The 140,976-nt window shown below is 47.2% G+C and overlaps 5 protein-coding genes and 1 pseudogene across 22 annotated transcripts in view; 1 reads left to right on the top strand and 5 right to left on the bottom strand.

Moving 5' to 3' along the window:
• Grtp1 (growth hormone regulated TBC protein 1) overlaps positions 1–9,896 on the bottom strand; it is a 21,563-nt gene extending 11,667 nt beyond the window's left edge. Inside the window, exons 1-4 of the mRNA XM_020164494.2 lie at positions 9,746–9,896; positions 9,352–9,503; positions 4,022–4,180; positions 1,813–1,937 (exon numbers count right to left, since the gene is read on the bottom strand). Coding sequence (XP_020020083.1) covers positions 1,813–1,937; positions 4,022–4,180; positions 9,352–9,503; positions 9,746–9,792 — 483 coding nt within the window. The 5' untranslated portion in view covers positions 9,793–9,896. The remainder of the gene's footprint in view (positions 1–1,812; positions 1,938–4,021; positions 4,181–9,351; positions 9,504–9,745) is intronic.
• Positions 9,897–35,928: 26,032 nt separating this feature from the next.
• Positions 35,929–45,920, bottom strand: LOC109686933 (uncharacterized). The gene is made up of 2 exons (XM_020164497.2): positions 45,812–45,920; positions 35,929–42,539 (listed from the first exon to the last, which is right to left on the bottom strand). The coding sequence occupies exons 1-2, from the start codon at positions 45,865–45,867 to the stop codon at positions 38,561–38,563; spliced, it is 4,035 nt and encodes a 1,344-aa protein (XP_020020086.2). The 5' UTR covers positions 45,868–45,920; the 3' UTR covers positions 35,929–38,560.
• A 6,900-nt stretch (positions 45,921–52,820) lies between these two features.
• Positions 52,821–71,729, bottom strand: Adprhl1 (ADP-ribosylhydrolase like 1). Its single transcript, XM_020164498.2, has 7 exons — positions 71,379–71,729; positions 66,667–66,831; positions 60,251–60,376; positions 58,195–58,335; positions 56,285–56,412; positions 56,006–56,138; positions 52,821–53,258 (listed from the first exon to the last, which is right to left on the bottom strand). The coding sequence occupies exons 1-7, from the start codon at positions 71,587–71,589 to the stop codon at positions 53,101–53,103; spliced, it is 1,062 nt and encodes a 353-aa protein (XP_020020087.2). The 5' UTR covers positions 71,590–71,729; the 3' UTR covers positions 52,821–53,100.
• Positions 71,730–72,640: 911 nt separating this feature from the next.
• LOC109686938 (cyclin-C pseudogene) lies at positions 72,641–76,194 on the bottom strand (annotated as a pseudogene).
• A 619-nt stretch (positions 76,195–76,813) lies between these two features.
• Positions 76,814–99,247, bottom strand: Dcun1d2 (defective in cullin neddylation 1 domain containing 2). Of its 8 annotated transcripts, XR_002212438.2 has the most exons (8): positions 95,650–98,460; positions 94,389–94,605; positions 91,387–91,555; positions 87,773–87,903; positions 86,310–86,430; positions 81,511–81,658; positions 80,164–80,246; positions 78,278–78,333 (listed from the first exon to the last, which is right to left on the bottom strand). XR_002212438.2 is itself a non-coding variant. In XM_020164501.2 (6 exons), the coding sequence occupies exons 1-6, from the start codon at positions 94,561–94,563 to the stop codon at positions 77,311–77,313; spliced, it is 678 nt and encodes a 225-aa protein (XP_020020090.2). In that variant the 5' UTR covers positions 94,564–94,605; the 3' UTR covers positions 76,814–77,310. The 8 variants fall into 8 exon arrangements, 6 of the variants coding, with proteins under 6 accessions (XP_020020090.2, XP_073899034.1, XP_073899036.1 ...); XR_012436124.1 differs by lacking the exon at positions 81,511–81,658 and having other exon boundaries at positions 78,299–78,333; XM_020164501.2 differs by lacking the exons at positions 81,511–81,658; positions 86,310–86,430; positions 95,650–98,460 and adding an exon at positions 76,814–77,333 and having other exon boundaries at positions 78,237–78,333.
• A 177-nt stretch (positions 99,248–99,424) lies between these two features.
• On the top strand, positions 99,425–134,870 carry Tmco3 (transmembrane and coiled-coil domains 3). 11 transcript variants are annotated; one of them, XM_074042928.1, is made up of 15 exons: positions 99,425–99,676; positions 101,005–105,221; positions 105,323–105,443; positions 105,744–106,265; positions 108,441–108,620; positions 109,452–109,643; positions 110,693–110,821; positions 112,962–113,054; positions 118,136–118,322; positions 122,949–123,069; positions 123,485–123,680; positions 127,950–128,100; positions 132,367–132,446; positions 133,226–133,375; positions 134,139–134,870. In XM_074042928.1, exons 4-15 carry the CDS (start codon positions 105,822–105,824, stop codon positions 134,250–134,252), a joined length of 2,037 nt encoding a protein of 678 aa, XP_073899029.1. In that variant the 5' UTR covers positions 99,425–99,676; positions 101,005–105,221; positions 105,323–105,443; positions 105,744–105,821; the 3' UTR covers positions 134,253–134,870. The 11 variants fall into 11 exon arrangements, with proteins under 11 accessions (XP_073899029.1, XP_073899033.1, XP_073899031.1 ...); XM_074042932.1 differs by adding an exon at positions 133,472–133,598 and having other exon boundaries at positions 101,005–105,443; XM_074042930.1 differs by lacking the exon at positions 101,005–105,221.
• Positions 134,871–140,976: the final 6,106 nt, after the last annotated feature.

The following is a 140,976-nucleotide window of genomic DNA, read 5'->3' as shown; positions in this document are numbered from 1 at the left end:
GAGTTTTAAACCACCAAGATTCTGCTAACTACTAGGTTCCCAGTTCTCTGGCAGGTCCCTAAAACCTGCATGATTCTAGAACAACTTTTGGTCAGAACTCAGGGTTTACTATCCAGTACTGTGCCTGGAAAAAAATGTCAACAGCTAAAAGAGCCCCCCCACCCCCACCCCCACCCCCACCCCCACCCCCACCCCCACCCCCACCCCATATGCCCCGTGGCATTCTAACTCAGAGCCTGTATTCCACCAGTGGCAACTTTGTAACAAGGCGGCACCACACCACTGGATCCAAACAAGTAGTCTAGTACTTAGGAACCGCATGGAACTCTACCTCAGAGAGGACACTGAACCAGTACCGCATTTACAAAACCAGTAAGGATCACGGTCTGACACCTGGGGACCAGGGATGGGCAGAGTTTTGCAGGGGAGACTTTTGGGAAATTCACAGTGCACACTTCACAAAGGGCAATGTTGCCAGAAACGTCAAGTACGAAACCTGTTCAGCTCAGAGCAGCACACGAGGATGGGGACTCTGTGCATTTGTGCCACTTCTGGGTGACTGGATTTTACACGACTTCTATTTTCCTCCTTTGGCTCACCTGTATCTTTTAAAATGAACATGTATTTCTCTAATAATAAGGAAAGAAAGCCAGCTTTGGTCAACCAATGAGCTGGGTTCAGGTGACGCCTAATGAGAGAGAGGCTGCAGAAGTATGGTGCTGAAGGCACTGCAGATCCCGTCCACACAGGGACCAGGTCACCTGTATCGGGAGCAAGTGCCCACCATCCAGCCTTCACACACCTGACCCGCACCACCACTTAGAAAGCAGGCCCAAGAATACGACTCAACAAACCAAAGTAAATGTGCAGAGATAACCGTATTGCAACCATGAAGGCAGAGAGCAGGTGAGGGTTCCTTGATAGAGAATGGACCTGTCCATGGGTCATAAGCCTGATGACCTGGGGACAATGGTGACCCATGGAAGCATGTATGGGCAGTCACCTTGGGTCAAAAGCAGAATCCAGTGCAGGGCATGGTGGCACACACCTGCATTCCCAGCACTCAAGAGACTGAGACAGGAGATTGTGGGTTTGAGGTTAGTCTCGGCTACATAGTAAGACCTGGTCTTGAAAAACAGAAAAAGATTGAGAAGTGGTTCAAGTGGCAGAACACCTGCCTAGCAAGTATGAGGACCTGAACTCAAATTCCAGTAAGCAAAAAATAAATAAATAAACACACAAACAAACAGATAATAAATAAAACCCCAGAAAACACAAAACGCTCTCAAACATTCACTTGCACTGTGGCTGACTGCAGTTCGAGAGGGTGAGGGCTCCCGAGAAGGAGGCCACAGTTTTTGCAACCTGATCTTGGACTTGACCTCCCAGATGGAGACAGCAAACTACTCTCCAACCCCACCTACCTGCTGATTCACCTACAAATCCAAACAGGACTGAAATCCAAGGGCAGAACTTCCCAGGAAAGCAGCCTTCCCGCAGCTACCTCAAAGGTACACGGTCTGCGGTGCACCACCCACACCACCCACAAATCTGCACAGGGCAACTGAGGTCCCAACACGTCTAGAACCTACTTAATTTCCTCCCCACCTGTCTCCAATCTTTACCCTCACCTTGTCTACCAAAAAGCCTCAACTAGGTGTTCCATTGTGTCTACCAGGAGATTAACTTTGCTTTAGCCTGTTGCCAGGCTCCTAACAGGCTGGTGAGCCAGACAGGTAAGGCTCACACCAGCAGAATGTCACTGCTGTGAACTTGTGAGGTGCCAACCTCCCCCATCACACAGAGGCTCACCTGGCAGTACCCCACACCTTGGTTGTGGAGCCCGTAGGCCAGCAGCACGTTGTACAGGGTGTTCTGTAGACAGGGCTCCGCCGTCTTCCGGAACCTCACGTTGTCTGGGAAGGTCCGGTTCAGGTCTGCATGGAAATTTACCAAAGGTCACTACTCCACCTCTGGGCAGCCCCAGAGGGCAGATGTGCAGAGTGCTGTCCAGGATTTCAAGAGTGGCTTCCCCCTGGGTGCTCCCTGAGCCACCCCACGGAAGGCCACCCTTCCCCTACTGTGCCAGGACAGCAGAGGCAGGGCCCCAACTATCCTCCCTCAGAAACGGGTGGCAGAGTGGCCTTCCCAGAGCTGCGGACTTCGGGCCCATTTTCACACTGGGCCAGCCTGGCCCACCTCACCGGGGCCCTCAACCTCCCTGAGGAAGGAGAAGTCCTAGCCTGGTGGCCAGGGATGGCAGGTAGAAACTGAGCACAAAGCCTCGGGAAGTTTCCCAGCTCTGAAGATCGAAAACAAGCTGGGAGAACATGGCGAGCCTCCCATCAGAGATAAACAGACAAACTGACCTCCAGGAACTAAATAAACTCACACTGCCGGCCTTTGTATGAACAGCCTCCCTGCCCAGTCCCTTCCTGCTCAACGGCCTCACCATACCCACTCTCCGAGGCCCCAAAGAGGCTCCTCCCCCTGGAATTCTAGATTCAATGAACAAACCCATCCAGGGAATGACAGCATCTTGCTCTTCCAGACTACGGAGGCAGCTGCGTTCACACGTGTAATACCCTCAACCATGCAGAGATTCCCCGCGTTTTGATGTCTTTCTTCAGGAAAGGAAAAGCCAGACGTGAACAGGGCTGGCAGTTATGTTACCCTGCATGAAGGTGGCTCTGTGGGCACCACTCTGTAAAACTGTTTATCCAGGTGCTCAAAACCGAAACAGAACTTGCATGCAACCCAGCAATTCCGCGTCTAGGCGCACGCCCAGAGGGAACAAAGACAGGGCCACAGCAGGTGTCGGCACACATTGCCAAGAGGTGTCCATCAAGGGCAGAGAGAGATAGGTGCACATATGGAATAGTGTGCACCTTTAACAAGAAAGAAAAAGCAACTTGGAAGGACCTTAAGGACCTGATGCTCAGGAACATGAGTCAGTCACAGAAGGACAACTCTGTGTGACTCCTCCTCCGAGTCCCTAGAGCAGTCAGAGAGACAGGAAACAGAATGACAGGTGCCAAGAGCAGGGGGGTGGGAGTTGGGGACTGGCATTCAGTAGGTTCCAATTTAGCAAAGAAAAATGGTGACTTTATGTTTTCCAAAAATGCACTACCCTGGGCCTTGGAAATCATTTCCAAACAAACAGCAATACTGTATTTTATTCAGTATGCACAGCCTCCCATGAACCCCTGCTTCCCAGCCCCAGTCAGTATCTGTGCCCTGCTGAATGACGACCCATGCTGTGCTTCTGTGCTGAGACCAGGATGCAGCCTTGGCCCCACACAGCCTGTCTCCCCATCCTCCCCGCTCTAGCTCTGTGGACTGAGACCCAGGAAGACAGAGGGAGGCACATCAGGGACACCCTACTCCCTCAACCTCTCAGTCCTGCGAGTAATTGGGTTTATTTAAAAATTAAGAACGTCATGTTTTCGTCAGTTTCTCAAACCCTCTTAAAATTGGAAAGGCTGGTGGTTTCCTAAAACTCTAATATTCAATTTAGGTTCAAATTGTCTTTGCACTTTGAACTTTTGAGAGCCAGTAGCCCTGTGCCCTTGGTCAACAAGAACCCCTGAAGGACAGAGAAAGGCCAGGCAGCACCACCAGCACCCGGGACAGTCACAATAGCTACCTGGCTTATGGCACCACAGGCCCAGGGAGCAATCACTGCATGCACACATGTACTGACCCCACGTGCTTGTCCCCCATGGCCACTGTGCCTCTGTGCCACGACAACGCTGGCTGCCCAAGCTCCAGAGACTTTCCGTGAGAGAAATAGGGTCTGTTCAAGACTCCAACTACTCACTCCTGAGCAGACACTCAGTATTTGAAGGATGGATTAAAAACACTGTTCTCCCTACAACTGTATCAGCTGTCATTCTTTCCCAGAATACAATTCCAAGTTAAAATCAGTTGTATCTGTAACAATGCAAGTTTCTTGTATGGACACAGCAGGTCCTCACTCCTGGTCTACCCCCACAGTTAAATGAGGGGCCCAGCCACCTACCTGTCCTGATGGCTTCCTCCAGGCTGGAATTTCTCTCTCCCTGGAGAAGTCGGTGGTAATATCCAGGGTTCTGGTCCATCTGGGCCTGGGCTCCACTTACAGCCATCCAGACCCGGGCCCGGTGCTCCAGCGGGATACCTTTCCGGACATAGCGCTTCACTGAAAAGAGAGGGGGGATGTTAAGTGCTCAGAATCCAAGGGGACCAGGCTCCCCTTCCCTCCCCTCCACCTTAGATCACAGCACTGAGCTCAGGACGCAGAGGGGCCTGGCCTCCCCCCCACCTCCAGCCTTCAGCTCGAGAGCTTACCTCCCTAAATCAGCATGAAACGGGGCTAAAAACCTGTCTATCTCCACCAAAACTGGCACACACTCTAAAAATCCTCTAAAATGGATTGCTCTCCCTCCTCAACAGCACACAGTCAGGTATATGTGCTAACCACTGAGGCCTCTACTTCACTGTCCAGCTGCTGGGGAAGGTCATTCAGGATCCTTTCATACCACCAGCCCTGCAAGCTACATACTAGGCTATGAGGACGGGAAGCTAGACAACTGGGGCCTTCCCCAGGCTCCTGCTCCAGGAAAGACTTGGCCTCAGACGGCCACTGAGCTGAGAGCAGAGGCCAGGCTGGAGTGTGACTCAGTGTTAGAAGGTATGCTTAGCATGTGCAAAGCTTTGGGCTCCAGGCCTAGCACAAAAAAGGAACAAAAGCAAAACAGCAAGACAAAAAGCCCCTGGAGGTGGCACCAAGACATGTGGCTGCTTTGCTGACTTGGTTGCTGCAGTCAGAGGGAGCACAGGCTAAGGGACAGCTTCAGGCTGGCCGAACTTGGAGGACCTCGTGCACCAGGCTCCGGCACTGGCTCTTACCTGGAGGTGAAGAAGCAGTGACCCTGGCCAGTGGCTTTTGACTGAGGGGCAGAAACCATTGTGAGGCCAAGGTGTGCATACCCTTGTGCAGGACTGGCCCAGTATGCTGAGTCTTCATTATGTAGGAATAATTTTATTGAAAATAAGTGAAAAAGTCATTAGCTTTTTTCTTTTTTTGGTGGTACTGGGGTTTGAACTCAGGGCCTTACACTTGCCACTTGAGCCACTCTGCCAGTCCTGTGTGTGTGTGTGTGTGTGTGTGTGTGTGTGTGTGTGTTGAGTTTTTTCAAGATAAGGTCTCTCGAACTATTTGCCCAGGGCTGGCTTCGAACCGCAATCCTTCTGAGCTCTGTCTCCTGACTAGTAATTAGCAGTTTTCTAACGGCCACAGAAACATAAGATCAGAAGGCAAAAACCACGAGTTACTTCAATTAATCAATACCAAGTAATCTACACGGAAGCAAAAGATCTGTGAGACTAACATTTGCATTAATTCCATTGAGCCCAGGACTGCTACCCTGTGTGTACCCTTACTGACTTTAAAATGCAAAGCAGCCATTTTCAAAGCCAATACTCAACGCTTTGCTGTTTGCCTTTGAAATCACATTACAAATCTCATTGTTTAAAAATAACCCATAATTCAGGAAGTGCTATAATTTGGATATTAAATGTCTCCCAAAGGCCCACAAGTGGAAGGCGTGGTCCCCAGGGCACTGCTACGAGGAGGTAATAGAACCTTTAGGAAGTGGGGCCTAGTGGGAGCCCTTTAGGTAGCTGAGGATTCTGCCTTTGAAATGGATTGTGAGACCCTGGTCTCTTCTCTTCCTCTCTCTTTTTTTGCTTCCTGCCCAGGAGGTGAGCAATTTTTCTCAGCCATATGCTCCCGCCATGATGTGCCACCACCAGCCCAAAGCAACACAGACACCTGCTCTGCTGTGACTTACCAGCTTCACACCTGGAGCATGCCTGCTTCCTTATCTGTCAGAGTCAGCACTTAACCCAGCCTCTGAATACCCAGGAGGGAGCCACTCAGAGGTGCAGAAGCCACTTCAACAGACTTCTGCTACTTTTTGACAATTTGTTACCTGAACTTACACAGGAGCCCGGGACTGGAGGTGTGGCTCAAGCAGTAGAGTACCTGCCTTGCAGTGTGGAGGCCTGAGTTCAAAACCCCAGTACCACCAAAAAAAAAAAAAAAAAAAAAAAAAAGCAGAGGAGCCCGGACTGACCTCCCAGGCTAGCCACAGATGGTTGCTAGCACTTGAAGAAAGCACCTAGAGAACGAGCTGCCACCTGTCTGTACCAGCCAAGTCCAGAAAAATCCCCAGGTCTGGGGCACTTGCCTTTGAAAAGGCTCCCGTAATTTACTCTGAGTTCAGCCAATGCTACATTCTACCCACTAAGATGGAATGTTAGTGGCCAATGGCCATCACCTCCCTGCTGCAATCAATCCCTCCTGTCACGATGGGAAAGGGAGCACAAGTGTGCAAAGCTGCAGGAGAAGAATCCTGTATTCATTCTGAAGGGCTCCTACTAGGCATTTGCCATGGAAAAGAAGAAGAAAATACAGCATTCAACATACCACACACCGAGTGCTCATCAGGCTAAATGAGAACGGTCATCTTAAGACATATCAAATGCTGAGATGTGCAGGTAAATGAAAGCACTCAGGTAGGTGAAAATCCTCCAAAAAAGCACAAGAATGCCCAGTATGTCTGAGAGAGCAAGGTAAGGCTAGGCCAGGGTTAGAGTGAGATGCTGGGCAGAGCGTGCTGAAGCTCGGGGCTGGATCTGAAACTGAGCCTCTTGGCCCCGCACCACCCCAAGGCTCACCCTTCTAGGCCAGGCAATCTTTCCCCTGGCTTCTCATTTCTGGAATAACTCGTCTGCTCCTGTTTCATGGCTAGTGATCCTCTTGGAGGTTTGCCAGCACTATGGGGTCCCTGACGTCACACCCGGAAACCACACCCCACACAGGCAGGGACACTAGACTCCAAGCCACACCCCAGACTAACCAGGGTCCTGTTTCTGGCCAGAACATCAGGCTAAGGCTCTCTGCCCTGACTCTGGGCCCCCTCCCTCAGGCTGTGGACTCACCAGGAGTCACTCCCAAGCCTGTTTGTACCAATTATTCTTGTTACCATAATTACAGTCTAATTAACATTACGTAATCAAAGAAATATGAAAGCAAAAAGAAGGCTGCTACTTCAATAATAGCCAAGTTAAAATTTTAGAAAGAGCTGAGACAAGTGCTCAAAGCAAAGCAAAACAAAACATAACCCACACAATTAGGTGTAAGACAACTGCAAAGGACTGGGCTGGGGTGAAGATCTGCTTGCATTTTCCACTAGGGTTGCTTCCAAAATGACTTTTATTCCACTCTACTTGGATAATGGAGCAATGGAGACAAGGCCCTGAGTGTGGCTTCCATGAGCAAGAACGTATAGACCCACAGATTCAAAGAAACGGAACACAACGGGGCGGAACCAAATGGCAAAATCGGACAGGAGGATGGATGTGCACTGCTTTAGGTAAAAGCAAAAGGTGTGTGCACAGACCTGCATCGTGCAGGAATGCTCTGTTCTGACTGATCTCATGGCCAGTCCCGTCTTAGCCATGGCCACAGCACAGAGCCATTTCCTGCACGAAAGGCCAAGTGCAGAACCATGGGTGCATCTGAATGTGCATGCATGTGTACGTGTTTGTGTGTGTGTGTGCGCAGCTGTTCCTGAGGACAGCTAAGGATGGTCCCCAGTGGTCACCTCTACAGGAGGCTGGAGCCTGGGATGGGAGAGAAATAACTATATTTTATAGCATTTAGTATGATTAAGGTATTTACTATGTGCATAAATTATGGTTTTAAGTATACATGTAACACTTTTTAAAGTTAAAAGACCAGTCAACTTTTAAGGATAAAACCAAAAGAAAAAAAAAAAAGTTAGATGCTCACTGGAAACACACTACTACCACAAGCATGGGACAACTGTGAAGGGGGCATTTGTAGGATGCACACAAGATATTTGCTCTAGGGTCTATAAAGCAAAGAAAGACCAACCTCTGAGGTCCCTTTCAGCTCTGTGACTTCATGCAATGCAAGGTCAAGCCCAAGAGTCTCCATCGTACCCCATGGACAACAGCCCTGGAGGGAGGGCTCAATCCCCGCAACCAATCACACAGCAGGCTGTAGAGATCAGCCTCCTCCCCCCTGTCATGGACCCCACAAGTGTTTCCAGAACACCTACTATAGGCCCAGTTCTCGAACCCTCAAGCCCCTTCAAGAGCCAGCTTTCTCTGCTACCCATGGCTAACTAACTGCATCCCCAGCTCTCTGGCCAGTGCAGGGTCCTTGGCTTCTTCACTCCCCTTCCTCCTCCCAGTACTCCAGTCACCCAACCCTGCACCACCATTAATACTGCCATCACCACCAACACTCCTGCTTTCAGGAGAATTCGCAGGCACAATTAACCAAAGCCCTCACCACCCTGCATGGTAGTCGTGTCACCCTCGGTCTATCAGACATGGCAGGTTAACACCTCACTCACTCAGCAAATACAAAATCCCCATCCTGCCCAAGCCACATTCCATGTCCCCAAGATTCAGCAGTGACAATAAACATCCCTGTGGACATTTGTAGAAGGGTACACAAATGACTGACAAAAAAAAAAAATGAGATGTGTGCCTGTAATCCCAGCTACTTTGGGAGGCTGAGATCAGGAGGACCTGGGTTCCAGGCCAGCCGAGGGAAATAGTTTGCGAGACCCCCAGTTCCAAAATAATCAGAGCAAAATGGATTGGATGGAGTTGTGGATCAAGCAGTAGAGTATCTGCTTTGCAAATGCAAAGCCCTGAGTTCAAACCCCAGTCTTACAAAAAACAAAAAAAGAAGAGTGCTGCTTAAGTAATGAGAAAAAAAGGGCTGGGAAAGGAGGTGTGGCTGTCTGGTGAGGGTCTGGGAGTCTGGGGAGAGCCCAGAGGGCAGGGGAGGGGGAGATTTGCCACAGGACTTGGGAGGGCCCTGCCCCAGCTGATTTTGAAGTTAAGAGACCTGTTTTCTTTCAGGCCCCCAAGCATGTATATGGCTCCTAATTTGGAAAGGATGGCCCTTAGGGCTCAGGGAAGTGTCTATCCACGAGCATTGACCTTGAAGGCTCTGCTCCCAACCCGCCCAAGATTGCAGTCCTCCCCAGCTCCTCCCGGAAAGAGTGTGAACTTTGCCCATCCTGGGTAAGAGGGTGTGGTGAGCTCGGTAGGTGGCTGGATCTGGTTCTCCAGGCCCCCTGCTCCGTGGCACTGCCCCAGCGACACACGGGCCGGGTTCTCCCACCCCAGGCAGGGTCCGAGGTGCACTGGTCCAGCTACCAGGGTCGTGGAGCAGAGGGTCGCGGGCAGAGAAAAAGTCGGGGTAGGGGACACACGGTCGCGCTGCACAGGGTCGCAGCAGAGGGCGGAGGCTCCACTCACCTGTCACGCTTTTCCGGACGCCACTGCTCCCCTTCAGAAGTTTGGACCATTTTATGGCTCTCTTGGTGAGTATTACCAGATAGGTCGAAAAGAATTTCTCGTAAGCTACATAATCAAAGTCTTCCGGCCTTTCGAACCCATACGGATCGACCCTACAACACAAAGAAGAACCCGTTTCGCGTATGAAGTTTCCACGCCCACGGGAGTCTGGCTCCGGTCCAGGGCGCGCGTGGCTCGCGCTCCTCCCCACCTCCTCTCCCCGTTCTCTGTCCCCTTTCCTCCCTCCCCTCCCCTACCCCCGGGACACGCGACGCGACCCCGCACAGCAGCGGACCCGGCTCGGAACTGGTTCTGCGGGAGCGCCAGGACCCTGGACCCCAGCCTCCAAACCAACCTGGGCACCCGGTCCCGCGCCGCCTGCGAGCGCTCGGCGGGCTCCATGCGGAGAAGGGTCGCAGGCCCCGCTGGACCGCAGACCCCAGGGCTGCGCGGGACCCTAGTGCGCCGTGGGTCCCGAGCTCGCGAGTCCTTCCGGCGGGGGCGGGGGCGATCGGAGGGGGCGGGGCCTGGGCGGGGCGATTTGTGCGGGGGCGGGGCCAGGGTGGGAGGGGTGGGGCCAGTGCGGGAAGGCGGGGCCCTCGAGGAGATGGGCGTGTCCAGGGCGAGGGTCCCAGGGCGCGCAGGCCTTGTGCACCTGCTCCCACGGCTGGTGGGATGAGACCCGACCCCGCGCCCAGGACGCGACCCAGACAAAGGTTAGAGGACGTGGATTCAGTTTGGGTCTCCGAGCGTCTCCAGATCTCAGGACCTCACGGACCAGACTTGGGAAATCGGACTCCTGTTTGGGTTTTTTTATGTAGAAAAGGAGCGTCGTGTTTTCCATCAGCTCCTCTCCATTTCAGGGCTGCAATCATACGAATTTGAAGGCGCCCATCCGGAAACACCCTCCTGGTCCCCGCCTCTCCAAACTCAGGGGTGAGGGGACCCAGGTTGCGGAGCCAGCGTCCCCCTGGTCCAGCCTGGGCCCCGTTTCGGTGCAGGCGTTCAGGGCCCGGGGAAGGCGCAGCTGGTCGGGCATCCGCGCTCCGAAACCGCAGGCGGACGCCTCCCGCCCTTTGCGCGCTGTGCGGTCACAGCCGGCGCTCCAAGATCCCTATCGGCCTCCACCGCAAGGGGACAGGCCACCTCGCCCGCCCCTTCCTGTGGTCCGCGTCGCCGTCTGTGTCCTGAGATTTAAAGGGCATGGGAGCGTGGAAACCACACCTGCACCGCCGTTCTGGTACCGGCAAGAGGCCACCAGTAACTTGCCCAGAATGAGTGTTTTGGCAGCGAGGTGAGGGAAAAGGAGGTGTTTTTGCTGCCTCAGGCCGCCCCCCCTTCCTCCCCCCGCCTTTAAATGTCAGCACGGGGGGGGGGGAGGTCAAGCAATGTGGAAGGTACTTTCTCTCCATGTATGGCAGAGCCTTTGCACAGGACCTGTCCCAAAGGCAGCCTCAGCCTCCTGGAAGGATCTGATACATGGGGCAATGGTGCCCTCAGCCCGGCTTTGAGAACTAACTGCAGATCGTCGTTCCCAAATGTTTCCTCTGAGCATTTAACAGGGAGCCTGGAAAGAAACTTGTAGAACTGAACTGGGTCCTGCATCCATCCCCAACATGTGTGTCTGTTTTCAACCTCTCCATCCATACCCTGGAAGGAAATTTCTTGCTGGACTGAGCATACCTGAAATTCCAGTTCCTAGGGTTGCCCAGTAACTGGTTCTGAGAGAAAAACTTGCAGTGGCCAGCACAGCCCAGCAGCTAGTTGCTTTTGAAAGGCAAGGTGACCTTTCTTTCCCCAGAGAGAGGCAGCCCTGGCCTGCACTCTGACCTTCTGTGGACCTTTCGCTGGCAGAGACTCAAATCTGCAGAGTGGCACACCCTAGTCCCTCATGAGCCCTCCTCTTGGCCTGGCCATACAGACCAGGAGTGGAGTTAGCCTGGGCCCCAGGAATTTTGGCCTCTAGTTTTGCTGTTCTTTCCTTCCTGCTCAAGCCACAGATGGAGCAGTTGCCATCCAAGCAAATGAGGTTTTGACAGCTCCACTTCCACAGCACCAGAGCTTCACTGGAGCCCTGGACACCACTCTTTGCACAGTTCCTGCCCTTCTGCTGTGGGGAGTGGGGAGACACCTTGGTCCCTCTCGTGGCCTTGGAGAGGCCTGTGGCTCTGACACAGAACGGGAAACACAGGCTGGGCCTCCTGCACCTTGAGAATTTTGGAGCCAGATGTGACCAGTGTGTCATGCTGTGGGGAGTGAGTTAGATAAGAGCGGCTGCCCTCCAGGAAGAGTGGAGAGGAAAGATAGGAAATGCTGCCTGAAGGGTGCATATGGCCAGCAGCCAGAGCAAGGCAGAGCTACAGGTCCCCACCCGTCTCCCCCTTTCCAGCCAAATGCCCACTTAGGGCCAGGAAATGGCTGGTCCACAGTGACTTAAAGTAACCTCTCCCAGAGCCAAGTGTCCTGAGAACAAGGCACCTTTTACAAAGGGGCCAGCCAGGATTACCTATGACCCACGGAGCCCACACCCTCCTCCTTCCCACGCAGTGAGGCTGCAGCACTAAAGCCTCCAGCAGCAAAGTGGGGTGCAGACTCGGTTGTCTCCCAGAACCCAAAGGAAGTCTGGGCATGCTTAAAGAACACAGCAGTTCAGTGGCTGTCCCCTCAGACTGGAGGAAATCCAGGCAAGCCCCCAATAGCAGCCAAGACTGGGGCAAGTAGACAGGATTTTAGTGGAAGGACAGATAGTAACAGCTGAATCTGCTGGTCAGTCATCAGTCCCAGTCACCAAGGTGGTCAGCAGACAGTGAGGGCTCCCTGCTGCCCCATGCTGTAGATGGAGTCTTTTCTGGGGGCTCCTATCCTTGATTGGCCCCAGCGCCATTCAGGCTTCTCGCTGTGCTGGCCATTATAGAGCAAGGGGGACAGGAACAAAGGGACAGGTAGGCAGGATGGTTTGCTACGTCTTCCACATAGGAAATTAACCCTGAGGGGCTGCAGAGCACAGGGCATGTGAGGCCATGGGTCCTTATTCTCCAGAGTTGTGCCAGGGCCTGGGACTCTGCATTGCTCAGGTCCATGGGCCGTGGATTGCCTGCATGGCTAGGGCTGTGGAACCACGTGATCCAGTTCCAAAGGGGGCTGGAGATGGAAAGGGAGGGGCAGTGCTGTTTAAGAGACTCCACCTGCAACACGTGGGCATATGACCAGCGGGAGGACTTGCTGGCCCTCGATGAACATCAGATGAGGCTAAGAGCGACTGCTCTGGCATGTGTGAAGGAAACTGCCTTGAGACTGTTGCGCTGTATTTGATAGATATATGCATTGTTACTTTTTCATGGAAATTGACACTGTTGAACTTTACCTAGGTCCTGTGAGCCTGAAAACACGAGGATAAAGAACCTCCCTCCTTCACACTGCCCCATGGATGATAGATGAAACTGACCATGCCCCCTTGTCCCCTGTGACAGAGCCAGACACAGACCCTCCTGCCACATTTGCCTCATGAAGCCTATTGGTCCTAGAATTCTCTGTCCCTGACCTTTGCCCTCTGCCTGAGCAGGGCCCCTCTGGGAAGAAGATTCCCTGACTGCCCGTCAGCCAAGCCTCATCCTCACAGAGCTCTCCCTAGCCTCCAGGGTCACTCCAGAAGGGTACAAATGGCAGGTGTGATTTTGGAGCTAAGATTGTGGAGCCTAGCACCTGCTGTGGGGCGTCCAGTGAAGACAGGGAACACTGGGCTCTGGCCTGGGCTTGGGCTCCACTCAGGTGGGAAAATAAGGTTCCAGCCTCATGGAGGGATGTCACAGAAGACACAGGACCACATGCAAACCACTGTAGGAGAAAACATCCCCAGATGGGATTCTTCTTTTTTGAGGGCGAGGGGCACTGGGATTTGAACTTACACATCTACCACTAGAGCCATGTCTCCAGCCCTTTTCATTCTGGTTATTTTAGAGATAAGGTCTTACTTTTTGCCCAGGCTGAGCACTATTTTTACACTTGCCACCATCTCTGGGATGACAGGCATATGTCACTATACCCATTTTTACTCCCTTGAGATGGGATCTTGCAAACTTTTTTTGCACAGACTGGCCTGGGACTGTTAGGTAGCAGTTAGCCATGAGTGATGGGGACTTGCCAAGGAAACCGGAAATGGAGAAATCCTCAAAGTCTCTGAGGGAAAAACACTTAAGAGCCTCTTTTAGGATCAAAATAGCTCATCAAGGTCATGGGATGTCACAAGAGGTTTTTGAGTCACCCACCCGAAGGAGGATCACCATCAGTTCCTGAAACAAAAGATCTTCAAAGCAAAGACCCAGGCCTGGAGACCATATCCGAGAGAACAGGTAGACCCTTTAATGATTAGCACACTGAAAGTCTGTAGACCTACCCTAGCCTTGTGTCCTGGTCCTAAGGGGACTTAACGCTCCAAGGCCTTCCACCTAATAAAAACTGGTGCCAGGGTGAAAATAATTGTCAATCTCACCTCTCTCTAGAGATGACCCTCTTTTAGTTTGTTAAAAGTATAATAAACTTTTCTAATAAACTTTCCTATCACTTCCACTATGTTCTCTTGTCTTGCCTGAATTCTTTCACTGAATGCAAGGACCAAGTTAGATAGCTGTGCTGGCTTTCTGATATTTTTTGGTTGACTTTCTGGTAACAAAATCACAATCCTCTTGATCTTTGCCTCCCAAGTAGCAAGAATTACAGGCATGCACCACTGGTGCCTGGTTCCTCCTGGTTTTTGGAGGTGAATTTTCTTTGCAAATCCAGTAAGCTGCTCAGACTTTCTGGGCCAGGGCTGATCCAAAGCCAGGTGGGCAAAGTTCAGCTCCTCCCGGCCTTTCCTGACTGGTTTGTTTTCTGAGGAGCAGAGGATGGGAGGTAGAAGAGACTCGTGACTACTTTTCTTTAACATTTTAATTAGCATATATCAGTTGGGGGGGTTCGGTGTAGCATTTGCATATATGTTTATAAGGCATCTGGGTTAGGTTCATCCCACCATCATTCTCCTTTCCCACCCCTCCCCCCACTTAACCATGGCTCCCTTTTTAAAGAAGTCCCTGTAACTTCAGCTGTATTTGTAGCTGGTCTTTCAACAGCTTTGACAGCAAACGTGTCAGAGAGAACCCAGGGGGGAGCTGAATCAGAGCTGCGTCAGAGTTGCTGGACCCCGTGCACTACACTCGGGATTTGTGGCAATGCTTCATTCTAAAAAACCGAGCCAAGCAGAGGTTGCTTTTATACAGACAAAGAACAGACAGCGGATTGGTTGTTATAAGTTACTTTCCCCAGACAGGCACTGGTGGCTCATGCTTGTAATCCTAGCTACTCAGAGGCAGAGATCAGGAGGATCGTAGTTCAAAGCCAGCCCAGGCAAATAGATTGTAAAACCCTATCTCAAAAGAAAAAAAAAAATCACAAAAATGGGCTGGTGGAGTGGCCCAAGGCCCTGAGTTCAAAATTCAGTGTTGAAAAGAAAAATTATTTTCCCTGTAGGCAGATCAGGGAGATAGAACAATGGTTAGGTCACCTTTCCTTTGTGGATTAAGGCAGAGGGAACTAAACTGTCCTGTTGGGGGAGATTTGGCCGTTATCTCTTTGGGCCTGACTTCTCAGGGTCAGATAACAGTTTAGTTTCAGCTTGGCAATGGGAACTTGAGTGTGAGTGACTGCAGAGTCCATGCTGGTATGAAGAGCCCTATTGAGGCTGTCCCTTGCCCACCTCCCCCTTTTTTGCCTTTCACCCTTCCTAACCCTTTTGCTGAAGAGAATTCCAGTTAACCACAGGAGGTAGAAGTCCATTGCAATGTCCCCATATTCCCACCAGAAAAGAGGAAAGAAGACACACCCTGCATAGCAAAGACCCCACCCGAGGTATGGGCTTCCTGCCCACCAACTCACTGTCCCCTCTTTTTCACTCATGGAAGCTCCTTGTATGCTGAACTTGCCTAAGATGGAGATTTGAGACGGAAAGCCGCTCGTGTTCTTCAGGGTTAGCCTTGCATAAAACTGAACCTCTCCACCAGCTTCTGTATTTCTGTAACTGGGCTTAAAAGCTGATTTGCTGAGGAGTACTGACTCCTGACTTGGGCCCATGAATTCACTAATGGCAGGAAGGAGTTAGATGATTGCAACGAAAATGGAAGGAACACATTGACAACGAGAAAAATGTAACCGGACTACAAAAGGGAAAAGCTTTTGGTGTGGTGGCTTGTGGCTGGCCAGTTTACTCTGCCTGTTGATTACACTGACACTTCTCCCCCTTTGTCTACATGCTGGAGAGCCCCAGGCTAAGTCCCTTTACTCTTCCATTAAACCAGGCAGTCTTCTACCCCTTCTCTCTCTCTGACCAGCAGAAAAGTAAACCTATCAGCCAAGACACACAGCTTTGGCTGTGTGAACCAAGGCCAGCCCCTATTCTGGGACGAGCACTTCATCCCATACTCACACTGAGCCTCTGAACTCCCCTTTAAAAAATGGACATTTTCTCTCAAAGTCAGATGACAGACTTTTGAGAGATTGATTCTCTGTCCTCTTCTTCATCTGATGAATAATAAAACCTCATTTCCTTTTCCTCAAAAGCCCTGCTCTCATTGACATTGAGGCCCCCTTTCATGGTCTAGTCATGGCAGCTGTATGTAGTTATCTTTGGCCTCGAAGGGGATGAGAGAGACTAAGCAAGTCTAGGCCAAGTTAACCCTGCATGATAGTCTGAGGCAAAACATTTTGCAAACGCCCCACACAGCTACATCCAGACTGAGTCAGATCTGGCCCAAAGATTGAGGCAAAAAAGGAGACAGACAGGATTTGAACATAGAAATGCCAAACACCTACATCAATGCCAGTCACAAATCAGACACCTGCAGGCCCCAGTGAAGAGCCAATGTTTTCAGCAAAAGAGGCCTCACATCCCTGTGAAGAAACCCAGGCAACTGTTAAAACCCACACGGCAGAAGCATTCTCTACTGCAAAATTAGTGGGAACTAATTATGTATTGCCCAGCTTTGTGACCGCCACCATCAGTAATGGATTAGGATTTCAGTCCCAAACTGAGTCAGACAGAGTAAAAGGTCACATAACTGTGGGGAGTCCTGGCTTCTAGAGGCATAACGGTGAGGAGTCAGGGGTTCTGCCAGCATATTTTAGGAACTTCTTGTTTGAGATCCCATGTGGCCCTAGATTCTTCTACCAGTTCGAGGATGGAAACAAACGAGATCAGAAGTGCGAGACTTAGACTCATGGCTTCCTTCCGCCTTCCCAGCTCCGTGAGGAAGGTTTCATCACCTCTGGTCTTTGGCTCTGCAATTCTGTCTTTCACTGGGAAAGGGCATGGAGAGTGCCCAGAAGAGTGCTACACATGGAGGCCAGGCTGGTGAGCTGGGTTTCCTCACAGTTTGGGGCTGTGGTAATCTGGGATGGGTGTCCCCAGGACCTTGGGATTGCTCCATTGCCGTCAGCATCACACTGCCTGCTCACGTCAGCACTGTCCTGCTCCGGCTAGCAAACTGCCCCATTCCTATGATCACATATCAGCCTGGTCAGTCAAAAGCTGTGGGAATTGGTGCAGTGAGGGCAGGCATTGCTCACGACGGTGGCACAAGGATCGAGATTTTGGCGGGTTCAGTACCTGAGTTGAGTGAACAGAACTATCAGGAAGGCTTTGAAGGCCTGACTGTAGATAGGATCATCTTGGTTCAGATTGGCCTGGGCAAAAAATGTAGACCCTGCCAGAAAAAATAACTAAAGCAAAAAGGGATGGGAGCACGGCTCAAGTAGAGCCTAGTAAGCATGAGGTACTGAATCCTGAGTTCAAACCCCAGTACAGCCAAAAACAAAAAGAAGAAAGGAAGAAAGACTTTGAGAACAACTCCACTATGTGCACCCTGAGTTCAGCTGCCCTTTTCTAGGGATCCAGGAAGCCCCCAGATCTCCTGGGCTGTGGAACAAGAGTTGTCTTCTCTGGACATAGCACCGCTCAGAAAGGCCTCAGTCTGGAACAGAAGGGCCAAAGTGAGTGAATGCCCAGAGAAAGGTAAGTATCCAAAGTAAAGGAAAGTGGCCAGACACCAATGACTTATACTGTAATCTTACCTACCCAGGAGGCAAAGATCAGGAGGATCGCAGTTTGAGACCAGTCCAGGCAAATTGTCAGTAAGACCCTATCTCGAAAATACTCAACAGAAAAAAGGGCTGGTGGAGTGGCTCAAGTGGTAGAGCACCTGCCTAGCAAGCATAAGGCTGTGAGTTCAAACCCTAGTGCCACCAAAAAAAAGAAAAAAGTAAAGGAAAGCCAGTACCCAGGGACAAGATGAGTCTCCAAGGCCAGAGAAAGACTTATTACTTTGTTGAGTGTTGGGCATGGTGGTTTATGCCTATAACCCTAGCTATTCTGGACACAGAGATGGAAAGGTTGTTGCCTGACACCAGCCCAGGCAAAAAGGTAGCAAGACCCCATCTCAACAAATAAGCTGGGTGTGGTGGCATGCACCTGAAATTCCAGCACAGGAAGATTAAGGTCTGAGGCCAGTCCTGGGCAAAAACACAAGACTCCAACTGAAAAATAAATAAAGCAAAAAATGGCTGGAGGTGTGGCTCAAGTGGTAGCAAGTGTGAGGCCCTGAGTTAAATCCATAGTACTGTACCATTCCCCCATCCCAAACACACACAAAAACAGGCCTTGTTGGACTAGAGAAAGATGGCAGAGTGGAAGCCCCCTCCATTCAACTTCATGAATGAGAAGAGTCAGTTAACACAGCAGAGACTATGTTCTGAAGAGGGAAAGAGAAGAAGAGCATCTGGAAGGATGGAAGAGGTGACAGCGCAGCTGAAAAGCACAGAGAAACTTAAGAACAACAGAAAAGGAGGGAATGGTCTGTAACTCCAACCCTGGCTCCCCAAGGCAAGGAGGGGAAGCTGATGCCAAAACAGAAAGTTTAGAGGTGAGAAACTGCACATCAACCCCATCACTGCACAGTCCTATCTGAACTGAAAGACCACGGGGGATTAAAACCTGTGAACAACGCCAAGGCCACAGATATGCAAATTCCAACACAGAAACACAAGAAATATGAAAAAAAAAAAAGGCAACACAACTCCAAAAGTCAACAATTCCACAGTGGCAGACTCTAATAACAGTGAACTGAATGAAATCTCAAAGAATTCAAAAGAATAATTTGAAGAACGATCAACAGATTTAAGGAGGACACAAATAAACTCCCCCATAAATTTAAAGAGAACACATTAAACTCTTGAATGAATTCCAAGAGAACACAAATAAACAGCTGAATGAAATATTGAAGAAAATTCAGGAGATGAAAGAAGAATTCAATGAAGAAATCCTGGAGGAAATCAATGGAAATTTTGGAAATGAAAAGTTCAAGAAATAAGTAAAAAGCTCAGTTGAAAGCCTCACCAATAGGCTGATTGGAGTTGAAGACAGTGGCAGGGTTTGGAGACAATGGTCAGGAAAGACAAATAATAACGTACGAGTGCAACACACAAGAAATGAGGAATATTATTAAAAGACCAAACCTATGAATTGTGGTCATAAAAGAAGAAGAGTCACTGGGTGCCAGAGGCTCACACCTGTAATCCTAGCAACCTGAGAGGCCAAGATCGGGAGGATTGTGGTTAGAGATCAGGCAGGGCAAACAGATACCAAGACCTCATCTCCAAAATAGCCAGAGAAAAAATGGACTAGGGGCGTGGCTCAAGCTGGGAAGCACCTGATTTGCAGGTGGCTGCTTTGGAATCGTGAAGCCTTGAGCAAAACCTGGTCTCACCAAAGAAGAAAGAAGAAGGAGGAGGAGGAGGGGGAAGAGGAGGAGGAGGGGTGCAAGAATAATAAAATAATAGCAGAAAATTCCCCAAACTTGCAAAAGAGACCTATCCAGGTATAGGAGGCTTTTAGGACACCCAACAGACAAGACCAGAAAAGGACATATCGTGGTTAGAACAAGGAAAGAATGCTGAAAGCAGCAAGAGAGAAGCACTAAGTCACATACAAAGAAAACCATCAAAATAACAGCAGCTTTCTCAACAGAAACTCTAAAAACCAGAACATGGAATGGCATATTTCAAGCCCTGAAAGAAAATGACTGCAAACCTAGATTACTGTACTCAGCAAATCTATCCTCCATAATTGAAAGAGAAATAAAAAATTCCTTAGTAAAAGCTGAAGAATTCATCACCAAGCCTGCACTGCAGAAGTTACTTAAAGGAACTCTACACAGAAGACGAATGTAAGCACAAATATGAAAACACCGGGAAGAATAAATTTAATGAGACTAGTAGCTAAGTAAATGAGGGATAGAAGAATCAAATATTACAAAAAAACCCAAAATGACAGGAAGCACTTTATACCTTTCAATAATAACTTTGAATATTGTTGGTTTTAATTCTCCAATCAAAATACCAAAAATGGTAGATTGGATTAAAAACAGGACCAGCCATTTATTGTCTACAAGAAATATATCTCACCATCAAAGACAAACACAGGCTTAAAGAGACAGGATGGAAAAAGATATTCCAAAAAAAAAAAATGGAGCCCAAAAGCAAACAGAAGTAGCTACACTCATGTCTGAAAAGCAGACTTCAAAGCAAAATTAGTCACAAGTGGCAAAGAAAGTCACTTCATATTTACAAAGGGAAGAATCCAGTAAGAGGACATGGCAGTTGTAAACATACGCACTGAATGTCAGCACACCACTTTCATAAAAGAAACACTACTGGACATAAAACCACATCTAGTTCCAACAAAGAGAGTGGGCGACTTCAATATCACCCTCACCAATAGACAGGTCATCCAGACAAAAAATCAACCAAAAGGAGCTATAGACCAAGGGGACCTAAAGCATCTGCAGAATATCCTACCCAGTAGTTAAGAGTACACATTCTTCTCAGCATCCTTTATATTTAGGGAACTTTCTCCAAAACAAATATTTTATGACATAAAGCAAGTCTTAACAAACACAAGAAAACTGAAATAACTTCCTGTGTTTTATCTGACCACAATGGAATAAAACTAGAGAGCAACAGCAAGAGAAAACTGTAGAAAATACACAGACACGGAGATTGAACAATACACTTCTGAAAGATCACAGGGTCATCAAAGAAATAAGGGACTAAATCAGAAAAATCTGAGAATCAAATGAAAACGAAACACAACTTACCAGAACCATTGTCAGGGACATACCATTTGCTGTGCTAAGAAGTTTTATAGCCATGAGTGCCTGTATAAAAAACCCCAAGCGATCTCAAACAAATAACCTAATCACACATGCACTCAAGGTCTTAAGAAACAAGAACAAACCAAACTGAAAATCAGTAGATGGAAAGAAATAATAAAGATCAGGGTAGAAATTGATGAGATGCAAACTAAAAACACAATACAAAGAATTCAAAGAGTTGGTTCTTTGAAAAAGTAAGCAAGATAAAAAAAAAAAAAAACCTTAAAGTAACCAAAACAAAGGGAGGACACAAATTAATGAAAGCAGAGATGAGAAAGGGATGTATCTCAACAAATACCAGTGAAATTCAGAGATCACTAGAGAATGCTTTGAAAACTTGTATTCTAATAAACTGGAAAACCTAGAGGCAGTGGCTAAATTTCTAGATGCACATGACCTACCAAACCAAGAGGGCATAAATCAATGATCCACCAGGAGCAATGAGATTGAGAAAGTATCTCCTAACAAGGAAAAGGCCAGGACCAGATGGATTCACTGCTGAAATTTTACCAGACCTTTAAAGAAGGACTAAGACCAATCCTCCCCAAACTGTTCCATAAAATAGAAAGGGAAGGCACACTGTCAAATCAAAGTCATTCTGTGAAGCCGGTATTACCTCAATACCCAAACCCAATGAGAACACAACAAAACCAGAAAGAAAATTATAGACCAACTCCTTGATGAATACAGATGTGAAAATTCTCAATAAAATACTCACAAAGCAAATCCAGCTACACAGTAAAAAGATCATACACCGCAATCAAGCTGGTTTAGTTCCAGGGATGCAGAGATCAAGGAAGATAACACAGCTCACAACCAGAATCAAGGGCAAAGCTCACACGATCATCTCAATAGATGAAGGAAAAGCCTTTGTGATTCAAGTTCTGAAAAAACTAGGAATAGAAGGAGCATGAAAAAGGATGAATGTGACAAACCTACCGCCAACATTGTACTGAACGGTGAAGAACTGAAAGCATTTCCTCGGAAGTCAGGCAGAGACAAGGATGTCTACCATCTCCACTCTCGTTCAACACAGTGCTTGAATTCTTAGCCAAAGAAATAGGTGAGAGAGAGAAATAAGAGGGGTACGAATAGAAAAGGAAGCAATTTTCCCTACTTGCAGATAATACTATCCTACAGATAAAAGTCCACAAAGACTACCAAAAAAACTCTTAGATCTGATAAACACTTCAGGCAGAGTAGAGGGTACAAAATTAACGTACAAGAGTCAGTAGCTTTTGTATACATCGGTAGTGAACAGGCTAAGAAAGAAATCAAGAAAACAATTCCACTCATGATACCCTCAAAGCAAAACAAAAAACAAACCTAGGAGCCGGGAGCCAGTGGCTCATGCCTGTAATCCTAACTAATTGGGAGGCTGAGATAGGGAGGATCTCGGTTCAAGGCCAGTCCATGCAAATTGTTTGCAAGACCCTATCTCCAAAATTAACCACAGCAAGCCCACTGTCAGTAGCTCATACCTGTAATCCTAGCTACTCAGGAGGCAGAAATCAGGAGGATCATGGCTTGAAGCCAGCCCTGGGCAAATAGATCGTGAGACCCTATTTTGAAAAAACCCATCACACAAAAATAGGGCTAGAAGAGTGGCTCAATGTAGGCCCTGAGTTCAAACTCTAGTACCACACGTACACACACATAACCAGAGTAAAATGGACTGGAGGCACGGCTCAAGCTATAGAGTATTTGTTTTGCAAGTGTGAAGCCCTGAGTTCAATCCCTAGTTCTACCAAAAAAAAAAAAAAACGATTAATAGCTGTCCATAATAAAAAATTGAGAAATGCAGAAAAATTGAAAGGGAAAAATTCACTACTTATCAATCACAGTCACACATCGTGATGCTTTAAGTTTCTTTGACTTACATTTTTTAAAATTCCCATCTCTCTCTGTCTCGGTCTCTCTCTATCTTTAGAGGCTCAGGGTGCTAACAGTCTGCAGGCATGAGCTGATGGCTGATTCAGACACAAGGACCCAGTTCTCCAATGCAGGTGCAGTTTCGAGTGTCAGTTTGAAACAGGCTGTGTGTCACAAGCTGGAGAAACTTCGCTCCAGCTGCAGCCCAGGGACAGAGGTGGAAAATCTTTGCTTTGTCAATTTCCCTGCATGAGGCTTGTGATGAGTGACCAGGTGATGGGTCAGTGTGTCTGCCACATCTCTGTCTGGGTGTCCTTCCTCTTATTGTCCCAGGTGAGGAGGTGTGTTTGATAAGCCCATGGGCCTCATTCCTCCTATATGGTTTTGATACATCCATGTGTCCTGTGTTTCTGACTGAATTTGATGAGTTTGCAGGAATGTCGGGAAACACTGAAGCAATGCAAATCCTGGAACTGCTGGAATGTTGAGATAACACCATGCACACCTGCCCAACCCCAATGATCTCTCCACTAATGTCCGACACCTCCCCCTTCCTCCTTCCCAACCATCTTACCTCATGCCCATCCCCTCCAACCTCCCTCTTCCTGCCACAGGATGTTTAAAATCCCCAGCCTGTAAGAATCTCGCCCCTCTCAGAGTGTCACTCTGATGGCCGAGGGTCCGTCTCAGGTCTCCTCTCCCTAATAAACACCTGCTGCTTACGAAGGTCGCAGATTCTTTCTCAGTATGTCTCTTTTCCGCTTCTTCACTTTCCTTTCATTTAGTACCAAAATCCAGGAGAGAGTCTGAGCGTGGGGAACGCCTTTCTTGGGTTACCCGATTCCGTGGTACTCCTAATATGGTCAGTGGTGCACCCCCCTGGGGTCTCCAGAACCGGCTTTATAGGAACATACTAGGGTCAGGAGATGCCTAGGTTCCCATAAGGAGCATGGTCAGTGCCCATCTCTATCCCCAAAACCACCCAACTTCTCTCTGAACCTCTCTCTCTGTCTCTCTTCCTCTCTCTCTCTCTCTTCTTTCCCACCTCACTATCTTCTCTATGACTAACACTGCTATATTTTCTGCTAAGCCTCCCATCATACTCACAGTTCTTTTGGGCACAGGAATAAGGGCAACTGCTCCTTCTGATTGGACGCGAGCACAAAAAATATTGTTAGTTGCCTTTTTCTACCTAATAGCCACACTGCTCCGGGCCTGAGCTCTTGGTCTTACATTCGCCCCTGCAGTGTCCTTCGCCGATCCCACTCTGCACGCTCAACACTGGCTCCGATTTCTACAGGGACAGGGAAGGCCTGGCCTCTCCGTCCATGGCACCTCGGTGTGCTCTTCCGTAGCCCTATTTCTCCCCTCACCTTCCAGCCGTTTGGCCCCCCCGGGAGTCTGGCCCCTGGCTATGGAGGTTAGAGACGTCTGCCTACCACCCCAGGTTCATTCTCCAGTTTTGCAAATTTTCTCCAGGCAACACCCTAGGGAAAACTTCCTAACCTGCCATGGGTAATACCCACTCAAAGATTCCCTCTGACTCCTCCTAAGTTTCCTTTTACACAACCTTATTAAACTGGACCTAAAGGGCGATCTAAAACCAAAAAACCTCATCAGTTTTCTACGAGAATTTGACCTCAATACACATTAGATAATTCCTCTAAATGGCCTGAATTTAAAACTTTTAATTCCAATCTCCTTCGAGACCTTGACAACTTTATTGTGAGAAACAGCAAATGGCAAGAGGTCTCTTATCCTCAGGTTTTCTTTGATCTCAAGTCCCGACCCTCCCTATGTTCAAACCGCTGGAGCTTTAGGTTTGACTCCAGCTCTCTGCTGTCACAACCTGAAAAGCAGTGGACAGCAGAAGCTCTTCCCAGGTTCGCTCTTGGTCCCTAAATGGAGGCTGGAGTCTTCCTCCCGCATACCCACTGTCTCGCTCCTTTTTCACCATTCTCCCACCCTTTCCTTTCTTTCCTTTCTTTGACAGCTCCACCAGACACCATCTTCCATTGCTGGATTTCTACCCAACACCTTACCATCCAGCTGCATCACCTCTTGTGGTGACTAAAAACCTCTTCTTCCCGAAATGTTATCATTCGCTGGTAAATGGATGGAATTGGAGAACATCATTCTGAGTGAGGTTAGCCTGGCCCAAAAAACCAAAAATCGTATGTTCTCCCTCATATGTGGACATTAGATCAAGGGCAAACACAACAAGGGGACTGGACTTTGATCACGAGATAAAAGCGAGCGCACACAAGGGAGGGGTGAGGATAGGTAAGACACCTAAAAAACTAGCTAGCATTTGTTGTCCTTAACGCAGAGAAACTAAAGCAGATACCTCAAAGCAACTGAGGCCAATAGGAAAAGGGGACCAGGAACTAGAGAAAAGGTTAGATCAAAAAGAATTAACCTAGAAGGTAACACCCACGCACAGGAAATCAATGTGAGTCAATGCCCTGTATAGCTATCCTTATCTCAACCAGCAAAAACCCTTGTTCCTTCCTATTATTGCTTATACTCTCTCTACAACAAAATTAGAAATAAGGGCAAAATAGTTTCTGCTGGGTATTGGGGGGGGAGAGGGAGGGGGCGGAGTGGGTGGTAAGGGAGGGGGTGGGGGCAGGGGGGAGAAATGAACCAAGCCTTGTATGCACATATGAATAATAAAAGAAAAATGAAAAAAAAAAAAAAAGAACATGTTAGTTACCCAGATCAAAGAGTGGGAGGGGCCTCGATGACATTTTCCAGGTAAACCTGTCTTCCATCCATGGGTCCCAGTGCTGTTCAATGATACCTGCATTTCTTCTCTTGGGATTACCAGTCACATTATTTGCTTATGTATTTAATTACTGACTTTTTCTTATTACGTATATTTTAAAAATTTGTTTGATTCCCTGTGTCAGCACAATACAATTTCTGTCTCTCCTTAAAAAAAAATAAAATAAAATAAAAACCTCTTCTTCTGACTTCAACCCAGCTCTATGTCATCATTTCCTTTTTTCTAATTTCACAAGATATAAATAATATGTAACTTTAAAACTCTTCTCTCTAAATCTGTCTCAGACATAAGAGAGGTTACTTTCACTCCTCCTGCTCCATGTCCAGCCCCTGTCTCCTCTCCTGGACTGGCCATCCAGGTGAGGACAACAGAGACAGAAACCGGCAGGGAGAAAGGGAAAGAGAGGTCCTGCTCAAGTCACATTGTCAGTTCTTTCAGCATCCTGAGTGACTCACATGGTCACAGGACTACAAACATAAAATCAATTAAAAATCTAAATCTAAATAACATATGGCTAATAATTGGAGATAATTTTCTGTCCTGACCTCCTGGTCTCCCACCTAAAACTAAGCCTCTAAGTCTGCTTAAAGGAGAAACAGTTTTCTCCTTTAAGTCTTGCTTTTGAGGTGGGCAGTTTTAAAAGGTTATATCAATCGGGTCTAGCTAAATTATAAGCATATAGTTCATTATTTTATGAACTTTAGTCTGTTTCATTTCACCAAAAGTAATATACATTCAATTCTTTTATAATTAGATCGATTAACATGGGGTGTATTCTTATAAAAGTTATTTTTATATACAATTTACGAAGTCAACAAGTAGAAAGGATATAGATAGGTATTGAGTGTATTTTGGGGGAAAAGTTAAAGGAAAAACGGATGAGAAAGGATTCTGCAAAGAAGGGTTTGTCCTAAAGGTTGTTTCAAATATGGAGAGGAGGGATAAGGACAAACCATCGGAGGGTTCAGAATGTTGTATGAAGGTTCTGAGTAAGTCTTAAAAGTTAAAGTTGACCATAATCTAAGAGACGCCTAAAAGATTTTCTAGGGTCGTGTCAAACTAAAATCTAATTCTCTATGTCCATAAAATAACAAGGCTATCTTAACATTGTTCTGCTCTGAGTAACATCTGCAAAAAAAAAAAAAACTGTTATAGGGATTTTATCAAAGTAACTACTTGTGTTTTCTGTTGATCTTGTCAAGCTTTAGTACTGCTAAATCAGAGTTCATTTACGTATTTGCTCAGGCAAAGGTCTCTTAAATGACCACCTTATAACTGTGCTCTGTGTCTGTACTTTATCAACTATGGTGCAAACACTTGCAAAGTTAAAAGTGTCAGTTTATGTAAAATGACGAGCTAAAGCTCTTTTATCCAAGAGCGTTACATGTAACTGTCCAGCTAAAGTTCTTTATCCAAGAGCTTTACCTTTGCCATATGAAATGAAACTTTTGACAGGTAGGCTGTTTGTAATCAGTAACATTCAGAAATACCTTGCCTTTTGAACAATCCTGCTACCTAAAACCCAGCTTGTATTAGTTTTAGTCAAGTAAGTGTTACTGTATATGTATAAAATGTAACTATACAAAAAAAAAATAAGGCTATCTGGGATCACAGGCATTGGCCCCCTAGCTTAAAGAGATCTAAACTGACGCTAGACTTTTGCAAGCTTGTGTCCATGTGTTCCTAATTATAACAAGGAACACTTAGTGCTGCTGCTTTAATGCTGTCAGTCATAATTATTTTCCTCAAAATTCGGTCTATAATGGAAATAACTAAATGTCGGACAATTCCCAAACTGCTTTTCAGTATTTTAACCATGGCTATTCTAAGTCTTTTCAGTCTCAGTCTGGGTCCTTCTTCAGAGCATTTGCAATTACCCAGTACCTATTTTCAATTGAGTCAGCCTTCTAAATATTTACTTTTGTTGGCTTTTTTCAAAACCTTTAACTGCTGTCTGTTGACATTCTGCAGCATTTTTAAGTTGTCAGGATATCATCTATAGTCCAGACAGAACTAAAAGTGGATGCCAGGTAAGCCCGCTTCTTCTAAACCTCTTTTGTTGCTTGTAATTTGGCCAAATGGGTCTTAATTAGCACCGATTCCCACCTACCTGCCCAAAGCTTCCCCTCCAATGCTGAGAACATCCAGGAAAAGCTTTCCTGCACTGAGGGATTCTCATTAACCAGAAACCAGATTTTGTTAACTGACAAAATCTTCAGAGGAGACTCCAGAGACAGTTTGGAGAGAAGAGGGGAAAGCTGTCACAATCTGGATGGACTCACCTGTGCCAGACCTTACGAAAGTTACTAAAGCAGAGAGGTTTTAAAGAAGTGATCTTACGCAGGCCTACTGGACATTCAAGCCCTTGCAGGAACCTCTGACAGAAGGCAAATTCATATTTTTGGCCAAGGCCTTCCATTTAAGTAAAAAATCATTATTTTTGCCGGCTCCATACTTATCTTTTTAACTGGAAGCATTCTGACATTCACTCCCTCTGTATTCTACTTGATAAAGTGTCTCTACTTTTAGACTTAAATAAACTGCTTTTACAGAACCCTGTCCAGATAACAACTCTGGAACCTCTCCCAAAACAAAGACTGGGGTAATGACCAACCGGGCCACACCTGTGGTTGGAACCATTTACTGTACATACCTTTGTCCCCTGCCCCCAGTTCTTTTGCCAACTTAAACCTATAGCCAAAGTCTGCACCCCAAGGTCCCTTGGTTTTCCTTCTCATGCTGATAACCACTGGCTCACGTGCATTTAACTGTATGTATCACTTTATCTCCGAAAGGCTACATTCCTTTATACAGGTTGCCACTCAAAACTTTGTCCAAAGAATGCAGTTTTTATGTCAATGCTGCTTTTATGTCAGCCAGTCCAGGATCATTCATGATGCTGCTAAAAGAGTTCAGGAACTTGATGTCAACCTCCAACAATGAACAACGGACAGCTGGGAACAGTGGTCTTCCTGGGCCTAAGTGGATGCCATGGGTCTTCCCTCTACTGGGACCCCTTATGTTTCCCATTGTGACCTTGCCTTCAAAACAGGAGGAGATTAGATCTCCTCACAGCTAACATCCTCACAGTCTACTAATATTCTTTCCTCTTTGTACCCATGGCTCATCCCACTGGCAGTCCCTCCCATCCTTGTTTGTGTGGCTGTAATATTGTACCATGCCTCACTCATGTCCTCCAAAAATGTTTACAGGAACATATGACCACCATTTCCCAGGGTACTGAAGGGGAGCTGTTCAAGGCCATCACACTTCTACAAACTCTCCAAGCTCAACAAGGCCCCCACATCTCCCCTAGCCAGCAGGAAGTAGCCAGAAGACGGGCAGCACCCCACACCACTTGTATATGTATGTGTGTGTGTGTGTGTGTGTGTGTGTGTGTGTGTGTGTGTGTGTGTGAGATCAAAGAGACTAGAATGCTGGATTGTCGGGAAACACTGAAGCAATGCAAATCCTGGAACTGCTGCAATGTCGAGATAACACCATGCACACCTGCCCAACCCCAATGACCTCTCCACTAATGTCCGACACCTCCCCCTTCCTCCTTCCCAACCATCTTACCTCATGCCCATCCCCTCCAACCTCCCTCTTCCTGCCACAGGATGTTTAAAATCCCCAGCCTGTAAGAGAGGCGTGTTCCCGCCCCTCTCAGAGTGTTTCTCTTATGGCCGAGGGTCCCTCTCAGGTCTCTCCCTAATAAAGGCCTGCTTCTTATGAAGGTCCCAGATTCTTTCTCAGTATGTCTCTTTTCTGCTTCTCCACTTTCCTTTCAGAGCTCATAGGTGGTAATGTTTTATTTGCATAATAAAGTTATTTATCAGCCTGTCCCATGGTGAGAAAAATGCTGGTTTACAAAATGGAGTCACTCAGGGCAAGACAGAGGCTGAAAGCTACTGTTCTGTACAATATGGAGTCACTTAGAGCAAGGTCCAGCCTGGTGTCCACACTGACAATTTTGGCTCCCGTGCTCTGGATAGGAAGAGTGAGTCCTTAGTGGAAGTTCTTTGACACAGAAATGGAGTTCATGTGACTCTGCACTGAACTGGCTTGCTGCCCCTGCCATTAAATGATAACCAGGGACACTTGGGGATAATGGTAGGTGAAAGCAAATGGCACTGTCAGTGAGCTCATTAAAGAAGATGGACCTCAGCCTGTGACAATGTCAGTCAGACTTGCAAGTGTCATTGGTGGAGGAGGTGAGGTGGGAAGGCCTTTGTCCAGCTCTGTTTCTGTGTCTCTGAGGGTCAAACAGAACTGCAGTGCTCACATGACATTGGACCCTCCCAGGAACGGGAGGGGCATCAGCCTCACCCTGCTCTTTCAAGATGTCATCTGCTCCATGCTACAGTGAGATCTGTCCTTAGTCACTAGCTCCCCACCCCCCAACAAAATGATGACCCTTACTTCTATATGGACATCTTTGTGTGAGCCCTTGCTTGTATTTTTTTGGAAATGGTAACATCTATGTCAAGCAAATGACCCATGTTGAAAGCAGGACACACACAGGACTCACTGTTTTCACATCATTCAGGCAACTGTGACAGTCTCTGTCTTCCACCAAGGCTCTTCTATACAGAATAATGGTATGGGATGGTGATTTCTCACTACTGAGATGTCCAGATCTGCTCCGTCCATGACCACCCATAGACAAGTGGCCATTTCGTGGGAGGCTAACATGTCGCACACCACAAAGACTCAGTGGCTCCTTTAACCTTGGACTTGCTGAATTCCCTGCAGTCCCCTCTGAAGCTGACTTATGGCCTCGATGGTTTTGGCTTCAGCACCAATCCCATGCTTTCTCTTCCTTCTGTATTTAGCTTTTTCATTAGAAGAAAATAGTGCCTTGTGCATAAGCCTGGGGACAAATGTGTAGCAAGTTCAAAGCAAGGAGTCTCACTTTGGCCTTGGATGCTGTCTATAGAAGCATCCTGAAGGAATTTTGGGTAGATTGGAGCTGGCAGGTGGAACAAAGACTGGATACAAAGCTAATTTCATGCATGTTCCCAATTCTCAAGTAGAGTGAGAGCAACTGTTCAAAGTGAGCTAAAGGAGCCGCGAGTATAGCACACAGCTGCCCACACCACCCAGGATTGCCTGGAGCCAGTGCCCACGACAGACTAAGTACCAGCAACCAGAGGCTGGCTCAGAGGATGTTTATTTTTAGAAGCGCTTGACATTTACCAACAGCCACCTCTGCCCTGCTGGCCTTCAGCTGTCTACAAGCGTGGGTGGAGACCGGCTGCTCCTAACACCTGCTTTCCCATCCAGCCCTGTTCCTCACTACTGTAGCTGCACCATGGTCCTCAACCCCCTCTTTTTTTGCGGTACTGGGGTTTGAACTCAGGGCTTTGTGATTGCAAAGCAGGCACTGTATTGCTTGAGCCACTCCTCCAGTCCTCCCTTACCCTTTTAAAAACTGGTAGAACAACATAACATAAAGTTTTCCATCTGAACCTTATTATTATGTAGCCCAGGCTGGCCTTGAACTCAAGATCCTCCTACCTCAGTCTCCTGCATGCTGGGATTGCAGGCATGGGCCACCATGCCTGGCCCTCGTCTGAACCATTTTTTTCTTCTTTCTTGGTAGTGTGGGGTTTGAACTCAGGTCTCATCAGAACCATTTTTAAGTGTGCTGTTCTGACTCTGAGTCACACTGCTGGGCAACCAACATCATCTTCACCCACCCGCAGACGCCTTCTGCCCACACTACAGCTCAGTTCCTGCTCACCACTGGCCCACACCCCTCCCCAGCATGGCACCTGCCACTGTGCCAACTGTGCTGCCTCATGTGGTAGAATCCTATGTGTCCTTCTTTTATGTCTGTTTCCCCTCATCTTAACATCTTTAAGGCCATACAAGTAGTAGGGCAGGGAGGCATGAATTGAAGTTTGTGACGATATGAACTTTCTGTCTAGGGGAGGTGAACCAGAGGCCTTATGGCTGATCCCCTCCCACTGAACATTACTCCACCCATTCCTGCTCTGCAGGTCGGGGTCTGATAAGAAGACCCTGACCTCTGCATGGGAGAAGTCACAAGGGTCCTGTGTCCCTGAGGATCTCATTGTAGCACCTAGTCACCAGTTGTTAGCAACTCAGAGGGCCTCGCTCAGCGATGCTGAGACAGGACACTTTGACCCCTTTCTATCAGCTATTGGGGAAAAAAAGCATATTTTAGAAAGAGACTGGGAATGTAGCTTGATGGTAGAGCACCTGCCTAGCATGTGTGAGACCCTGGGTTCCATCCCCAGCAATGCAGAAATGCAGGAGAGAGAGAGAGAGAGAATCAGCATAAAATCTGTTGAATTTTTCTAGGATCTGTCATGGGACATGGTGAGAAGAAAACTGGCTTCCCTCCACCCTTCTAGAGTCTTGGCTGGTCCATGAATTAAATTCACATGAGCCAGAGTAAAACCATAGCAGGAGCAAAACCACTTAATTCCATACGCTCATGAGTTGCACAGGAGAACGAGGCTCTTGGATACATCTGGGGACAGAGGCCGCTCTGCCTTCCTGAGCTGCAGGGAGGCTTCGGGGTTGGTGGGGGCAGAGGTCATGAGGAAGGACCAGACCACGGCTGCAGAGCTGATGGAGCCCTGGGGAGGGGGGTTCCCCAGCAGCCCCCTCCCTGTGCTGGCGATGGAAATCACCTCACAGCGTTTGGGTTTGCACTTTATTTAGGTGGCTGCGGGGAGGTGACGCGCTTGCCCTGCCTCTGCTGGTTCTCAATTTCCTTCAGCTCAAAATCGATGAACATCAAATGCGTCAAGTGGCCTATTTGGGGCGAGATGCTCTGGACCTTTCTGTGGGTCGCTGTCTCGCTGGGAACATTTTAGCAGGGAGTTGTTGTGATGGCTTCCCCAAATTCACACGTTGACATCCTCACCCGTGAGGTGATGCAATTGGAAGGTGACAACATCATCGGGTGGAGCCCCACGAATGGGACTCAGAGGAAGCAGTAAGAAATCACGTCTGGGAAACCAGTGGGCCTTCATCGCTCACCCCACTTGGGATCCGTCAGCACTTGGGGCCTGGATGGGGGTGCCGCATAACCGTGGGAAGCAGGAGTACTGCTCACACTCGGCAGTCCGCTGAAGGGACTGGGAGGGGCACTAACTATGACACTGACTGTGCCATGAGCTGGTGGAGGTCCCTAGAGCTCCGTGGCTTCTGCTGAGAGCAACAGAAGGAACGGAGAGTCGCTGTGTGGAGAGCTCCACTGTCTCCTTGAGCCAGGACAAATGCTGTCACTCACGCCCAGAGCTCGTCACATGCTTGTGCACAATGGTGCAGAATAGTGACCTGACGGGAGGTAGAATGGTGAAAACAGGTGGAAAGACCCTCAAAGGGTTAAATGTGGGTTTATCACACAGCCAGCAATTCCAGAAACTGCCGAACGACTGGAGCCATGTGTGCACGGGATGGTCACAATGGCGTTATCCATGACAGCCCCAAGTAGAAACGACTCAAATGCTCGCAGTGTACAAATGGAATGTGGCAGATCCACCCAGGGCAATATCATTTGGAACGAAAAAGAATGAGGTGCAACACCTGCTGCATCTGACAAACCTGTAAAATGCCATGCCAAGTGACAGAAGCCAGACACAAAGGCCACACACGTAGGCTGTCCCCAAGACTGGGGTGGAGGGGAGTGGCAGGGGCCACTAAGGGTGCAGGGTTTCCTTCTGGGGAATAAAAATGTCCTAAAATTGATGGTGGCAATGGTCACAGGACTCTGAATACACTGAAAGCCATTGATTTGTGCACTGAAGTGGATGAATGACAGGACCTGCAAATTGTGTTTTGATAAAGCTGTTAAACTCTCTGTGGAACTTGACATGGAGAATAGAAGGCACATTAAAATAATACGAAAAATATGACAATAAAGTTCATATCGATAGATTAAGTGAAATGGAAAAATTCATGGAAAAATGAAATTTACCAAATTAAAAAGAAAAGCAATCTGAAATTTCATCACTTTAAGTTAAACACTGTGAAACCTCTGGTATTTTCCTTTCATTTCTTTATGTGCATGAGCGTTGTGTGTAAATAATCATACAATACCAAGTACCTAAGCTTGGGGAAAATAAGACAGAACACTGTGCCCAGCACTACCCTGAGTGCTGAATGCACAGTGACTACTACAGTGCTCACAAGACCCACTGAGGCAGGCACTGCATCCGTACTTAGGGCAGAGGAAACTAAGCCCTGGGCAGGTATGGAAGGACCTCACCACCCAGATCACTGTGCACACTCACACACGGGCACACACCACACACACTGAAGGAACTTTGGAAGGGCCACGTGACTGTGGGTGACAAGGCCAGGATGCAAAGCTTGCCAGCCACTGTAGAGCATTAGGTCCTGGTTGCAAGACTACACCATCTCCTTGGAAACACAGGAGCTCAGTAACCCCTATGGACACAAGGAAGGGGCTAAGGGACCAGCCTGTGGTCAGGGGGAGCTTCTGCCTGGCTTGGGGACACAGTGTTTCTGAGACATTCAGCTGAAAGGCGTGTGCTGACAGACTGTTAGTTTGTGTGCTGACCCCTCACTCCAACTCATCTTGATCTTGTTCTAGCAAAGCCCACAGGGTACAGATACGGTAGCAACTGGACAGTCCTCGAGCTGCACTGGACTCCAGCCAACGCTGAGGCTCTGGAGACCAGCACTGCCCCCTGGTGGCCTCTGATAATGAGGCGTGCACCTGAGGTGGCCTGGGGACACAGGTGCAGAGGCGGGTGGGCAGAGCCAGTCCACTCACCTCTGACAGAAGACTTCTGCAGTACTGGGATGGCAGGGACTTCCCACAGGACCACAGGCCTGGTAAACAGAGGCACGGGGGCCTCACTCCTGCTCCCACCAGCATTCCCCATGCCTAAAATGTAGGGACTTACTTTCTCAGTGAAAGTGCTTCAGTTACAGGTAAATGAACTTAGCAGACACGTGCAAAGGCAAGAAGAGTTACCTACAAGCTCACCTTTCACAGACGACCCCGGTTCTATTTCTCCATTGCACGTGCTTACGTATTTAGACCAACTGGATTTTAAACACTAAGTGGTACTTCCTTTGTGCTGGGGACCAAACCCAGGGCCTTGCACATGCTAGGCAAGTGCTCTGTCACTGAGCTACATCCCCACCCCATGAGATACTTCCCATTTGACAAAATTCTTCTTAAGCACCATTTAAAAATTTACTTATTTTACTTTTGTGGGGGCGGTACTGGGGTTTGAACAAAGGGCCTCACGCTTGCTAGGCAGGTACTCTACCATTTGAGCCATGGCTCCGGTCCTTTCCTCCTGTCCTTATTTTTCAGATAGGGTCTTGCATTTCTGCCTACAGTGGGATTTGGACCTCAATCCTCCTACCTAGAGCAGGCACAAACTACTATGCCTGGCCTTCAAGCAGCATTTTAAATGGCTGCATAATATTTCACTGACCAGTGTGCCAGAATTTATTTAATCAGTTTCTTATTGGTGGGTATTTATGCTCCCTATGTGTCTACCTTGAATAATAAATACCACGCTAAACAGATTATCTTTAAATATTTTCACAAAAAATGGGCTATATCTTTAATGTGATTCCTGAAACAGCAGAATTACTGGATAGGGACCCACACCTCCTGTAGGTTCGGGGTGCTTATTGCCCAATTGTGTTATAAGAAGGAAGGCCTGTCTCTACACAGTCTCAGAAGTGGCGAGCATTGCTATTCCCTTTTAAAACTGATGTTTCTCTAAAGCAGATACCTTAAAGCAACTGAGGCCAATAGGAAAAGGGGACCAGGAACTAGAGAAAAGGTTAGATCAAAAAGAATTAACCTAGAAGGTAACACCCACGCACAGGAAATCAATGTGAGTCAATGCCCTGTATAGCTATCCTTATCTCAACCAGCAAAACCCCTTGTTCCTTCCTATTATTGCTTATACTCTCTCTACAACAAAATTAGAGATAAGGGCAAAATAGTTTCTGCTGGGTATTGAGGGGGGGAGCGGGAGGGGGCGGAGTGGGTGGTAAGGGAGGGGGTGGGGGCAGGGGGGAGAAATAAACCAAGCCTTGTATGCACATATGAATAATAAAAGAAAAATGGAAAAAAAAAAAATAAAAAATAAAACTGATGTTTCTGGGCTCGGGATGGGTCCCAGTGGTAGGGACCCCACCCTGGGATGGCCTCAGTGCTCTGAATTTTACAGTGAGCTCCCCTCATCCGCAGACCCCAAGAGCCCACTGCTTGCCCTGGCATGGAAATCTATTGAATGTCCAGAAGGGAGGGGGCCATCCAGTGGGGCCAGCCCTGGGTCTGTTTGCAGTGAGTTTGCTCCCTTGCTCTGTGACCACTTCCAGTATGAGACTCCTCCTTCATTTATGTAGCAAGGAAGAGATATGAAACAGGAAATATACTTTATTTTCTTTCTAAAAATTTCCAGCTATATGAAGTTAGTAAAAATGTAAAGGAGGCCATGCAACAAAATACACTTAGTTGCTTTTCTGATTAACCCATTTTACAGTTGTTTATGTACATGGACAGAAGGGCTGGGGATGTAGCTCTGTGGCAGAGCACTTGCCTAGCATGGGCAAGACCCTGGGCTCCTCACTCCCCAGCACCACAGAGCAATAACAAAAGGAGAATGCAAACAAGAAAATTTAATGAGTAGCCATGGATTGATACATAATTAAAAGATCAAAGCTCAAATGGCAAAGACGAAAAAAATATGTGATGTTCAGTCTGTGAAATTCTAAGGTTGACATTTCCCAGTGGAGCATCTTTTCACAACTGCACTTCTGTGGGGTTTCCCGTGGGATGGGCATGTGAGTGGGTTTACCCAGCAGCTGTGTTTGCCTGGCCTGCAGATGTGTGCTCACAGGTGGGTTTAGTAAACAGCAGAAGGAGCTGTGAAAGCCTAAGCAAGGTATAAGCCAGTGAACTGCTCAAAGATGTTAACTGGCCAGTCAGCTAAAAGCTGACACAAACACTTAAAAAACCCCAAAACTTTGGCTCTTACTTAAAATGCTTTCTGGGGCTAGTTTGCCCCCACCCTTCAACAGGAACTGTTCTGACCCAAGGCACAGAGGGCTCTCCCCGTGGATGTGCAGATGCTGTGGTCAGCTGTGTGCTGACATTCAGTCACTTTAGGACAAACTCACACTGACCACTCTGAGATCCACAAAGAAAATCAGTCACAGCCATTCCCTGCACACAGGCGCTTGGGAGCCAGGCAGCGCTGTGCCTCCAACAGCCGAGGAGTTCGGGTGGCTTTGCAGCAGCTGCTGTGTGGGGGACAGGCCGACAGTCCTCCACCACTTGGAGCAATCTCCATGCCTTTCTGGTCTATTTAAAAATAGCAGCAAAGTCCTATTATTTTTATTTTTAAAGGGAACACCCCGTGAGGGTGATATTTTTATCTCCTGGTCTGTCACCATGTTCTTTGCCAAACATCACTTCATGTCCTTTGTGGAACAAAGCATAAATAAATAGAATAAGTGAAAAGGTTTTGCAACAATATGGTGGGGGGCAGTCCTGCCTGGGGCCACCTCCCAGTTCCATGCATGCACCCCTGGTATGAACAGGTGTTGGCAGGTCCAAAAGGCTGGTATTTGGCCTCTGTTGAGACTGTCCCCTCTTTCCTGTGCATGGTCCCCAGGGCTGGGCAGTTCCAGAAGTTAGCCCTAACTTTAGGATCAGGCTTTACTGAGGCCCCTGGACAGTGGACACTGCACCCCACAGTCTGATGCAGCTTCAGCACTGGCTGAGAGTAAAACACAGAGGCTGAGGGGCCTCCTCAAGGCTCTGGGAGATGGGGACTGTCCTCCTTTGGCTTGACCATAAGTGCTACCTTCACAGTGGTCTGATCCTCAGCTCGGGAGACCCTGCACTGGGAGGAAGGCCCCACATTCCAGCCTTACCAGGGACAGGGTGCCCTTTCAAAGCATAAGTTAGAAGATGTTTTTCTTTGAATGGATATTCATCAGAAAACAAAGATCACAGTGTGCAGACAGCCTTCTTTAGGATGGTGGGCATTTTGGGGAATTGCTCAGTTGCAAAGGAAGCAAACCAGGAAGTCTTCAAAAGGCAAAAGCTAACATTCTGCAGAGTGGTACTGCCCGATCCAGATCACACTAGGCTGTGGACAGTCACCACCCCAGCTCCTCGGTGGGTTCATGCAAGATGGGAACACCCCACACGGCAGGAGGCCCCCTTCTGTGTGGCCTGGGACATGAAGATGTGCAAACTGCATGGTTGTGCCCGGGACTGTCCACGTGTGTGCTTCGCAGCAGACACCAGGTATCTAGGCTGAAATGCATTATCTTAGTAACTGAGAACAACTGGCCAGTGCAGCTTACTCTGCAGTGACAGCAGGATAAGCATTGCTTGGCATCAGTAGCGTCCACACTTGGGTCAGTTTCAGCACCCAGCCTTTTTTTTTTTTTTGGCGGTACTGGGGTTTGAACTCAAGGCCTACACCTTGAGCCACTCCACCAGTCCTTTCTTGTGATGGGTTTTTTCAGACAGGGTCTCACGAACTATTTCCCAGGATGGCTTCGAACTGCAGTCCTCCAAATCTCTGCCTCCTGCGTAGCTAGGGTTACAAGTGTGAGCCACTGGTGCCTGGCTACCATCTAGCTTCTGAATGAGAGCTTGCTTGGGATTAGTGTTAGAGAGTCTTGTGTGGCTCCCTGTGGTCACCTTCCTGGGTATTTCTTGAGGTCTGCCGTGAAGACGAGCAGACTACATAGTGAGACCCCAGTGTCCTGCCAGCTCTGTGTGACCACCATGTGGCTGGCACCAGTCTGGGGGACCCTGTGGCTCAGGCATACATTTCTCTTCCCACACAAGCAGGGCTCAGGTTGTGGGTCCCAGGCACTGACTGGGCTCTTGGCAGGGACATGGGGGAGGCCAGCCCTGGATAGAGAGCAGAGCCAGAGGGCACAGCAGGGACCATTCAAGGCACTGGAGGGCAGGAGTGAGTGCCAATCAAACACAAGGATCTCTGAAAGTAAAGAGCCACAGGCAGAAAGCAGCTCTGGCCAGTACCTTCCTCACCCCGGCTGCCTCGAGGCCTGGGAAAGGGTGCAGTGCCCCGGGCCCAAGCAGGGAACACTGCAATGCACCCCCAAGATCAGCTCGTGTAAAATGAAAGGAAATGAGACTCCAAGTCCCTGGAGTCTCTGTAGGGATGCTCAAAACGTGTTCATTTGGAGGCAGGTCACGCGTGGAAACCCCAGCTGAAGGTTTGGAGCTCTGGCTTCCTACAGTGCATGCTCACTTTGGGGGCTCGAGGGGGTCAGTGGCCCTGAGGACTGTGGATCTGAAGGACAGCTCGAAGTCTCGCTGGTCCCTAAAGCTTTGAGCTTTGTATTTTGCAAAGTGCACTGACTTTCTGCGACGCCCCACGTCTGACAGCTCTCTCTCTGGCCCAGGGGTATCTGGGAGCCCTTCCTGGGCTGGGGAACGGAGACTCTGGTGGCCCCCTGCAACAGGTGTGGGCCAGGCAGAGTTATCTGCTGGCTCCAGGAGGGAGACTGCAGTGCCATCACCTGTCAGAGGCCGGCTTCCTAGGGTTGGGTGTTGGGCACCTGCATTGCCCTGGCTGCAGACTCTTAGGGCTGGTCTTGGGCGTTCTCCATGTACACCAGCAGTGGGTGTCCCTTCTACTGTGCGGTCAGGCTGCTCCTGGACCTGGGAGACCTTGCTGTTGGTCAGTCTCTGTCCCTGGGCCTGTCCCTGCACAGCCAGGTTGCCAGGCTTCTTTGGCTTCTCTGGAGTGGCTGGGTTCTTGACAGCTTGGGGATCACCTCCCTGAGTGGGGCTCCTAACCTTCCATCCTGGCCCCCATGTATGGTCCTGGGCCTTGACCTTGTGCTGGCTGGGGTTCTCCACAGCTGGCATCTTCTCATCCCTTGCCAGGTCCTGAGCAGTGTGTGCCTGAAGCTCGGTCACACCCAGCATGGCCTTCTGGTCCAAAGGTGTTGTCCAACTCTGTGCAGAACCATCCTGCTGTCCAGCTTGGTGTGAACTCATGTGTCCCATGCCAGCTTCCTCCAGCTTGGGGTGACACTGTGGTGGCTCCAGGTCCACCTGTGCTGGTCGCCTCTCTTGGGCTCCATTCCCCAAGCTCTTTGCTTCAGGGGCAGCCCTGCCCTCTGCCCACTGGTGGAGGGGAAGAGGCTCAGAGCCCTGTGGCTCCACCTGCCTGGCTTCCTCCCTCATGATGGGCCCTGTGGAATGAGCAACGGAGAATGCTGCCCTAGAAGGAGGACGTTGTTCTGCCGTGAGGTGCTTTCTGTCCTGTGCCTGGGGGCCCTCAGAGGGCAGCTGCGGCTGGTCTGGGCTATGGCCTGGGGACCGAGAAGGGCTCTTCTGTGGGCTTTGGGACACCATGCTTTCATGCACAGGGTCTCCTTCCAAGGCTGCCTTTCTGCGCCCTACTGCCGCACTGTGTTTGCTGACTGCTGATTTGGTTGAAGCACACAGTCTGGGGTCATCAGGCACCAGGCAGGAGTTGCCAGCTTCCTCTGACCGAGCAGTCGGGGCCGCCCATGCTAGGGGCTGGTGCCTCGCTGTGTCCCCTAAGACACTCCTTTCTGTGGCTCCACTCGTGTGCTTGGAGGACTTGCTTGTTGCCAAGACACGGTGGCTGCCAGGTTCTTGAAGGAGACCCTCTCCTACAAGACCATTTCCTTTAGCAACAAAGTAACATGCCACCAATGCTCCATCTTCCTCCTCCAAACCAGCCAACTCTTCTCCTATCTTGTGTTCAGGGTCTCGGGTGCCACCCAGCCGTGGTGTTCTCTTGTGTTCAGGGTTTTGTGCACCAGCTGGCTGTGGCATTGTCTTGTTTTCAGGGTCCTGGGTACCATCTGGCTGTATCTTGTGTTCAGAGCCTTGGGTGCCTCCTAGATGTGCTGTTATGTTGTGTTCAGGGCCTCGTGCAGCACCTGGCCATGGAGTTACCTTAGGTTCACCATCCTGGGTGCCATCTGGCTGTAGCATTATCTTCTGTTCAGAGCCCTGGGTACCACCTGGCCATGGCATTTTGGCACTCGTAGCCGTGGCTACCCTAGAGGCTTTGATACTTGCCTTGAGCAGTTCATCTGATGAACACTGTGTGTTCTTGTTCAAATCATGTCTGCTATTTTCCTGGGCAGTCCTCAGGGGTGAAGCCAACACTGTCATGGGCCTTTTACATTCTTTCTGTCCATTCAGGGTGCTCTTAGTTATCCTGGTAGAACTCTCAGGCCTCATGCAGCTCTGGGATGGCACCTGCATCACAGGGCATGGCCCTGGCCGGCTGGTGCCCCCTCTCAGGCAGTGTTCCGATGCTGTGGGGTAAATTGATGAGGCTCCTTTGTTAGGGGTTGGTGTTTTATTTGATTCTGACAGCAGATGCTTCTCCCAACTGAGCTCAGAAGTGCTCTGTGTTGGAACGCCACTGTGACTCCTGAGATCGCTGGAGTTCTGAGCGCCATGTTGGTTCCCCTGTCTGCCAAGAGAACTCCCTAAAGGCTTTGGTGTCAGGTCCATCTGCAGAACATCACCATCCACACCAGCAGCATCTGTTAGGTCATCTCGTGATCCTTGCTCTGCAGCAGTACCGAGGATGCCTGGCACCAGTCTTGCTGAGGTTTGGTGACCCCTCCTGGCCTCAGTCCCAGTGAGAAATGCTACTGGTGTATTTTCAATCACATCATCTCCTCCAAATACATGAGAATGTTTGTCTTCACGACTTGACACCCTGGGTAGAGGAGCAGCAGGGGCCGGCATTTTGTGGACAATGGGAAGCTGCACGGTTATTTGTGCAGGCTGGATGGCCGGCTGGGCTCGCCTTGTGGCCTGGACTGCTGCAGAGTCCAGCAAGGGGATCCACGCCTCCACTTCCTGTTCTGGAAGGTACTTCTGCATGGTGAAGAGCTGCTCTCTGTCCGTGTCTGGGGGTGTTCTTTCTGTCTCATCTTCGGAACTGCATACAGCCGTGGTGACTTCAGGGACCTCCCCTGCACCTTCCTTCACCTTCTGGCTGTGGTCTGCCTCCCCCTGTGCTTTGGGCCCTGCTGTCCTGTCCTCTCCAGCTTGCCCAGCACCCCTGAGGCTGGCCTGCTCAACTGTTGACAATATTGACACACAGCTGGAAAGGGCTTTGCCATCTTGGTAAGTATAAGAGGAGTCTGGCTGGGAAATGCACTCCATGTCCAGAGCCAGGTGACGGTCCCCCTGAGCCTCTGCCTGGGGCATCGAGGATTTTGGGGACTTTAGTTGTTTTTTGGGCTCCTCAGTTAGGGATCCCAAGGTTTTGTTCCCACTGGGCTCCATGCCCTCCAAGTCCGGGGATACCCTGGTTTCTCTCTTGGGCCACCGCCTGGAATCCAAGTGACTTATTTTTGCACAGTGGGACAACCAGCTCTGGGGGCCACAGACGATAGTGGCAATGTTGAGGGCTGGCAGGGGTTCAGCTGTGCAGGCCAGAAAGCGGATGGGGGGTGTCCTGGTGCAGCTGGTGGCCATGGTGGCTGTGTGCAGCACCCGTACCTCAGGTCTGTGCACCTTCTTCTTCTGCTGGCTCTTGCTCTTTCGACCCTCCCTGTGCAGAGGCAGCACGCCAGCCTCGGCGTGGAGGCAGCCGCTCTGCTCAAATCTCTCTCTCAACTTGGTCAAGACAGAGCTTCTGCTGCCCATGACCCTTGGCAGGGGCCTGGTGGTTTTGGGGCACTGGGCAGGGGACTTCTCTCGAGCTTCCTTCTCCTTAGCTTCCTTTTCCTCCGCAGCCAAGAACTTCTTCAGGATGTTTTTCACCGTGCTTTTCCCACCATGGGGACCCCATCGGGACTTCTCGCTGGCCGGGCGTCTCTGGCCAGGGCTGCTGCCCCCCTCCTTGGTCTTCTCCAGGAGTTTGTTAATGGTGGCACTCACAAGGCTCCTGCCAGGGCCTTGTTTGTCCTTGGAGATCAGCCGGCCCACCTCCCGGGTCCTCTTGAGGTGCGGTTCCCGGCCAGTGCCCATGAACTTGGCCTGTAAAAGCTGGAAGCGTGTGGGCCGGGGACCTGCCTCCTGGGGCTGGGGTGTGCGGCTGGCTTTGTGCTCCCTGTCCTCTGCCCTCTGGGGCCCGTCTTTGTGTTCTGAGACATAGAGCAGGAGGCTGCCAAGGAGGGTGCGTGCCGTCTCATCGAACGTCCGGCTGATCTTCTTCCTCAGGGCTTGTTCATCAAGGGGCAGTTTGTCGCTGCAAATCTTACTGTTCTTAGGGCTGTAAGAAAAAAAAATTGATGGTCACATTTTTTTTATCCTCATTTCCCCGAGATGACGCTATAGAAAAGTTCTGCTAGGGCGTTGTCAGGTTCTCAGTGTCTCCTATAGCTCTGCAGGGAGACTGGGACTGAGTGTCTCTGCTGGCATCTCTGGGTTGCCCAGGATGACCACAGTGCTTCTGGGCCACTGTTTCCTGCTAAGGGGAAAAACTTCTGGCCCACTCTGCTCCCAAGGGCTTTGAAAAGTCCTCATCTGTTAGTTTTGTGAACACACCTTGGAGATCCATTTTGCATACATAAGGTGTTTTCAAATAAAAAGGGATATATTTCACTTGTATAAATAGGCAACATATCAGTCTAAAAATTAATATTCTCTGTGTGGTCTGTGACTATGTCAAGCTTTAAGTAGGACAGATAAAATTAACATGGTGTTATTTTCCACCACAAGCCTAGGGCCTTCGTTCCCTAGGGCAAATCACAAACCCTCCAGACCGTAGGCAGTAGAGGGAGCAGGGTGTGGATCCTGCCTGGGCTCCTGGGCAGGAATTGGTTGTATAGTAGGCATTGTCCCCTCCAGGAGGGGAAGGCAACTGGGGTGCAGAGAAACCCCCAGGTTGGAGGGGCATGTGGACACTTTTCTATCGCCATGGATTCCTCCCCGCCAGCCCAGCTGGCCTGGAGAGATGAGTGTTGGTTATTTGATGAGGTTTGCTCAGCCCAGCATCAGGCTAAGAAGTCTTGCTCCTAGGCAGTCTGGACTACACTGTGAATGGAAGGGCCTCCTGGCCAACAGGTAAGAGCTGCAACCAGCCTCCACTTTTCTAGGTGATGATTTTTGTGAAGATTCGTCCAGAGTTTTGGCACTCCTGTTGCACCTGACAGTCCTTCATTCTAGGGAGATGACCAGAGATGTACAATAGACATTCAAGTGCTACAAGGAAGGTCTTTACAGTGCTATCTATAATATCAAAACCCACCAGGGCTTTAAACAAGGGCACATCAGCACTACAGGGTGCAGTGGTGCAGGGCTCTGGGGTATCCAGGAATAAAGGCAAGCTGCACAGCTACAGAGCCCCAGTCCAACTGAGAACAGCCTGGAAGGAAATATGAGAACATGGCTTTCTTTTACTTTTCTAATTTTTCCAAAAGCCTCTGTTTTCAGAGGCTGCATATAGATGCCCTTTCTCAAAACTGTCAGAGAGTGAGCCCTGGTGGGACTGGGGAGGGGACAACAGCACCCTCCCCACTCACTCCTGATCCCCCCCCTCCCCCCCCCCCGACAGATGACAGATCTCACGGATAAGCACAGGTGGTTTTGTGAGTTATGACCACATGATCAGTCCCACAATGAGGAAGGGATCCCAATGGAAATGGAGGGCCCCAAGGGTAACACAGGGCTCCTCCCTTCCTTCCTGGGAAGACCCCTGATATCCCTTATAAAAGTGAGCTCACACAGAGCACCCGTGGATTTACCCTCAAACATCAGAGGGTCTCAGGAGGCAGAAGCCCTTCTGACAAGTATGCTGGGAGGCCTTCACCACTGTACAGGGACCAACCGAGAAACATGAGAGAGGTGGGGACCTCCCCTTGCCTCAGTCAAATGTGCATCCAGAGGCCATGTGGACAGGAGTCTTAGGCAATGATACAGCTTGAGCACACAAAGCCATGGCGGGCTGTGAGTATGCCCGGAGTGTGGGAGTGACGACTGCATAAAAATATCTGAGTCAGAGCTTCAGCTGTGCTGTCCTGCACCAAGAACACCATTGTTCTGAGTAATTGGGACACCCTGTGTCCTCACAGGAGTAAGCCGATCCTGGAGCGGCCCCTTGAAATGCCCTGGCCAGCAGCTATGCACACTCTCCTGGGCCCAGAGTGCATTTGGCCAACATCTTGGGGTAAGCTGCAGAGGCCACAGGTCTCAGCATCAAGGCCCCCGTTGTGTAGGTTGGTGCTCAGGCTTGCTGTCTACGACACCTGTCACAGTCCTACTGCCTGCCCATCTCCCACGTGGGCAGCCTGTGGATGCATCTCCTGATATGAACAGGTTGCCCATGGGAGGGTCCCCTAGGTGCAGAGAGACCTCATTTCACCTGAGGAGACAGCTGCCCAGGTGTGGTCAGCAGAGCAATGTTGAGGGAAGCCGTTCAGCTGCTTCCTCCCAAACCCTCAATGCTCCCTGCCAGCTCTCAAAGGCAGAGGACACTGGGGGGTGTCAGCTGTGTGCTGGGTGCAGGGCTCTCGAGGAAGCTGTGCACAGCTGCATTGGTTTGAGGGCCATAGGTGTTCCCGCCTTTGAGATAAGATGGTGCATCTTGGCAGTGTCTCCGTTTCCCAGGGGTACACTGGTGACTGATTAGGCTCTTCGTCTTGGGGCTGGTCCCTGGCCACTGCCCAGATCCAAGTCTCTGACGGGATACCTGAGGCCTCACAGGCATATCACCTGCATGAGAACTCCCCCCCCACACTGCCAAATTCCTCCTCTCCTGCTTGCCCTCCGCCCCCAATTAAGGGGCACTTTTAGCCCCCAGGGGGTCCCAGACACACGGGAGCTACCCTAAACCCACATGCCACAGCCACTCAGTCTTACAGTTTTAGAATGTGTCAGACCTGTCTCTGATCCCTCTTCTCCCGCTCCTGTTTCTCCTCATCATCCTTTTCTGAGCTTGCCTGCTTCACACAGCTGCCCTAAACTCAACTATCAAGCGTGGCCACACTCCTGCTGGTCACCATCTCTATGGTTCAAATGCTCCTCTGCTGCCCTGCCCAGTGGACCTCCTGGGACAGGGCTTCTGCCTGGCTGCTCAACTTGGGCTGTTCTTTGCACTTCCCTCAAGGCATTGCCCTCCTCTGACCTCCAGGTCAAGTCCTAAGCCATGTCTCTCCCATCCAGCACTTGTGGCCACCCTCCCTCATTGTGGGTCTGATCTCTGGGGACCCACCTGCTGCTCCATCATGAGTGTCTACACACAGGATCCACGTCAGACTCTGTGCCTGGCAGACTGAACTAGCACATCAGTGAATCCAAAGCCCACGCCCTCCAGCAAGATGGTGGGCATCCCATCTGCCCTTAATTCCCTGGTCAAAGGCCTAGATCTGAGACCCCGCCCCCCCACAAGGAAACCAGTAGCAGTAACCACTACCTGCCCCCAGGCAAGCACCAGACACCAGGTCACACAACTCCTAGTGTGCAAGCTTCCAGGAGCCGGAAGCCCCACGGGGACATGTGGCAGAGGACCTTGCTTCCCCGGGCTGGGAGTGAAGACAGACTCACCTGGCCCAGGTGGTACGAGAAGGCTCGAAGAGCATTTGTCCCTGTGGGAGCTTCATGGTTCACTTGGCCTGTGAGGCTGGCTGGGCTATTTCAATCGTCTCAATGACTTCTCAGGTTGAGTCATTAAGATGACTCAACACTGACAACATGCTGTGGGGACATTCTGATCAACTGACTCAAGGCCACAATGCCCAGCCACACAGGGCATTGACCTATTGCTTCCTGAGCTCCTCTCTGACGGCTCTTGAGCTGGTATTAAATTCCCATCACCCTCTTTTTTTTTGGGAGAGGTGGGGATGACACAAAGATCTACTCCACTTCTCCCACCTCAGGTGAGCCACCCCTCCACTGCCCCATATCACAGCTCCAAGGCTGCCCTCTGCTTGGGTGGTGTACACCCCTCAGTGGCCATTGTAAACAGGACACACTTAGGTGGACTTGCTGTGTGTCCTTCTTATATCTCTGGGGTCACAGGGCATCTCACCCAGTTTGGCTATCCAGACACAGCCATGCTGTGTCATATTTCAGCTTGGTAAACCATTATAAAGCCAGTCTGTTACCAACCACCCTCCACCAAGGTCGGGTGGGGCCATTAGTCCATCTTCTTTGGTGGACATGGCAATAAGGTTTATCTGCCAGCCCCAGGCAGAGTTCTAGAAAGTTCTGAAGTGCTTCTATGATCACCTAAGAGATGTTTTTGCTCTTGTGCTGTCAGATGCTTTCCTAAGGTTTCTAGACCAGGATTAGAGGATTAGACTGGAGCCTTAGGTTCTCTTCTGGTGAGCCACGCCTTGTCTCGTGGCCACACCTGTGACCCTGCAGCAGAAGAAGGGTATCTGTAAATAATCAGGGTGGTACTCTGGCTGCAATAAGAAAAGGGAGAGTTCACAGCCCCCCTAAATGTCATCCACCAAAACTTCCTCCTTCCTGCAGGTCTCTGCTCCACCCCAGGCCATCCACTGTGGCTGCTAGGAGAAAGGGGAGACCACCTGCTGCTCACATCACCATTTCTCCAGGCCCAAGACCTAGCCCCTGTTGTCTCCCTCACTGCTGTTGACTGGGAATCCTGGCTCAACCCCGCCTTGGGGTGTTGTAGTACCGCTCTGTCTCTACACATTCTGCCCAACCAGCATCCCATGGCCCACTTTCAGACAGCAGCTGCAGTGTCCCATGGGGAGGCAGTCTCAAGCCCACAGCCCATGGCTGCTCCCTGGCACATCACCAGGGGTGTCCAGTCACAGCACTGACCGCACTGAGAGCCAAGTGCACTTTCAAATGTGTCGTTCTATTTCTGTCCCCTCCCCACTAGAAGGCAGCCTCCAGGTGAGAAGGAAGCATGTTTGTCTCCTTCTCCTTGTGCCCACACGATGTCCAGCACTGGGAGCAGGCCTCAGCAGACACTGTGAACCAAGTGGCTAAGCCCTCTCTGGTGCCTGGCTCACCTCTCCTTGTGGCTTACTGCAGGCACTGGCCTGCCCTTCCTGCTCCTCTGCTTGACCTTCCTCTAGCTCCAGCCTCCTGAGCCTCTGTTTCCCTCCTCCTGGAGAACAGCCTCCCTGCTTCCCCTGGCAGCTCCTATTCATCCTCTACACCCAAATTGAGGTGCCCCTCCTCACAGAACCTTATTCAGAGCCTTTCTCAGTGACCCAGCTCCACGAGATCCTGTGGAGACTTCTCTGTGTCCCCACAGCAGGTGCAGTACAGCCCTCAGGATCCACAAAGTCATTGGGTCAGAGAGAGGGTAGCTCTGCATGTCTTCCAAGCAATAAGCCCTCTTCTGTGGTCTTTTGCCTGCCCCATTCCCCTCTAGCCTCTGGCACTCAGGTTGATCCTATAACATAGGCCCTGAGACCCTTGCTGAATGGACACTCCCTGCTCTGGAGGCTTGGGAGGGCTGGCGAGTGGACATGATAGAGTCTATCCTTCTTATCCCTTAGGCACCTGGATGAACTTTAGAGTTGGCCCGGGGCAGAACAGAATACATCAACATCAACATGGGCCCCATAAACCTTCCTAATTTAGCCATCAGTGACTGGCTAGAGATAGAGGTCATCTAAGACAGAAAGAGGCTGAGGTAATCACTGAGGGGACACACCCGCGCCTACTGAGCCCTGCTGGAGGCCACCATGGTGTTTACAGTTAGCAGCAGATGGCGAGCCCTGCTGCCCCTGCCCCCCGCCCCACCCTGCCATCCTAGGCCAAGGTGAAAATGGACTGTCAGCAGCAAGGCTTTGGCCAGCCCTGTCTGGATCTGAGGCCTGTGAACTCCCTCTCTGAACATCTATGGGCCAGAAGCAACCTTCTGCCTTGGTTTCTTCCTGGGAGAAGTAGGGTACCAGACAAGCTTAGGTGGGCTCTGCATAATTTCCAGCATCTCCATAAAGACCTGCTTCTCAGCCTCAGCCAGTATCACGACATCCACTCTGACCTTGCCACACTTGTCTCAGTTATTTGTGGCCCGGCCCCTATCAATTGGTGGATTGCCTATCTGTGTTAGGATGAGCCGTGGGACTGCCCTCTCCACCCATGTGTGCTGTGCTCTCTTCCCACCCCCCTCTTGGGGATCAAGGCCACCCAGCCCCTGCCATCTGTCTGCTCCTCTGCCCTTTGTCTCCTCCTGTCGCTCAACACTGGACATTCTTGTTGCCTGTTCCTAGGGCTCCTGTGCCCATCAAGGGACAGCTCTCTCAGGACAGGTCTGCTTGTGGACTTGTTTCATCTGATTGTGCCAATGTTGCATTTCCTAAAACCATGTCGCTTCAGGGCCAGGGGCCATAGGTCTCACTGCTCTCTCTTGCTGCTCACACTGGGGAGGCCCATTAGCTCTGCTGAACAACCAGCATGTTTTATCACCATGGCTCCTTCTTCCTGGGCATGTTTCCACACAAGCCAAGAGGGCAATAGGCCTCATCTGCTCCAGCCTGACATCCTGGCCCTGAGGCCCCCAGAGCAGGCCAGAGACCACAGGAGGGGACTTCGCCTGCCGTCCCGCAGTCCCTTCCTCCTGGCTGCTCCCCTGGACTTCACTGGGAGATACTCCATAGTCAATTTAGAAGTACGAGGCAGCCTTGAGGACAGAGACCCACTGGGTCTCCCATATCGTTTGGTCAATGGCTGCTCTATATAGATTCATCTGATTAGTTCAGCTGTTGAGAGGCTCAGCACCCAGTTGGCGCGTTGATCGTGGTGGTGTAACAAAGTACCTTCCATAGATCAAAAACCATCTGCCTCAAAGTCCGACTCAGTGACCTGCCTGAGAGCCCCAAGTACGTATCTGCCAAAGGATTTTCTTGGTGCCAGGAAGGAACCCACCAAGGCCTTGTGTATCTTAGTCATGTGCTCTACCCCTGAGCTATACCCCAGCCCCAATGAGACTGGTTTTACATAACAAGACCCTTTAAATTAAGATTCCAAATAAATCTAATATTAAGTTCATGAATAAGAAAATCTACTTTCTAAAAAGCCCAATAGCCAGGCACTGGTGGCTCACGCCTGTAATTCTAGGTACTCAGGAAGCAGAGATCAGGAGGATTGCAGTTTGAAGCCAGCCCAGGCAAAGAGTTTGTGAGACCTTATCTTGAAAAAACCCAACACACAAAAAGGGCTGGTGGAGTGACTGAAGTGGTAGAGCTCCTGCCTAGCAAGCATGAGGCCCTGAGTTTCATATACCAGTACTGCCAAAACAAATAAAAATAAAAAGTCCCGAAGTCCAGGGGCCATACAGGGACACAACAGTGGCTGTGAGGCAGTCCAAGCCACTGTTTTGGTGTCAGTAGTGGGATCAACTTTAATATCGACCATGGGCCATAACTTGTAAGCTCACCTTAACAGTGATTATGGTCCAATAAAGCTGAAGGGCAGATGTCTGTTAACTGCTCCCTGCTGTTATTTTTGTTGTTATTTTGTAATAGGTAGCTAAGGGTTTAGTATTGAGTCAGAGAATCTGAATCTGTGTTTTCCTGGAAACACATCTGGCTAAAGATTATAGCCAGGTATGAGGGCATACACCTATAATCCTAGTTAGTCAGGAGGCAGAGACTGGGAGGATAGCAGCTCAAGGACAACCCAGGCAAACAGCTAGGTAGACCGCATCTCAACCAACAAGAAGCTGGGCATGGTGGTATATGCCTCTGAGTGGGAGGCTGTAGGAAGTCAAGGCTGGACAGGGCATAAGTGAGACTCTATTGACAAAACAGCTAAAGCAGAAAGGGCTGGTGTGGCTCAAGTGGTAAAGGGCCTGCCTAGTGAGTGCAAGGTCCTGAGTTCAAAAGAAGAAAGATTGATAGGTGGCTGACTAGACCTTGACAACCTAAGATCTTGTACCTGAACCTCACGTGTGGCTATCAGATATCTGGTGAACAGGCTGTGAAGCATAGAGGGGTATCAGTCAACAGTCTATGAGTGACAGAGGGTGTGTGGTCAGCAGTCTGTGAGGGACAGAAGGGGATCTGGTCAGCAGGCTGTGAGTGACAGAGGGAAATCTGGTGAAGAGACTGTGAGTGACAGAGGGGTGTCTAGTCACTAGGCTGTGAGCAGCAGAGGTGGGTGACTGACGGGGCTGCCTAAATGTGACTTTGAGCATATAGTGGCAACAGAAGACCATGTTCTTGTATGAAGAGATTTGCTGCAATGTTTGTGGTTTGTTCTCAGGTGGTTCAGGGGGACAAATGTGTGCCTGTCTCTGTGTGTCTTATCTCTATAATGTGTGTCTCTGTGTGTCTGTGTGTGGATGTCCACCTGTGTCTGTGACTCTGAGTGTCTGTGTGTGTCTATGACTCCACGTCTGTATTTGTCTTAACTCTGTATCTCTGTATATCTGCATATGTGTTGTGTGTGTGTTTGTGTGTGAATGTGTGTCTATGTGCTTGTGTGTTTCTGTTTATGTGTCTATATGTGTGTCTGTCAGTGACCCTGTGTGTGTCTGTGTGTATCCCTTTGTGTGTGTCTGAAAAAACTCCATCAATTAAACTATCATGCACAAGAAAATACAGGGTACATTGCAATTCAGAAATAAGCAAAAAAACCCAAACAAACAAAAATCATTCCTAGAATGAAATAGAGCATCACTGTGCCATTGGAAGAGTTTGTTTTTACAGGAGATTTGGAAGTGACTTTAGAGGCAACTGGAGAGAACAGATGCTTCTAGCCAGGTGTGGTGGTTGCACCTGTAATGCTAGCACTCAGAAGACTGAAGCAGGAAGGACTCAAGTTCAAGTGTTACATAGCAAGACCTGTCTCAGAAAAACAGAGACAATTTAAAGCTGTATCAACTCTCTGAGAATGTCAACTATGGCATACTCGTACCATGGAATACTAGGCAACAGAAAGATGGGAAAAGTGTGTGTGTGTGTGTACATGAATATATATATAAAGAACCAGGCTAGTGGAAAAAGCCAAAGCAAGCTATTACATGCACTCTAATTCCTATTTGTGGAAAGAAATCACATGTGTGCAGACACACACGCAAGTACGTCTCCCCACACAGGCCTGATTGCGTGTAGAGAGCTCCTGAAAAGAAGGGAACTATGGGCCTCGTATGCGAACCCCGGTGAGGGTCTGGGAGAGTCACACATCCCATATGTCACCAACGACAGCATGTGTGTTTCCGAAGCTGTGTGCTTAAATTACTTTTGCAATGAAAGCAAACTCAGCAGGTACTAGGTTTCTAACAATGGGAGCAGGTTCAGTATTCATCTCTTTGCTTTCTATGGGTTTTTCTTTTCAACATCGTACTTCTCTACAACAGGAAAATGAAACTGGGGCAACTCATTTCGTGGCCTAATCATTTCATTTTAGTTTATGCATTCAAGTTTATAATCAACTTGTAATAGACTCACTTTCTGACCCTTCCAGATTTAGCTCTTCAAAAGTGCCCAGGAGGTGGTGTCCATGTGCCTACCTCTAACCCTGGCCCTCTGCTCCCTGGAGCAGCTACCCTTCTGCTCAGAGGGTTGGGGAGAGAAGGATGACATACCTTAAACACTACGCCATGTGCTATGTACACCTAGGAAAAGCCCAACTTACCTCAGTTGGGTTTCTTTCCTGAAAGATAATTCTCAGTTAACCTCTTCACACCCACTGCTCTTGGCTGGGAAGTGAGCGGCAGGAAGCCCTTAGCCCATACCTGTCTTTCTGGTTCTGACTGAAAAGTGCATTAGCTCAGTTAGCCAGAAACACGCACATAGCCACATCTGCTCAGTGTAGACCATCACAGATTCCTCTGGCCACGTGACTCTACACTTTCCAACGAAAAGTACTCTTGAAAAACAACCCCCCATCCCATCCAAACCACCCCACAAAGCAGACAAGGCCCGGAGGGAGCCCACGGAGGGAGCCTATATCCTGGCCTTTCCTCTGGAGGGACCCTGCTGGCCTCTCCCGGTGGAGGTCCCTGGTTCTCCCAAGACATGAGACATTGGTGAAAACACAGGCCTGGCCACGCTACCCACGCCCAACCCTAACCATCACTCATCACCTGCTGATTTTACTCACACCAGACACCACCTGAAGAAAACTGTGTCCAAAGCCATCATCCGGAACAGGGGCAACTGTCCCCAGCCATCCCTCATGAGGAACCTGGGCGTGCAGGGCTGCTGTAGCTCCAGGCCTCCTCTGTGCTGACGCGATTCACTGAAGGGTGACGCGCGGACCAAAGGGAACAGGTAGGTGGTGGCAGGAGACCTTCAGCTGGATTTCTCAGGGACTTGTTCCAACAGAGACTGATTTTAAAGCTCTAGAGAGACTACAACCTTGCCTGGGGTGTTAAATGCAGAGTTTTGGCTGCATATCAAAGGACCCCACACTGTCATGTCTCCACCGCAAGACGTGAACACATCTGACAACAGATGAGCTGCCCCCACCCTGGCTGACGGGACAGCAGGGGTGCTAGCCGTTGAAACACATGTCTAGGAGGCAGAAAGAGAGATGAAGGTTCATAACCACTGGTTAGTGGTGTTTGAGTCAGTGAGTAGACGGCCTTAGTTTTGTGACAGAATAAAATACACCATGGTCCAGAGACTATGTGCATCCACTGTATTTGGAGGGGCGAGTGTGGCAAACCCGAGGCAAAGTCAACAATGCACAAGGTTGCAGTGAGAGTCAGGAAAAATATCCTCACAGGACAGACAATGTATTTTATATAGCAAATGGGGTTCTGAAACTGGGAGGGGAGCACTTCAAACTTAATTATGGCCCTCAAGTGCAGACCGCACACATACACCTATGGGAGGCTACGCGCTCGCGGGTGGACACTATGGATGCCCTCTGGGAGGGGAAATGGCAGAAACGCTTTACTTCTCCTCCGTGGACAGGCGGTAGAGGGCCGCGCCCAAGTCCTCCAATCTGTCCTTGTGCTCCAGGTCCTGGTACAAGCCCTGCGGAATGGTGTCCAGGCCATACAGCAACCCGAACAGGCAGCCGGCAATCGCCCCGGTGGCTCCGCTCTCACCTGAAATGGAACACACAGCAGGTGTCCCAGCGGGCTCCGTACTAACCGTGCCCATCTCTAAGACCCTCGGGGCTCACTGCTGCAGCAGTGAAGGTGAAGCCTTTACCAAACCCACCCTGCCCCTCAGACATTTCCCTTGTCCCTCCAAATGTGGAGGAGAGACAGGGGAGCCAGGAGCCTGAGGGCTGTGGGTCCAGCCTTCTACTTGTGGGGCCAAGCCTTACCGTGTAGACACTTTTCTGACCCAGTAGCCTCACACTACTTTTCTACTTAGGTCTTTGTTTCAGTCAACCACAAGCCTGGTTCTACTTCTCAGAATCGAGGGGGGACTGTGCTGGCCTTGTGCTCCTGCAGATGGCATGGTCTATAAAGTCTGTGAGATGAGGATGGTGGAGTACACATTTAGCTGAGATCTCTAGGATTCACAGAGTCCTAGACTCCACATCTCCATGGCTGGAAACCTGGAATCCTTGGAACTGCCTGGGTTTTACACACACACACACACACCCTTCTGCATGGTCTCCCCACCCCATGAATGTCTCCCCACATGGACTCACACCTCCCCATGAATCAATGGATTCCTCCCAAGAAGGACTCTCAACTTTACAGGTTCTCCCCTACACTGATTCCTGCCCGATGACCTCCTCAACCCAAGGGTGTTCTCTACACATAGCTCCTCACGTGGGTTTCCCGGAGGAGAGCAAGCAGGGCCTGTTTGGGTTGCTCTATGTTGTAGAGAACAGTAGATTAAGGCTGTGCCTATCCTTGAGTTACTCTTTTTCATAAAGCAGTAGTTTTGACCTAAGCTATTCCATTTTGAGTATTAGTGACAAAGTAGAATGACTCCACATCTTGTTTACACAAGTAAACAAGCACCATCTGCCAGCACACCATGAGACACAAACTGATAAATCATTTATTTGTGCCAATGAACAATCAAATATGTGAATATATCAAATCATATCAGAAACCCCAGACACATGAGCTTATCAATCACACCAGATGTAACCTCCTCCCCCGGGACCATAAAAGAAGTAGCACTCCAAGATTGAGACGTAGCAGGCACACTGACCCATCACCTGGTCACCTCTCATAAGTCTTGGTCAGGAAAATTGCCAAAGTAAAGGACCTCTGTCTGCTTCTGTCCCCAGACTCCAGGTCAAGTGCATTTTCTCCTGGCTGTGACACACAGCTCACTTCAAGCGCACTCTGATGCCTGTCAACCAGACCTGCATTTGTCAATGTGCCTTCAACAGCTCTGAGCCTGCAGTTCACAGAACTTATCTGGTCCCCTGCCGAGACTTTTCCTTGTGTCTGTGTCACCCTCTGCCTGTGCCTCCAGCACAGCCCCCTGCAGAGCCCTGCAGCTTCTTTAATCCTTTCTTAGCATTCTGTAACCTCCATGTTGGTCCTGTGTGAAGTGAATGTGGGATCTAAGGGTTAATATTAGTAATTGAAGTTGGAATAAAAGAACCTGCTTGGCAATGGCTCGTGGCTCTCAAGTGGCAGCAGTAGTACTTGGCAAATTAATGCCAACAGAATTGATGTTGATTGTGGATTTATTCTTGCCGGATGAATTCTGACATTGTGGTCAGGAATAAGTCTGTTAGTCATTGTTTCTGATATGGGTGCTGGTCCTGGGAGAGGCCTGAACACAGACATCCAAGGACTTCAAGGAGGATGAGGAGCTGCCACAGGCTGCGAGTTTCTTTCTCTCGTTCCATCAAAGCCTGTTCCCAGGATGGCTCAGACACCAGCTGCTCACTGGGGGAGGTAAGGCCTTCCCACTTTAACTTCACTGTGACAGCAGTGAACTGGCCGCAAACAGCTCTGGCCACACACCCACAGAAATGCATTTGCACAGCGATGACTTCTCCTGTAGGCTCTGCCAACTGCCCCTGTTCACTCTGACTCCTTTGGCTACACCTGACTCCTCGTAGCTGCTCTCTAGCTGCTCTCTTCTCCCATCTCACAGCGTCCTCGAGCTGTCTGGACCCACAATACTCTTCATTCACTCTGTGCCTACAGCTTGCAGTGAGGAAGGGACACAGTTGCCTGCATTGCTTCCTTCCATCTACCCAGGATGCTCTAGTCCAGGCCCTTGATGGGCTCTGCCATGTTACCCTGTCCACTCCCCTCTGCCCTCTTCTTGCTGGCCAGACCCCTCCAGAAGTCCACAGCTGGGCCCTGAGCAGAGTCAGCACCTCCAGCTGTGGACATATTGCCTCTAAGTAGGGGAACCATGCACCACCCTAATGTCAGTGGCCTATGGTTTATCTTGCTCCAGGCACAGAGGCTGGCATCTGCTCTCACCACTTGGTTTTGCATCCAGCAATCCCATGGGATGTGTGCTACCAAGAGAAAATGGGCCTCAGGAAAAGAACCAAATGGGCCTTGGCCTGGGACCTTTGACTGCAAAGGTGGAACACACTGTCAGCTCAAGGAGAACTGCTGGCTCTGAACAGGCTGCAGCAAGGGAGAGGACCCCCTGCAATCCAGTCACTCCGAATGCTACTGTCCTCCCGACTGGCCAAGCACAAAACCTCCAGCTCTGCACCTGAAACTAAACTTGCAGCCTGTGTGATGTCCATGCACGTGCTGTAATCAGAGCCCTCCAGAGATGGAGAAGGACCTATGTTCTGGGGTCTCCCGCCCCTTGTCTATGGCTCCAGAATCCCTGAGAAGTGCTTGAGAAGGTGAGGGGTGCTGCTGCCTGGAAGCCTGACACTGCAGAGAAGGAAACTCACCTCCATGGAACATGGCCCGGTGGCACAGCTCAGCCCAGCTGCTCCCAGCTGCAAGGAGGGCATCATAGGCTATCATGGGGGCGTCGTGGCCTCGCCGTCCCCCTCGGCCTTCTGAGCTCCACTTCTTGTAGGTCTGAAGAGAGCCACAGGTCAGTGTGCGTCAGCCCAAGATCCTGCCCAGTTCCCTTGGGCCGCCCGTCCCTCCAAGCCATCCATTCTCTGCACACTGGCTGGGTGTCACAGTGTGCAGGCACATGCCCTGGCCAGAGCCAGACTTACCTTGTCTCTCTCCTCTGCATCATAGTTGTCAGGAAAGGTGGCTTTATTTTCCGTGTCTTTGCTGATTTTTCTCTCCTCCAAATAAAACTGCCATTTAGCTTCAAAGTAAAACCAGTGCTCCTGGTACTCTAAATGCAAGCACAGGGTAAGTGGGCTGATGGCACCCAGTAGGGTGGAAACAGGACAGAGAACCTGCACCCAGACAGCTGTGCCAGAAATAGGGGAATGCTGACATGTAAGGAAGATGGAGCTCGGACGAGACAGCAGTTCTAGAATTGCTTAACCACATTCTAAAACCACGCAGGGATTGCAGTATTTTAAGTGCATGCTCTGGAAGATTCTGAACCTATAAGCCACACCCCCAGGTCTTTTGCTTTTTAGTTTGTTTTTCAGATAAGGTCATGGTAACTTTGTCTGGGCTGGCCTCGAGCCATGATACGCCTACCTCTGCCTTCTTAGTAGTTGGGAATCACAGGCGTGTGACACCACGCCCAGCTGGAGAACACTTTGAAGACAGCCGCTGTCAGCTCAGAGGAACAAAAATAAACTAAGTGAGGTGCCAACTCTGTCCTGCAATTGGGAGGCTCACTGGATGGTCAAGCCACATGAGGATGGATGGCTACTCAAGGAGGTGAGGTGGCTGGGACACCCGGCCTCCATCTCTTTAGGCACAGTGTCTAGTGCTGTGACCAAGTGGGTGTTGGCATGTGTGTCCTTGTCAAGTTGCTCTGGAACCCTTCAGGCATTGTAGAGGTGACCCTGAAGTAGCTCTTGGCTCTGTCTCAATATGGCAGCCTCACACTGTTTTGGAGGAGCAGCAGCGCTGGCCCTGCTCTCATCTCCTTCCCCTTCCTCCCCAGGACATCCTGATGACTTATTTTAGAAAGAGTGGCACAAGGGGGTGGGGGGGGGAAAGGAGGGGGCGGAGGTTGGGGGGGAGAAGTTGCCCAAACAATGTATGCACATATGAATAAACAAATAAAAAATAAAAATAAATAAATTTATGTATATGTAAAAAAAAAGAAAGATTGGCACAGGATGCAGAAGTGTATTGATTGGACTGACTGAGGCCTGAGAGCTGGGACACTCTGCAGTGCTGGACACTTGTCCTGCAGCACACACCCTTCTTAGACCTGAGGGTGGCCCCCACGGGAGAGGTGATCCTCCAGAGGACTTGGTCACCTGGGAGCACATGCAGTTTCCTGGCTTGCCTCTTGGCTCCTGCATCTGGCCAACCTCATGGCACTCTTGAGTCAAGGCCAGCTGGGGCACACTTTGACCCCTGCTCATCCAAACCATCAGAGTGGCAGGACCCCCAGGGACCTCTGATTGACAGGCTAATTAACATGTTACTTATATACAAAATGGTAAGAGGTTTTAGGTTAATGGGGGCAGATGAAAACCCTGGGAGCAAATGACCTCAGTGGGTGCGGGTCTCTGGGATCATGGTGTGGGGGTCAGCACAGACCACACTGGGCAGTGTGGAATGCAGCGTTGCCCCCTTGCTCCTCTACAGAAATGAATTCCTTCTCTATTGCACTAGATGCCTGGTCAGTGTGGAAATTTAAGTAGGAGCCCAAAAGCTGTGGTCAGAGGCAGGGGGGGGTGAGGGGGTGGCAGCCTCTGCAGAGACCCTGGGGTTCTGGGGAAGAAGCTACTGACATAGCTCTGGCACCACTCTGAGCAGTGACTGCCCTCTGCCAGGTGAAGATCTCCTGCCTCACCTGATGTACATACTGACAGAGGCAATTGTCCAGGTTGTGCCTCTGGGCGAACACACCTGTAGCTGCTGCGGACAGGTGGAGGAACTGAGCTTGAGTCTAAGCGATGTGTATTGGGTGTGAGCTGAGATCAGCCTCTTTCTAGGTGCAGCGCATCTAGAGCAGGCTGGAGAGGGAAGCCAGGCTCACCTGCCATGTGCCGGATGGTCTTCCTGCAGTACTCCTCAGCCAGCGGGACCACCTTCAGCATGTCTCTCCCCCACTGCACGAGCGGCTTTCCTTGCACTGCATAAGAGGCAAACAGGGCGGTGCACAGGGACCCCAGGAAGCCTAGGAGGCAGCAAGAAAGACAGACAGCTGTCACCTGGGCCATCAGCTTTCTCAGACCATGTCCAGCTTTGTGTGTTCTGAGCCCTGCCTCCCCTCTGTACAAAGGGTGGGACGCCCACCCTCACAGGGCTGCTGTAGTGACACAATGAGTCTAAGCAGGGGAGCATCCAGCACAGGCCAGGCTGCTCCTCAGAGCGCAGCTACCCACAGAACAGATGCCCACCAGTGGCTTTGGGACCCTCCTAGGGGCTTGACGATGAGGTGTTTCAGGCCAGGGAACAAACACTAGCAGAAGCAAGCACCAGCTGTGAAACCGGGGCTCCGCTTGTCCTGATCACCTGCACTCACTGCTTCCCCGATGGGCCTCTTGGCCCGATGCTCCTGGAGGAACGTGCACTGTTAAAAAATCATGACACACAGGCTGTGGGCGAGGCCATGGCAGAGGGCTTGTCTAGCAAGTGCAAGAATGTGGGTTTCATCTCCCGCGTGGCAAAGAGAAAAATGTAAATAAACACATAAATAAAAACTGTGGCACCTGCTGTTAAAGGTGGTTTGAAAATGTAAAAGGGAGGAGAATTAGGGGCACTGTTCAGCCATGTTGGTCCTCGCCTAGAAATGCATAGGTTCTTTGACCATTAAACATGTGAAGGGGACATTTTTCAAATAAGAACAGGACATGCATTTGGAAGTGTTTTAGAAATACAAGCTCTCAACCCAGATTCTTATCGTAGTTATAAACCTTACGTTGTTCACAAATGTTCAGCATTTCTGGGTTTGAAGTTTTAATTTACTTCTGGTTGAAGCACTTAGGTAGCAGGGCAAGTGCAGCACTGACTACTCTCCATCTCTCTATGACTTTGCCCACTGTCTGTGTCCCAGGTCTTCCTCAGAAAGCTAAAGACAAAATGCTAAGGACAGCTGGGTTTGTGTGGGGAATTCCCCGAAGGATGGCCTCTCAGTGAGCACTGCTGCTCACTGCAGTACTACTCTCTGGTGCTTTCTAGGAGGGGACAAGTGTCTCTTTTGCTTCCCACGTCAGGACAGACAAGGAAAGGTGTTTGTGAAAGAAGACAGTCCCCAGAGGCTGTGTGTGCAGCCAGCAATAGCCTAGCCCAAGGTATGGGCTGATGCGGGTGGAAGGGTTTTGAATTGCTATTCCCTGTTTTAAAATGAGCTGATGGAGTCACCTCCTCATGGCCTTCCTGAGTCGCATTCCAGGGCCAGGTGCTGGGGCCCAGCCCAGCCTGTGCTCTGTGAGGAGGCTTCCCTTGATGCTGGCTGTGGGTTGGAGAAATCCTAGAACCTGTGGCTACATTGTCAGTCCACGCAGAAGCCAGTGTTAAAGGCGCTACTTATCACCCAACTCAGGCCATCCTCATACAACCCAGTAACTGGGTGTGATTGCCACTGTCACCATTGTCCTGTGGTCCACAAGGAGACTCAAGCATGGCTGGGGTCCACCCTCACCCCAGCCCATGTGGCCAGACCTGGCACCTGCTCTCCACAGCCCCAGGAGAACCTGCTACAGCTGGATGACCTGTCACCATCTGACAGTGCCGTATCAGCCTCACCCCCAGGCAGCCCCAGACCGGCTTCACCACGTGGCCTGTGCCTTTCTGTTCTTTTGTTGTGACATGAACAACATCAGAACCAATGAGCTTTCCCTCACACAATGTCTTCAAGGTCACCATGCTTAATGTCAATTCTGCTTTCAGGTGAAAAACAGACCTTAAGTGAAGGTGAGGATTAAGACACGACCTCACTCCTCACAACAGAGCTGACGGGACACCGCTGATGTCTACTCCAGTGCTTGGGGGCTGGGCTCACGCAGGAGCATCCAGCAAGCCTTGTTCTGTTCAGAACGTCATGACGACGTCATTCATGTAGGGCCCGCACCTGTCTGGGGCCTGGTTACCTGTGGGGTGGTTGTGGGTCATGCGGCCACACTCAATGCTGACTTCAATAAGGGTCTCCAGCCGCTCTGGCTTCCAGTACCTCATGCCGATGCACATGGCTTTTGTCGAAGCTCCAAATCCAGAGCCTGTGTAGAAAATGAACAGGTGAATTCAGACTTCCGCTCCAATAAGCCCACCTCCAGCAATTTGGCATTCATTAATAATTTTTAAAGTACCAAAACTTATGTGATAACACGTTCATCAGAACGTCGCTTAAATGAGTGACAATAGACAAGCTGCCCAAATGCCTGACAAGGGAAAAGAGATTCAATAAGTCAGGCTGCAAGGGTTTTGGGAAGTTATTTAGTCACTAGAAGCTGACTTTTCGATGGCTTGGGGACAAGTTCATAATACCCTCTCACTCAGGAAAAAATGTAAAGACAGTCGTATTTATGGTTGTGCTTTCGATCAGATTTGCCTTTCCTTTTTAAAAGCAGTGTTGTTGAGTCATAACTGAGATGCAGGAAAGTGGCACAGCTTCAAAGCTCCTGCCATGAGTGTCCACGGGGGGCAGGGCAAATGCAAATGCATTTTCTAGTCTTGCACAAGGGGGTCATACAGAGCTGCTCTCATGTTGCCTGGCTTCTGCCACTCGGCCAGCTATCTTGAGATGCACCCATGTCTCTTTTATCCCTTTTGGATACATCACAACAGCTTTACCCTTTTACCTGTTCATGGGCCTGCTTCCACTTTGGGGTTATTATAAATGGAGGTGCTACGAACACGAGTGATCAGACCTTTGTGTGGACCTTTGTGTGCTTTCTTTTCTCTTGGGTGATAGCTCGTAGGGTGCATCTAGATCATATGGTACTGAATGTTTAACTTTGTGTGTGCATGTGTGCGTGTGTGTGTGTGTGTGTGTGTGCATGTGTGCGTGCTTGTGGAGGTGGGGTGGACCCAGGGCCTCCAGCAGGCCACTGAGCAGCACCCCAGCCTCAAATGTTTAACTTTTTAAGGAGCTGCCACATTGGTTTACAAAGCAGCTGTGCCATTTAACCTGCACCAGCAGCACCTCCTCCTCCTGACAGCACGTGCCACGGCCAGTCATTTAGTTTCCACCATTCTGTCAGGTGAATGTATTTGTATTTTTTAAATCACAAATGCTGCTGAGCAGATTCTGTGGTGTTTGACACCCATATGTCCCCTTTGTGAAATGTCTGAAAGTTCTGCCTGTTTTGTCATGGGTTGTGGTATTTTATCATCACTCTGGTCTCATGTCCTCCACCAGGTGCCTGCTCACACTCTTCCCCTGTTGGGCGGCCTTCTGTTCCTGCGAGTGTCTGAGAGAGTGATGAAGTGAGGGCAGTCCTCCTCTTGGATCTTCTGGAGACATTTTTTCCTCAAATGTTTGGTGGGATTCTCCAGTGCAGACTTGGAACCTGGAGTTTTCTTTGTAGTTTCTTGTAAGATACAGGACCATTCAGGCTGATGGTTTACTCTCAAGCAAGAATTGGTACTGTGTCATTTAAGGAATTTGTCCATTTCATCTATTAAATTTGTTGCTACAAACTTGCTAATAATATTCACTTTTTCTTTTATCCTTCCTTCCTTCCTTCCTTCCTTCCTCGCTCTTTCCTTCCCTTCCTCCCTTCCTCCCTTAGATGGGGTCTTGCTATTTTACCTAGGCTGGCCTTGAACTCTTCTTCTCTTTTTAATTTCTGTAAACTCTGTAGTGGCCTCACTTCTCCCATTGTTGATAGTGGTAACTGATGTTTTCCTCTTTTTTTTTCCTGGCCTATCTAGCTAGAGAATTATGTTCTGGCCTTGTTAAAGAACCAGCTTTTATCTGGATGCACCTGTAGTCCCAGCAATTCAGGGGGCAAAGAAGGAAGGACTGCATGGACCCAGGGGCTCCAGGGGTTCGCTGGGCAACACAGTGAGCAAAACCCAAAAGAAAAGAGTTTTGATTTAGCTGATTTTCTGTCATTGACCATTGCTGTGACCTTTGTGACCTTCATGTTTCCTTTCTTCTTCTTCTTTTAAGGTTTAATTTGTTATTTTCTAGGGTTTTTTTTTTTTCCGTGTTATCGAGGTTTGAACTCAGGGCCTCGCACTTGTTAGGCAGGAGCTCTACCATTTGAGCTGTACCCCCAACACCCTGCTTTCTAGTTCCTTAAAGCTAAAATTGAAGTAATTGCTTTAAGACACAAATATTGAAGTCTTTGCTCACAATTGTGGATTTATCTGTTCCTTCTTCTGCATGTCGGTTTTTGCTTCACACATTTGGAAGGGCTGTTGTTAGGTTCTTAGGGGTGTAGGTTTGTCTTGTCCTGTCCCGCTGATGAACTGGATGCAAGCTCATCGTGACGGAAACTGCTCTCTCCACTCCTGGGATAGTCTGCTTCAAAGTCTGCTGGGGTGTTATTGACACGGCCCTCTAGCTTTCTTTGGCTCAGCATTGGTGTGGTATGTCTCCTTCATCTTTTTATTGTTAAACTTGGTGTCTTTGTATTTAATGTACACTTCCTGTGAGTCAGGACTTGATTCCTTACCCAGTCTGAGAGCTACTTGGGGTCTTCAGACCCTTTCCAAATGATGTTACCACCAAAACCGCAGGACTTAAGTATATTACTTTCTTTGCTTCATCTGTGATTTGTTCCATTTCCCTATTTTCTGCCTTGTTGTAGGGTTCATTGCATACATCTTCAGCTTTTTATAGTCTGCCTTCAGATGTCATCCTACCACTTCACACAGGCACAAGACAACACTGTACATGCACAGCAGCTGAGAGGGACATGGGCCAAGAAGCTCATGGGCTAACGTCAGAGGTAGGGTGCTGGGGTGATCTGTCTGTATTTTCTGAATGTTCTAGAATGAAGATGTTGACTTAGAAATAATTCATTCTCAGTTTGAGATGTACTTAATATGGAACCTCAGGTCTCTAGAAGCAATGTTGGCTGTGAGAATTGAGCCTGGGCCATGGATCACCATCTGGCCACACTGTTACCTCAGGTGCCAGGCTCAACATGGGTCTTGGTAGGGGCAGATCACATCCACACCATAGCACTGGGCAGCCACCATGGTTACTCCGCCAGCCCCTTTCTGCTCTGAGGCTCTGCACAGAGGGCGGGGGCTTTCTCTGACTCCCTGATTTCTTCTTCCTATGGATTACGACAAGAGTTTCTGGGCCTGAATAACATAGGTTTTCAGCTGGAAATATGAAAGGGCCGATTGAGCTAAGTGGCCAGGAACACACACGAGGAAGCCACTACAAAGACCCAGGAAGGCTAGTAATGACGTTAAAGGCAGTTTTGACACGTTGTTAAAAATCAGAACACCCAGTTCAGGAAATATAATGGCTATGGCTTTGGGAACAGTCTTGTGGGATGATAGGCCGGCATGTTTCATGACCGATAAATCTAGTGTCCTGCACCAGCGACCCCTTTTGCTCTCTGTGTTTGACATTTTGTTCTCTGTTGTGCCTGAGATTAACAGGACACATGCTCGGCAAGGACTGTACCATTGAGCTACATCTTCAGCCCTGGGAAAATATTTTTATATGGACAAAAACCAGAACACAGAAAAACGAAAACATCCATTTAGAAAGGAGGGAAAGAATATGCAAAAAAAAAAAATTAAAGTCAAAAAGGAAAATTTAACTGAGTATTTGATGATGTCAAAAATTGCTTTAGATATGATGACGCTGTGCTTATGCTTTAAAGGACTTCTCATCTAGCATTATGTAGGAAAGAGTTATGGGTGAAGTGGTGTGATATTCAGCTGTGTTCTAAGTTGATCTTAGTGGGGGGCAGAGCAGCAAGCGGGAGCACAATGAAACGAGGGCTAGGAGAAGGCCCAGTGGGGGATAGTGGGTACCACAAGGACAGGGAGAGACTGCAGATTTGCCTCTGTGCCCTCCGCTGCCCCTAGCAGAGGACTTGGCACAAGCTGCTGGCTTGATGTCTAAGGGCTGACATGTAACTAAACGGGGCCAGCAATTGTGTTCTCTGCATGTGATTGAATGTCCCATAATGAAAGCTTCCAACATTTTAAAAATTACGAAGTGAATAACATTCAGATAAGGATTTAGATATAACTGCAGTAGGAAACTGGAACCGTCTGAGAAACTGTTGGTCAGGGATTGTCTTAAACATTGTGCGAGCGTGCGAGACGGTAATTGGAGTGAATGTAAACTTAACAAGTCTTACAATGCTCATACCGAGTAGACCACATCAAAGTAAGTCAGCCAGCTCGAGAGTTCCTGCTCCTGAGGCAGCAGAATGCAAAGAGCAAGTTAGTAGCAATAGAAGTAACAGGGGCAGTGGTGCAGCAAAGGAGCTTTCTGGGGGTGCAGGACACTCTGCTTCTATTGATCCTTCCCTGTAGGGTGGACAGAGGGAGCATTACCACTCTAGTAAAAAAGAAAAATGAGCGGTCAGTGATCATTGTTCATTATCACAAAGCACTATCAGAAGTTAGAATAGAAACCATGTTATCTGATTCTAAGCTGTGCTATTAGAAAAGTGTGTTTAAATTGGGTTTCTATTGTAAGAGTTATACAGTTACAGGGTCAAGAAAAGGAATAAAAGTGTTTGAAATGAAACTAATATAAAAATTCAAGAACTTCCTGCTGTGGTTTAGATCTGAAATGTCCCCCGAAAGCTCCTGTGTTGAAGACTTGGTCCCCAATGCAGAAGTGAAGACTCTGACCTCATTAATGACTCATTGATGGAGTCAGAGCTTACAGGTCTATCGGGAGCACTCTCTCTCTCTCTCTCTCTCTCTCTCTCCTTCCTAACCATGAGCTGAGTGGCTCTGCTCTACAACATACCCCTTGCCCTGATTGCTTTGCCTGAGCAGAAGCTTAGGAATGATGGAGCCAGTGACTGTGGACTGAAACCTCTGAGCCTGTAAGCCAAAACAAAACATTTCTCCTTTAGTTTGGTTTTCTCATGTATTCTGTCATGGCAACAAAAAGCTAATGCGCTCCCCTAAGGCTTGTAACGGTTCACCATCGTCCTTCCAGAAGCTTCCTGCACACACACAAGCTGTGAGCTCTCCCCATCCACATCTTTCAGAAAACACGGCTGAGATGGAGCCTCATGCACTGGTTGGCATCTTGCATTCTCAACCATAAAGAGCTTTCTATGTCTCAGCACATAATCCATTTTGTTCTTTTAAACAGCTGCGTAGTATTCTACCGTAAGGCTGTTCCAAGCCAACTTTCCCACTGTGCAGCTGAGGGACACTCAGCTGTTGACATACAAAGGACAATGCAAAGAGCATCTTCTATAAACATCCTGCTTACTTGCGTTAGAATATCATCATTATGGGTCCTTGAAACTTCTGGAAGCAGAGTTTCCAGATCAAAGGGCATGTCCATTTAATAATTTTGACATATAATGACATATTTCCCTCTCAAGAGGCTGTGTCAGCTTTGCCCTGAACAATAGGATGCTTGCTCTGTATGCCTTCTTGTGCCACAGAGGAGCTAGCCCTGAGGCCTTCATGGTTCGTAGCCAGTCTGCACCTGCCCAACTGCCCCTCCCTAAGGACAGCAGTCCACACCTGCCCACACTGCCCCTTCTAAGAGAGCAGTCTACACCTGCCCACACTGGCCCTCCCTAAGGACAGCAGTCTACACCTGCCCACACTGCCCCTTCTAAGAGGAGTAGTCTGCACCTGCCCACACTGCCCCTTCTAAGAGAGCAGTCTACAGCTGCCCAACTGCCCCTCCCTAAGGACAGCAGTCTACACCTGCCCACACTGCCCCTTCTAAGAGGAGCAGTCTACAGCTGCCCACACTACCACTGTCAGTGCACCCAGTTTGTTTTCTTTTGAACTCCTTGGTCCTACTTATGTCTGCCACTTTTTCAGAGAGTGTCCTTCATCTCAGGTCTCCAGGCTGAGCCACCCCTTGTTTCTGTGAAGGCTGAGTCCAGGTTCACAGCCTGACAGGGCTTCAGGGAAGGAATCATAGAGCAGTGAGTGGTCCGACAGTGATGGCACCAGCAGCACAGTCTGTCGGCCCCACTTTCCCTTCAGGGTAGAAGGAGAGGATGGTGTCACCCTTAGACAAGGGACACAGGGCCAGGAGGGGAGGGAGGCTCCTCAGAGGCAGAGGCTGGGGCTGCCTCACCACGAAAGAGAAGCATATGGAACCTGCACCCAGATGGAGCAACCTCTCCTGAGCGAAATGCAGCTTTAAGGCAATGCAGCCGAATATAGTCCTCAAAGTAAGAGGAATGGACGACAAAACCACACTGGGGGAGCCCAGTGCCACGTGGACCTTTAAGCAGACGCTCAAGTGGGCAGGGCTGGCTGACAAGGGACACTCATCCAGGCACGCTGGGAATGCTGTGATGAGTGGCGGGACAGGTGGCCAGCGCCTGCAGGGTCCCTAGTGGCAGCTCTTAGACAGGCAGGGCTCCCTGACCCTTTTCACTGAAGGGCGTGTGCCAGGCCAGGAGGTAGTTATCCGGCTTCAGCTGCGAGCACCCCTCGATAGTGGCTGGATCTGGCCGATGTTCCAGAAGCTTCTCTATGGTCTCCACGTAGCACCTCACCATTTCACGGTACAGATCATCCAGGCACCAGTAGTCTGGGGAAGAAGGGCAGAAAGCAGAGGTCAGCACAGACTATATGAGTTGGGGAAGTGCGACGACAGGCTCTAGTTAGCAGGGACACTTGTGCACTCAGGGAAGCAGAAGAAGGTGACCCATCGCACCACTGCTGCCTGATGCATTTAATGTGCAGTTTGCTTTAGGTCTTATTCAGACCCCAGACCTACAGGTGGTTGTCATGCCTGTTGTGATCTCACCTGAGAATCTAGGCAAAACCCACAGCTCTCATTTTCCACTGACAGTTCTGTCCGTGTGAGAATAAAATGGAGCCAAAATCTACCTGCTCAGCAATGGAGATTATCTTCCTTGGAAGTTCTGGCCCCACTCCGGCTCCTGCAGGAAACCTGTGCACTGCGTGCCTACTACTGTCAAACTGTGCCCCTGACCTCCTGATGCACATTTTGGGAACAAGTATAGGGTCAAGACCCCTAAAGGTCACGGGGTACAGAGGACACCCATCCTGGGCTAGCATTGTGCCTGGATCACATGTGTGTCAGGTGGCCAAGGACAATCCTGCCCAAAACATCAGGTCCTAACTTACCATTTTGTTATAGATAAAGCTTAGTGAGGTGATGTCTTGCCCACGGCCAGAGCCAGTCAATGGACTCTGATTGCAAAGCCAGAGCCTCTTTGGTTATTAAATTAATTCACAGTTTGGACAACACAGGCCACACATGCTGACACTAGAGTCCAAGGTGCCTGGCCACTCAAGAGAATAAGCCATGGTCATGGGAGGCCTGAACCTGGTGAGGCAAGCTGTTTCACAGCCAGCAATGTGTTCTTATTCTGTGCTAAAACTGCTCTCAGGGGAGAAGCCGCCATCAGGAGATACTGCTGTCCCCTTTTTCGTGGCGAAGGGTGGCCCACCTTTGAGGTGTGGGGGCAGGACTGGCTAGAGGAGGGTGGAAGGTAGTGAGGGCAGGTGGTGACCACTTGCTTCAGGGAAGAACCCAGAGACCTTAGGGCTCAGTTAGAGCCTGGCTCAGGCTGAGTCACTGGAGCTAGTGTTCCAGCATGTATGGCTCCAAGAGGGTCAGGAGAGGCACCTGACAGTCTACCCTACAGGGTGCAAAACCTGGAGAAAGAGCCGTTCCTCAACCCAATTTGTAGAACCCTCTGGGGCGGGGGGCAATCCTGGGGCACAGTCCACACAACCATCTCTGAATGACTGTGTGCCCAGCTCTAAGTTGGACAGGAGAGAGGATGGGCAGGACCTTGTTTGGGAGGAGTGAGTACTGTGTGTCCTAGGAGGGCTGCAGGAAGGAGATGAGCTTCCCAGTGCACAGACCCTGCACAGGCTATGGGCCTGTCTGGGCTGTCTGGAGCCCAAGTTCTGGTGCTTTCTCACCAGTGGTGTCTGCTACAGGCCTTCTTCCATCCAGCCTGGCCAATCAGCCTGGCCCTTCTCAGGTCCTCTAAAATTACTTTTATTCTTGGATCATATACCATGACATCTCTGTATTTAACTGCAGTTGAGCTTTTTAAAGCAAACAACTTCATAGAAACAGAATGGCAACAAAGCACCTACTCTTTTCTTTTTTCTTTTTAATTTTATTTTACCATTTGAGCCGAATCTTTTCAAGTTAGAATGTGAACTAGAAACAGGTTTTCAAAGCTGCTGATCCTTAGGGCTGCTTTGTTTTGATGCAGCTACTAGATTCATTTTCCCTACCTTCCCTTTTAGCCTCCTGAAAGATAAGTCAGTTTAGTAAACTGTCTTTATGGCTCCCAACTAATGTCAAGATAAAGAGAAGGCATCCAAGAGCAGTGGCTCATACCTATAATCCTAGCTACTTGGAAGGCAGAGATTTTGAGGATCACATTTTGAGGCCAGCTGGCACAAAAGTTAGACCCCCATCTCAATCCATAAGCCAGGTGTGGTGGCACACACCTGTGATTCCAATTACATAGGAAGCTGTAGGTAGGAGAATCGAGGTCCAAGGCCAGTTCTGGGGAAAAAATGTGGGATCCTATCTGAAATAAAACTAAAGCAAAAAAAGGCTGGGGGTGTGGATTCAAGTGGTAGAGTGCCTGCCTAGCAAGTATGAGGCCCTGAGTTCAACTCCCAGTACGCCACTCACTCCTAAAAAAAGGCAAAGTACCAGAGTCAGGATTCCTTGCAATAACACACCAGCTGATTTCAAATATTTCTGTTCAGTCTAACTCTGCTCAGGGAGCCCCTGCGAGAGGAGGCAAGTCAGGCCCCCCGCCAACCTCTCCTCCCACAAGCTACTCAGCTTGGCCCCAAAAGGTGGAGGTGCTGACCCTCAGAAGGGTAAGACCCTTTAGAGACCTGAGCCTCCCTTGTGCTCGCTTCACACGTGTCTGTTCAGCCCTCGCAAGCACCAGAGGCATTAAGCCTCGGGAAGTGAGCACCTCACCAGCATCCAGCTCAACCATGGCAAGCTGAATGTGGAGCTGCACAGCTGGGCCCTATAGCCAGTGGTCCCGGGGTGAATGGCTCCCAAGGCCAGGCACTTAGCACGCGCTTACTGGATGCTGATGGAGCAGCATGGCCAAGGTGTGCCGGCGGCTCTCGGCTCACGCACACACTTCTGATGGGTCTTGAAGGATTTTGGACGTGACCACGTGGATGCCACATGGCTGCCCCTGACTGCACTGTGCCCACTGTTGCTGCAGAGCTATAGCTTTACCGACTCACGAGTGATGCTTGCTTAGATGTGTGGAGTGGTTCCACCTTGTAAATTCTGCCTGTATTAGAGAGCAGGCTGAAGAGCCACTGCACACTGCAATCATGGCCACATGACCTTAGGAACTCGGGAGAGCACGTAAGAACCCTGCATTGAGTTCCTGTCCACACTGGCACCCATGTGGTTGTATGGCACTGGACAAGTCAATCAGCCTTTCTGTGCGTCTGTCCCTCACCTGCACATTGACAGCTCTGAAGTCACCGTTCAGGGGAGTGAGAACCCCTGGGATAACATATGTGAGGCAGGCAGGAAGTGCTTGGTAGACTCCATTAGTACACAGTCCCAAGGGGCCCTGCAATGGGCTACAACTGTTAAAGAAAGGTAATTGGGCTGTTTGGAAATTATACAAAATTTCTTGTGATCCACAAATAAAGAGGCATGACAGGGCTCTGGACACACATGGTGACTGGCTTCACCTGCAGCAAATTCACTTCCTCCTTAAAGACAAGGTGACAAAAGGTCCTTGACCTAATATGTGTGCAGACTTCGATTCAGGGAGGACTGTGCCCTGTTATCTAATCTCAGATACTCTGTGTCATCATCCAGGGCCACCTGTGCCAGGCACTCTCCAGGGTAGCCCCAGAGCCAGACACGGCCTGCAGGAGTGCCGTAGAGATGAGCACGCACGGTGTGCACACAGCATCAGATGAAGGAAGCAGCTTTCAAAAGTAAGTACCAATTGTGTACGGCTGTAACAAACTGGTTTTGTCTCAAAAGCCAGCTATCTGGCAGGTTGTTTGCTGGGGGTGAGCACATTACAGCGCTAGGCTGCTGAAGTACTATTTTAGTATTGTTGGTTGTCAAGGTAAAGGCACATAAATCTGCCTGAAAATATCAGAAGCAGGAACTATGTGGATTTGATGATTGTGTAGACTCAGAAAGGCGCTTCACCACCTCCCACAGCTGGGACACTATATCTTATCTGCGTGTTCAGCTCTTGATAGTTATTTAGGGAACAGTCAATGCATTCCTATACAATGACAGCAGAAGCAGGAAATATTTGGATTTGATGATTGTGTAGACTCAGAAAGATGCTTCACCACTTCCAAAGCTGTGACACCTTATCTTATCGACATGCTTCAGCTCGCTTGTTATTTAGGGACATGGCATTGATGGCATTCCTGTACAATGACCACAGAACTAAACTGAGCGTGTTCGCACAGACAGATGGAATGGCGGAGTGAGTGAAACCTGTTGGCTTGATAGCTGCCTTTGGACCTTGGCTTTGCAAAGACAGAATAACAGCCACAGGATTTCAGAGACCACAGCATGTATAGGGAAAAAAAAAAAAAGCTGCACTATGTGCACCATCTGTTTCTCTGAAATTCACGTCAAAAACCAAAAAACTGTTGTCCTAAAATCAATCTGCTCCTCAAAAAAATAGATGAAGAAACTTTGTTCCTCCAACATCTATTGGTTCTGCATTTTCTTAGAACACACTTAGGTGTAAGCAATGTCCAATTGAACTGTTTGGCAGATATTTCAACCTTAATTCCCAAACAACATTATCTCATTTGGTCCAAATTTCAAACTAGTTTTTGACACCCAACACGTGAAAGCCACTGTGTAGAAGTAGAATCCAGTTCTCTGCAAAGCAAGTAAAGCTGTCCCCCAAATGCACCGCAGGGAACACGACCTGCTGCCTGACTTGCAAAGGGACACTAGTGCACATTAAATCGCCACTTTTAGCAGTGGTATCAGGTAGCACTGTGACTCGTGGATGCACCACCTTCAGGCTGAGAATGTGAGCAGGCAGCTGCACCGCGTCCCCATGGTCCCAGCCCACCCTGAGCCAAGCGTGCCTGCGCCCGTACCTGTGATGAGGGCCTCCGCCGTTGCCATGTGCATGATGGTGTTACCACTCACTGGCCACTTTGCAGGCGAGAGCACGAGGTGGTCCAGGCCTCCGGCCTTCTGTAGCTGCTGGTGGAGGGAGCCTGGGGTGCTGCTCTCCCAGCTGACTTTCCCACAGCCGAGAGCATCACCCACGCCCCCCAACAGCATCGCTGTCTTGAACTTTTCCATCTTCCTGCCCTGCCTTTGTCCTTCCCTGGCCGCCCTCAGCCCACCCTCTGACACTTACACGGTCATTGTATCACTGTCCAGAGTCCTCCAAATGGCTAGACGCTGCTTTCCTGCCTCAGCAGGTGGCACCAATGAGAAAGGGCTCTGAGCACCCCACGTGGGAGGCATCTGGACAGCACTGGTTTTACAGCAAAGGAGCCTGCTGGCCTCAGTCCACATCCAGAACCGCCTCAGAGCACTAGAGCCCTGGTTCTCAAGTGTCCTTGACGGAGTGCACCCCGCTGTGGGACAGCAGTGTTGTGTGTGTGGAAATAGGAGCAGGCCTATGGTGGGCCTGCAGGGGCTGCTCCAGACCCGGCCCCCAACCCCAAGTCTTCTTTGTCCAATTGTTCTGTTCTTCCCATGTACCCCAAGCAGTTGGTCACTCATCTGTCTTGGCTCTATGGCTCCGTCTTGCTTAGAAATTTCAAAATAATAGCATCTATCTTGCTACATGCTAAAGTAACTTCTCTGGAAACTTCTAATCCAGTATGGCCTTTTGTGTCTGGCCTCTTTCACTTGGTATGAGATTCATCTAGTTGCAGTTTTACCTTTAGAAAACTTGCGTTTTATTTTCTGATTATAAAATTGTGAGGGGTGGGGGTACAACTAAGTGGTAGAGCACTTGCCTAATGTATGTGAGGCCCTGGATTTGAGCTCGGGAAAAACAACAAAAAAACCCAATGAAATAAAATGCTGTGATAGGAAACTTAAAATGTGCAGTGTAAAGGGCTCAATGTTTCCCACCATCCAATGTTCAACAGAAGGCTCCAGTGCTAGACTGTGAAGTGGTGAAGTGTCTCAGTGGAGTCAGGCTGCCCCACCCAGAGTTTCATGGACAGAAAATACCCCTGCCTGCCTTCAGGACAACTCAAAACCATGAGCATGGGGTGGTGCAGAATGTGTACCAGGCCTCCTAGTTTGACGTTAGTAAGAACCACCTCCCCGCCCCACCCCAGCAGACACCAGGCTGCCGGCTCTCCCCTTCTACCCTCCTGGGACTTGTCTGTCATACCCAGAAGTGGAATGCACCCGATAAGAACAAGATGCAGCAAGATGGTAAAATGCCCTTAAACAAATAAATACTATACCACCAGCACTTGTTAAATTGAGGTTCTTCCAGCCAGCACAATTGTAAGATTCCAAAACAAAGCCCTTCTAAGCCAGAAGGTATGCAAGTCCTGTCTAAATGAAACGCAGGCAAGCAGAGTCAGCAGGGACAGCTCGTCACCCGCCTCACAGAGTTGGGCACAAGTGTCTCGTCGATGAGGACACAACAATGCAAGGCTGACTTCTTGACTCCTGCACAGTGGGAAATGTTGAGGATATCTGGGAACAAGCCACAAATATTAGAAGCAAGCAAGCTCACTCATTTGTCTATTCAGTAAGGCTGTACCAGGAACAGCAGACAGCAAAATCTGCAGGAGGGTTCACTCTTTCTCCCATGCTGGAAGCCTGAAGTCAGAAAGTAACACTTTAACACGAAGTGCACTGTTACTCAGGCAGACAAGGGAGGGCAATGTCTATGCTAGAAAATCTTGGCAAGCACTTGAATAACATCTGGCTAATTCGTTTTCAACCTACCCATCACTGTATTAGTGTATTCCAGCATGTAGTTCTCATAGACTCTTCAAAAAAAAAAAAAAAAAAGCTGGATAACTCACTTTTATTCTTGCAGCCTTGTACCAGAAGATAATTTAATAACTAGTCAACTGTTTTCACAGATGATTTATAAAAAACTTTAATCCTTAAGTTTTACATTAATATCTTACACCTCCAAGTTTTATCGCTCTCCTTCAAGTCTGAAGAATAAATTTCCCAAGTTTCACTGATATAACAGCTACTGTGAAGTCCTGCATTCTTATGAGATTTAACAACAGCCAGTATCAAACTGGCCTGAATCCTGACTGTGCTCCTGGCTCAGGATACCTACAGTAAGTTTGAGTCCACACTAAGACTCAAAATTAAAGATAAAAACTTTGACAGCAGATCAAAAATTAACCATAAAATTTTACCACATTTCAACTGGATTATGGTGTTTTATCCAATGAAGCTCCCAAAATGCTCGTAACTATGAACTAATTGCAAATAACCTAATGTAGGATTTTTAAACAAGTTTGCCCGGTGTTTCAACATTATTACAGTATTAATATATTATTTTCAAAATGCTATTCACATTGCACTTTTCTTCTAGGCTGGGCCAATGTCTTCTGTGACAAGACACTAAAACTGTGGAATAAAAAACATCCTAAAATTAACTGGCAGCATCATTACCAAAATCCTCCAGGATTCTGTGAGATTTGATTCTTTAGATACAGTTTTAAAGTTACTTACAGAGGGACTATAAAACAAAAAACCCTCATTTAATGGCCCCTCAAAGACAAAAGAGAATTTTAAACAAATTATGTTTCCTGCTTTAATAAAAACTAAAAATTTCCAGTATCTAAATCAATAATCAGAAGCTATTAACTTTGATATGGCTATGTCTGTCGGCAGGTCCCCTCAGAACCCTTCTAAGCTTTTATAATCAGAAGATTTTAATTGACTGTGTACAAGAATCAAATTAGGTAAAGAAAAACTTATTTTGAAAAAATAACATCACTTCTCAATATGCTTGACATAAAGGAGCTGTTCACTTTTCATTTGTGTTCCGTGAAGACATGACTGAAATATGCACGATGGTTTATTCCCAAGTGGTCCACTACAAACTCATCTGGAATGTTTGACTGGGGTTCTGATTCCATTTGGACCCTACTCTCCTTCACTGTTTGGAGCTGGTTTTGGTTTCAGCATCTTATTAAGAATAGTTGTCATCTCTTTTCCTACATCAAAATTTCTGCACTGCTCATATAGCTTTGAAATAATCCTGATTATTTCCAAAATCTTCTCCATATCCATGGGAAGCTCAGCAAACCATTGTCTGGCACCTTTGCTGTATGATGCAGGCTTCACACATGGAAGCTAAAGCTGTCATGAAAGGATACAGTTCTGTAGGCATCATTCACAATCCTTCATGCAAGGGGAAGCAACACGTATGTCTTCTTGACCCATGTCCTGCACAAACTGGAGCAAAGGTCTATAAGGATGGCATACTATCAAGCAACAGTCCCTTATTTCTAAAAGACAGAACTCACATCTAATATATGACTCATCCTATAAGGAAATTCCTTTGGAAAGACATATGAAAATCTAGTTTTAAATACAGAAGTAGCAGCTGAAATCAATCCTGTATTTGAGACTAATCCAAATTCCTCTTACTTTGCATGTCAAAAATACACATGTAGGAACCATTAATATAGGCTCTATACTTTTCAGAGAATACCTGGCATAGAATCTCTTGAAATACACCGTAGCAGTGACAAGAACTTGTCTTAAGGTGTTCACATATTGCTTAGGTGAAATTTGCAAAGCACATGTGTAACTTCCAACTCTCTTCTCTGAGTCCTTTTGGCACTCTTGCTGTTGTTTGGTAGCCCTGGGGTTTGAACTCAAGGCCTCACACTTGCCAGCAGGCACAATTTACTCTTGTCACTCTGCCAGCCCTTTTGGCACTCCTTCAAACATCTTGTTTACCCAAAATCCACTGTAAATATGAGCTCTGACAAAAGTTTTCTGCTATGAAACAAAACTCTCCCTTATAAAAAAGCACCAGTTAGAGGAGCGGCCCACAGAGCAACCACAGACATAGTTGGGTAACCATACTTCTGGATCAAATCAGCTCGGCTCTCCCCACAGATTCCTCTGTAAGTTATGTATATTGTGAAGCCCGTAATTTCTCACTTGCACTGCAGAGAAAGAAACCTAAGTGACTGGGACTGTCTGTGAGAGACATGCCTATTTACCTGGGAGGCAGGTCGGATACAATGTAGGCAAGGGGTCTGCTTGCTACTTGCTAAAAACTGGAGCTTACTGTGGACCCAGGAGAAAGACTGGGGCTTGACACTGAGGGGCAAGTGTCTATACAACCAAGAATAAAGGACACCATAACATCAGGGAAAATAATTTATTTTAGTGTTCCTGAGGTTCTCAACATCTTTATAACATGCACAACTCAAATGTAAATAATGAAGAAAAAAAAGTGCAATTCTTTGAAGAACCTTTGTCCAATTACTAATGTTTTGGAATTGACTAGCAATCTGTTTTAAATCTTAAATACTGAGTTAGACTTAAAGAAGGTGATGGCCCAGTTCCTTTACAGATGTGCAGCAGAGCTGAGAAAGGCCATGCAACTTGCCCTGACTCATGTCCTCTCACAGGGAGGGGCTGGCCCTGAGGTCTGGTCTTCCTCTCCAGTCAGCACCCCTCCTGTCCTCTGTGGGATTCCTATTAGGAGTGTCAAGAGTACATGTCATTGCAGGGGACACACGGCTCACAGCTGTTTTGTACAGCCAGCCAGAGCATTTCCTATCCTCGGAAGCCACCCCAACGGCATGTTTGGGGACACTTTCTATGTTCAGGCATTGGAGACGCCCCGTCTTGGAGCAGGCCTAGCCTGTCTGCTCCAGGCTGAGTTTCAGGTGGGGCAGCAAGGCACGCTTGTGACGCCAAGTCTTGGCAAGTGTGAGGTAGGGTCAGCACAGTGATGTTCAAAAACAGCAAGCAGCATCCAGGCCCTCCATGCCTGTGTGCAAGAGTGGGTCCTTGATCAGGCAAATACCATAAATCAGGCCAAAATACGGTGTAGACAGACTGCAGTTTGCAAACGAGATGAAAGTTCTGGGTGAGGATTTTTATGATTTATGTTTTTGCTTCCAAATGCATATGGCTACACAAACAGCTGGACACTGGGCACTGTGGATATCAGACAGGTGAAAGAAAACAGTGCATTTGATTCTTAAATCTGTAATTCATCACTTGAAAAGAAAATGTCCTTTTAAGTATGATACGATATATTAAAAATAAGAAACTTCTTTAGGAGGTTCAAATAACATTATTAGAAGTATAACAGGCCCACTGGCTTATAAGCAGTTTAAAGTAAAACTGCTGGAATCGCACCCTACATGTGCCATCACTGTGCAACTGTAACAGTGTCTTAAAAACCATGAAGTGATGCTTAAATAAATACCACAGAATACGAAAACAAAACACATCTGATAAATCTAGATATGTGATAATTCAAAAAATAGAATAAATCTTGAATTCCTGGCAACAAAATTAAAAAACATTAAGGTCTGTGACAGGGTCATCTTCATTAGGGCACATTTTAATAGCCTTGACTTGTATAAAAACACGACATCCTACTCAGGACATAAATACTGTTTTAAATATAATTACAGTATAATCCAGCAGTTTTGGTTAACTGCTGGTATTCACCTTAAATCACAAATTAAATAGCATGCTCTGCAGCCTGCAAATGGGCTCTGTTACTTTTTGTAACTATGAAGTCATGCAGGAGTCTCCTAAAGCAGCAGTAGTGATGACAGAACATAACCCGAGGCGGCTCCTCTGTGGAGCTTCTCGGTGCAGAGCAAACTAGGGTTCCACCTTCAGGACTCCGTGAGGAGGACTTTTGAAGTCAGCGACAGACACACAGCAACTGACCCAAGTGTCTCCTTGCAGGATGCGATTCACCTCATAATCCCAATCCACCTTACTTTTCCATCTAGAAGGGACCGCGCTTCCCACCTGTGACTACAGGCCGTGCATACTCTACAAAGTCATCTATAAGGACAGGCCACGCTCCTAAAGGAAAGCAAACAAACAGACTTAAAAAAAAAAAAACAAAAACAAAAACAAAAAAACCAAAGTATTAGAGCAGTATTTTTATATTCAAAGCATTTTTCTTCTAAACCCAACATTCAAAGAGTCTAAATGATTCGCAGTTTTTTTTGCTCCAAGAGGCCAGGGTCAGTGAGTGACTGGAGCAACATGGCCTGTGAGGACCCCCCATGGAAAGCAAAGGACCCCTTTGTCCCTAGGGTATAAGGAGTCACATCATTCTGGTTAGCAGGGGGTGCTGCCCCCTGGGTGCCTTTCCAGCCGACTGCCTGTTGCACTAGGGCACACTGCCTCTGCTGTCAGCTGTCCTGTGTGGATAGACCTAAAATCAACTATAGCAAAGTCCCTGCAAGTTGAGCTGTCTACATTCATGTAGTCCTTTCATCCAACAAGCACAGACTAGGTGTTTGTTATGAGGTAGTGTGCCTAGTTTGAGAACACAGAGATAAGCTGAATCGGTGAGGGGCACACAGGAACTGAACACCACAAGTGGCAGGGCCAGGTGCTCCAGGACATAAGGCGCAAGGGTGAGGATGTCCAGAGAAGGGTCCTGGCCAGCCAAATCTGGAAGGGAGGCTTTCTACCTGGGACCACATCCCCTTCTCAGGGCACAATGCTCTTTTATGGGCAGAGCTCACAAGCCTCCGATGTAGGGTCCTCAGGCACTGGGGAACAACACTGTATAAATACATTTGTGTAAGCACAAAGAAGCTGGTATCGCCAAGTCAACCTAAACACATGTGCTCTGTGGTTGACAGGAACCAACACGGAACTGGGTGTACTGTCCCCACTCCCATAGGGTGGTGGCCCTATCTGGCTCAGTGCCTGCCCCTCTGGAGGCAGGCAGTCAGCATCCATATCAGGTGTGAACATCCTCCAGCTTCCAGTACCTTCTTCGTCGTAGTTAGACAAATCATCTGCAATCACGTTTCCGAAGTCTAGCAGAAGGTTCCAAGTGTCCCTTGTAATTGATCTTTTGTGATGCTCCTAATATGTAAGAGAAAAAAATCCAGCAGGTAAGGTTCAGAGTTTAACTCTCAGACACCGTAGTGGCTGGGTGATCCTTCATTAATAACTAATTCTCCTTAATTTGATGAGGGTTAAGTACAGTAACAAAACTATCACACCTTATATAAATGTAAGAGCTACCACAGTATCCATGTCCAAATATGGAATGCTGACTTATTAAAAAAATTAAATACTAAAGTGATAAACTCCTGTTTCAATCAAACAGAAAGTCAGCATTTTCAATCTTTGTCTCCCTCCCTATCCAAACAAATTCAGAAATGGTGCAGGACAATATGGGAGTCATATTTCTATCTATCTTAATTTCCTCACATGTAGTCTTCTATGCATTAGGTAATTTTTGCAGTGGGATGGGACAAGTCTCTGAAAATATGTTTGATTCAGTATTCTAGATATGCCAGAAACACTAAAGCAGTGCAGACCACTGGACACCTGTGCCCAAGAGGAAAGCTCTGTCAGTGCAGCTGGGTCTTTGCTTCTCTGTGCTGACTCTGCTCTTCCCTTGACCTCTACCCTCAGCATAGCACTGTGTGCCTGTCTTTACCTGTTAATGCATACAGACAGTCAGAGGGCTTGTACGATTGTTTTACATCTTAAAACATTATAGACTACTACAAAAGTATAGGTAGTTTACTGCAACTTGTTTTTCCTCCACTCAACACAGTTTGGAAAGTGTCCAGACTAACGTTTAAATCTAATTTCCTTTGTTCTCACTACTTTGTAGTTGTGTTCTCTTGCACTGACATTCTCATTTTCTTCATCCACTCCAACTGATGGATATTAGATCTGCTCCAGTGTTTCTGCTGTCCCTACTATCCTGTCTCTGCACACGTGGGTGTGTGGTTCTCTGGAGTAGGGGTGCAGTTTGGGTGAAACCCATTAGAGTAAGAAGACGGTTTTGGGCACACCACCACCAACTAAACATTTCAAGATAAATAACAATGCACGTGATGTAAGGAAACCCTTGATGAGGAACCTTCCCCCAGGGCTGTGGGATTTCACAACACCCCTCACAGACAGCCACACTGTGAACACTAAGACACATGGAAGTAATGTGCCCAAGGTCACGTGGGTCAAAATAAGAAACACCTCAGCCTGGCTGCAGGCCGTGCTGTGTGAAAGATGGTCTCTTTTCACCATCATTGTGGTGCGGGAAGGCTGGGCATCTGTCATCACCAGGATGCCTTTGCTGGAGATGGGACACTCACACAGCCCACAGCTGCCCCTGCACAGAGGCCCCAAGATAGGGCCCCTCATGGCCATAGTGCCTGCCCGCCATGCACCTTTCCTAACACAGCCCACTAAAGCCTCTTTTCTTTGAGCATCAAAAAATATGTTTTAAGATGGTAACAGACTGGGGACAGACACATGGTGGCTGGGATAAAGCTGGATAATGAAGTCCTATGCATAGCTTTGGGGCCCTATCAACTTGCAGCAACTGTGGTGCTGGCACTTTAAGGACTTGAAGTTACTTGGTTGAAATGGAGAATTATTTGGTCTATGGCAGGCTGAGGACTCCTAAGGTTTGCAGCCCATCTTCTAGAAACCCCACACTGGCAGGAGTGGCTGTCACAGATAGTCTCAGAACAGCTCCTGTCTGGTGCTCTGTGCTGAGGCATTCCCCAAGGTGACCAAGCTGTGCAGCACTGCCCTGATACATGAGCATCTCTGTGCAGGATTCATTTATGTAAAACTTCCACGTGTAAGACATTAGTTAGATGCCTATGTCCAGCCTCAGAGCTCCTGACCTCCCCATTTGACTGGACACACATGGCAAGAAACGGAACTTACCAGCAGGAACGTATTCCAGAGATCTAAAAATTTAAACCTTCCAGATAGTACTAGTTTCCAGTATGCAACAGCCATTTCTAAATCTGGCAAAAAAGAGAAAAGGTAGTTAATAAACTGCAATCTCTTTTCTACTGAGCAAGAGTGACATTCACTTACTCAACAATTTTAACAGCCTGACCCACATCATGAGGCCCAATCTTTACACAGTAGCCCCGAAAACTATGATCTAATTTTGTAAATTTGAGGAAGCTTCTTGAAACAAAGAATTATGTATTAAGTTATTTAGACACACGTAGTTATCCCCCCATTGGTCGTTTTGGAGATTTGCATTTCACATGTAGTAGGTTTTCTTTAAGCCTGATCTAATCTGGCTATTAGTGCCTACTTATTTTAAAATAGGCTACTTTGCAAATGATGAGTTGCAAATTAAACAACTCGTTCAGAACAGAAGGGACCAGATGCTCTCCAATAGACCTACCTTCCCTGTCGTTATACAAACTAAGACAGAGTCTAATGTTTTAGAATTATCTGATTGACAGCAAATGAAGACAGGCATCGAAGGACTCTGAATAGCTCAGTGAAGACAAATCAGCATGCATAGGGAAAAGCACTTTCCCTGAGAGAAGGGTATTAAAACCTAGGCTGCTAACAGTCCAAGTCAAGGTTCTCATTTCCTCCTGTCTGGAAAGCAGTGAACACAACTTCTGCACAAATCTATGATACAGGCTTGGTCGTAAAGGAAAGCAAATGCTGAGTGTCAGGGTTGTATTAGGACAGGTCTCCAACTCACGATTTTTTGAAGTACTGATTTATTCCCTCCTCACCAGAAACTTAGTATTTATTTTTATATGCTCGACATGGAAAGCACATAAAGGGCCTGGGTTTATTTCTTAAAACTGATCACCTTCAATCATGCTGAATACTGCTCACCACTGGTAGGCAGTGAAAGGACAGTTATGTTGAAATAACTTTCTAATTAATACTTATGGTATGTCAAATAAACTAGCGTGAAACACAAATGAATACATTAAAGCAACAGATTAATTCAATTGCAAACTATCCACTAAACACTTTTCAAGGCTTTCTTATAAATGTGGTTTGATCCCACTTTCACATAAATTATGAAAGCTGGAGTTCTAACTTGTGGTGTCCAGGATGACCATCACTCACATTGGATAACCCAGAGATGAATGACAGCAACAACCTCAGGTCAGACACCTACTCCCTAGGGGTTTACAGGGTTTGTTACAGACTTGCTGGGTCTTAAGCACCCTGGTGCCTTGATCAGAAAGAAGACAGAGCCAAAGAGTTCGAGTAATTGCATGTGGAGGACTCACTAAACCTTACCTATGGGACCCGCAGTGTAAGGCTAAGATGATTAGTCTTGTCCTGCTTATAAGTCTACATCCTTATCCCTTAGGAAGAACATTAAGGGAGATCTAGATTCAACTCATCTTAATGATGTAAAGCGCTCACACTGGGAATGGAGGAGAACCTGGGGAGGAAAGAAAAATAAAGTTTATGGTATACATTTATCATCTAGTTACATCTGGGTTAGTTTTGGTCCTAGAAACCTTTCTTGCAAATACCTGATGTGGATGTGTGTGAACCACATGACTAAAAGGTTAAGTGTGTGAATTTTCAATATTCAATATTTTCTATGAGAAACGTCACACTGTCCTGATGGACTGAGCCCCATTCACAAAAATAGCAATGACAAATCCAAACAGCAAAACTTGAGGCTGAAATCAGGGTTGCTGCTCTCTAGTGCCACATCGTCCTGGCAGAAATTTTCCCTCCAAGAACGTCTAAAAAGTCTTATTTTTTGATTAAGAAAACATTAGAAGAAGGTGTTTATTTAACATTTATGCTTATAATGTTTCATTTAGGATTAGGTAAAGAAGATGTACTCTCGGCCAAAAAAGGATCTTAGGACAGACATAAAAATTAGCTAATAATCATGAAATTTCACTTCCTCAAAAACCTAGATTCTCAAAGCCAACAGATTCAAAATTCTAGCCAGCAGAAAACCTTAAGTTTCTTAAATTAAAAGAAAGAACCAGACTTCTGGGTTTTAAACAGTTTGTAAATTTTCAGTTTCTACAGACTTCATCATCCACTCATGGTTTTTATCAAAGTGTTTTAACTCCTTTCTCTGCTCAGCTGTTAATGTTTACTTAGTTTTATAAGTTCCTCCCTTCCCTTTTTGTTTGGCTCTTGATTTTTTGTTTGTCATGGAAAATATGAGTGGAATATTAATACATTTCAGTTTAGTTCTGTAATGTCAGGAAATTTTTCAAAAAAAATTAAAAGATGGACTGGAAAAAAAAAAGACTGAATGAATCAGGCTGGGGGTATAGCTCAGTGGGAGAATGCTCACCTAGAATCTGTGAGGCCCTGGGCTCTATCCCAGCACCTCAGTATCTCTCTTGACTCAAATTAACTTTACCCTATTCATTAGGCAGATCATCAGTTAGGTACAGGGTAAGGAATAATCTCACATAAAACTCAGGTATGCCCCTGTAGTCCAAGCACTCAGGAGGCTGAGGCAGGAGGATCGCATGCGTCCAGGATTTCAGGGCCACATTGGTTAACATAGGAGACCAAAATACACCATTGTACATGTGATCTAAGTGTGCATGGACGAACACAAGGGAGAACAGGATATAGCTCTCTCAATGCCACTTCCCACTGCCAAGAAAGCACACCTACCCATCTCTTCAACTCATGCCAATTCTTCTGAAGACAGACCATGCAACAGGTACACTCTGGAAAGGGTAAATTGACCACCCAGCTTCTAGTTTATAATTGTAAATCTGTTTCAGAAAACTACTCCCTTATTTCTTTTGAAAAAGCCCTCAAAAACCTTCTATGTTAGTGCGTGTATACTTGACACTATCACAGACGCTATGATCCTTTTCCTGAAGAGGCTTGTGTGGTACTCCTTATACAACTTTATTTCTCTCAATCACCTATATGAGGCAAAGAAACAAACTCAGTAACTCTTCAAACTCTCTGGAGAATGATTTTTAACAAACATCTCAGTGTCCACAGAAATAAAACACAAAATAGTTACCACACCAGGCACAGAGGCTCACACCTGTAACCCTACTTACTAGCAGGAAGGTGGAGATTAGAAGGATTGTGGTTCAAGACTAGCCCTGGCAAAAAGTTCCTGAGCCCCCTTCATCTCAACTAATAAAAAGCTTGGCATGAAGGCAAGCATTTGTCATCCCAGCTATGCAGGAAGCATAAATGGGAGGATCAGATCTAGGCTGGCCTAGACATAACCTCAAGACCCTATTTAAAAATAATGAAAGCAAAAAAGGCTGGGGGTGTCAAGTGGCAGAGTGTCTGCCTAGCAAGCGCAAGGCCCTCAGTTCAAACCCCAGTACCACTCCCCTGCCAAAAGAAACAGTTCTCAGTAAAGGCACTATAAATTTTGTTTTTCTTGGCTTACTCTACTGCCTGATGCTTAAGGAAATCTATGAAATGGGGGCTAAATATATTAGGGCCTGTGTTTCAAAGTGTTCAAAACACTCCTTACCCTTACCTTATATTGAAGTTCTTTGATATACTCACAGAGAGAGAAAATATATTGGGTAATTTTATTTATATTGCAGTGCTGGGGATCTAACCCAGGGCTTTGTACATGTCAGGCAAGGCCTCTTCCATTGAGCTACACCCCCAGCCTGAAGTTTGCCACTTTAATTTGGGCCATTACTTTAAACTTGCATCCACAATCTCTTGGAAACTACGACGGAATTTAAAAGCACAATGAATGTGACAGTGTCAAGCAGAAGTGAAAATGAAGGGTGCCTGGCCTACCAGCCTCCACACGAGCAGGCCTTCATCTAAGGTCACCTGCTGAAAGGAGGCCCAAGGTCAGATCCACCATGGTCTGGTGTTTGCAGCCCCAGCTGAAATGCCACTTAGTGATGACCTGGGGGAACAGAAGGCTGCCTAGCTGAGTCAAGCCTGAAGCCCTAATCCAAAAGATCAGAAGGGTAAACCATGGCCACTATATAAAACCACTAAGTTTTGAGGTGGTTTGTTATCCGGTGGTTATTAACTCAAACAGTGGGTCTGTGGTGAGGCCCAAGAACCTGAATTTATGGGCATTTCCAAGGGTGCTGGTGCTGTTGGCCCCCAGGGCCTAGAAGAAATTCTCAGTATTGTTTCATACAGCAATTCTCAAAAGCAATACTGACACATGAAAGTTAAATGCTAACCTTTTAAAAAGTTAGTATTCATTAATAGTACAAGGTTTCGTTGTAAAAATCCTGTAGATGCGTACAGTGTGCTTCAAACAAGCCCATTCCCTCTATTATATTATTATATTCCCTTGGCCCTCACTCCTTCACCCTTTTCAAGCATTATTTGGTGGGTTTCATTAAGTTAATGTCACATGGATGTGAAATGCACTTCAACCCTCTTCAGTGCCCTCCTTTCCCTCTCCCCTCTCATTGGCTCTCCCCCTCAGCAGTCCCCTTTTATACTCAGGTTCCACTGTTATTTTCATTTTAGACCCAGGTCCTGCATGTGATATTTGGCTTTTTAAGCTTGAATTATTTCACTCAATTTGGTGATCTTCAATTCCACCTGTTTTCTTGCAAATTTTGTAATTTTGTTCTTCATTATGGCCGAGTAATATGCCTTTTTATATATATATATATCACATTGCTTTATCCATTCATTGGCTGTTGGATGCTTCGGTTGATTCCACAGCTTGGCTACTGCGGATACTGTTGCAATAAACATCTTGTGCAGGTATGTCTCTTGTATCTTTATACTATAAAGGGTCATAAGGCAAGTCTATTTTTAGCGTCTTGATGAACCTCCACACTGATTTCCATAGTGGCTACACTCATTTACATTTCACCAACAGTATATAAGGGGTCCTTTCCCTGAGTCCTCACCAGCATTTGTTCATGCTTTCTTGATGACTGCCCTTCTGAGTGGGAGAGATGGCTCCTTCTCTGCTTAGAATCTGTATGGATTTACACTGATGATAATGGTGTACCCCCTACATCCTTAAACGAGACCCATGCACCTCCAATTCTGGCTCTTGAGTTTCAAACTGGATGCCAGGCTGTCCAGCAGGGAGGTAGGGTGATGTCCACAGGGGCCAGGAAGGTTGTCAGGAGAGCACCGAGAAGGGACAGGAAGAGACCGTGAGGGCTCCAATGCTACTGTCACTGCTCAAATGCATGCCTTGGAGAACTCATCTAACAGTGAGGCTCAGGTTCCCTACATAAGATGGGATCAGAGGTAAACCTGTAGTGAAGCACCTCACTGCTTAGTAAATGATACTCTTTCCGCCCTTCTAAGAAGGTAAATAAAAGACAAAAGCAACTGTCTAGAAGAACCGCAACCATACCGACAGCCTATCCCTGTCTGGACGTGTGAGTGGCAGAAACAACAGAGCAGTCACTATGCTCTGGGGAGGAAGACCTAAGAGATGTTCCACTGTACCCCAGTGTCACCCCCACAGCTAAGCGGCACCTTAGACTGACTTAAGCCTGGGGTCAGTCCTCCACTCTGTACCAGCACCACTGAACCACTTGAAATTCCAAGACCCTGTAGCCAACACGTCCATCTCTACCTTGGCCTGAGACCCCTGGTCTCTTCAGTTTCTCAGGAAGGGATCGCAAGCTCTTCCCAGGCTATGATATCTGCTTGGGAAGCAGACACTAGCCAGCTGCAGGATGCCCGGGTCAGGTGCTTGTGACTGGCTCTGTTCCCTCCACATCTAACTCAGTTCAGCAAAGGTTGGTCTCTGAAAAGAGGGGGAGCACAAGGGAAACCTAACAAACCTGCTGCCTATCTTTTCTCCGTTACCCATTATGTGTAGTGGACCTTCCCTGCTTGTGTTTGTAGAGGCTTGAAAGACCAGATCAGACAATGAGGTCACACAGTTTCACAAGCAAGCCTCCTCAATCTCCAAACGCTTCACTTGATCACAGTTGTGTGTCCCACAAAATGTGGAAAGGTGACAGCCCCACGTCTCATTTGTTCACCTGCATCTCTCTTTTGTTTCAGTGCTAGGGACTGAACACAGGGCCATGCACATGCTGAGCGCATGTACTCTCCCACTGTGCTGAACCCCTCAGTCCATGGCACCTCTTCAATAGGGATAAACATACCTGCACTTTCCCACAGGAAGTGACAGCACTTCCACCTTCTGACATGTCAGTGAATCTGTTCAGGCAACTTCCTGACGCAACCCTCCAGGCTGTCTTCGGTTCATGAGGTGCCAATGCTGATCTGAGAGGTTGCATGTAGGGAGAAAGACTGTTTCACAGGTGTGCCAGCCTTCAGGAAAAGGAAGCTCAGACAAGAGACTTGCTGTCCTAATGCACCAACATTAAAACTGAGCAACCAAGCCTGGTGCGGTGGAACATGTTAAATCCAAGCTACTTGGGAAGCAAAGGCGGGAGAGCTGAGATTCAAGGCCAGCCCAGGCAAAGTCAGCATAAGACCCTATCTGAAAAACAAATGAAAAAGCAAAAGGGCCGGGGGTGTGGCTCAAGGGGCAGGATGCTAGCCTAGCACATATGAGGCCCTGAGTTCAATCCCCAGTACCACACAAACAAAACTAAAAAAGCCAACCACCAACTAATCCTGGTGAAAACAAACAAGACAAAGAAAGCAATCCCTGCCACAGATCTAGGAGAAAGTTTTGTGGTTTGTGCTCACCCCTCACCCATGTCTGATGTGGTGGTGGCAGCAGGAAGAGGAGACAGGTGAGAAAAACCTTCACCACAGATGGCACACCTCTGCACAGGCATGTGGAAATGGGGATGGAAGACCACACGAGTGTGGGAGGTTTTTCTATCTGTTTTCCATGTGATTTTTAGTCACTTTATGACACTGCTTTTATTGAAACATACTTTCTAATATGCCTGTTTAACCTTTATTTAAAAGACTCCTTCCCTCCAAACTTGTAGGAGATTTCAGGTAACTACCAAAGAAAGTCTGTTACATGTACTAGGTAACCAAGGATAGGTCAACACAGATTGATTTTTAGGAAGAGATAGCCAGAAATAAACCATATAGTACTCAGGTGCAAAACAAGCATAATAAAAATCCTCAAATAAACTAAAGTCTCAAGCTGAAAAATTTAAGTTACCAACTTTCCAACTGTATAATATATAGATAGTAAACACAAGCAAAGTTACCCGACGCTGAAGGAGTACTATGATGCAATTCAATGCCCACAGAACTGCTTTCAAGCCAGTTAACTTTACCTCTCCACACCTATCAGGAGTAGCATCACCTGCCCAATCTCAACAATAACTCAGCCAGACTGTGGGCTCGGCTGGCACACAGGTAAACAAGTCTAAAACACTCAAGACTGTTAACTTTGGTGGGATAACAGTACGAGATGACCTGTAACACGTACAAATTACCATACATTTTAAGGTTTCAATATCTGAACCCAGAAGTTCAAAGACACTATTGGTTGAGATTTTTCAGGTATAAGAATAAGCAGAGAAAAAAACCCAAAACAGGGACATCAACATCACGGAAGGCTGTACTGAAATAACACTGATCACATCCACTTAAATCTCATTCAGATCTGGCGCCTTATAAATTTTATACTCACCTAAACCCTTTTGCCCAGGGTTCTTAGCGAAGGTAAAGGTAAACTGGTAAAAATCTTTGAACTTTGCTGTGTCCTTAAGCTCTTGCTCCAGTCTGGGCAGAAGAGCTTTCAGCTTTTCTGTGCTATCACACCTGAGACAACAGAAAAGGCCTTGTTACTTGCAGATCTGCCTCCCAATCAACATCCTCTTCTGAGCTGCAGGAACTGCATTTCCCAGCTTTGGTGTGGTTGGGTCTCAGTTCTAAGGGATGGGGTGTGAGTGGAGTCATAGTGAGCACCTTCTCTTGCTAAAAAGAATTGGAAAGAGGGAGGGGGTCGGGGGAGGGGCGAGAAATGACCCAAACATTGTATGCACATATGAATAAAAAAAAAAAAAAAAAAAAAAGAATTGGAAAGGCCATTAAGATGGATGGTGGTGATGGCTACACAATTCTGAATGCACTGAAGCTGCTGAGCTATGGACTTTGAGTGGGTGAAAGTAAGGTATGTGAATTTGTCTCAGTAGAGCTGTTATTAAAAGAAAAACCAAAGGCCAGCATGGTGATACACTCCTGTAATTGCAGCACTCAGGAGGCAGAGTCAGGAGGATTGTGAGTTCAAGGCCAGCCTGAGCTACATATCAAGACTCTTATTTAAAAAGAAATTTTTTTTTCTTTGTGTGAGCTGGGAAAGAGGGTGGTTTGCTCTGCAGCTTTGACTATACAGCAAGGCACAGCAACAAAATGGAAAGCCCATTTCTTCAGTGACCACAGACTGGACCACCCCTGAAGCCGGGCCCACTGCTGCCTTCTGTGCTGTTGTACTAGGGAAAAGGCCTGTTCTATGTACTTCAGCACTCAGGGGCCTCTTCATTGGAACAGGCTGGGTTTAAAATAGTGAAGTAATATAGTCAAAAATTGGCAATTTCTCTTCATTAAAAGTTTGGTAAAACACCAGGCAAGGTGGCAGATGCCTGTAATCACAGCACTTGGGAGGATAAGGCAGGAAGACCATGGATTTGGAATACAAAGCAAGATTCTGTCTCAAAAAAAACCAAAACTGCCAAAAAAAAAAAAAAAATCCAAAAAAACGAAAAAAAGTTCAGTAGGTGATGTCAGTGAAGCCATTCCAACCAAGATTTTTTTGAGATTCCAAATTACAGGTTCGAGTGCTTAAGAGTTATAGAATTATTAAAAATTCTGTATTTCTTCATGTTAGTTTCAGTAAGTTGAACTCTTAAAAGAATGCCTCACACAGTCTGCAAAATTGTTCATAATAAATTAATGCTCTCCCCTTTAATTCTGTATTATTTGTTAGTTACAGCTTTTATGAGTCTTCTAGTGCTGGGGATTGAACCCAGGGCCTTGTGTATGCTAGGCACGTGCTCTACCACCGAGCCACACCCCCAGAAGTCTTTCCAAATGACTAACTTCTGGTTTTATTGACTCTTTCTATTGACCTTTTCTACTTAATTATTATTTCTATTCAATTATTGCTTATTTAAAACATTTTCATTCTACATTTGAATTTAATGTCATGCTGTTTCTTTTTGTGGTTGTGGAGGTGAACCTAGGGTCTCCTCTGTATTCTTCTACTTTTTTTGGTGATCCTGGGGTTTGAACTCAGGACCTCACACTGGCTAGGCAGACACTAATAACACTTGAGCCTCATCCCAGACTCTTTCTACTTTGGAAGATACATGCTTTACTTTCTGATCGTCAGTCAGCCTTTTCTTCTTTCTACAGGTTTTTCTATCATTATTTTCCTCACCATTCAAAATATTTTCAAATTTCTATTGTAACTTATTTTTCAAACCAGGGGTCATTCAGAGGTATACAATATCCACACATTTTAGTTTAGTTACCTTTTTACATTCCTACTTTAGTTGCATATGTTCAGAATACATACTCTGTATCATTTCAATCCTTTGCAATTTGCCCTAACATCCCTGTTTACTAAGGAAATGACCCAAATATACCCATTTGTTGTGATGTCCAAATCTTTTTCTGTACTGACTTTTCATCTGCTCATTCTATCAGTCACCAAGTGTGAGAACTCCTCATTTGTATACTTTCTCTTTGCAGTTATTTTTACTGTAAATATTTTGGGACTCTGTAAGTACACAAAAATGTAAAAGCTCTTTGCCTTCCTGATGAAATAAGCCTTTTATCATTATCAGATGTCCTTCATTGTCTGAAGAACTGATTTATGCCTTGAAGCTCACATTTGTATTAACATAGCCACACAAGCTTTTCTGGATTGTTTGCATACTATATGACTTTTGTCCTTTTCAATTGTTCTGTGCCCTTTGTTTTATTTGTATCTATTTTAAGTGCACGCACTGGTTGACTTTAAAAAAAAAATCTAGCATTTAGTTCATTTACATTTAATATAATGTGTAATTAATTATATTAATTGGGACCTTGGGGTAAATCCTCCATTTTGTCATGTGTTTGTCATTTGTCCTGTCTAAACTAATTTTCCTTGCATTCTTTTGGGCTGAATTTCTAAAACACTTCATGGTTTAGAAATTAAACACAAATTATATATTCCCTATTTGAATAATTATCAGATATATTTATGTAGTAAATATTTTGTCCCGTTTTGCCTTTTTCATTTTTTCAATGGTACCTTTTGGTAAGTAGCAGTTTTAAACTTGATGAAGTCTCATTTATCAGTTTCTTCTTGTAAAAGAGTTTTTAGAGATATTAGGGCTTGAACTCAGGGCCTCGAGTCTGCCCTGCAAGTGCTCTACCACCTGACCACGCCCCCAGCTCTAGTTTCTGTTATGACTGATGTTTTTTACGCTGTCTCTAACAGTTTTTATTCCGTGGCTCTTTAATAGGTGGTCTTCTACCTTGAAACAATCAGTGGTTCATCTTGGCTTCCTAAAGTGCAAAGAACAGGAAGGGCATGAGCTGCACCACTGTCAGAACTGCCAGGAACTGGTGAGAATCAGAGTTTATAGTCTCAACAGAGAAGGTCGATAAACCTAACAATCACCAGTGTCCTGGAAGAAACATGCACCTGTCTTCTCCCTGGTTGTTGTAAATGCAAGACTTTGGGAACAAGCTTACAGGGTTTCATTTCTCTTCCAAAGATGAAAACAGCTGTCCTAGAATGTTACCATCAAAGTATCAACAATTCAAACAAGTTGGCTTTTACACCATCTCATGAAATAGTTCCATAAGCTCAAAGACTAAAAGACAGTTCTGTTCGGTGTTTTCATTTACTTCTGTGACTCATCTGGTAAGTGAGAAACATCTTAAATTATTAATCCCACCCCAGTAGGTAGACTAGAGAAGCAAAAAACCAAACGATACTTTATTAATGTTTAATATAGCAGCGTAAGTTATAAATTTAGTATACAATAGGAATGAAATCAAATGGCTGAAAACCCCCTGGCATTTACTGTTAATTCAAAATTGGAAGGGAACAAAAGAAAGTTACAAATGCGTTAATATGAATTAAAATAGCAAATGAAACCTGAAATTGAAGTTTAAAAGGGAAGAAAGACTTGACCGTGTGTGTGCTAAGGCACCCATAAGTGATACTGAGAGAGTAGATGTGACGTAAACGCTCTCAGGCACTGAGGAGGGGAAGTGCTCTCCCCTCTGGAGGCCTGGCTCACTCACCCCAGCTCCGCCATGCCATCTAGGAACTCCTTCCTGCTGAACTCACACTGTGTTGCAGCCCCGAACTTCCAGGCTATGACCAGAACACTGATGCTGGCAGGGTCCAGGCGTAAGTCATCACAGAACCGCTGGATCCCATCAACTCCAATTCTGTTTTCATCTTGTGGGTCTGCAGTTACAGTCAGGGGAAGGAAGTTACACTGTTCCTAAATGGGTGGTTAGAGTAACACCCTTGCTATGTAGTTCTAGCAAGAGTGTTTCCACTGTATCAATTAGGGACCACAGTTTTTTAAATTCAGTGCAGTGTTGGGACAGAGCCTTAGCACCACAAAAACCAAAACTAAACAAAAATCTAATTTCTAACTGTGCTGTGGTTCAGTGGTAGAGAGCTTGCTTAGCATGTACAAGGCCCTGTGTTCAATCTCCAACACTAAGAGAGAGAGGGGGCCAAGGAAGGGAGTTGAACAGAAGGAAAGAATGAATGTCCCTAAAGACAAATAAAAACTCAGGTTCACAGAATTTCACTTTGTCCTAAGTCAAACTGCTATAAAAGATAATGCAAAGATAAAGGGTTTACATTTTCAGTTTTTATCACAACTCTGCCGAAAAAGTGATTAATGGCTTTCCTCCTTTTTTTATTTATCTTTTTTTTTTTTTTCCGGCAATACTAAGGTTTGAACTCAGGGCCTTGTGCTTGCTAGGCAGGCGCTCTACCACGTGAGCCACACTCCCAATCCTTTTTGCTTTATGCCTGAGCCAGTCGGGACTACAATCCTATTTATGCTTACCAGCTGGATGGGAGGATGACAGGCATGCATCATCATAACCAGTTTTTTTTTTTTAATTTGTTGAGATGGAGTCTTGTGAACATTTCTGCCCAGGCTGGCCTCAAACAGCAATCCTCCCAATTACTTAGGATTAGAGGCGTGAGCCCATACCCGACTTTTAAAAGTATATTTTGTTTCCTTGTCCTAACACTGTTGGACATTTTTAAAATCATTCACCTTATGCATGCTCACTTGACAGCTTGGACATTCACGCACTTATGACCTGTTGCTAGTTTAGAAATAAAGGAGCTTAGTATTTGTCTATCAAAAAATCAAACTTAAGTCTATTACAAACACCCCAGCAAGACCTCACAAAATGTCTCATAATTTCACACACATTGTTACATCATCATAATGTGTATGAATTCTGTTGGTTTAAAGATGCAAATGAAAAATCCATAGCTTCTTTGCTCAAATAAAGATCAGACTGATAAACGTTTCTTTCCTTCACGCAAAATTTAACTTTGGTAATTTACTACATGCTACATTATATTTTTATATATGTTATTAACAAAGAAAAACTGATGCATAAACGAATAAAAACACAACATCCTAACCATACTGTCACTTGCAGGGAAAAAAACATCTCAGTCATGGCTTATGGGAAAAAGATTCTGTTAAAAAAAAAAAAAAAAAAAAAAAGACTGCACATATTCTCTTATTTGATTCTGTCTCCTAACATTATGTCATAAAGGCAACAGAAAAACTGCTCTTACCTGAGTCAACTAGATAAATTTCTTATTCAGTAGTTATTTTGAGTAATTTTGGAAATACTCATTTGTAGACAACAACACAAGGAATGCTGTATTTGCCAACAGTCTTTGAAGAACATATTTATTTAGAGCCCAAAAGGACGTATATCTATTTACTTTTAATGAGAAGAACTGCGTGAATAATGTCAAGTAAAGTGAAGGCATGAAGCTTAAGCTAACACATAAACACAGTGATTTTCACAGAAGTATTTTTTTCAAACCCAACTGCACATATTTGAATAACTTAAAAAATGTGCATAGCATGTAACTCACAGAATTAGCTCAATAACTTAGTTAAAAAAATTAAGAATACTAAGCAACTTTCAATTCTGAGAACGATAGTAAGTACAAATCTGATTTGTTTTTTTAACCTAACAGCATGTTTCTGAATTGAATTTTTTCCAATACAAGTTTCAATCCACCTGTCAGGGGAACAAAGTATGCACACAGTATTTAAAAAAGTAAACAATGGCCACGAAAAACAAAGAAAAAAGGTGAAAGAAAAAAAAAATGTCTGGGTATGGTGGCTCACGTGTAATCCTAGGTATTTGGGAGGCAGAGATTGGGAAAGTCATAGTTTAAGCCCAGTCCAGACTAACAATTCTAGAACCCCATCTCAACCAATGGCTGGATGGGATGGTGCATGCCTGTCATCCCAGCCATGTAGACAGCACAAATAGAAGGACGGGGTCTGGGCTGGCCCAGGCATAAACTGAGACTCAATCTGAAAAATAACCAACAAAAAAGGGTTGGGGCATGGCTCAAGTGGTGGTGTACCTGCCTAGCAAGTGCGAGGCCCTGAGCTCAAGTGTCAGTACCACCAAAAAATAAAATAAAAATAACAAACAAGAATATAAAACCAAAGAACTTATTCTATTTGGGCTATTTGTTTGAGTGAAGTTTTTTTTGTTGTTTCGGAAAACTTACCGCAGACTTACTTTTACAGCACAACTGTGTTGTGATGTGGAAAGCTCTATTCTAAGGGATGATTTAATAAAAATAACTGTCCTCAATCTCCAACAAGGAGGAGTCTTTGCTGACAGTGTTCCTCAAACTCATTTGGTTACTGAAGTTGCATCACTGCTGGAATAACTACACGGGGTGGTGTTTTACATTCATCAACTTGTTCTCACATTCTGCTAATGTTCTACTACAAACATTTCAGACTAGCCAGAAGAGCTATCAACCCGTGCAGCCATAGTGGAGATGCTAGCCTCCAAGCAATGAGGTTTCCCTCTGACTGTCCTCAATGTGACTGTCCTCAACGTGGCACATTCACTGCACAGAAAAGTGGTGGGTGAGGCTTGCTCCTGATCAGTCTTTTAGCCCCTGCTCCATCCCCAGGGTCTTTGCTGAAGAAAGGGGGTTCTGAGATGAGCATTAGAAGGCATTTGGTTTGACTTTACTGCCAGTCACCCCTTACCTTTATACCTGCCATACAGTTGCTCCAGTTTCTTTTGGTCTACCATGTTCCGCATAGACTCCTGGTGGAAGACGTCTGGGTTCTGGAAGAAGCGGTCTGTGGCCTCGTCAAGTTTCCACTCATTCTGAGTCAGGCAGTAGATAGCAGTTTTCTCGCTAGCCTGAGTACATGCCATGAACTGGCGGACCTTGTCTTTCTGAGATGATTTAAGCTTATGCTTTGGGATGCAAAAGCAGGAAAGACAATGAAACCACTCCAGGATTTGTGTCAGCCTCTACTCCTAATGCCTGTATTTTATCTGGACTTAAGTTTTCCTGTTAGGTGACTCAACTTCACTTTGGAATTACAGGAAGCCAAAGCCCTGTTTTTCACCAGTTAAAGACTGCATAAGGCTGCACAGACTTCCGAAAATGGAAACAATAGTGTCTATTTAGTAACAATCTGTAAAGTCTATCTTCAAAAAACTGTAAGCATCAACATTTTACAGAAAATGCATTTTGACCTCCACCCAATTCCCTCTGCATTAAGTTTAACAATATTTTTTTTTTCTAAAAATCTTAGCAGTCTTTCTGTAACACTCATCTAGCCCTCTTATGACAAGGCAGGAAACTGATGTTACCATGGTGTCATCTGCAGGGTCTTTGGCTTCCATTAAGGTCAGGTTCTAATGAATAGGTGGCTATGCAGTTTGGAAACATTACAGGTTCAAGTTTTTCCCCATTTAAGCACAGAAACACAGTGCACACATAATTGAATTTTGCTACAAAAGTGCCACAAGCAGGTATAAAAAGTCTATTTATGACAAAATGAAAGTGATATACTAGTAATAAGAATGCCTGCATGCATGAAGCAGAAATAAAGTGAAAAATAGGGCAGAGGCTGTGGGTAGGTAATAAACAACAAAACTGCCAAGTAACCTTACTATATATAGTCTATAATGAAACAGAATAGCGTCCTAATACTTCCACTTCTTTAAGGCAACGTGGTGAAAGCAACATCAAAAGGGACTCCCCAATTTCTCAAAACCCTGTAGCATTTTGTTTTGCTGTATTTTTGTGGTGCTGGCATCAAATCCAGGGCCTCATATGTGCCAGGCAAGGGCTCTATCACTGAGCTATGTGATGTCACAGCCCTGAGGCTACTGACTCTCTTTTTTACAAAAATGCTTTACACAGTAATACAGTAAGGGGAAATTCTTTACTTAAGAGGCCTATAACCAACCTGTTGAAATAAAGGTAACACAGAATAAATCATAACTTACAGAAATATATAAATGTAGGTACAAGATGTAGATGAAGAAACTGAGGCAGGAAGAAAAGAAAGCCAGGAGTATGATTAGAATAAGACAAATACTATGTACAAGAGCTGAAAGTAGGCTGACAAGTAGGCTACAAGCCTCCCGGCTGCCACAAAGGAAAACAGGAAAATCCATTTTTAATAAGCTATAAAAATGTACCATTGACTCAGGCCTGGTACTGCTTCTCTTGGCCAGAAACCTGAGGAAATGACTCCAACAGCTCCTCATGAAAGGGACAAGTGCACCAATTTCTCACCAAAATGGCAACAAAAAGCAGCAGAGCACAGTACAGTTCCCAAAGCAACCCACACGTGTGCTGATGCTTATTATGCAGTAGTGTACAATCTGACAGGAGAGTACGATGATGTAGTCTGCTCACACAGTGCTTGATGTGCTCTGGGCACTCTGGGTCCTGAGATCTCCCAGGGGATCACAATGACAAAACTGTCTTCCTAAGAACTGTAAGCTATCATCAAACAGCCTCACACTCATCCTCCTGTGACTACTCAGGAGAGGCCTCCAGGGGCTGCATGATTCATGGCATCACAAGAGAGAGGTTGCACATAGATGATTTGAGAAGTGATCATGGCACTGGACATTAAAGACATCTGCAAAAATGTAAAAGTGATGGGTTCACTATTGCAAATTCTAAAATACATATTATATACATAAATGAACATTTGTTTTAATTTCTGACATAGTAGCTATTGATGACCATTACCTACATAAACAAAGATCTTTGGGGCTCCAATCATTATTAAAAATATGCAGGGGTCCTGAGACAAAGGCCCAGATAGTGAAGACAGAAGGCATGGCCCTATGGTCTCTCCTAATTTAGTTAAATTAGGCCAGATCTCATATACTAAGACAGTAGGGTGAAGTTGATAGCCTCCCCAAGGGTAGATGGGCACAGAACCAAGAGACACTTAAAAAACTTAAGACACAGATGTGCAAACCTCTAATGGTTCTCCATTAGGAGCAACCATTGTACCTTTATTATGGAACAGCCATCAATGCTCGGTTCAACAATTCTGTCATGATTATAAAACAAAATTCAGTATATTGATACAGAGAATAAAATTCAGCCATAAAAAGGAATGAATGACATGTGCCACAACAAGAACAAACCTCAAAAACTTGACACTGAGTAGAAGCAGCCAGACTCAAAAGGCCACATGTTGCATGATTCTACTTATAGGAAATATTCAGAACAAGCACACCTGCCAGGGAGTAGGAAGAATTGGGAGTGAGTGCTCACAGGTACAGGTTTTTCTCTCAGGGTGATGAAATGTTCTGGAACTAGACAGAGGTAGTGGTTGTACAACACCATTAATTGTACACTAAAAAAAAATTCTCTGTAACCCCAGATGCTTGGGAGGCAGAGAATTGGGGATGTGGTTCAAGGGCAGCCGGGCAGAGAAGCTGGTGAGATGCCATCTTAACCAACGGGCTAAGTGTGGTGATGTGCAGCTCTTATCCCAGCTATGTTCAGGAGGCATAGATAGGGCTGTGGTCTGTGGATGGTGCCAGGCAAAAAACTTCAGGCCCTGTTCAAAAAAATAACTAAAGCTCAAGTAGTAGAATGCTGTCTAGCAATCATGAGACCCTGAATTCAAACCTCTATAGTGAAGAAAAAAAAAAAAATCAACACAGCAGCACAAAAACAGAACCTCCAAGGTTAACACAGGTCATGCGCCCTGGAGAGGCTGTGGCACCGGTGTTATGCCACGCCAAGGAAACAGGGCATCTGGAAGACAGGGTGATGTCTGGTCCTGACACCCCATCACCTCTGGAGGTGTCCCGAGTGTCCTACAACACAACATACCCAACAGATGGAGGCCAAGGGAGCCAGGCAACTCAGGGTGGCTTTGAGTCATCTCTACACTAGCTAGAGTGAGCAGAAGCAGACAGAGACAAGGAGAGCCCTCTTCAATCACATGCATAGAACACTCTCATAGACCTCAGACCTCAAGGAGGACTGACATGTTAGGTCAGCATGAGCAGCAGCAGCAGCCAGGAAGAGCAAGGAGCCAGTCAACACAGGTGTCTCCACAAAATCAGTGATTCAAACAGTAATCACAGTTAAGTCTAAGGGCTGTGTTCAACGTCCAGAAGCAACTAAGAAACCCAGTTTCAACTGGGAGAAAAGGGAACTGGCATAAATCACCTTAGGAAAAATAGCTCATAACCAAAAACTACAGGGAAAGAAGAGAGCTCTGAGTTCATCTAGACAGGTGCAAAATTCATGCAAAAGTAATCAAGGCCTACCAACTGGCAGGACCAGGGCCAACGCCTCAAGTGCTGATGGCCTTCACTTTGGCTTACGGTGTCATGGAAATTTAAGTATTGAAGGGGGACACTTTCTATGTTTTATTATTTTGCTGTTGTAAGTGTATGAAATTCTTGGACTAAAAAACCTGGACTTTTCCAGCAGAAACATCAAATAACATCTCTGAACAAGTCTAGAACTTTGTAACTGCGATTTTGTGAAAATCACATAATCAAGGCACAAGAATGGCCATACTACAATAAACAAACAAACAAACAAAAAACAAACTCTTAAAATGTCCTTCCAGAGACAATACAAGATCTCCTCTTAGAGTCACCCGACCAGGGGCTGAGAGGGCCACCACTTTGATCAAATAAACGACATAAAGCTGTGTAAGCAACTTTGATCCTGCTCTGGCATACTGCAGGCTTGGGGGAGCCGGACGTAAAATCCGAAGTTAAGATCCTGTCCACACTGCCCCTTGCCCTAAGACTGACCAGAGTGCCATCTACGTGCGCGGGAGGGTGGCCTGGGCCCTGCCTCCGCAGAGAGTTCTGTCCCCAAAGCCATACGAAGCCCGCTAGCTGCTGAAGCTAAGAAAGCCGGCTGCTCCCTCTTCTCAACTCCAGCCTGTTGGCTTCCAGGTTTTTCTTTCAGACCCCTTTCTCGGGGTCTCCTGCAGCTCCTGTTCCCTCCTGTGGTTCTGTCCTCAGCCCTCCCTCTCCTCCACACGCGCCCGGGCGTCACAGGGAGGCCCGGGACCGAACCCGCCTAACCGCGCTGGAGCCGGCGAGGCCCCGGGCGGCTCCCGCCCCGCCTCCTTTCCACCGCACGTCCAGAGGGCGCGGCTCACGTCTCTCCCAGGAACCCTGCCGACCGCAAGCCGGGCCACCACGCAGGTGTCACCATCCGCACACAAGGCCTCGCCCCGCCCCCACTTGCCCTGGCGGCCTCTCCTCTCGAGGCCGCCTTGCGGACGACCTCGTTCCGGCTCCTCGCGCCCGTCCAAGTCCACCAGGTTATGTATGTCCTCCGCTCCCGCGAGGGGCAGCCCACATGCTCCGGGTCGCCCCCGCCCCGCATGCAGCCACTGCCGAGCGGTGACCTCTGCGTCTGGCCCCGATCCCACCTGAGGAGCGCGATGCTCCGTCACCTACCATGCTCGCCCGCACCGCCGCTGGCGCCGACTACCGCGCAGGCGCACGACGCACGTTGCTGGCTCACTACGCCGGCGCGCTCCGCTGCGCCCCGACGCGGCTCGGGAACTCTCGTCCAGACTGTGAATCTCCCGACGTGTGCCGCGCTGCTGTCGCCCCTGCAGTGCGCACCTGCTTTCACTTGCAGGAGCCGCGACTTCCCTCTCGGAGGCCGGCACAACTTGCGGCTCTCAGACTACCCGCGCAGTGGAAAGGGATTCTAGCCCAAGAAGCACGGTGATCAGCCTGCGGAACTTCAGCTCCCGGCGTGCAGCGCGCCGCGAGGGGGCCGGTGGAACCGCCTACGTCCCGCCCTCTTAAAGGGGCCGCGTCTGCGTTCCTGACGCGCGTCAGAGTAGTGACCGCCGGAGGCGGGTGGCGTCGGTACTCAGCGTCCGGGTTCCGCCTCCTGGGAAGGGATGCGGGGAAGCCTGCGTCCGCTCATCGGCTGGCGGCCTCGAGGAGCTCCGGGTCGGAGACGGTGAAGTTCGGGCTGGACGTTCAAGGCCCGGCCTCCTCCGTCTCGGTGAGCGCTGCGGGTGTCCTTCCTGAAGTGCGCGCTACGCTCGGGGTCTCTCCCGGGGGGCCACTTCTTGTGGTCCTTCCCCAGGATCCTTCCTAATGGGTCCTTCCCGGGGACAGGCCTCCTTCCGGAGTCTTTTTCCCGGGCGTCTTCTTCCCAGGGGCTTCTTGCCGGTGGGCTCCTTCCGGGAGGGGGTGACTTTCCCGGGCTGGGGGGCTCCTTCCCGCCGATCTCTTCCCCGTGGGCTCCTTTCCCAAGAACTTCTCGTGGGGGGCTCCTTTCCAGGGCGCTTCTTCTTATGATTCCTCCCCGGGGAAGCCCCAGAGATTTCTTTCTGGGGCGCTTCTTCCCAGGATACTTGAGGGGGGCTTTTTTGGGAAGCTCCCCTTGAACATCAAGGCTTTCCTGAAGCTCCCCTTCCTAGGGACTTTACTAGGTGCTCCCCTCCAAGGCTTCGTCGAGACGCTGACCCAGAGCCTCAATTTTCGTTTCTCGCTGGAGTTTTATGTGGTCTCTGTCTTGCCCTGCCGTGTGTTGAGGCAGATTGTTTTAGCATCATTTACATTTTTTTTTTTTGTAGCAGTTCTGGGGTTTGAACTAAAGGGCCTTGGGCTTGCTAGCCAGGAACTCTACCACTTGAGCCACGCCCCAGCCCTTTTTGCTTTATTTTTCCGACTGGGTCTTGTATTTTTGCCCAGCTGGCCTGGCTAACAGTTCTCCTATTTATGCCTCCTGTGTAGCTGAGATGACTGGCTCAGTTTATTTTTTGAAATGGGGGTCTCAGTAATTTTTTGCCCCAGTTGTCCTCAAACTGAGATCCTCCCGATTTCTGCCACCTGAATAGCTAGGATTACAGGAGTAAGCCAATATGCCCAGCCATCTATAGTCTGTTTAAAGACAGATATATCCAGCAACAGACACCCTGAGATGGTCATTCAGGGGAACAAGCAGTGCCTTGCAACACTTTGACTTAAGCTTACAGAGCTGGAATGTATGAGAGCAAAAAGTCAACCAAGCAGGTCAGTTTGCAAATTCCCCAGAGTTTTAACTTAGGTGAAAATTCTTAGGGGTGTAAACAATCAAATGGGTTGGAAGGGACACAGAAGATGTAGCCAACCTCACTGCTTCAGCCTCTTGCTACTACTTTGCAGCATCACCCAGCCTGTGAGAAGGAGAAAGTTCAAAATCAGTGGCTTGGTTTTCATAGGCAGCTCATCTTCCCAGGGCACAGTATGATTTGCTTATTGCTCCCCACCAAGAAGCGTTTACTGCTGCTGGAAAGACCTGATACTCATGAATCCCTTTTCATTCTTCCTTGTTGGCTCTCCTAGGTCTAAAGAAAGAGCAAACACAGGCAGCTGGCCTGCATCTCTTCCTGTAGGCTCAGCTCTGTTCTCTGTGGATCTCACCTGGAACAAATGCAGTAGAGTATTTGATCACCCCTTTGGATGCAGACAAGACACTACATGTCACCAAGCAGAAATCATAACACTGTCTTCTAGCCTCCGTGTGTCATTCTTTGGACCAGAACTGACTGGTCTTTCACATTACCAGTTGTTTAAAAGTAGTCTTGTGATTGGATTAAGTAATGAAATACTTGCTCTTTCTAAAAGTTTACTGTAACAAATACTTTGAAGCTTTTCTTAATGACCATAAGAATTACCTTTTTCTTTCCTTCTTCTTTCTTAACTTGTTCTCCAGTTCTTTTACTAACTAGATATGAATAATATATTTATGAAAATTTATTTCATTTTCTGACAATTACCGGTTGTGTTTATGGGACCATAAGTGCTCTGTTTTTAAGGAATATACATTGGAATTTAAAATAATCCTTTAAGTCCTCCAAAAGGAGGTTGAGGTAAATTATTTCCATTGAGACTTTTCCTCCTTCTTGATTGATCTGTTCCTCTTTTGCCAACTCAACTATTGTCCTGTGCTGAACATGTTAGGATTGTGAAGGACCTCTTTTTTACTTCAAATAATCCTCATATTTTCCATTTCTTCAGGGGAGGCTAAGTAACTTTGTGCTGAACACATTAATCACTTTCTGGCCACACCCACCCTACTTGTTCCAGGATTTTCTCTGCCCACAGCCCTGGGGTGGCCGCCTCAGTCAATACTTGCCTCTCCCATTCTGTACACACACATGCACACACACACAGGGGCCTGAACTCAGTGTAGGGAACTAGGCAGCCATCAGGAGAAGGCTGTCCCTGCAGTGGCACAGTCAGGAGAGGGAGTCATCGGGTAGAGACCTTCTCATTCTCCATTCTTTTCATCATGGTCCTAACATCTGCCTTAAATACTTGGATGGCTAAGTCAGGTTCCTTCTCAGCACTTTGCCTAATGAGAGCTGAGGCAGTGGGACAGAGATCCTGGAGAAGACAGGATGGCAGGTTCTCTGGTGACAGCCAGCCGAGGTTCTCAAACTCATATCTAATCCTAACTGACTTTGCCTCTTTTCCTGGAGAGACTTGATGTACCTTGATGGCTTTTGGGTCCTGGGTTCTGATTTGTTTTGTAACTGGTAGAGCTGCTGGCCTGCAGTCACCATGTGGTTTCAGGAGGTCAGAGTGTTAGGAAGAATCTTTAACTTTGTTGGCTTTGCTTTGAAAACTGGTCACCTACTATGTGACACTTTTGTATAAGAATTCTCAATGTAGTAAGAGTAGTGTGGTTTTTCTATAAAATGACTTTGAACTAAGAGTATTGGAAGTTTTGGGGGTTTTTTTGAGTAGGCTTTTTTTTTTTGGTAGGACTGGGGTTTGAACTCAGGACCTGGTATTTGCAAACCAGGTACACTACCACTTGAGCCACACCATCTTGAACAGGCTTAAAGATGATCCACTTGCCTTTTCCCCCTTGAGTTCTAACTTAAGACATTTATTGTAAGTATTTTTCTTCTTGAAGCTGGCAGGCAAGTGCATGCCTGTAATCCCAGGACTAGGAAGGCTGGTGCAGAAGGGTCATCACTCTGAGGACAGTCTGGGCTATTTAGTGAGATCCTGTCTCAAAAATGAAAAAAAAAGATATTTTTCTTTTTAATCAGATCATCAGTTTTGAAGTAAACTTTGTGATTCTTGTGCTTATAGTATTGGTTACTGTTCCTCTAACTGAAAAAAAAGTAGCCCTTAGTTTGACTAACAGAAGGGCTCTGCTTCTGTTTAGGGCATTTCCTAGTTCAAAGTAATATGTGGCCTGCTTCCGAAGCTCAACAGTGTTAAGTGGTGATCCCTTACCTAAGACGGCTGCGTGACCATTTATAAGCACTTTAAAAACTTGCTCTGTGATTATTCTGGTTCACGCAGAGCTGAAAGAATAAATACAGGGGAATCAGGTGCTTTCTACAGGGATGCATCTTGAGCTCTGGGCTATAAGCAGGAAGCTGCTCTCCCTCAGCCTGTTCGATTGCCCAGCCGTCTTAGCCCCCAGGTAAATGAGTACATGTGAGCATTCTTGTACTCTTCTTTCTCTCTTTCTCTCTCTCTCTGGAAACTGGCTCTTGAACTCAGGGCTTCACACTTGCTAAGCAGGCACTCCACCGCTTGAGCCACACCTTTAGTCCATTTTGGTCTGGTCTGGTTATTTTGGAAATGGGGTCTCTCGAACTATTTATCCAGGCTGGCCTACAACTTTAATCCTCTTGATCTCAGCCTTACAAGTTAACTAGGATTACAGGCCTGAGTGACTTGACACCTGGTGCTCTTTTGCCTTGGGCATCTCTACTTCTTCCCCTTCCCAAACCCTGACAGCCACTCACCCATCCTGCCTCTCTGTCATGCTGCCATTGTGGGAAAGTTGTGTGTGTGGAATAGCAGAGTATGTGGCCACTTGAGAGTTTGTTTACTTAGCCTGAGATCTACTCAAGTTGTTGAATGTATCAATTATTCAACTTTATAGAAATCCAAAGTGCTTTCTTAATAATTAAAACTAACAATAACAAAATAACAATGAAGTTAAAAATGTTTACTAATTTACTCAGAAAAATGTTATAAGCTAGTAGTACATAGGATTTTGTGGATAGATTTGAAGGTGAAATGAGCTTATGAAAAGGGTCGTTTATAAATAATTTCAGTTATGGCGATGGTGTATAAATAATCTCAACTTCATGTTCATGTTACATGTATGTTTCAGTGGAAAGTGTTAGTGAAACCATGACTGAAATCATCAGTTCTCATACAGATTGCTCCTTGGATATGAGAGAGGGAACTGTGTAACTTCAAGAGCCTGCTTGAGGAAGGAGCCAGTGTCGGGCACAGAGAGTCATTCACACACAGACTATTGCAAGTGATATTTCGGAAGCATAGTCAAAGCATCTCACGTTTCTGTCTTGGTTCTGAGAAAGCTTAAATGAGCACTTCTGAAGTAAGGGTCAGTCTCTTGGAGCAAGAGAAATTTGGCCACTTACTGAGGCCATAAGCGATCATCTGTGTGCTCCATGTGGGAAACGGTCAGTTTAATTTTGAGGTGGTAATGTGTGCATAACGTCGTGTTGGCACTGAACAAACCAGACACACTACGGTGCACTCTCCTCTCCCTGCCTCGCTGGGAGGCGAGCTGAGTGCACTCTGCGTCCTTCAGGACACACCTCTAAAAACATGCTGGGATCCAATACTTCCTTCATACCCAGAATACAGCCTTCTCTTGGTGACTTAGGTTGTCATTCTGACCATAGAAACAATCCTGTTGTCTAGCATAATATTTATTATTTTTAGGATCTGTTGAAGTGCATAGGACAATTTGCCCTCACCAAATAACCTGGCCTTCAGGCTTTTTGATTTCTTAACAATTGCTTCCGTAAGGATGTCTGTGTTGGCTTGCGCCTCTTAGTTTGGTCAGAATATGATCTTTGGAAATGCCACAACTCTTATTTTTGCCACTTCTAGTCCACTTTGCCTGGAAAACCAAGTTAAATTGATTAGGACTGGGTTAGCAATGAAATGAAAGTGTGCATACCTGTTTTAGGAAGCAGATCCCCAGGGAGAGGAAATACTTACTGGAGTGCTGGACAGCCAAATAGGAATGCCAGATGTGACAGTCCATCGGCGGTTCTGTTGAGTGATTGGGTGTGCACATCAGTGTTTTTTCGTTTCCTTTAAACTGCAAATCTCACACAGGTGGTCCTTTATTTATTTAGCATAATTCCTTGTGACTGGGGGTCCCCTGGTTGCCAAATTTATGGATATTTCTCTTTTTTCATGGATATTTCTTAGAGTTTATGTTGTTGACCTCTTTGGCCTTTGTTCCTTCTATAGTCTGTTTTCTGACCACTAAATCTTTCTTTCTTACCTCTTCCTCACGAAGTGCTCCTGCCTGCCAGTCAGCCCTGCCCTGGGCTGTGGGCCACATCTCCTAGACACTTTGGCCGTAGCACCAAGACCCTCCTCACTCACCTAAACGTGACTTCAGAAAGCAGGTTCTTGGGTGTGCTGCTCTCGCCAGACATCCATTTGTGTTGCTTTAGGTCTTTCTACAGAGGGGAAGAGAATGAACCTGAAGTTCGATGACTGAAAGGTTAAACATTTGATTTGACTCCCTAGAGCCCTGGGTAAGTTATATTTTTTGTGACAGTCTCATCCTGATGTCTTCTTATTACTTAACTATGGCTGACTTTGGAAATTTGGCACCACTTTCAATGATGCTGGGAAGTGAGCAGCGGGCCACACAGGAGCTTGGTGTCTGAGGATTTCATTCTAGGCCCCGCCTGAGCCTGGTCCTTGGCAGCTTGTACATCTGCAAGAGGAAAGTTGGTGTTTTCCTCTGGTCTTTGGTATGTGGAACTGGCTTTTGTCTTTGCACGTTAGAGTTCGTAGATTTCTGGGCTGTTTTTTAAAAAAATGCATTTAAAATCAGGTGTAACTCCTTTAATCTCGACTTAGCAGTACCTTAACAGTATTTGATTTTAATCTAGGTACAATAAGTTGTTCAGAAGTTGCTATTAACCCAGGGGAAAAAAATCACATTTTCTTCAGAACGATAGCAGTTTTCTGGATGTGATTACTACTTTAGCTTTGATCTCAATAGTAAGGAGTCATCATTATCTATATGTGATAACAAGTCTGTTTTTCAGCTGAAAATGTGCACCTGAAATGCAAGCTGCCTATAGGGAAGCCTTTTGATCGCCTCACTCCTCCCCTGTGCTTGGACCATGAAGGTGTGGGAAGAGAGCCTCTTCTGGATGCTGCTCCCTTTCTTTCCCTTGATGGCGAGTGCTGCAGAGCACGAGGAGGTGGTGAAGCATGCCATCAAGCTACACCGCGGGAAGGGAGCAACTGCCACTCAGAAGAAGCAGTGGGTCCTGGACAGCTGCAGGCGGCTCACTGGGCTCCTCCGGCAGAAGAGTGTGGTTCTGAACAAACTGAAAAGTGCCATCAGAGCCGTGGAGAGAGACACAGGACTGTCAGATGAGGAGAAGCTGTTTCAGGTGCACACCTTTGAGATTTTCCAAAAAGAGCTGAATGAAAGTGAAAACTCAGTCTTCCAGGCCATCTACGGGCTGCAGAGGGCACTGCAGGGAGATTACAGAGATGTGGTCAACATGAAGGAGAGCAGCAGGCAGCGGCTGGAGGCCCTGCGGGAGGCCGCCATCAAGGTCAGCTGCCCAGCAGGAGGGAAGACGAGTGGTAGGGGCCTGCTGTCTCTGTGGGTGTGTCTGTGGGGGCCAGGGACACTGGGCTAGGACATCCCCGATGGGAGAGAGAACCTTGGATGTGCCCCCTAGTAACATAGCAGTCAGCGGTGGGCAGCACAGGCCATGGTGGGCCCATGAGGTCATCTTGCCCAGTGTCTTCCCCAGCTGTCAGTCTTTGTCTTTGTGAGCATATGCAATGCCATTCCTAATGACTTGTTTCTTAGAACTTTGTGCCATCCGTCCTTAGGTGATGCATGACTGTATCATTTCAGTCAGAATTTTGTTGGGTTCCTGGCAGGAATACCTTTCAGTGTGAAGTTTGACTTTCTTCAGGGTCCATATACTGAAAACAAAAATATTAAAATTAGTTTAAAAAGTATGTGTACATTTAAATTCAGGACTTTGACCAAGTGTACTTTTGAAATAGATGAAACCATTTTTATACCACATGTGGTATTATTTGTACTTTTTAAGGAATCATTTTGGAGCACCTGTAATATGCCAGGCACCATGCCATGTCCTTAAGTGTATAAAGTATCATTCATATCCATAAAAAACCCTATGGTACTACAAAAACTTTATGGTACTACTCCACAGCTGAAAAAGTAGAGGTAATATAGACATTTTAAATTTTCTTTAGAAAATACGTTATTTTGGATAGAAATACGATCATTAGATAAACATTTAAATCAAGGTTTTCAGTCAGGTTCAGTGGCTCTTGCCTCTAATCTCTGAGACGTGGGAGGCAGAGATCAGGAGGATCGTGGTTCAAAGCCAGCCTGGGCAAATAGTGAAGATCTGGCCTCAGCAAACAAACTTGGCATGGTTGGTGCATGGCTGTAATCCCAGGTAAGTAGAAGATAAATGAGGAGGATTGCAGTCCAAGGCTGGCCTGGGTAAAATGCACAACACCTTTCCAAAAAACAACTAAAAGCAAAAAACGCTGGAAGCATGACTTATGTGGTAGAGTGTCTGACTAGCAAATGTGAAACCTTAAGATCAAGCCCCCGTGGCTTTAAAAAAAAAAAAATTCAAGGCTTTGATAACTTATGTCAGCCATTGTGCCCACATCATCCATGTGAGCCCCTGTGACTGCCCTTAGGCCAACAAACAGACCATGAGCTGTCTTAAACAGATCACAGTCTTATGAAACCCTTTGGACAGTAGAGACATTAAAATTCCTTCGATTTACATAGGAATCTATGGGGGTCCAGACCTGTAGCCCCTCTGTTACAAAGACAGGACAGATGTGAGTTCCAGCAGCTCTGTTGCAGGCATGCAGGCCTCATAATGTCTGAGTGTGCTTCAGCTTTCCCTGTTCTGCCTCTGGGCTCTGAGGGTCTCCAGCGTAATACCGGCAGTTGTGTTAGAGATACTGAAAAAGTGTTGGGGGTCATTGGGGCTTGTCTGGGTGCAAGCCACCACTTGTGTGTCCCAGCTAGGCTCTTTAGATGTGAGTAAATGTTTTTAAAGTAAGGTTTTTGTTTTATTTGGAAGCAGGGTCTCACTGTGTAGCCCAGAATTGGCCTAGAACTCATGATCCTCCCTGCCTTAGCCTCCCGAGTGCTGGGATTACAGGCCTTCATTACCATATGTGGCTAAGAGTAAGGTTGTTGATTAAATATGATTATATAAAACATTTATTAAATTCTGTCCCCATCACCACCATCTATTCCCAAATAATTAACACTGTCTGACTCCCTGTTTTCCTGGAACATTTTCCCTTTGCAACTGGGATTTGATTGTGTCCTGCGTAAAAGTTCAGAAAGTAGCTGAATGTCTGTGTGCAGCTGTGCCTCATGCTTGTGGCACTGTGCCTGCAGTATTGCTGGTGCTTGGTGCATGGTGTTGTGTGAGCAGATGACCACAGGGTGGTGGGCCTGCCCACAATAGGACAATCCCTTCATTGGTGTATGGGCAGATGGGCCACTTGTGTGGCTAAGTTCAGCATGTTTGAGCAACCCAGGACACTTGACCTTCCTTGCTGGGCATAATTAGTCACCATATGTGGACAGGACTGTTGACCTAGAGATCAGATGATGGGTCTTGTCAGGTCAGACCCTGTGTAGCATGAGGAAGTCATATCCTAGTTTATTCCTTAATAAATACCACTCTTCATTTCTTACAAATGAATAGGAAGAGACAGAATATGTGGAACTTCTTGCTGCAGAAAAGCATCAAGTGGAAGCCCTTAAAAACATGCAGCATCAGAACAAGAGCCTGTCCATGCTCGATGAGATCCTGGAGGACGTGAGGAAGGCCGCAGATCGCTTGGAGGAGGAAATAGAAGAACATGCTTTCGATGATAATAAATCCGTAAGCAGCACTCCAGAGCGGCTCCCTCCACCTCCTGAGCAGTTCTGACAAGGCCGGACCCTGGAAGGTGTTCATATGTGTGTCTTAGTGAGGTTGAGAATGAGGACAAGCTAGAACACTTTCCTCTGTCACAGGGAAAATAATCAGACTTGGTTTTCAGAAGTAAGCTAGTTATCATCTGTTTTCTTATCTTTTAACAATTGCAGCTTGTCTCTGTCAGGGCCCCTCCCTTTCCCAGCTTTGCCATGCTAGGACTCTGGTCTCAAGGAAGCTTGGAGTTTGGGCTTTAGCTGATCTACTGGGGATTCTGCAAAGCTTTTTGCAGAAGATGGTCTCATATGGGAAGCAAGACTCAGGCTGCTCATTTGTCATATGTTAAGATCCGAAGGACAAATTGATACTGATTCCAGAAACTGACTGTGGGTCTTGGGGTGGGTCTACAAAGATTGAGTAATTAAAACAAATCACTGTAAGGTGGAGAAGGAAGAGGAGCGGATCAAAGTAGACAGAAAGGGGTCTTTAAGAAGTCACTGAGTAAATGTAAAAACGATAAAACAAAAAACCTAAAAGTATAAATAAATAAGAATTCACTAATTCTGGGATCAGAGAAGTACTAATTATTTTCAGGGGTGTGATGTTTTGAAAGAATATGCCCTAAATCGGTAAAGTAGATGTGAAAAATGTCCTAATTTATGCTCGTGGACACTATTGGTCGTTTGTCACATTCGACAGGACACTAGAACATTTCTGTTGTCTTTTTGGCGCCTCTCTGAATGTCACATGTGAAAGTGTTTAATTGATGTGGATTGTATACGTTGGTTGTTCTTACAGGTGAAAGGGGTGAACTTCGAGGCAGTTCTGAGGGTGGAGGAGGAAGAGGCTGGCTCCAAGCAGAATGTCACGAAGCGGGAAGTGGAAGATGGCCTGGGTCTCAGCATGCTTATCGATTCCCAGAACAATCAGTACATCCTAACCAAGCCCAGAGACTCGACCATGCCACGCGCAGACCGCCACTTCATCAAGGCAGGCTGAGGCGCCCTTGCCTTCCTGTGGGTGAACTTGGAGATTAGCCTGGGCAACGCAGTGAGACCCCCCGTCTCAATAAAATAAAAATAAAATTGTGTTCACTAAAATAGAAAGCCCTTAGAAAGCAGGGTAGTTGTGGCTGAGGATCCCTACTTGGCTTCAATCAGATGTGGAGTGTAAAGCGTGGGAACTCTGCTGGTGCCTGGTGTCCCAGAGGGAGGTGATGCAGTTCTATTTCCAACCAGAAAACTGGCCCAGGTCAAGGTAACCACTCTAGAGTGGTCTGCATGAGAGAGGCTGGTGTGGCCCCTCCAGGAGGCATGGTGGGTTCGATCAGGCTTCCACTAAAACTGCATAAGCTAGAACTTTATAGGAACAGAAAGAAGACTGAGAACCTAGTCTTCAAGACAAGGGGAAGAGGACAGAGGATTCCCAAGGGCTCTTTCCAAGTGTTGAGCCTTACTGTAGACCCAAGGCCATGATCAGTCCACAGGTGCTGCTGTCCTTGTTATAATCACAAGGGTCCTGAGGCACCTCTTCAGACTGGTAGCATTGGTGTTCTTTGTGAAGGGGCAGGGTCTCTGTAGAGCTATTCTTTTTTCCTCTTATTATGAATTAGTAATTTCTGAGGAAATGTTTGAGGCTATTTGTATAAATAACCCACTCCTAATCTGACACCCAGTGGTTTCAGCACCATTGTTGATTCTTGCTACATCAGTTGGGAAACTGATGGTGACACCACATGAATTACAGTTAGACTTGATCTCTGAGAGCCTTACAACCAGAAAACTCATTAGAATTTATACACTTAGATTCATAGAACACAGGCCCTAAGCAAAGCAGACAGTTTGCTATAGTTGTTAGGTCATCAGGAACTAATTTCATCTACTCCCAGAAGGCATCTTAATGTTTTTGACTTCTCTGTACAACAGAGTAGTAGTAAAAACTCATTCTCTTAGTTTCATTGTCTGCTCTTCATTCCTGTGAGGTGAAATTGGGGCTCTCCCCATCAACCAACTCCTTATTTCTTCTTCCTTCTGCATCAGGACATTGTTACCATAGGAATCTTGTCCTTACCTTGTGGCTGGCTGTGCACAACAATAGGATTGCCCACCATGTTTGGGTATATCATTTGCGGTGTGCTTCTGGGGCCTTCAGGACTAAACAGTATTAAGGTAAGAACATTGAACTGTTTCAGTGATAATAGGATATAAAAGAAATGCACATGAAGACTTAATAGTTCTGAGCTTGAGTTGGTAAAGATATCAGTGTCTTACAGAACATGCTAAAGAAGACACCCTCGAAATGCCCTTTAAGCCATGGAGAACTGCATTCCTTGACGAGGGATGGCTTGATTAGAGAAAGTCGCCTCTCTGTTATATTTGTCCAAAGATTTGATTTCCAGCAGTGTGAGGTACTGCATTACCCAGACTGCCCTTCAGACACTGAGAACAACTGAAAATGCTGGGTTTTGTGTGTTTTTAAGCAGCCCCTAATGCGTGAGAGAGCTGACTGAAGCCTCAGTCTTAAGAGGCAGCAGAACCTGAAGCGGTTCTGCTGGGGCAGTTTGTGGAACCACACTGTCATACAGGCAGACACACCTCTGACAGGAAAGAAGGTGTCCTGAGTTTTGGGGGCTTTGGAATGTGTTACCTAAATGCACTGAAATGGGCAAAATGGGAAGAGGATGCTGGAGTGGTGGTGCTGTGAGTCTAGCACAGGAGTGACTGGGCACAGTAGAGCAGGAGTCACAGAATCCCTCTGCTCTGACTACAGCACCCCATGTGGATGAAGGCAAACGAGCATAGGGAACAGGTAGGATGCTGTGCTTGAACCTTGCTCCCGCTACTGCTCATCAAAAACCTTGAACTAGGTCAGAAGAACCTCAGTGATTTCCCCAGACAAGCCCAGAAAAGAGGGTTGGACAAGATAAACACACAAAACTGATCTTAACAGCTTTGGCCAGGCCAAGAGCTGTCTACCTAGCTGTCCAAGGCCATCAGCCTTTGGGCTTCCAGGGAGCCATTCAAGTAACCGGAAATGGATGGAGCCCTGTGAGGGTCCCATGGGCTTGACAAACTCTGTGGACTCTGCTACAGCAGAGTTTGTTTTCTGAGCAGTCATTTCCACATGGCTGAGAACAGTATAACAAGCTGTAGTGAAAAGCCCCTTGCCTTGTCCCTTCCTCTTCTGAGTACTGCAGCAGACATGGCTCACAAGCAAGCAGGCAAGGCTTCACACAACCAGGTACTTCGAACATTCTGACTGTAATAAAGCATCTGTGCTGTGGAAGGTGACGTGGCTGTAAGTAACCAAGAGCATCCTAGCCCCAAAAGATACCAATCTCTTCCCTACAGGATGTTGATGGACTGTCATTTACCAAGTTGAGAAACGAGGGTTTAGTATGTTATTTTGGAGTCATTGCCCATTGTCTGACTAAGGAAAGCACAGCAGTGGGGAAGCATGAAAAGACGTCAAGGAAATGAGTTGAAGCATCTGGCCTGATAGTAAACATAAGTAGAATACGTTCCCTTGCTGAGAGATGGGCTTACTCATGCTGCCCAAAGAAAGTACAGTAAATGAGATCCAGCAAAAGTAAAGCAGATAAGAAAGTACAGTAAATGAGAGCCAGCAAAAATAAAGCAGATAAGAAAGGCTAAAAGTGAAAGATGCAAACAGAAGCAGGACAGGAATCCTGATGAGCTGGGTTGGCTCACAGTGAACTCAGGACAGTATGTGAACTCAGTAATACCTGTGCCACATGAGTATTTAAAAAAATCAAATAGTTGGTAGTCGTAACAGAAATTTGAGATACTGTGTCCTATTTGTTTATCTACCATAACAACATTAAAATTAAATAAAAATCAAAATGAATGAAGCCTTTATATAAAAACCTGTGGAGTGTGGCCAAGTGTGGTACTCATGAGAAAATTCACCTGTTTAAGACATGCTCAGACCTGACGAGCAAGCCAGTATGGATTGGTCAAGGTTAAACTTAGGTTTGATGTGTCCTGGTCCCCTGGAGAGTGCTGAAGAAAGTTGCTAATGAAGACAGAATGGCTATGAGTTTGAAGTCTGGTGAACCTCAGAGCTCCTTCTTAGAAAGTAAATGTTCCTCTGGCTAATCAAGAAAAGGGGGAGAAATTAGGAAGTCAAGCTGATCTCAAATATAGAAGAAACTTGATTCGTGTCTTTAGAAGAAGGCTAGTGTTGGGGGGGGCAGATGTTCCTGCTGAGTATGTCAGCACATCTGGTTACATAGGCTCAGTATGACAAACGCAGCATTAAATGGCTGTACGTTTTCTTGTTTTCCAGTCTATTGTACAGGTGGAGACATTGGGAGAATTTGGGGTCTTCTTTACTCTTTTCCTTGTTGGCTTGGAGTTTTCTCCAGAAAAGCTGAGGAAGGTAAGCACCAGTTCCTCTGTCATTACCCGTAAGCAGCATGGTGTCACAAGGCTTTATTTGCTTTTAATGTTTGTTAGACACCTAGGGATCATGTTTTTAGAATAGAAAATGATAATTTAGTTTGATAACATTTTTAGAAGGAAAATAAAAGATAATAAAATGCTAGGTTTTAAAACATTAAAATTCAGTAATTGGAATTGACTTTCACATGGCTTATTCCAGAACAGGTCTGAAAAGCAGTGTTTGAGCTTTAATGTGTGGAGCCTTCCAAGAAGGTGTGAAACTGTTTGAGGGTAAAATATTATGGAGATTTGATATTCAGTGTGTTACCCTAGAAAAAGTTTCCTAAGATAGAAGTGAATTAATCAGAGACTTTGGTTTTCATCAGACAATTCACAAACGAAGGATATAGCTGACTAGAGGTAGTAGGGGATAAAATGAGTGGTGGGGGATGAAAAAAAAAGGAAATTAAAGTCAGCTACCATTTCTGCCTGCACATGAACTGGACCCAACACTGAGTCTGCATGGTTGTTGAGTGATTGACTGTGGGGGTATCCTGGATAATCTCAGCCCATACACCCTTGCTGGTGAGCAGGCTAGCAATTGTCTCAATAGCCTTGACCCAGCAGTTTTTCTAGCTTTCTGTCTGAGAAAGGAACTGAGCATAGGTTTAAAAAAAACTTACCCACAGAAGAGTTTTAGCTGATTCTGGAAAGATGTTTAAGAAAGATTGGAAGCAATCTGGCCTATTAAAGTCATAATGACGTAACTCCCTGACGGCGGGTTACATAGCCATTAAATTCATGACATAACTGCCTGCGGTGTGTTATGGAGCTGTTAAAGTTCTGCAGTGTGTAGAAACAAAGGAAAATGTTTGCTATTGCACCAAATTTTTAAAAGTGAAGTTCTGTGCATGGCACACACCACTAGGGAGGTAGAAGGAGGGTTGAGTTTGAAGGAAGCCTGGGTGACATAGCAAGACCTCATCTCGAGAGGAAGAATGAAAGGAAGGAAAGAAAGCACATGACATGATGATGGTGGCAACCAAAGGAAGCAGAGACCCAGGGATGATGGAATGGCTGCAGCAGAGAGCTGTGGAGACACCTTTTCTCCATGTTTTCCATAAATATCACTGTCTGCTTTTTTATATAAGGGATGCATCTTTTTTTGTAGAGTCTTGTGTTTGTTTTGAGAGTAACCCCTGGTCTCTGATGTCTGCCTTCATGCTCTTCCCCATGGGCTGCCTCCATAACCCTGTTATCAGGGTCTCTGGTTTCCTTTCAGCCCCTCTTTTCCACTGCAGGATCTCTTTGTTCATCTGCTGCCTGATCTCACTGCCTAACTGCTTCCTCATAGGTGTTCTGCAGGTATTTTTGTACTTCTTCTTGCTTCTGACACAATAAACCACATGTATTAATTTCTGAAGTTTAAAGAAGCTTGACCACTTGCTAAGGTCCTAAAGAGAAATGGCACTGTTCTTCCTGTGAATTTTCACAGGAGTGTTAATGATGGGGAGGAGAGGGTTCTCCAGGGTGTTCTATGTCACTAGAGTAGGCCAGGACCTGGCAGCACAGGGTCTGTTTTAGGCTGGCTTCGCAGAGAGGTCGGAGGCTTCCGTTTACTAGTACTTCTCATCTAAAGAGTAGGAACTTGGGAAATTAAAGTTTTTCTGGATTTAAATTTTCATAATTCATATTTTTCTACTGCAGTATTCAAAGTTAGTTGGCAAAATGATGTTATGAGACTTAATAGCTTTAAACTCTGTAGACATGTCACTGGTGCTGATGTCAGAGATGCCACTGCGAGTTTTTGCGCTTGGTGATCTGGATGTAGGGAGGGATTGGAAGGAAGGCCAGTTGCTGTTAGTAAGTTTTCTTGGCTGTTTGGCTGATGATGCCTTTGAGAAGTAGGAATAATGCAGGACTGGGATCTGTGCTCCAGGAGTCCTGCTTGCTGGACCCTGATTCAGTGGCTGGACAGCATTTCTCACCCTTGTCCCCTCCTCGACCCCAGCTCTGGCAGAATCTCCTTCTCCCCATTCTTGCGCCTTTGCTGCTGCCACCTGGTGGCACCCCTAGACTGACATGCTGGCTCTCCAGTTTCATCACAAAAACTCATCTTGGTTCTTTTAAAGTCTATGGATTTGCAGAGGATTGGTATCTACTTAACAAGCCACATTATTAAGAAAGGTTTTTATCTCTCCTTTCTGTTACTCAAATATGAATAACGGGGAGGCTTTTGGGCATCCTGAAGTTTTCATATCAGTGGTTTTCCTCCATGAAGGCAGCTTGTGCATGGTGGGAAATCATCTCCTGGGATTTTCTGAAACAGTAGCAATTTCTGGAAATCCTCCTAGTACCTCGAATCCCTACAGGCTGATTAGAAGCTACTGGAATCTAGAAACAGCGTCTTCCTGTCCTGATAGTTGGTTCTGCAGATCAGATTGTCTGAGTCTGTATTCATGGGTCATCAGTTTCTGCCTCTGAGTGGATTATAAGGTGGCTGGAGCTAGAATCACGTTTTCTTTCTGTGTCTTACTCATCTTCCAGCAGACTCACTGCATGCCTGCTGTGTTCTGGTCATTTGGCAGCTGCTGGTGCAAGGAAGCCTATTGTTTGCCTTTGGGGGTTTCAAAAAGATGCCTCTTAGGACAGAAAGAGGCAGAAACAGGACAGCCTGTGTGGCTGGGGTCCAGATGCAGGTAGAGTGAGGCCACAGCTAAGGGTTTTCCAGACAGCACTTCCTGACCCTCATGTGCAGGGATCACCTGGGATGACCTGCAGGCTGCATTTTCAAGTCCTGGCTCCCAGAAGTAGACTCCTGTTCTGGGTCTTTCCCAGTGTCATTCCCACCTGGGACCCTGCATACCCACTTCCTTAGAGAGCTACTGGATAATGAGCCCAGAAAAGGTTGGTCTTGGGAGACCTCAGAGGTTATTCACTCTCACCTTTTCCCTCCCAGTATGGAAACCAGAGCTGCAAAGGCTGCCTACCCAGGTGCATGGCTTGTTAGCAACAGATGCAAGCCCAAACCATGGGCTGCTTGAGGGTCAGCAAGTCCAAGTGAGAGCTGACGCTGCTCCCAGGAGCCTTGCAGGTGGTCACATGTGACCTGCCCCAGTGCTCCACTGGTCTTGGCAGTGATGTGAGGAAGAAGAACACAGATTCACTTTAGAAGACCATTGTGATTGCCAGGCATAGGAAGTAGGAAAAGGCATCCTTCATAGGGATGCCTTCATAGGGACAAATCTCCCTGCCTCGTGGCAGAAGAGAGGGGTCTTGGGCCAGCCCAACACTCATGGCAGAGGGGACTGAGCAGGACTTAGACTCCGCTCAGCTGGTCTCTTGTCTTTGGTCTCCTGACATTGGCCTCTGTTACACTCCGAAGATGTGCACCTTGGATCTGGTGGTTAAGGCTCCATAATTCCATTTTATCCTGAATTGGCTGGGCAGGTTAGCACTGGGTACATGTGGGAGGCCAGGAGAGCTCTCACTTGGCCACAGTTGGATATTCCAATGTCCAGCCTCCTTACCTCCCCAGTTCCCAGAGAACAAGACTAGAATAGGGTGGGAAAGCTCCAGGCTGCAGAGCACCTGAGGGAGCCTCTGTCGCCTTGACCCCCTGTTTCATGTGGGCTGGCCTCCCCAGCCCCAACTCCACAATGAAAAGATAGCCTGGGATGAGGGAATCAGTGCTCATGGAATGTTGGCCTTAACTGGAAGCATGTGGTAAGGAGAAGAAAAATGAGCAAGCACTTGAGAGAGAATGAGTTTCCAGTTTGTTAATATACAATATCCACAGTTATGTATCATTTGTGTCATCTCATCCCTTCAACTCAACTGAAAGCCCTCAGATTAATCCTCTCCTGGGTCCTATCATGCTTAACATAGTGGTAAGTGCACGTTGAGCACCTGATATGATGAATATTTGTCGCACTGTTGAGCCACACTGCCTGGCTCTGACACTGTCCATGTGACCAAATGAAACCTCTGCATGTCTTGGGATTCCCATCTAAAATGGGGAGAGGTGACCTCTGCCTCCAAGACTTGTTCTGGGATTAGATCTTATGTATGTGTATATGTGTGTACACACATACATGTGTGTGCATGTGTGGAGGGAACAGAGGGGTCACGTATATAAATGACTTAGCTCCTACATTCATGGCTTCTGCATCCATAGGTTCAGCCAACTACACTTGGAAAATATTTGGAAAAAAGTATTGTGTCAGCCAGGTGCCCATAGCTCACGCCTGTAATCCCAGCTACTCAGGAGACAGAGATCAAGAGGATCATGGTTTGAGTACAGCCTGGGCAAATCGTTTGAGAGACCCTGTCTCAAAAAACCCACCACAAAAAAGTGCTGGTGAGCGGCTTAAGTAGTAGAGCAACTGCCTAGCAAGCGTGAGGCCCTGAGTTCAAGCCCCAGTACTGCCTCCCCCCAGAAATAACTGTCTAAACTGGGTGTGGTGGTGCACACCTGCAATTCCTGCTATGCTGGATGGCAGTCTGAGGCCCAGTCCTGGGAAAAAAGTAATTCAAAGCAAAAAGGACTGTGGCGTAGCTCAAGTGGTAGAGTGCCTGCATAGCAAGTGCAAGGCCCTGAGTTCAAACCCCAGTACCACAAAAAAAACCCCGCACATATGTAAAGATATAGGTATGTATATAGTGTCGGTACTGATATGTACATTTTCCTTGTCACTACTTCTTAAATGATACACCGTGACAACAATTTGCATGGCATTTACATTGCACTGACTTACTAAAGTCTGCAGGAGGAGTGTGTAGAGGGTGCACCTAGAACCCATGCAAATGCCACACATTTTATACAATAACTGTGCATAGCAGGATTTTGGTATCTGGTGGAGTACCTGTATCCAATCCACCAGGGATACCGAGTGATGGTTGTACCTATATTGTGTGCGTGTGTGTGTGCGTGTGCGTGTGTGTGTGTTGGTGTAACCCCAAGATGTTAAGATTGGCTGGGTTTATGAGACCAAGTGGCTTCTGGAAAGATCTGGGTTTGGTAGATATGTGAGCTCTGTGCACCTTAAGATGACCGTAAATGCATGTGTTCTCTTGAAGGTGTGGAAGGTATCCTTACAAGGACCATGCTATATGACACTATTAATGATTGCTTTCGGCTTGTTGTGGGGACACCTTCTTCGGATCAGACCCACTCAGAGCGTCTTCATTTCTACTTGTTTGTCCTTATCAAGCACACCCCTGGTGTCCAGGTTCCTCGTGGGCAGTGCCCGTGGTGATAAAGAAGGTAGGTGGTGGTATGCTCTAATGAAGGCCCATGAGGAGAAGCTGCAAGGCAGTTTCTTCTCAGGAATATCTAGTGGTTACGAGTACTCGGGCTGCTGCTCAGAGAGGGACTGATGTGTCGTGAGCAAGCTCGGCACCTGCAAGCTGGCACTTGCCCACTGGATTGACAGAGACACCTCTTAGATGCTTTCAAACTTAGGATCCTTTGAGGGCCTGAGAGAACCTGGCCAGATCTAAAGAAATGAGTCTTTGCTGCACGATTGCTTTAATTCCAGCAATCTGAGGAACCAGCATGTTCACACATTTTCTGTACCACTGAAGTGCTCTGCCAATGAAAGAACTTCCACCTCTCGAATTTAGCTTGGCTTCTCCATGTATGAAGCATTGTCATCTCTTAGTCACTGCTTTGTGTGGTGAGACCAGAACACAACAGAGGAGGCGTGAGGGCTGTGTTGCTCCTTTTGGTGTCTTTGATAGCAATGCATGTTTTACACATGCTGGTTTATTAGGTAGTCACTGTTTTGTTATTGTTTTGTAAAAGTCAGTAAAATACCTGGCTAAAATGTCATGGTAATTTCAAGTCAATACCTTAAATACCCAGGAGTAGAAGAGAAAATGTAAAGAGAGAATCTTAAGAGGTGTAGCTAACCATTTCAGGGAGAGGGTTGTGCGGGGCAGTGAGCCTAAGCTGGCCCTGGGCCAGGGGCAAGGCAGGGTCCCACAGGGGCTGCACTGAGTGCAATTGCAGTGTAACCTGGGGCTGGGGTCTTCCCACCAGTGAAAGGGGCTCAGAAAAGTATCCCCTTCTGCAGGACCCATGGGACTCAGATGCAGCCCCTCCATGGGTGGCCAAACCAGCTGCTACTGCCTTAGTGGCCACATCTATGCTGTCCACATATCCCTGTGGGCTGAATGAACCCCCTGCCCTGGAAACCTAGACAAGGAAGGGGGCTGAGAGAGACAGCTGGGATGCAGGAGCCAAGGGTGAAGTATGACAGCAACTAGTGGAATGGCCTCACCCTGAAACTCCTGCAATTGTGAGGAAATGTGCTGCTAGAAAAGACAGCCAACAGACTCAGCAGTGTTGTGGACTCCCTTCCTCGTGAGAATGCTGGGTGAAGTCTTCAGAGTGAGCATGCTTGAGATACTGCAAACAAGCGGAGGAAACACATCTGTTTAGTTAAATCAGACACAGAGCACAGAGCAGACAAGAAAGGGAAGAAAGACATGCAGACCAGGTGGGAGACCCAGCGTCTGTGTGCTAGGAGAGGCTGGGAAAAGGTGGCAATTTTTTGGAACTTAAAATACATGAATCCTTACATTCAAATACATCTCTTAAACTAAGTGGGAAAAACAATATAAATTCATGCTAGGCATGTCAGGATCCAATGCCAGAGCTATGGATTATGGGAGATCTAGGCACTTGTCAGAAAAAGGTAGTGGTCTTGGAGGAACCACAGATCAGCACCACAGTCTTCTCTGCCACTTTAGGTCCTGAAGAAGAGCGCACAGTCATGTGTGCCCAGCAAACATGTCTTTGAAGAATGGGAGAAAATGAAGGTGTTTCCTGACATAAGACTTGCAGTGCTGTGCTGGTATCCCAGTCCCACACTGTAGGATGATGCAGGAGAGCTGGGGCCAATAGAGCATCATGGGGGAAACAGTGGTGGGGGGCAGGGAGGAAGACTTCCAGAGTTGCTGAATTAACCATCACTGCTAGAAAAGAAGGCTTTTTTTTTTTTTTTTTTTTTGAGGTACTGGGGCTTAACTCAGGGCCTACACCTTAAGCCACTCCACCAGCCCTATTTTTGTGAAGGGTTTTTTGAGATAGGGAATCTCAGAACCATTTGCCTGGGCTGGCTTTGAACCATGATCCTCCTAATCTCTGCCTCCTGAGAAGCTAGGATTACAGGCGTGAGCCACCATCATCTGGCTGTTCTGTGTTTTTTAAAGGCTATACCAAAACTCTGGACAGTGAGCAGGTGAAAGGGGCCAGCACTAATATATGCCTGTTTGGGAAAGAGGCTTAGTTCATAGTTAAACATGTGGAAAAGGCTGTGTGCCCACAATAGGTAGAAGTAGTGATTTTTAAAAATTAATTTTATAATAGCAACAAAATGTACAAGGAACTTAGGAGTAGATCTCAAAAGATGTGGAGGGTAAAAATCATGAAATTTAGGACAACTGCAGAGAGCATAGACTCAATATTTATAGACTCCCATATTCCTTTTTTGGGGGAGGGTTTTTATTGTGCTGGGTGGGGGTACATTGAGACATTTACAAAAGTTCTTTAGAATATATGAAATATATCATATTTGAATTTACCCCCTCCACCATTCTCCTATATCCCCCTCCCCTCATTCGTGGAGGAGAGGTCTCATTTTTCCATTTACAAATACGTGTTCCTCCCCACATTCATAAACTCACAGTTAGTTCAGTAAAAAGTCTGACAGGGTTTTCATGGGACTTGGAAACTGACCCTAAAGTCGCCCTAACCATCCTTGGGAAACCGTTCTTTGTTTAAGAACACAAGGCCAAGAATTGCCTCTATGAAGTGAAGTGGGGAGGCCCAGGTGTCTAGACTTTGTGTGGCCATGGCAAAGGAGCACAGCCTTGCCACAGACATAGGAAGGGATGCTGAGGTAAGGAAGGAAACAGTAGGACCAGTGAGGGAGAAGTTACCCAAGTGGAAAAACCAAGTTAGAGCCTGCCTTGATCTCTGCAAAAAAGGTAAACACCAACATGTGAAGAGCAAAACTGGAGAACTGTTGGGGACTTGAGGGATATCCTATGGCCTTAGTGTACACTATGATTCTTAAAATATAGGAATCCCAAAGAGAAAATGTCAGTACTTATGAACACATTGAACTTGGTAAATTTTGGCCGTATTGGAGGTTAAACTTGGGCCGTGACACTTGAGCGACCCCTAGCTCTTTGCTTTAGTTTGTTTTAAAAATAGGGTCTCATGCATTTGCCTGGTCTGGCCTGTGACCTTGATCCTCCTCCTTCTGCCTCCTGAGTAGTTGGGATTACAGCTATATCCCACCAGCTCAACTTGTTTGTTGAATTAGGGTCTTGCTAACTTTTTTGCTTAGGTTGGCTTCAAACTGTGATCATCCTATCTCTGCCTCTTGAGTAGCTGGGATTACAGTGTAATTTTTATTAAAGGTAGTTTTTATAGGCTGCCAGCTAGGAGAAGACATTTGCACTCTCTCTATAATGAGCAAAGATCCAGAATTAACTTCTGTAAGTCCACACAGAAGTAACCCAGTGAGAAAATCAGCAAAATATATGTTCTGGAAGATGACTTTTGAATGAATAATTAGCACGAAAAGATGCAGCACTCTGAAAGCATTGGGACAGGCTGGCTATTCACCAAGAGGCCATTTCACTCACCGGCTGGCAAACTTGGGTGCAGGATTCTGTTTTGGTTTGGTTTTGGCTCCGTATGTAGCCCAGGGTAACCTTGAACTTTCAAGGTTACAGCTGGAGGCTCTCACCCAGATGCCTGTGTGACAAGCATTTTTAGGTGGTGTCGCACGTTGGCAGATGCTGAGTGCAGGGGCTCCTGTGCATTCTCAGTGGATCTGCAGATGTACACGAATTAAAGATAGCATTATTTTTAGCAGCAAATGTTGATGACCTGAGTTTTCAGAATACACTGGATAATTAAATAATTAAATTGTGGCGTGTTCATTGGAGTACTACAGGAGGGAGCATGAATTAATCCCAGAGCAGAGAACACAGCATCTGGGATGGTGCCTCCTGACAAGTCAAGAGCTGTCTTAATGATAAGTTCCAGCTCTGGCTCTGAGAGGGGAGGGGTTGGGACCAGATGTTCCTATCATGGTTTGTGATGACTGCTGTTGTACCCTGTGTTACACTTTGTATCTTTTTTCTCTATCCAAACTGTTTGACAAATGCTTTTAAGAACAAAAGGTAACCACTAAAAAGTGGAAATGCAACTTCTATTTCCTGCTGTTTGGACTGCTATAGTTTTGAAGTGGTTAGCAAAAGTCCCTCAGAGGATGGGGAAGGAGGAGGGCTTGCTCAGGTGAAACTGGGGAACCTGTGACTCCCTGGTTGAGGCTGAATCTGGCCTTGCCTGGGTGTCATCATGGCACCTTCTTTCTTGCCAGGACTTTCTGTACTTATATAAATTTCAGGTAAGTCATGGAATTAAAATATTCTGCTGATGTTATTTACTTAAGTTTTTAGGGTTTGATGGCTCATGCCTTCTGTCTCATTGCTGGGGAGGCTGAAGTGGGAAGCTTGGTTAGGCCCAGGAGTTTGGGGTTGCTTGGGCCACATAAAGTGAGACCTCATCTCAAACAAAAAGGAATAAAAAGAATTAAAATCCATTTGAGAGCAAACTGTGGAGTGTCTTAAAGATTAAAAACGTTTATTTTTGTTTGTTTTTAGGTGGTTTCAGTATATATTGCCCAGGTTGGCCCCAAATTCCTGAGCTCAAGCAATCCTCCTGCCTCAGCTGCCCAAGTAGCTGGGACCCCACTACTCAAACTCCAAAGAGACTTGAAAGTCCACTCTTACTTGATTGCCAGGATTACTCAGGTTGTCTTGGAGATGTCTGAGTGCCTGTGTTGTGACCCGGGCACTGTTTCTCCAGCAGGTGACCTTGATTACAGCTCGGTGCTGCTCGGCATGCTGGTGATGCAAGATGTGCAGCTGGGGCTGTTCATCGCCGTTATGCCCACGCTCATCCAGGCGGGGGCAGGCGCATCTTCTAGGTACGTGCTTGTGCACGCTGTTACTTCTCTAGCATGAAATCATTTGCTTATGAAAATGCTACCGAAAACCCTTCCCAGAGCAGTGCCTAGAGCTCCAGCCACACAGGCCTCCCAGTGTACGTGCCCTGGATGCAGGTGGCCACTCAGCCTCCCTGTTCCACAGCGCCACCTGTTTAGTGGGGTGGAAACAGCACTTAGCCCAGGCAGTTAGGGTTAGATGAGTCAAGTTCACATAACTTAATTTCTGAGACTAATGTGATTTACAGGTTTTATTTCAGTGTTTGAAATAAAATGTGTATGATTTTGGGTATTTTGTTTTGTAACATGTTAAAGAAAAAAGACTGAAAGATCCCAGCTAGATTTCGGAGAAACACACTTGGAAGTAAAATGACCTTCTCCTCGTCTTCCTTCCTAGCCTTGTCATGGAGGTGCTGCGGATTCTGCTTCTGATCGGTCAAATTCTCTTTTCGCTTGCTGCTGTTTTCCTCTTGTGTCTTGTTATAAAGACGTATCTCATTGGACCATATTACCGAAAGCTGCATGTGGAAAGCAAAGGCAACAAAGAAATCCTCGTCCTGGGAGTATCTGCTTTCATCTTTTTAATGCTGACGGTAATTCCTGAGTGTCTGCTGTTTATATCGCCCTGTCTGCCGTCTATGAAACTGGGAGCTGGAGGTAGTACTTCCCTTTCCATTTTAATAATGGTCAAGCTAGGAGAGACACTGGTATTTATTTTTATAGATAGTTTATTGTGCCACCGTTAAACCTGTTTAGTTATCTCACTTCTACTCCTAAGTCCTTTGAGAAAGTGTAACTTGTGCGTCTATATTTCAAAACAAGTGCATGGCCACAAAAGCCACGTAAACACCAGTGTCATACTGTGTTACTCTTAAACTTTCAAACAACTTTGCAGCTGAAGTGGTAGATTAAGTTTAAAAGTGATTTTTAGTTCTGTTTGTGTTGTGGGAAATTAAGAGCTGAGATAGGAGTCTGAGGCAGATTAGCAGGAAGCTACGTTTATTGTGCCAGCACAGACCCAGTGGACTAGTGTCCAAAGGCTGAGCCCCGAGAACAAAGGGGTCTCACCTTATAAACCCTTGCAAGCAGGTTACAGACGCAAAAAGCAAAGCTCAACCCACATCTGGTGGCATGTGACTTCACTGGCTATTTCATTTTCCCAGTGCTATGTGACCTGCATGTTTCAATCTTTAAGTTTTATCTCTCTGCTTTATCATCCCCTCCCCCTGTCTCATTGTCAGAACACCAGCCTGTCTGTTTCTTTCCTGGCCCCGCCTTTCTTGCTACATTTGGAGATAAGGTAGTTGACAGTGTAATACCTTCTGTCCCCATAGTGGGAAAGATTTTTTTTTGAAGGTTCACTTTTGAAAGGCCTCTTCTCATTGAGAGGACAAGCTTTCCGTGAGACAGCAGGGAACGTCTTGACTCCATGGAGTCTGATCAGTAAGAGCAACATTACCTCTGCGACTCTCATTTATCCCAGGAAGCGAAGACAGGTTCACTCAGAAACTCCTGCGAATGTTCATCACAGCTTCATTTGTATTAGCTAAAAACAGTCCAGACGTCCTTCAGGGGGGTGTGGCAAACAAACCGCAGTGCATCTGTGACAGGAATGCTGCCCACTGGTCCACACCACCACCTGGATGGCTTCTCAGAGAGTTGTGCAGAAAGAGCCAGCCCCCAGTCTGCACATTGTCCACTGATTCCATTTGTGTGGCACTTAAGAAATGGCAATTTTGGAAACTGAGGATAGTGATTGCCAGGAGTTAAAGAGGGCTGGCAGGTGGAGCCCTGTGTCGGCGCTGTGCGGTGTCCTGGCTGAGCTGCTGGGCTGAGTTTGGCAGGATGCCTGCCCTCAGGAAGCTGAGTTCTCCTTACAACTATGCATGAGTGTTTGTTTAACTTACAGGTTTCAGTTTTTTAATCTTGCTTCTGCTCAGAGCTGCTCGTGATAGTTTTAACTATTTCAAGAGGGACTTTTACTTAAATTTTTATACTGCTTTTTCTAGTTCCTAGTATTTTTCTCTTTGAAGATAACTTCTAGCAAAACTGTCTTGTGTGGATGGCATCTGTGCTGCCTTCCTGGTGCTAACGTAGCTCTTGTCACTGTGTGTGGCTTTTTTCCTCTGCACTCTATAGTATTTGCTGCGCACCTAATGTCGGGTGCCAGGAATCACAGGATATGCTGGCGTTTCTCACATTAGGGGTTACTGTAGTTCCTGCTTGCTTGCTGTGGGGCATTGCATATTAGGGGAGTTTTGTTTCCAGTTAGGGCTGCTATGGACAGAGCTTCAGTGTGTTCTCATCATGGTGCTATGAGCAGGTGTGGAGGTACAGGTGTAGAGTACATGTGTGCTTGCCCTCAGTATTACTGCTGGCTCTCAAAATAATTTTACCCATTCACTCCACCAGCATTGGTGGCCGCCCCATTGCTCACATTCTCACCAACATTTGGTGTTGCCTGCCTTTAATCTCAGTCCTTCTGTTGGTGGCGCTGGCATCTCAAGACGCTGGGTTCTTATTTCCTAGGGACTGCTGGTGATGTGTGCCCTTTCAAGTGTTACGAGCCGCCTGGGATCTGCTCGGGCATGTGCCTGTTGGTGTCTTCAGGCTGTATCTGTATACTAATTTTCTTACTCATTTGTAGGACTTTATATTTTCTGACCTTTTTTTTTTTTTTATCAATTTACTTAATGTAAAGGACACCACTGTAAGCATTTTGAAATGTGTAATTGGCGGTTTCTGCACACAGTGCTGTGTAGCCTTCACCACTGTCCACTTACTGAACATTTATCTCCACAGTGCATAAGAACCTCATGTCTGCTCTTCACCCCTGTGGCTTTGCTGAGCATTCTGTGTAGATGGACCGTGCACCACATGGCCGTATTGTCTGTGCCTTTGACCCAATATGGCATCTTCAGTCCTGGGTCTGTATCACATCCATGCTTGCCCATGTCTTCCTGGCTGTGCCTTGTCTTTCATGCTCTTAACGGTATTTTTTAGTAAGCCCAAGTTCTTAACATCAGTGTAATTCAGTATCTCTGTGAAAGATCTTTGCCTATACCTGTGTCGTGAAGATGCCTTGCATCACCTTCTGCGAGTGCTGTTGCTCCACTTTTCTCATAAAGCTACAGGGGGCTTGGAGGTGAGCTCACTGTGAGGTGCGAGGCACAGACAAGGATCATTTTCTCACATTTCCAAGTGCCACATGTGTAAAAGAGCCCTAACCCATTGCTCCGTAGTGTCACCTTGTCAAAATCCAAATAGTGTGCTGTGTGGATGGTTTTGTGTGTGTGTGTGTGTGTGTGTGTGTGTGTGTGTGCATGTGTGGTAAGCCTGCATGTGTGTTCTTACAAATGCATGTTGGTGGCATGTGGCTGTGTGTGCTTGTGAGCAGGCACGTATGGTATTTGTGTGTGTGTATGCATATGAGCAGTGTGTGTGCACTATATACTTCTGTGCATATACATGTGCGTGTGTAGGTGCTTGTGTGTATGTGTGCGCTGTGTATTTGCTCATGTGCATATGTATGTGGTGTGCATGTTGTCCATATGTGCATATCTGCTTGTGTGGTACGTGTGCACTGTGCCTGTGTATGTGTGTGTAGTGTGCATGCACGATGTGCTTTGTGTGTGTGTGTGGTGTGTGTGCACTGTGTGCTTGTTTGCATGGATGTATGTGTGCTAGCAGTGTTCTGGACCCAAATTAGTTCTGTGTCAGGATTGTTGTGATTATGTTTGTGATCTTTCCAATGAGCTGAGGTTCAGCTCATCAGTTTTCATGCACTCACAAGTCTCATTGACATTCCACTGGGTCTGTAGTCCAATTGAGGGAGAGTCAACACTTCTGTGAAACTGAGTGTCCTCACTGTTTGGTTTTCCTGGTGTCTTGGCCACATCTCGGTGATGCCCTGTTGTGTGGGGTGTGGAGGTCATGCATTTCTGGGGAAGCTGTTTCCTGGTAGCTGATGCTTTTTTGTGCTATTGTAGATGGTATTTCTTCAAAACTTCATTTTAGCCAGGCACTAGTGGCTCGCGCCTGTTGTCCTAGCTACTTAGGAGGCTGAGATCAGGAGGATCACAGTTTGAAGCCAGCCCAGGGTAATAGTTTGTGAGACCCTATCTCGAAAAACCCTTCACAAAAATAGGGCTGGTGGAGTGGCTCACAGTGAAGGCCCGGAGTTCAAGCCCACGTAACACACACACACACACACACACACACACACACCCTTCATTTTATATTTGTTGCTGCTGTTTTCCATGGTCTTTTTTAAAAACACATCTTTAAGTTGTTTTGTCAATGATGCCTTGCTAAGAAATCAGCCATGACTTCTGTGTTTAATAGAATGAGATGAAGACCTGCATGCCATGACGACCCCTCTGTGTGACCAGCTTTGCGTGTTATGTTGTTGACACTCATTCTGTATAGATTGTGGGTGCTTCCCTCTGTGTCCTGTTATCTAGGGTGCATGTTAGTGGTGTCTGCCTTCTCTATGGGGTTTGAGGTTGACTGTAGGAATACCTTTTTTACTGCCACACCTCTCTGTTCATGACCCAGGTAAAGAAAATGTGTCACAAATATTTAAAATGAATTTTGGAAAATGTCTTTATTAAAAACTATTGTAGCAATCTACATGAACGACTGTCTCATGTAACCCAGTATGGTTATTTCAGCCAGCATTAGCTTCTACCTGTTGCCTCTCTTGGACCCTCCTGGGGCCTCGAAGAGGAGCCAGGGCATCTCAGCCCTGTTGGCTTCTAGCTGTTCTTGCTGTCCACTGGAGTTCCTCTGGGTCTGGGGATGTCTGGATGTGAAGCCCCCTGACAGGAGGCATGTGACTCAGCAGCACTGTGTTCCCTCAGGTCACAGAGCTTCTGGACGTCTCCATGGAGCTGGGCTGCTTCCTGGCTGGAGCGCTTATCTCTTCTCAAGGACACATGGTAACTGAGGAGATCACAGCATACATTGAACCTATCCGTGACTTTCTGGCCATCATCTTCTTCGCATCCATAGGTACTGTCTCTTTTACATTATAATCATACTTCCTAAGCATTATGTTTACTTGTAGACCTTTTTTTCCTAGTTTGAGGAGAAATCTTATTTAAAAGGAGGGAAAGTGGGCAGAAAAAGCTGTGACTGGTTGACTGCTTGTCATATTTCATCAGCATATATAGGATTAGAGACAACCAGTGGACCTTCAAAGGGCCGAGCTTCATCCTCAGGTCCAGTGATGGGGAACAGGGGGCCCCCCCTGCACACCATAGGCTCAGTAGGTCTGTGATTGTGCCATGTGGGTCATTCAGGAGTCCCTGGTAGCTGGTCTAGAAGAGTGACCTGAAAGTGACAGCCCACATGGGCTTCGACATCCTTATGTGTGCCTGGTCTTTCTCCACTCAGAATGGTTGTGTGTTCCTGGGGAGAAGACACCAGTAGCGGGTTCTGGGGACACCAGTAGTTGGTTCTGAGAAATGCGAAGGTCCTGTCTGGCACATCAGTCCTAAGGGGGAAGCACACAGTTGGCCCGACACCTTATTAGAGGTGAATCAAGACTTTCCACCAGCCGGGTCACTGGGTCAACTGGGAGCACAGAGAATCAGCCAAGCATAGGGAGGTGTGCAGAGAGAGCCCCTAACATTTGGCTTGTCCTTTCTGCGCCCAACATGCCTTCTTTGCCTCTGTCTGCACTCCAGCTTTTCCTAATGACATCCACGCAGCACGCTGAATGAGTCTGTCACATGAGCCTGTCAGCTCCGATTGCTTGGCCTTCCAGTCCCATTGAATGACTCACCATCTTCTAAGCAGGTCTAACGAAAGTGACTCTAGTCAGTCAGGTCAGGTTCACCCACCTGCACCATGCTTCTCCAGCTGCTTGGCTAGCACATCATCCATTTGTCAGCTGGACGTTACTGAGTATCTGTGTTCAGAGCTGCGCCTGTTAAATCCAGAGTTCACTAGCATGATTGAACAGGAACTCTGGCTCCATTTTCCTCAGATTAGTTTTCCTGTTATGTGGTGAGCCCCACTTTCCACTAATACAATAAGCCCACCTGCCTTTGCTTTGGTTGTTTGTGCTAAGAATGTCAAGGGAACTCTGAGTAGCGTGTTCATGGCCATTTTCCTGTGTTTGCCTTGAGTGCTGATGGCAGCATGTATGTAGCATCCACTGGACATAGCTGTGACCCTGTGCACAGTGAGAAGTGGAGAACAGAGGTCTCGGCTTTTAGCACATCCTGCCATTGTCTGCTGGAGAGTTCTAAATACCTGCTAGTCAGCCACACAGTGCCACCTGTGGGAGGGGGAGTCAGGCCCAGGTGCTCCTGAGGAGCGATTGCACTCGAAAAGCATGAGAAACATGGAACAGTTTTCAGGCCCCAGTGAGAAAGGGCTTTCTCCACCAAAGGAAGACTGAGGAGGTGCCTGGGGAGAGCGAGGGATCACAGTGGTGAAGCTGGGAGGTCACATGGTCTAGGCAGAGGGCTTCCAGACATTGAGAGGTTCCTCTGGATCCTCATACCAGCTCTGAAGGTCATCTCAGCATCCATTCCCATTCAGTGAAGTGGATACTGGTCTCAGCAGGGCAGCAGTGGACCCAGGTCATGCAGGCAGAAGGTGCAGTGCATGCTGAGCCAGCGGGTGGAGTCAGAGTTCTTCCCTGTGCACAAGGTTAGCTGACAGCCAATCCCGTCTGCCACCTGCTTTATTAGTAAAGTTACCCTTTTACATCTTACCAGATGCTGCTTTTGTGCTTGTATAAGTCAGCCTGGACTGATCTTTCTTTTCTCTTTCCTCTTTTTTCCTTTCTTTCTTTTTTTTTTTTGTTTGTTTGTTTAATTTACTAAAGCTTATTTGGCCTCCCTCACCTTCTTCCTCATTTTACCAAGGCCCAGTCCTGTTGACAGGGCCCACTCTTAACCTCACTGCACCTTAGTTACCTCCTAAAGAGCATGTCTCCAAGTAGTTCCCTGGGGAGAGGGCTTCGAGCTGAGTTTGTGGGGACAAAGTTCAGTGCATAGCACGCTGTAATAGTGAACCTGTGTTGGGGCAGCAGAAACCATGTGGCCCACAAAGTGTAAAGCATTTATCATTGGAACCTCTGGAGAGGCTGTCATCCTGCACTGCCCACTCTCTCTGCACATCTGGTTCTACAAATGCCAACAGTGTGGTCCAGTTTCTTATAACATTTCCAGTAGAGATTTGACCTCCTCCTCGTGTTGTGCTCTCTGGGCACTGCAGGATCTGGGGTGGGACTGATGAGTTAGGTGGTGGCCTTCATGCACCTGATGGAACATGACTTAAGAGCACTTTGTTAGACCTCACTCAGCTAAAGTTCATGACCCAAGTGCCTGCCTAACAGTTGTGCTGCCAGCATATACTTCACTTGCACATTGCATCTACTTATCCCCCAAATCCACATTAAAGATGGGGAACTGATGCATACCAAGGCTAAAAGACTGGCAGGGATCCACACTCAGCAAATGGGCCTGACGTCTGCATGGCTCAGTTTATGCCATTTGTAGTATGGTGTGATGTTTGCCTCAAGGGTTAATGACCATAAACCAAACGCTAAGCACAGCTCACTTGCCCTCCTGTCAGCTATACACAACACAGGTGCTGAAGCATGGATTTCCTGCTCACTTTCATCCATGTTCTTGGCACTGGCCTTGGTGGATTCACTTTTGTGGCTGTTTATTCATATCCCCTGGGTGAGGAGCAGGTGCTGTGAGATAGCATGTGGGAAGGCTCTGCAGCAGGCGAGAGAGCACAGTGAGGCCACCTGGAAGGAGTTCACAGCCTGTGGGGGTGCTCCCTGTGGACTGGCTCTCAGCAGGATCATGCCAGAAGAGCTGCCTACAACCCAGTGAGGGCCAAGGAAGCAGGAGGTACAGGGTGTCCTGGGAGGAGGTAGGGCTCCTAGAAAAGTCTGAGGATGGCAAAAGCCAGACTGGATGCCTGGTGCGGGATGTCCCAAGAAAGTGAGGTGAGTCAGACTGGGGGCAGAGAAACACCTGGACTGCAAGCACTCAGCCATTTTCCTTGGCTCCACAAGACCCATGGGTATGAGAGCTTTGCCCAGCTGGGCACATGTGGGATACCAGGAAGGCAGAAAGGTCAGTTGCCCCAAAGGGCAGGTTGTACCTACCCCACATGTGGACTTTGTCCAAGAGTCTGTGGTTGTCATGGGACAGGATGGATGTCATTGTGTGCCATGTGCTGCTCCTGATCTGGGTTGGTTATCCCTGCATGGACAACGCATGACATCAAGAGCTTCTGAATACTGATGTCAAGAAAGAAGTTGGGCTGGAGGAGCGCCTAGGGCTGGTCAGCCCACAGGACTCGTAGCCAGCTGGCAAGTGAGGAGACTCCAGGGGGCCCCTCCCTGGGTCTGGGGAACAGGAGGCAAGAAGTTGAGGGGAATGTGGTAGGGGGGAGACAGTGAGTTTGGGAGCCTAAGTGCCAAGAACAGGTACTGAGAAGAGCAGCTACAGTGGGGGCAGGGAGGAAGGGGCTAGACAAGGGCATGGGATGTGTGGCTAGAGGAGCCAGGGGGCTGCTGAGGAGTGCAGCCAAGCAGGTGCATGCAGCATGGAATTCCAAACAGCACAGGGCAGGCATCCCCACACATCAGGAAAGAGGAAATTATGTCTAGGAAGGAAATGGGAATTTAGATGTTTGTATTTCTGAGTAAAACAGAGACAGATGGTCCGTGAATGACTGGAAGTCCATGGTCTGTTCTGTGCTGTTTTAAACTCTGGGGCACTTTTGATAGTGGGAGGTCTCCAGGTGCCAGCATTTTCCTCAGGATGGTGAGGCCTCAGATGGGTGGAGGCCCAAGGTGGGGCCAGAGCTTACCTGCCAGGAGCTGCCTGTTTCTCTTGGCAGCACAGAGAGCCTGAGCAGCCTTAGAGGAATGTGAAGCAGAGAGAAGTGTGAGGGAAGGTGATCCCTGTGGTTTCTCAGACGTGAGACCCAAGTGAGAAAGGACAGGGCTGCTGCATAGATGAGAGTGGATTGAATCCCTTCCTGGTGGCCTCTGTGTACAGATGCAGGGGCCATGCATGTCCAGTAATCTGTCCCTGAGGGAAGGTTGGGCCCAGCATCGGCTCCCTGCCTGGCAGGAGAGGGCTCTACCAATGCACTTAGGATTCAGAATTTTAGTTTAATTCTTACACAGAAGCAAACTTTAAGCATGCAAAAGCTGTAGATTTGCAATTGGGGAGATGGTGTTCCCTAGTGGGAGCCATCCCTAACCTGAAGTGACCTGTCCCCCGTCTCCTGCAGGACTTCACGTATTCCCCACCTTCGTGATGTACGAGCTGACGGTGCTGCTCTTCCTTACTCTGTCAGTGGTGGTCATGAAGGTACGATGTTTTCTTCCCGTGACTCATGGCTTGTGAGACCTATGCCACATCCAGTTCTACACGTTGCTCAACAGAGCACTTCCCAGTGGGCCTCATTTCCAGCCAGTGGCCACTTCAAACCTGAGAGGCCTCAGCGTGTCTCCATGGGCCTGGGGGAAGCTTTGCACCCCCTCACAGGAGAGGACCTCCCTGCTGGCTGCCTGGGAAGAGCCAGGGGATGTCAGGATACCCTGTTACATTTCTCAGAGTTGAGGTGTTTAAATTGGGAACTGCCACCAGCCTGGTGGGGGCACTTTCCTGGGTCTCACAACCAGTCTGCACCTCCTTTGTGACAGACCAGTGTGTCAAGCACAGGAACTGAGCAGGCACCGTTCAGTTGTCCATTCTCCTTGACCACAGATTACTTACTAAGTCACCCTGTTAGCATTTAGCTTTGCTTCTTTAGTAGCCACCTGGCTTTCTGGGTCCAGAATCTCAGGGTTGCTGAGCTGCCCACCCACAGAAGTACATCTCTTTTTTATGAAAAGAATTCTATCTTGAACTCTACTTAATATTTAATGCTATTGATTAAATTTGGGAAAGGAAGGCTCATTTTCTGGCCAGTGAACCTAAACCTTTTATTTTGCCTTCTGTTAAGATACTTTGGCCTTCTGGGTACCTGACGTACTTTGGTGTGCACATCCCCTCTTTACCTGTAGGAATTGCTGGCAGCCTTAGTGTCTTCCGTTTAGGTTCTCTTTTCTGTGTCTTGTACAGTGTGTGATAAACCACTCTTGCAGTTTGTGTTGGCAGCTCTGGTCTTGTCTCTTATCCTGCCAAAGAGCAGTCAGTACATCAAGTGGATCGTCTCTGCAGGGCTGGCCCAGGTCAGCGAGTTCTCCTTTGTCCTGGGGAGCCGAGCACGAAGAACAGGCATCATCTCTCGGGAGGTGAGTATACACTGAGCACATCGCGTGCTTCAGTGTCAGATCCTGGGCAGAGACGGGATGCTTCTCACCCTGGCTGTGCATTACTTATTGGTCCAGGTACACAAGGTCTGGAGGCAGTATTCCTTTGTGTTCCGTGCTGGGCTGGAACAGAAGCCTTTGTTTCAAGGGGGGATGTAGAGTGGGCCTGGCTGCTCCCTTCTCACACAGATGTGGAGTTTTTCAGGTAAAAGTTACTACTTAATGCTGCTGTTATCTTTTATAACAATTCTAATTAAGTGATACTTCTTGTGAAAAGAAAACTCCTTAAGGCTGAGCTGCTAACTTGCGTATTAACAGCGTCTAAGAAACCTAAGCCATAGATGTGGCTGAATACTTCATAAAGCTCCCCATCTAAGTCCAGCAGAGCATTCAGAATTCAGAACTCCCTCCTGTGACTTGTGACAACACAAGGGACACAGAGAAGTCCTGCCATCCAGCTGTAGCAGAGGGCTTGCCAAGGAGTAGAGCTGGTACCATCTGAGACCTGGTGCAAAGATGCATCGTGGTCAGTCTGACTTGCAGTGATCCCGGGAGGGTTTACTCTTGAGCGAGCACAGGCTTCAAGCTGCCATGCATGCTGTGATTCATCAGAACCACCAAAGCTTTACGTGGGCTGTCAAATCTTGGTTAATCCCACTCCAGATGCCACACCTGGCCTCATGCCCGTGCAGGTGCATCTCCTGGTGCCCAGGTGCCTGTGACTGAGCCCTGTTTACCGTTGCAGGTGTACCTCCTTATTCTAAGTGTCACCACGCTCAGCCTGTTGCTTGCCCCAGTGCTGTGGAGAGCTGCAGTTACAAAATGTGTGCCAAGGCCAGAGAGACGGTCCAGCCTCTGACTGTCCTGAACAGTGACCGACTTGGGGAGGGACTTCTCCATGGGGAAGCAAGTCCCAAGACTGTCCGTCATCTTGCCTTGCCGTGAACCTTGAAACAGGAGACAGAGTAACGCTAACAAAGAGGCAGTGTCCTCGTGTTTGCCTGCTGTTACAGAGTACTCCTGTCATGTTTTAGAACTTTCCAGAATAATTTATTTGTAGTCAGTTGATTATGTGCAGTAGGATTGTAACACTGCATTTTACAAATCGCCTTGACTATTTGCCTGGATGTGCCTTTTTTTCTGAAATTAGTAACTTTCTATTATTAATTCATTAGTTCATGATTTTTTTGGTAAAAAAGAAAAATTAGAAACTTTTTAATTTATTGTATAACTTCAGAATTATAATGTGTTGATCAAATATATTATTAAAAAAAGCTGTGATACCAGATTTTAATTCCAGCATTGAGTTGGAAACTTACGTTTGCTCCTTAAAGATCGTGTTTTCTAGAGATAAATGTTACAGACATTCATTTGCTTCTATTACAACTTTCATGTCGATTTCTTTTAGGTCCTTTGGTTCATAAATTGTTTAATTTTGCGTTCTTTAATAAAGACTATTGATTACCAGGGTATAATTCACTGAAAGTTACTGAGAATTCTTTTCTTTTTTTTTATAGTTGTGCTGGGTGGGGGTGCATTGTGGCATTTACGAAAGTTCTTAGAATATATCAAATATATCATTTTGAAATTCACCCCCTCTACCCTTCACCTTCATCCTTCACTTCTGGATTAGTTTCAACAAGTCTCTTGTTTCCATTTACATACATGATCACTCAGTATTTGTGGCACATTCACCCTCCTTCACCCTTCCCCTCCTCCTCCCCCTCCACAGGTACCCTCCTCCCCCGCAGGACTTGTTCCTCCCTCTTCTTCTCCAATTTTGTGTAGAAAAGAAGAAGAAAAGAATGACATTTTTGTTGTTTAAGATAGTTACACAGGAGTTTCCTTATGGCACTTCCATGTTTAGATTTATTTTGAGAATCTGGTTTTTGTGGGTTTTTTTTTTTTTTTTTTTTTTGGTTGTTTTGTTTGAAACAGGGTCTTGCTATATAGCCCAGGCTGGCCTTGAACTCTTGTTCCTTCTGCCCCCCAAGTGCTGGGATTACAGATGTACTCCACCATGCCTATTTTTTAAAAATGAATTTTGTGTTGAGGCAATCTTTTTACAAATCTCAGCCAATTTTTTTTACTAAGAGCTTCATACATCATCATATTCTTTTCCAAGAGACCAGATTAATGCAGTGCTATTTGACAAATAGAAATAGCACTTTTGGTATTTAGAAAGTGTATTTTTGGGCCTCGGGTGTCCTGTAGATGAAGAGCCGACCCTTAGAAGGGTTTTCCTGAGGGCACTGTCGGTCTGCTTTGGGCTGCTGGACAAAAGACCTGCCACTCTGTCAAGAACAGGAAAGGATTGGAAGTTCCGATCCTTCAAGGACCAAGGGGGAGGAGAGACTCCGCCTCCAGGATGGCACCTTGTAGGTCCCATCCTGCAGAGGGGAGGGCCTGCTCCCACAAATGTGTTGTACTGTGGTGTGAATGCCTGTGTCAGGGCAGAGTCCTCTTGACCTAACCTTTCCCCATGGCCCCTAACTCCAACAGCGCTGTGTTGGGGATTAAGTTTCCACACAAGTTTGGGGAACACAAGCACACACAGGTAGCATGTACTTTATTTTTTCGATTGCACATTTTTTAATTGACAGATGAAATTGGAGTGTGCACACTACATAACATAGCCAGCACTTTAAACCAGAGTTTTTCTGTAAATATTGGCTTTAAGAGCCAAACAACTTGACCAACATATTAGAAGTAGAGGGACAGAGTGTTAGGTGTAAGGTGTATTTCAATAGCAGGTTGGAGGAAATTGTGTCTGCTCTGGAGCAGACCAATGGAGAAATGATACACATGCTTCTTAAGAAAATGACGGTGGTCATACACATTTCTAAGTGGCACCAGCAGTCTTGGTGATGTGCTGAATGTGCCTGTGACCATAAGGCATCCAGCATGACCGGCTGATCACAAGTGACCTGCCTGGCGTTTTGTCCCATGCTGTCCCATCTGTGTCCCTTGTGTGGCTTGTACCACACCCTTCTCCCTTCACAGTCTAGAGCTGTCCTGGGCCCCTGTGGCAGGTTTCCTTCCCCTTTGTATCCAATACCTGTGGCTGATAGAGTCTCCTTAATTTTGTGGAACCAAATGAAACCTATTTGATGAGGGTGATGTGGTTTTCAGCATGGAATTAGCACCACTCTGAGTGGAATTATGAGTAAGGACGGTTGCTTAACAGTAGGGGAGAGCAGCTTAAGGAAACCTCTGCTGACTGGCAGGTCAGGCAGCTGGCGGAGTAAGTACTCAGGTAAGCACTGCATGGTTCCGCCCGCCTGGCCTGTACTCCATAGCCCCAGGACTGAGCTCTGCTCACCCTTCTGTCCCTCTCAGTCTTCTTCAGCTATTGACTTAGGACTCAAGCTCACCCATCCTGCCCATGTTAAGATAACGTTCTTGACCTCTGCACTTTTCCAGGACCATCATGTCCTCTTTCTCCCCACTTCCTCCATGTGTCCCAGGGTGCAGCATGGCACTATGTAGTGAGGAGGGAGGGTGGGATCTGGTGAGCTGGGTGAGGTCACATTTGCTGGCCAGCCAGCCTGGGAGGGCACTTTCATCTTTTTTTTTTTTTTTTTTTTGGTGGTATTGGGATTTGAACTCAGGTCTTTGCACTTGCTAGGAAGGTGCTCTACAGTTTGAGCCATGCTTTGATTATTTTGGGGACAGGATCTCGCTTTTTGCCAAGGCTGGCCTAGACTACAATCTTCCTTTTCATATTATTCGCAGTAGCTGGGATGACAGGTATGTGACACCACACCCAGCTGTTGGTTGAGATGGGGTTGCAAGAACTTTTTGCTGGGACTGGCCGTGGACCACGATCCTTCTGATCTCAGCTTCCCAAGTAGGTAAGATTACAGGTGTGAGCCACCAGCACCTGGCCACTTTTATCATGGACCGTTAGGGAGCTGGGCTTCTGAGCCTGGACGGGTGAGGACAGGCAGGCTGTAGAGGGGAGTTGGCACCTGGACAATAGCTGACTGACATTCAGGAGTGGCAGGACCCAGAGCACTTCCTGGAGTCAGCCTCAATCCTCAGCTCCATCCTCAGACTCTCTCTACTCGTTTTGTTTTTATTTTTGGCTAATTTCATCTTTTTCTTTGTGGTGCTGGGGAATGAACCTAGGGATGTGAGGCAAGTGTTCCGAGCTGTGGCTTCAGCCCATTTACTAAGGTTCTGTTATAAAACAGCTGTTCGCAGCTGGTCAAGCTGCAGTCTGTCTTCACAGACCAGTCTCATTTATTTTATACTTCTGCTTGTGTGACTTTGCAGGCTTCCTCACCTCTGCTCTGAGCAGTGCTGAAGCAGTCCCCTCAACTCTGTCTCGTTATTAGCTAAGGAGAATCAGTGCTTCAGAATAAAAGGCTTTAAAGGGGCAGGTGGCCTGATGCAGCATGGTCCTCCAGTTCCGAACCTGGAATCAGATGCTCCCAGGAAGATACAGTGGAAAGCGGTGTTGGAGGTTCTCTCCAGCTCACACCCTCTCGGATCAACTTGTCTACACCCCATGCCTGCACACTGGGCTGGACAGGGCTGGACAGACAGAGTTGTTGCCTGCTTAGGACTTGGTATCTCCGGTGGGCCATGGATGGCCCTGTGGACAGAGCTGACTCAAAGTCTCCCTGAGTTTGGTTCTACAAAAGCCAAGGCCCTTGGGAGTGCTTGGTGACCCTGACGAGAAGGTGAAGGAAGAAGGATGAGCAGAGGAGCCTGGAAGGAGCTGGCAAGGCAGTTTCTCCCCCAACTTCAGGAGGGGACAGGGGAGGAGATGACCATGGCCACCTTCCTACCTTGTCTCTGGGACCCAGTGGTCAAGACATGGCTACTCACAAAGAGCTCCGTGTTCCTGGAGGAGCAGAGCCCCAGACACAATTGCAGCTGGCACATCTGGGCAGGGAGGAAACAACCCCAAGAAGAGGGAGAAAGGTCCCTGGCCTGGCAGGACAGAAACCGAACAGAGAGCAAGTCACAGTGTCCAAAACTTCTCTCCTACCCGAGTAGATCTGGCCCTGCTGTCAGGAGGGCAGTGGGGCTGCCAATTTACAGAGGAGGATGAGGGAAGCAGGTGGCTCACTTGAGGGGACTCCTTGTGTAATAAACGTCCACAGAGAAACAAATGAAGGGCACAGGATGTCTCTACCGAGCGCAGATGGCCTCTGAGCCCAGCTTCCTCATCCTCTCGGACAGTGTTGAGTTCATGGTGGGAACTGCTGTTTCCCCCAGAAATCTCTGCTTGAAAGGTAGGGTTTAGGCAGACTTTACAGAATAAGAAGTCAGAGACCTGGAAGGAAACACATCAGCCCAAAATGTGGTATATGAATTAAAAGTGGAGACTAACTTACAGCGGTACTGCTCTGTGATCAGTAAGCACCTATGCCGGCTTCTGGCCCTGCATCTGACTTTTGCTCAGTCCTGCAGCACCCACTAGCTTCAGGAGGAACTAAACTTCCTCACTCCCATGAGAGAGGCAAGTTTCATCTCTGCTGTTTATATTTATCCTGGTAATTGTGTATCTTTATCCTCCAAGCCTAACGGACCCAAAAATACCCAAGGCAGCACCCTGGGACCTCATTTCAACGTTAAGTGAAGGACCACTGCCTCACTTCTTCAAAGATCCGCAAACAGGTTCCTGCTCTGTGTTTTTTTTCAGAGTAACAAGAGAGGAATTGGTCAGCCTGGGAGCTGCCATTTCCCCATTTAATTCCTGTGCCCCTCATACTGCTTGTAAAACAAGAGCAATGGGTGCACAATGTGAACATTTCACTTCTGCTTGGCTGCTGTGTCTTACCTGTGAAACCACATCAGCACATCCTTGGCGTTTCTGGCCACTGTAGGTGGCAGATACTGAAGATAGCAAGTTAGTTCTCAAGGGTGTGCTTGCTCTGATGATGAGGTCTAAAAGGCACTTACATTTGCTGTTTACAGTGGAGCGTAACTTTGAGGTAACATCACTCCTCCTAGAGCTGACACCTCGTACTATCTGTGCTTTCTCTGACTCAGTCACTACTGTTGAACTGAATCCCCAAAGACCTTAACTTCCTCTGAGGAGGTGTGTGCTAAGTGACCCCAAAGTTTCCAAGTGTGTGACATCCATCAGGTCGTGGGTGCTGACGGATGGCTGGACACTTCTCAGGGGACTTGTCGAGTGAGCACGTGGAGGAATAAGAACTCAGAGTCATTGCTGTGGGAATTCAAAATAGCATAGCCACTTTGGAAGAAGGCTTGGAGTTTCTGATAAAACTAAACATACTTTCACTGTAGGATCTAGCATTTGTGCTCCATGGTGTTTACCAAAATGAGTTGAAAGCTTGTGTCCACACAGAAATCTGCACATGGATATTTTTAGCAGCTTTATTCACATTTACCAAAACTTGGAAGCAACCAAGGTGTTCTGGAGATGAATGGATAAATAATTCCATCCAGGCAGTGGAATATTATTCAGCACTAAAAATAAATCAGTATCAAGCCATGAAAACACATGGAGGAACTTTAAATGCTAAGTGAAAGAAGCCAATCTGAAAGGCTGCATGCTATACCATCTCAACCATAGGATGTTCTGGAAAAAGAAAAGTCACGGAGACAGTAAGAAGGTCAGGGTTGCCAAGGGTTACAAAGGGTAGGGAAAGAGGTGACAGAGCACAGAGGACTTTTAGAGCAGTGAATCATTTTGGTGAAGCTCCTCTGTATGATATAATAGCATATATATCACATGCCATTATACCTGTCTAAACCCAAAGAATGCACACAGCGTATACTCCAGTGTAACCTGTGAGCTCAGAATGGTGTGATGGGTCAGTGCAGGTCACTCACTTGAGCAAATGTACCACTCTGGAGTGGGATGCCAGGCGGGAGGGAATGGGCATATGGGAACTCCACACTCCCTGCTCAGTTTTGCTGTGACTCTTAACACCACCTCTAAGAAATAAAATCTGAGGGGTGGCGGAGATTGCTAGTAGAATGCTTGCCTAGAACGTGCAAAGTTCTGAATTCCATCACCGGCACTGCAAAAACATTTTTTTAATGTTTTCTTCTGAGATGGGTGTTGCTGTGTTTCCAAGTAGCTGGGATTACGTGTGTGTACTACCATGCCTGGCTTACAAAGTCTGTTTAAAAGATAGATTGTCAATTTCTACAAAAGATACTGAGATTCTGAGTGGGAGGATGGGCACCTTAACAACACTGAGTCTCCTGTCCACAAATGGGCAAGTCGCCGTATTTTTCTTAGATTTTCAGGAATGCCTTATGTTTTCGTGGAACTTTTGCAGGTTTAAATTAATTTCTAATAGATTTTTACACCTTTGTAACTATATTTACAATAGTTTGCTGCTTTATGAAAAATAAGTGATTTTTATGTTGCATTGATTTTTTTCTTTGACACAAGGTCTTGCTGTGTAGCCCAGGCTGTGATGGAACTCACAGTTCTCACCCTCCTGAGTGCTGGACTTGCAGGTGTGTGTGAGTGTGTGAGACATACATTTACATGTATTCTTCTACTAAGGTGAAGTAGTGTTGCATTGATCGATTCTCTCTGTTGAACCAACTTTTCATTCCTGGAGTAAATCTGAAACAGCTATTGC

This window comes from Castor canadensis, chromosome 10 (genome assembly GCF_047511655.1).
Source record: "Castor canadensis chromosome 10, mCasCan1.hap1v2, whole genome shotgun sequence".
Lineage (NCBI taxonomy): Eukaryota > Metazoa > Chordata > Mammalia > Rodentia > Castoridae > Castor > Castor canadensis.
Note: the sequence above shows the minus strand (reverse complement) of the source record. Positions and strands in the feature narration are given on the sequence as shown.

What these genes read in the sequence shown, in the direction of transcription:
- Adprhl1 (XM_020164498.2), bottom strand. Translation starts at nt 71,589, where the DNA reads ATGGAAAAGTTCAAGACAGCGATGCTGTTGGGGGGCGTGGGTGATGCT. An exon ending in GGCGGAGGCCCTCATCACAG is followed by an intron (nt 66,832 to 71,378) that starts GTACGGGCGCAG and finishes CTTCTTCCCCAG; the next exon opens with ACTACTGGTGCCTGGATGAT. An exon ending in CCGGGCCATGTTCCATGGAG is followed by an intron (nt 53,259 to 56,005) that starts GTGAGTTTCCTT and finishes GTTCCATTTCAG; the next exon opens with GTGAGAGCGGAGCCACCGGG.
- LOC109686933 (XM_020164497.2), bottom strand. Translation starts at nt 45,867, where the DNA reads ATGAAGCTCCCACAGGGACAAATGCTCTTCGAGCCTTCTCGTACCACC. An exon ending in TCTCGTACCACCTGGGCCAG is followed by an intron (nt 42,540 to 45,811) that starts GTGAGTCTGTCT and finishes TTTTTCTTACAG; the next exon opens with CCCTAAGAACAGTAAGATTT.
- Tmco3 (XM_074042927.1), top strand. Translation starts at nt 105,822, where the DNA reads ATGAAGGTGTGGGAAGAGAGCCTCTTCTGGATGCTGCTCCCTTTCTTT. An exon ending in TGCGGGAGGCCGCCATCAAG is followed by an intron (nt 106,266 to 108,440) that starts GTCAGCTGCCCA and finishes ACAAATGAATAG; the next exon opens with GAAGAGACAGAATATGTGGA. An exon ending in TGCCCGTGGTGATAAAGAAG is followed by an intron (nt 118,323 to 122,948) that starts GTAGGTGGTGGT and finishes CTGTTTCTCCAG; the next exon opens with CAGGTGACCTTGATTACAGC.
- Dcun1d2 (XM_074042934.1), bottom strand. Translation starts at nt 95,913, where the DNA reads ATGAGGAGCTGTTGGAGTCATTTCCTCAGGTTTCTGGCCAAGAGAAGC. An exon ending in GATGGCATGGCGGAGCTGGG is followed by an intron (nt 87,904 to 91,386) that starts GTGAGTGAGCCA and finishes CTGTTGTCTCAG; the next exon opens with GTGTGATAGCACAGAAAAGC. An exon ending in CCCTGGGCAAAAGGGTTTAG is followed by an intron (nt 80,247 to 87,772) that starts GTGAGTATAAAA and finishes CTTTTTTGCCAG; the next exon opens with ATTTAGAAATGGCTGTTGCA.